The sequence below is a fragment of the Cucumis melo genome, chromosome 2 (genome assembly GCF_025177605.1).
Source record: "Cucumis melo cultivar AY chromosome 2, USDA_Cmelo_AY_1.0, whole genome shotgun sequence".
In the NCBI taxonomy this organism is placed as follows: Eukaryota; Viridiplantae; Streptophyta; class Magnoliopsida; order Cucurbitales; family Cucurbitaceae; genus Cucumis; species Cucumis melo.
The window spans coordinates 23,038,474-23,168,995 of NC_066858.1; the positions used below are offsets into that span (position 1 = coordinate 23,038,474).

Here is a 130,522-nt window from a genome sequence, read left to right on the forward strand (position 1 = left end):
CAATAAAATCACTATTCGAGACCTAGGATTGGATTTTCTCATCAATCCAATCATCGTTCACATTTTTTCTTATCAATGAATATATCTCTTTACTTATATGACTTAGATGTCTCATATTTCTTGAAAAAGCGATTTGATTGATGGGATTTGGTATGATACTTATGAGATCGATGAGATTGATATTCCAATCTTTCTTCCTTGAACGTATTGATTTGACCCCATAAGTGGGACCGTCACCCCGTAGCATGTTGCCACCAGAAGCAGAACCTCATATTTCTTCTAGAGAATCTCCTAATTGTTCCAAAGCAACTAGAAAGAGATTCTTTAACCAGAAAGAATTTTTGGGATACCTATCGAAAAGTTCTCGCAACTCAATCATGTATGATGGAATCATCAAAGATTTGACCTTTTCGAACTTTGTCTGTAACTCACTATAGGCTCGAGAAACTAAAAGAAGATGTGTACAAACGAGATATACAACAATAAAAAGAAGGAAAAGGATTGAATAGAGGAACTCCCAAACATTTGGCAATCTCAGATGTGTTGATATCAATGGTGACTCATTATTTCGATGAATAATTTCTTCGAACAAAAGAAGATTGGGTAAACACTTACTCGAAATCTCACTTATCAGATTCCATTGTAGAAGACACAATTTTCTCTAAAGAATTCACCATGATATATATGATCCATGCATAATATCATGAAAAATGGATACAAAGTTTTTGCTGCTATTAGTATCGGCAATAGATCTAAAAAAGTATCTAAAAATAGCAAATTTAGATATTTGTACCCTGTCGAAGTAAGGAACCATGGCATATATGTTTGGATTAGATTTCATTTTGAGAGAGTTGAAAAAGTACTATCTCGTTGAAAGGTTCTATACATCTGCTCTTTCTTAAGACATTTCTTTAGACAAAGACTCCGTTTTTTTCCTTTTTCGGGTGGTAAATATTTCTCAGAACATGGAGTGTGAATCAAACCCGTGTTCGAATTGAAAGTGAGATACTGATGCAAGTTCTTCCCCTCTGAATCAGATAAATTCATATCTGAAAGAGGTTGACAATAAGTTCTTTCAAAATTGACTATTTGTCCTTGTGTTAGAGGTGTTCCAGAAATGTCTACAATTGAGTAAATAGCTCGATGAACAAATGGATCACTCGAATTGGAAGATGGAAAGATTTGTACAAGTTATACCTTTCATCACCACTTTGTGAAAAATTGTTAGCTATGAATATGTTAGATACCTGTAACTCGATTGGTGAAATAGTATCTCTCTCCAAAAAAAGAATTTCTTTTTACCACCGCACAAAGAAGATATTTTGTTGCAAATGAACAAGAAATTGAGGAATTGTCCATACATAAAATCATAATTATTGATACGGGCCTTTTCCACATAATCCACATAAAAAGGGAATCTTTTGTTACAATAGAAGCAGAAGTGTGGATTATTAAAGAATCAAAGTCGAGTTGCTTTATAAAAAGAAGATATCAATGAACTTCTATGAAATGGTTTCATGGGATTTAGCCAATTGTCTTAATCATGGGATATCATTGAGAAATAGGAATCTGTGTTATCAAAGGATTTTCTGAGATTATTTCTAGTATGGAATGAGTCGATCATCCACTTTGGTATCTTATTGAACAAAAATGGTGATATTGTTCCTCCATAGATCAAAAATTTCGATTTTTGGGAAGTATAATGATCATCCAATAAGAAGGATTTCGATTTTTTCAAATGAACGATTTGAAGACCTATTGATTCTAACAACTGATTGCCGAATTGATCATTCGGACCTTTCAATTCATAGATGTGGATCTCGGACCTATGAACGAGGATATTCCTGAAATTCACAAAGAAAAAAAGAAGTGAGTTAGACAAAAAGAGAAGAAACTTGGACAAAAAAACAAGTAACTTGGACAAAAAGAAACGAAGTGACTTAGACAAATCTTTTTTATCGATAACCTCATTCCAATCAATCAAATATTGATTAATACATAATCAATCGAACACTACTTGAAAATGCAAATGGCTCTTTTGCTCAGAAATGAAATGTTCCCGAAAATTCTTGCTCCCATTGGACCATTTGTATCTATATGCATTAGGATCCCGATTCATGAATCTCTTGGTTTGAGAAATCAAAATAAGAGGATCGAACCATTTTTTCTTACCCTTTTTGAAATTTGATAAATGTTGGTTAATCGTATATTTCATTATAGTTCTATGATTCAGAGTATCATTTCCTATTTGATCCCTTTGAATTCCATATTCCAAGTCGCGACCGGATCTATTCATTAAAAAGAATCGATTCAATACATTTCTTATGTACCCATAATATTGGATTTGAATTAGATTTTGAATCAATCTATATTGATTGACTTCCTCCATTATGTTGTTGCTAGCAAATACCACTATTTTTTATTTTGGATCTTCCAAATTATTCCCAGGGGAGGTCAGGACTCATATTTTTATGATCCTTCGATAAAAAGATTCGTTCTCTTCATAAAAAATAGGAGGTAGCACCAATAAATATTTCTTTTTCGATTCATCCCTGGAGTTAAATACCTCATTCAAGAATTCGGTTTGATTCAATCCACAAGAATCAATAGAAAAGGAAAATCCCTTATGATACAACAGATCTGGCTCGATTATTGATAGAGTGAATAGATCTACCATTTCTTGAAATCTCTCTTTTGATTCAGAATCGTGGTGTAACGTGTATCCCCTCTTATTCCAGTCATGGAATAGATGAAATAAATAAATAGATGGCTTTTTGTTCAAGAATGAAATCTTATTGGAACTGTCCATATCCAATTCATCCTTCGGAACCATATCACATCTGAGATCTATTGGAATAGGATGAATTAAGATGGTATTTTGTAAATACGTAATTATCTTGAATATATTAACTATTTCTTTATTTTTGGATCGCCTATTTCCTTCTAGCCTCCTTTTGAGCTCTTTCTTTATTCCTTTTCTTCCTCGATGTTGTTGGGAGGCTCTCTTCTCTTTTTGGCTTCTATCCTGTCTCATTCTTCCCTTGTTCAGTGATCTCTTGTCTTCTCTAAAATCTCTTTTCTCATTTTCTCTATGGGAGATTGAGGAGGAACTCTCAATCCTCAATAAACAAGGGCTTAGCGAAGTCAGTGGATAGTCGGATCCCTCCATTAGGAGTCTAAAGGCGAAGGACTTGTGAATTTCACTGATTTGATCCACATGCTCGATTGAAAGGAGAGAGGAACTTGGACCTTTGTATTTGGTTCTACGTAGCTTAATTAGTCCGAAGAACTTGTTTTGATCCATATTCATGAACTGAAGGACTTGTTTTGATCCATTAGAATGCAGCGGAGGCTCGACTGAAATGAGTCCAAGCTTCAAGCTAAATCAATGTATAAAGAAAAGCTCCTTAACATGAGTGCAACTAAGGAGGCTGAATGAATACGAGTTCCTCATTCCACTAGAAAAATCATGAATTTCACTCAAAAAAGTCGTGAGGACGGACTCATTTATTCCATTAGAAGAATCTGAGGATAAGCTTTCTTTGAACAATGTAGATGTATCAAAGATGGAACTAGAAGAATTTGAGAAGCGGACGCTTAAAGCCTACCTCTTATGCTTCAAAAAGTGGTTAACCATCTCTTTGAAATCCATCCATCTCGTCGAGACGAAAAAGGTGTCTCAACTACAACCAACTCCTCTCTTTCCCTATCTCAAAACTAACCCTACAACATGGATGATAGAAATGCTAACCAAACACACACACCCTTATACACTAATCAAGGCTCAAAAAATATTGAGGCAACACCCATCAAAATTCAAAATCTCTTTCGCAAAGGCACAAAGGGCGAAGTTTTTGGAAGAATGAAGAATGAAGTAGGAAATCCGTCCATCCTTTTTCTTTTTTCAGCAAAATCTGTAGTTCTGGGTTTGGGAGATCGATCCCCCGCCTCTTTCGAATGAGACATTCTTCTAAAATTGGTATGCTCTTTCATGTGATCTAGCCTATCTTCAGGTCTTTCTCTATTGTTTGACTTTGACATGTCGATACGCGTGACCCTTAAACATTGTGATTTGACGGCTACCGAATTAACTTGTGGGTCGGCACTAATAGGAGAAGCGGGCCCAGCCATTCCAGCAATCTCGATTTCATTATCCATTGCTACAGAGTTTCTTTCATGAGTTAACGAGTCAGAAAAAGTACGACACCTCAATTTTTTTTTCAAATTTAAACACTTGAAAAGGTAATCTAAGCACAATTGTATTAAATGGATGTCTTAGTTTTGATTTTTCTAAGACGAAGGAACGTAATTAGATGAAATTTCACCAAATTATTACTTTTTCTTAAGGTTGGCGAGTATTTTGTGTTATTTGAGATCGAAAGGGAGTGAGCAATCTAGACAGATGTGAAGTGATAGAATTTATGGTGTAGAATGTAGGAAGTTAATAAATCATAAATTGATGCAAAGAGTTAATTAATCATAAGTTAATTAGATTTATTTCAAAATGATTGTTCATTCCAATATTATATATTTGTATTAACTTAACATCCTAAAGAAGAAATTGTTTTAAATGACACAAAAGATTATAAACAGTTTCAAATTCCATTGTTTTATACTTGTATTTAACGTTTTACTTTGCCCAACATTTTATACATAGAATAAATTATAAGTTTACCTAAACCTTAATGTTTGTGTCTTAGTATTAATAAATTTATGAACTTGTGATTTTATGTGTAATAAATTATTGAACAATAAAAAATTAAAAATGACTAGTAGCTAGGTTTGGTAACTTTCAAATTTTCTTTTCTTTTTGTTGATCAATCAATTATTTATTTTTAGAAAAATTAATCAATTCAATAGAAACAAAATTATTTATATGTGTAATGAGACCATTAGGTTTGAATTTTGTGAATACTCCTCCTAATTTCTATAACTAAAAAAACAGAAAATTTATAGAAACTACACCTGAAATATAGCCGTCTTTGCAACTACACCATCTAACATTCAATACTATTGATAACAATCGGACTTATAATCTTCTAAATTAGTTAAATTGGACCCTCAAGCTTACAATATTCTTAAAAACCGAACCCACAAGTAATGAGAGTTAAATTATATTTATTATATAAGTTAGAATCCTACTTTAAAATTTATATAAATTTGAGAACTAAATTATTAATTTTTAAAGTTTAAGAATATAATTACAATTAACATCATATTTCAGGAATAGATTTACAATTTACTTAATAAAATTTTAAAAAGGTCAGATACATATTAAATACATTTTTTTAATAACTATAAATACAAATTAGATTTATTAAATAAAACAACTGTTAATCTTATAAACATGGTTTCTTCCTAAAGAAAAAAAAACTAATAATCCTTTATAACCATAATCAAAAGTCAACCCAACACTCTTTAAAACTACTTTGTTTTTATTTTTTATTGAATATTTATCGGGATGTAAATAGTTTATTTTCTTTATTACTTAAAAAAAATCCTTCAAATAAAATGAATTTAATTTTTTTTTTTCTCTACAATTTGTAGATTAGTGATTGGTAATATGAGTTTGTTACATAAGAATTATGTTTATTTCATGAAAATAAAATAAAGTTAGAAAGAGAGGGAAAATAAAATTATTTGATAGTAATGTTGAGAAGAAGGGAGAATGAAAGGAAGTTTGATAGAGTCCAAAATCGGTTACACCCACCGGCTAGAGAGAAAGAAAAAACGCCGTTTTATTCATAATAATAATGATTGAGTTGAAAGAATTATTATTAATTACGTGCTTTGTTAATGTTTTGATTAATAATTAATTAATTAATTAATTAATTAATTAATTAATTAATTACCATAATTCAAGTTGACCATTATTATATATTCTCCCATATCTTGCAAAATCAGCAACCCATTTTAGTTAGAGTTGGCCTTTCTATTGGAACAATTTTTTTGTCCTCTAATGGATGGATTTTCTATTCTTTGGTGGTTCACTTCAATTTTCAAATATATATATACACACATACATCCAAACTCTATAGTATTAAATTCTCTTTTACATTTTTATCGAAACAATGGTGTTTTTGTGTTAATTGGTTGACTTGGGTTGAAACGTTTTTTAAACTCAACCTAATTTTTAAATGAATAGTTTACCTACGTCCGTGTAAGTGTGTAGAAGTATGCTTGTGTGTTCATTTCATAATGAGAGATGCAAAGCATGAGATAAATGTAGCTATGATCTGGAGTTTTAAAGTGAGAAGACGATTGAGAAAGTAGCAAGTAAAGCAAAATGTGAACAAAGGATAATTTACTTTTGAACGCATAAAGACCGAAGTTTACTCCTATAAATTTTTCATTCCTAAAAAAATGTTATTTTTCGTTTTCTTCGATTACTCATCATCTTGTTGTTTAAATTAGTAAGAACGTTCATGAAACATTTTTTAGATACAACATAGCTATTGCTAAACAATAAACCCAATTAGGAATTTTTTTTGTTAGGTTAGTTCGAGTTACTTGGTCATTGTTTAATGTATTTTTTAAATGAAAAAAAAAAGTAAAATGTTAATAGGTAAAAAACATTATTTATATGTCAAAAAAACAGGTATAAAAAACATTAGTCATTTTTTGTTTCCTACATGAAATTAAAAATAGCTGCTCAATTTTTATTTATATTATGGCATATTTATTTCCAACATATCAAAAAATATATTGTTCATACTTAAAAGGAGAATAAATTTTAAAAAATCAAAAAATAAAATAAAATAAAAATAAAAATATGTATATATAATTGTATCACAGGTAAAATATAAAAATTTGACAAACTATTTACGCTCAATAAAACAAAATTACTAAAAGACAAAAAAAAAATTATGTTTGATTTTTATATGAAGTGTAAACAGTTTTGTCAAATATTCTATTTTCGACAATTTTTTTAAAAAAATATATATTTTTCACAAAGTTAATAAAAGGAATTCAGTTGGTTCAGGTTATTTTAGTCCAAACGCGAACCAATCCGACTCATAAAAGATAGATTTATTTAAACCAAACCTAATTGAGATGAGTTGATATCCAATAAAATAAATAATGAATTATTATGTACTAAAAGAAGAAATAAATGAATAATGGGCAGAAGAGGCATATGAAGGAAGAACACCAAACAACAAACAAAGCAACAAGAAAAAGCAATTTAGGTGTGATATTAGAAAGAGCCAAAGCACTTTTTGAAAGCCAGAGTGGAGCAAATGACTTTTCCTTTAAAGGCAGCTGTGTTTATTTGTGGTGATAATAAATAAATGAAATTTTATTTTATTTTAGTAAGTAATAAATAAATATAAATTTGGGGCATGGAGAGTTAGGTGATTGAGAATGGCAAATAAAATCGAATCAAATTTTGCCATTCTCAATCATTAGTTTGTTGGTCTTTTTTATTATTTACATTATCACCACACATTTCTCACTCTTTTTACAATTTTCTTTTTTTATTCCTATTAAATTATTTATTAGTATAATGTGGTTGACAATTTTACATTATTTTAATATTAAAGAGTGATATAAATACATATATATATTTATGTATTTGTATATATCATTTTGGAGAATTGTCAAAAATGACAAATTTGACAAAATATTCTTAAAATATAGTAAAGTTTCAGATTATATCAATAATAGACACCGATATGATTCTATTAGTGACATCGATAGACAACGATAGAAGTTGATCAATTTCTATCGTTGATAAAATCCAAAATTTTGCTCCAGTTTGTAAATATTTTAGTTTAGTAAGTATTATATTGTAATTTTTATGTATCTTGAGTGTAAGGAGATGTGTCCTATTTTGAAAGTTGTTATGAAATAGTTGAATTCATTTTCTACATTTTTAAATTACTCTAAGATAGACTTTTAATAATTATAAATCGATTTTGATGATACGAAAGTTGTGTTTACTATTTAGAAGTGTGATGTGTTTGTTTTGAGTGATTTTGAACTTACCATAGGTTATTTTAATAATTTTTAAAATTATTTCCTTTGTGCAAACCTTTTTTTTTTTTTTGTAAAGGCTTTATTATTTGTTCGAATAATCATTTTTAAGTTCAAGGCAAATTTTGAAATATTTATGTAGGGAGAAAATGAATGCATTTTATCAAATTCATAGGAAATTTTATAATCATTCATTTAGTTTTTCTAACAAAAAAAGAAAAACTTCACATTTCACTTTTCAAAACTCGAGCCAACATTTGAAAATTATAAAGAGTAGTTTCCCGTCTTTAAGTACAAAATTCAACAAAATCATGTACTTAAGTGAAAACGTGATGGATCAATGAAAATTGAAAAATATGCTTCATTTAATTTCTTTTGGCATTGTTTACTTGGTGTGTCTCTATTTTGTACGGACACACGATACCCATAACCAAATTTGTAATGAAAAATCAAACAATCTAGTTGATGAACCAAACATACGCCTAATCCAATTAACAACCGATAATTATATCATATGGTTATCATTACCAATACAACTATCGTATTATTTTTACTGTTACAACTAAAAAATCATCAATTTTGATATATCTATTATTGCCGTGACGGTTGTCACTTGAATCTCGAAGGTAGAAATAGAGGTAAATGTAACAATAAATTTGACAAAATTCATAATTTTAAATTAAAGTGATAAAAAAACAATCTAATTACGTTTGCGAATCAAGCTCGTAATTTTATTAAAATCACACCATTTTCTGTCACGATCAAGTAAACGTGAGTAAAAAAAACACAAATTTAGTCATTATAAAGAAAATCGTTTTCAAATTACTTTGTTTTTTTTTTTTTTTTAACGATTTATTTCACAACCATTTAACGATTTAAAGAGTGACACCCACCATACATATAGTGTCCACATTGCATAATTTCCCCTCACATCAATTCCCCATATTTAATTTACTAACTCAAATTAATTTAATTGTCTAAAAAAAAAAATTTCCTTCCTATTGCCGACACTCTCCCCTCCGCCGCACCAAATTTCTCGCTTTCTTATGCCAAATTAGGTGCACCCGAATCTTGTCAATTCTTATTTAAAAACCCCCTCATTGCTCCAAAATTTTATAATTACAAACATTAAATATACCATTTTGTTTTTGTCTTCAACTTTAGGCTTCTTTTATTTTATTTTATCCATATTTTTAGTAGCTGTAACTTTATAATTTTCATTATTTTTAGTTGTTTCTTTTTTTAAACTTCTTTTTTTGTTTAATTATGTTTATTCTGACTTTGTTGTTGTTTCCTATCATGTAACAAATATGATATGAGAATTTTAAAATATATTGCTATTTTTTTAGTGCAAGGTTTGGAAATTTGAACCATCAAATTCATTAGTTGCTACTTCATTCATATATGTTAGTTGTATTGTATTTTGCTTTGAACATAGGTGTATTATTATTGTTATTAATTAATATCGAATCTAATTCAATTAATTTTCTAAGTTTTTTGAGTTTGTACTTCGAAAATAATATCTTCAATTCTAATTACAAGTGTGTTCGTAATTTGTTGCAACATTATAATATTTCATCCAAATTATACAAAGAATATTACGTCAAACACTTTCGTTCGATCTAGATGTTAATTTCGTATTTTAAATATCAACATCCACAAAAATATTTATTAAAAAAATTAGAAAAAACAACAATTCAATAAAAAGTTTAAATTAATAAAACCATCGGTTTCACATACATTTTGTTAACTATTTGTATGCTTTATGCATTTTTTTTTTCAAAAACAACATAAATGTTATCAATTCATTTTCTATGTAGATATCAAAGTCATAGAAATATTAGAATATCTACCATGAGTGTAAATGAACTAAGTTGGGTTGGTTTGGCTTGATTGGGTTGACAATTTGTCGAAGTATCAACCAACCTTTTTTTATCTCATTTTCTTCTATTAATAATAAAATATACATATATAAATAAATATATGTATATAGTTTTATAATATGAGTTGGATAATCGAATGTCGAATTATTCATACATCCTTAATATTATCTACACACGAATCAAAATTGAAAAGCATTAGGCTGTAAATGGTGGTTTTCTGTTTGTTCTTATGTTCTCTCTTGCTTCAAAATAACTATTAAATTAAACAAACAAATCATATAATAAATAATAACTCAAAATATAAAATTTATAATTTGCCAATTAAAAAAAAAAAAAAAAAAAAAAAAAAAGAAACACACTTTTTTTTCCCTCTCTATTTCTCTGTCGTATTCATGTATAAATTCAAGCCTCGGGGAGAGAGATTCCATTATCGGCGCAGTTCCCATTTTCTCCCAACACGCTATTTCAATGGGGAATTCAGCTTCTTGTGCTCCTTCAATCGCCTCCAATGGCGCCGCAAAGGTTTTATCCTTAGACGGAACATTACAGAGCTTCACAAAGCCAGTGACCGCCGCCGAACTAATGATCGAGCATTCCGGTAAATTTCTATGCGATTCCAGCGATCTTAAAGTCGGCCATCGTATTCAAGGTCTATTACCGGATGAAGATCTGGAATGGCGGCGATTATACTTTCTTCTTCCCATGGATCTTCTTTACTCTGTTCTAACACTCGAAGAAATGAGTTCTCTGACTTTCATCGCTACAAAGGCTTTGAAGCAGGGAAATTCGAGCGGATTTGGGAGGATTTTTCCTGTTCTGATCAGTGAGTTCTGTAATTCTCCCGCGGATGTGAAGGGATTGAAATTAGAAGATGATGATGGAGAGAATCAAAGTTCGAAGGCGGTAAAGAGATTGATGTCGAAACAGAGATCGTGGAAGCCGGCGCTTGAAACAATTGCTGAAACTTCGTGCACATAGAAGGACAGACGAACGGGAATTCGGAATAATCGGGAAAAATGTATGAGATTAGTTTACATTTACGAATAATTTGGTAGCGTTTTTTTTTTTTTTTTTTTGGTTGGATCAATCGTAGTTGATAGAGAGATGAGTGGATAAATAAACAGAGATCTTGAAAGTTTATTTATTCTTTCTTATACATTTTTTTCTTTTTTCTCTTTCTTAGGCTTATGAACAGATTTTTCTTATTTATTTAATTATTTATTTATGTAGAATAAGATGTAAATTAATTGTTTGATGGAAGTGGGTTGTGAGAGAAGAGACATACTTTGTTGAAACACATAAAAACAATTGCATTAATTCTATTTTACCTTCTCCTGGTATATTTGTTTTCTCGTTATTTAAAAGAAACATTATTAGAAGCAATTAAAGAAATAACAATACTTAGTACTGCAACCACTAGTCATCACTATATTGTAGCCTACTCTCTCCGAAGCAACTTTCAACAATAAAATCACCCGTAAGTTTAAATGAGTTGGGTTTGGAAGATTTATTAAATTTAATTAAAATAAAATCTTCAGTCCAATCCTCAAATTTTGGGTTGGTTTAGATTGTCGGTTATTTATTTTATTTTCTATTTTTACGTATATTATTTATTAACTTAAAATTTCATAAAAAGTCAAATGAAACTCAAAAGTTAAATATCAAAGTTGAACGTAACTATTACAAACTTTAAAAATTTCAAAAAAAAATTATAGTAATATATATTAATTATAATATTCATGAGTTGTAATAATATTAGAAATTTGAATTGGATTGGGTCAATTCCGTAACCTGAATCCAACCCAACCCAAAATAAAAACTAACTCAATCCAAAATGAAGATCGGGACGAACACTCTTACCAAACATCAGCTATGATCTACTTGAATTATTTCCACCCTTTTTCTTTTCTTTATGAAAAACGTTGTCCTTCCATTTCTTAAAAAGAAAAAAGATATTCGAAAGAAAAAAAATGAAATTGGCAGATGGCAACTTTAGATTGAGGTGCAGCCATTATATTGGATATATTAGTAATGTAAAATGAAAAATGTATGGAATATGATGGGGGAGGTTTAGTTTACAAATATACCAATGCCAAAGTAAAATATAGGAAACAACATGTGATAAAAGCAAAAATTTACAGTGGGAGATCCCAAAAACTAAAGGGTATTTTTAATTTTTCATTCAAAAACTTTAAGATTTATGTTTTTTTTTTGTTTAAATAAATTTGTTTGCGATCGTTTCTATTTGGTTTTTAAGTTTCATGACGAGTTATTTTAAAAAAATAAAAAAAAAATATTATATTTATAAAGTATAACAAAATTTGTCCAATTCTCTTTAATATAATTATTTTTTTGTTATATTTTGTAAAAAAAATTATTCATAACAATTTCCCTCTCAAAATGTTACACATTAAGACTCGGTAACCATTTCTCTTTTTATTTTTTTAAAAAATAGTTTATTCTTTATCAAATTTTTTAGATTAATTTGCATATTACTTAAATAGGATTATTGAATTCTTAGTTAAACTTCAAAGAAAAACAAATTATTTATTTAAAACTATATATTTTTTTAAATTTTCAGGTTTGACTTAGTTTTTTAAACAATACGTGGAAAATAGATAATAAAGGAAGAAATTGATTTGGAGGTGAAAATACTATAAATTAATTTGCTTAATTTTAAAACACAAAAAAAGAATGGTTAGCAAACGGAGTCTTAATTCTTAAGTTTTGATTTTGGTTTTAGTTTGTTGGAAGAACCCAAACTCATAAGGACTAAATGTGTAGCGTTTAAAAAACCAAATAAAAGTTAAACTCAAATCTTATGGACTAATAAGATATTCTTTATAATAATTTTATCTTTTCCATTTGTGTTTACAAATTGTTAGGATTCTGTAGTTAATTATATTTTTATGAAAGTATATATGGTACCTAAATTTCAATATTTACACTTTTCATTTTAACGAATTACTCCCTATGTTATTAATTGATTTAAATTAATTATGAAGTGAAATTTTAAAATTCATTTTAATACTAGAGTGAAAAATAAATAAACATTATTCTTTTAACTCGTTTAAATTAATTAATAGAACTTTAACGTTTTAAGACTAAATGTGAGTTTCTAGTTAAAAAATAACAAATTCTCAAGTGTAAAATTGTAACACGTTTTGAATTTTAAGGACTAATAAGTTAAAATTAGATTCAAAATCTAAGACGGGAAGTGTAACACCTTGAAACCTATGAACCAAATGAAAACTAATCTATAACCTGCGTGCCAAATACATATTTTTCCTTGTAATAAACATATAATTAACCTATTAAATCTTGAACAGAAATTGGGCAATAAAAGAACATAAATTTCAAAGTTTTTTGAATGAAATTAATATATATATGAAATAGATCCAACCACCAAAAACTATATGTTATAGATACCCCTTTTGTGTATTGTGGAATGAAATAAAGGCTCTTATCATTCGTTTGGATATTTTTCAGTAAAATATATGCAAGGCTATAATTTTAAAGTGACATATTCTTTTAGGAGCTATATTTTTATGAATTTACGAGCTTCAAAGATCGAAGGTATCCATTTCTTACTTCAAAAATATCCTCGAACTTTCAAATTTTATTAAAATACCTTTATCGTTAGTATATGGATAAAAATTATTAATTTTTCCATTTGCAAAGTATTTCTAAACTTTTCAAGAGTTAGATTCATACTCTTAAACAAGGGTGAGCATGGTAGACAGAAAACTCGAACTGACCGACTAAAGTCCGTCGATCGAGGTCGGTTTCAAATCAAAGAATTTCAAAAAATATTTCTAAGCGTTAAACTGATTGAGGCCTAACCCGATAAAACCGACCGACCAATTCTTACCCATCAATGTCGAGGTCAGTTTAAACATTTACTAAACTAACTATGATCGGTTTGGTACCGGTTTCATTAAAAAACCAACAGACCGACCGATGATCACCCTACTCTTAGAAGTAAAAAAGTTTCATTTAAACCCAGAAAAATGTGAATAACCAAATAGAAATAGATTCGACAAAGGAATACCATACAGATTTAGTAATGCACATTCATTTTTTCTTCCATACAACTTTATTAAAACACTTAAATCTTAGTAGGAAAACAAAAATACTTTTCCATTCCCTAATTTTCATGTGTATGAAATGCATTTTGATTTTAAGAAATAAAACGGGAGAATGAACTTAGAATCCCTTTACAACATTTTATTTCATACACTAACATTCTTAGAAATTTTGAAATGTATTTTTTGATTCTACGAAGAAAGGAAAGCAATTTTGAACATTTAAGTGTAATCCATTTCCAAGTGTATGGTTTAAATTTAATTCATTTGAGATCAAAATAAAGTGTTTGAGAATCAGTCAAAATATTTTTTTTTAAAAGTATATTTTAATTGGTTTTTATAGAGATACTAAGAGAAATCAATAATACAATTGTATGTATTTTTTGGAAAAGGGTATCAATTTCTATTCAAAACTGACTCCCAGTTGGAATGAAGATTAATGGAAATCAAGGAGCCGAGTGTTAGAAAATTTTGCATCACAAATCGAATCCACAAAACGTTGTTCAATCCACGTATTTTGGTTACATTGTACAGATTTAGATGTTAACGACAATGTTGGATATGAAGCAGAAGAGGAATTTTACAAAATCTACTCGAAGATGGGAAGGGAAAAAGAGAGAATTATTAATCATACAACAGAAGAACGTGAGCCCTAGGCCGCCGCCGAAACGTCAATCGGAAGGCTTCTTCGACGACGGAAACAAATGCCTCCATAAGTAGCGGCCGCTGGCCATATCCACCACCGTCCAGAACCCCGAAGACACCTGTTCAAACAACAACCGCAATCATTCCATTCAGACACAAACGAAGAAAAAGAAAAGAAAATGCAAGATTCCGATGAAGAACAATTAGAAGAACCTTTGAGCAGGAGGTCGAATCGGAGGAATCTAATTCCTTGGAGCTATCGTCGGAATTATCGCCGGCCACGAAATCTTGAGGCTGAGATTTGAGGTTGCGGAGAACGAAGAATCCGGCAAGCGTCGCTGAGAGAAATATGAGAATAAATCTCAACGGACACATAATTTTTTTTCTTTTTGTTTTGTTTTTCTTCTACTTCTTTCTCTAACCTCTGGATCTGAATTAAGAGGGAGAATTTTTAGGGTAAAATCAAAGGAAGGGGAAGGAATTGTCAAAATTGGGTTTAGAAAATTGGGGAAATGAAATTGGAGTTTGCTTGTTTTTCCACCTAACCTAACCACTCATTTTCTATCATTTCTTATGAATAATTAAATGAATGGGATGTCAAAGACAAATAATATTAATAATCAGATAAGGTTAAAGATTTGGTTAGTGATAACCCACGATGCCACAAGCTTAATATTTTATGCAAAAGAAAAAAAAAAAAAGTAGACTACTATATTATAATATATTATAATGATGGATGGCTGCTTGGAAAAAAGAATTGAAAGGTTAAAATAAAGAAAATTGAGTCTATCTTACTTACAAAATTAGCAAAATAGCGTGATAGACTGCAATAGACAATTATTATTAATACTAAAAGAGTTAATAAGGGCAAGGTTCAATTTTTTTTTAAGTAGAGAAACTAAAATTGAACAAATTTGACTAAAATAACTAAAATCAAGATTTTAATTAAAAAATAATATAATGAAAATAAGGAATTCGCAGCCATATGTAATAAGGAATAGAGGAATGGTGGCTTCCAAGTTGAAAAGTAAAAGATGGTGTACTAACTCAACTCTAACTGTCAACGTCGTCATCCATTCATGAGGATGAGAAAAAACAGAAATTAATTTGTTATAAGACAAAATACCCTCAAAAATATCACATTAGCTCTAAATAATACTAAAATAATATAGTCAAAACCAATATAACTCAACCAACCTGCAACCTATCCTGCATTAGTTCTTTTTCTTTTTGTTCTAGTACAAGATCAAATAAAGAGACTTTTTAACATATATGAGTTCTTTTTTAGTTTTAGCTTGCATTTTTCCTTAGTTCTTTTTGCTCTTAACATAATACTCTTGTACTCCGAGCTTTAGTCTCATTAACATTAATATAGAGGCTTGTTTCCGTTTAAAAACAATGTATGCTAATAACCAAGATATCGAAATTTGTTAGTGACCAAGAAACTCATAGTTCGAATCTTCTACCTAAAGTCATGAAATTTGATGAATGCTGGCTTGGTATAGATGGGTATTGTAAACCTATCTTATACATAGGGCAAAAAGAGGACGAATAGAAAAAGTTTAGGGATTGTGAAAACTCCGCAAACCAGTTGGTAATATTCCAAAACAGCCATAGCAAGCAAACAAGATTGACCCTTTTGAGCCCATTTGATCCTGTGGAATATTCTCCTTCACATCTTTGAATTGTAACCCAAAAGGGACGATGCCTCGTATTTCTTCCAGCTTATGCTATGGCCCATATTGTGTATTACTCACTTTGTTGAGTTGAGCCAAATTGCAGCAGGGACTTCGTTGTATTTCCAAGTTGACTGCCAAACTTAAGCTGATCAGTAGAACATCCATGACCGTTGCAAGAAGCTTTATGATTAATTTGCTTAGCTATAATTATCGTTTTTTTAACAGGCACCTCTCACCTAGACTTTAGCAAACCGAACGATTTTAGCCAAAACCGTTCTTAAACTGCGGATGCCAGCTCCTGATTTGGAACTAACCATCATCTGAAATAATTGACCAACCACAGTCAGATCTATTGATCTCTCAGTATACTTGGGGAAAGTCGTGACAATAATTAACTCAACAAACAATTTTCTTCATACCAGAGGTTGCACAATTGACTTGTTTCCCGTGAGTCTCTGAAGAAATGTTGTGACTAATAGTTGTTAGAAGAAAGAAACAAATGATGATTTAAGAACAAATATTATAGTCGTATGGAGAGTTAAAAACCTCTTCAATTTGCATTGCTCTACGTGCTACATCCATTGGGAAGACTGTATCGGTCTTCGTCAATACAACTTGGTATTTCGTTTGAGATCTATCACAGTGAATCCATAACTTCAATACATCATACTTCCAATGAAAACTTAATTGTTCATATAATTTATATATTAAGTGCAAGTAATTTGCATTAGCTGTAAGTTTGGTACCTTTCCATTAAATCAATGAGCTCTTGATCCCTTGGTTTCAACCCCCATTTTGTATCAACAAGTAAGCATACCCGTCTAAGACCAACTCTTCTTGAAACATATTCTTTTACCTGAGATATATAAGTAATCGGTCAACTAGATAAAACCAACCCCAAAACTTAAAAGGAAGCAACATGCACTTCATAATTAAACAATACATCTAAACTTCTTCATGTTGTTATAAGCAGTCCTTTCTTCTTTTTGTGTAACACTGTTAGTTTACATTCCAATAGCTCAGAAACGAACGATTAAGGAGAGTTTACAATAACATCTGAATTTTTATAAAAGAAATAATAAATTGCTATCGTAAACAATCAGTTTTTTGGGCAGGCCAACTTAGAATTGAAATTCTTACCAACTCCTCCCAAGCATCCTTAACTTCCTCTTTTGCATAAGCAAAGCCATATCCAGGTAAATCCACCAAAGATAGCTTTGATCCCAGATTAAAAAAATTAATGGTCTGTATATGAACAAATATTGCCAAGTGTTAATTTAATAGACATATCCAATCAAACACAAGATGTAGTCAAAATTATAGATGTCAGCACCTGAGTAAGACCAGGTTTGTCAGATGTCCGTACAACACCCCATTGTCTTGTAAGGGCATTAAGCAGTGATGACTTTCCAACATTTGATCTTCCTATCATGAAGAAAGATGTAAGGCAACATCAAAAAGTCTTCAAAGAACTAATGTCCAAACAAAAAATTCAATATTATTCTAGCAAACCAAGCATCCAACAAAATTTTAAAAAAGAACTATATGGTAACATCCCCCGTCCAGAACCACGCATGGTTAAGTGAGTTGGGAAAATAGATTCAATAACTAAAAGTAAAGCAATTTAGCTTTTGAGATAAATACACTCACTTCTCTGTTCAATCTCTAGATTTCAAGAAAAATGTTACATTCCTGCTCTTGAGTTTGAATTCCATTTTCATTTTGTCCTTAGCTTTCAAGACTTTAAACTTATACTCCCGAGTTTTCACTAATGTACACTTTTGGTTATGGCTGACAATTTTCAATTGATTAATTTAAAATAATTATAAAATGGAAATTTGTATTAATTTAATAGTGGCTAGTGAATTTCATTTATAATTATTTTCAGTTATTTTAGACTAATTATAAAAATGAACACAGAGGTATCCCTAAAAACTCAGGAGTAAAAAGGGTAAAATCTTGAAAGTTTGAAACCTAAGACCAAAAGGAAAATAAACTCAAAACTATAGTAAAAAGGTAAGATTTTAAAACCTAGAAACTACCAAATGAACACTAAGCTCAAAACTAAGGACCAAATTTTTGGATGAAAACAATCACTTTCATCGAGAAAGAATGAAAGAATACAAGGGCATACAAAAAAATATCAGCCCACAAAACCACCCTTTTAAAGGAAGGGAAACCAACTAATTGAAATGTTGCCTATAGAATAGTTACAAAAGTTCTTCGAAACCAAAGCCCACATAGACACGTGAAATTTAGCCAACAACCAAATCTCACTATCCCCCCTCTATACCTCTAAACACTCTATCATTCCTCTCGCTCCAAAACTAAGGACAAATGGAAACCATGACCAAAAGAATATTCCTTTTATTGTGAGGGGAGGAGCAAAACCTTCATTATTTCCATATCGTAAAATTCAGTTCAAATACATTCGAGATATAACTAGCAATAATTTGCTCAAAGTCTTCGAATATAAACCAGACACCCTAAGAAATACTAGCTAATTCATAATAATAGTACACTTCAATTTCTCATATGAGTTGAGAGAAAAATATAGTAACATATCTATTGAATATTATTGGAAAGTTGGAAACCATTACAAATTTAAATTAGATTTGCAAGAACTACTAGTTAGTGTATCGAGAATTTGAGATAGGACTAAGCATGTGCAAAACTTTAAATGCGTACCAGCAAATGCAATCTCTGGCACATCAGGAGGTGGAAAAGATGATGAAACTTTTGCAGCAGCAAAGAAGGTCAACTTATTCCTGAATATCTGCGCATTACAATTAGTTTCCACATGACAGGAATGGGAAAGAACAAAAAATTAACATTTTGGTTACATAAATATCAAATACACACATTTTCTTCAATTCTTTCTCTCTCATCACTTTTAGAAAAGGGGATATTATCCAAAGGGGAAGTGAGGTCAGTGTTGTAGCCTGCTCTTTCAATCTCAATCATGCGCCTACGGCCCAATAACTGTTAACAACATAATAAATAATCATAAATGGAACAACGCTTGAAAAGTTAATAGAATGCTGAAAAGCAAAACAAATTTAAAAACACATAGCTATCAACTTACATTCTCTTCTACGAATGAAATGATAGATTTACTAGGTTGTATGGCTCGAAACTCAGCATTCTTTGACATCTTATCCTTTTGCTCTGTGTTTGCTTTCTCCTGTCTGACATTTTCTGGAATTAAAGGAAGAGCCTCTAAGGAAAGGGAAAAATGAACTCATATAGGAATTCAAGCGAACAGAAACGAGATAATATATCATTAAGCTTAGCCTATTAGAAAATAAAGTAGTTCAGTTACATCCTAGAAAATGAATAGGATTGGTAGGAAACTGAGACATGGATATCAACTCACCATCAGTTATTGTCCCGTCATCCAGCCGCTTATTAGTGAGATCGTGTGGATTTCTACGAAATGTCAGCTTCCTCCTTTTTGGTTGATCAATTAGGAGCTCTGAATCACCATTTTCACTTCTTTTCTTGGCAGGATCTGAAGGAGTTACACCCCAAGATTTTTTCTCAGTAAAATCCAATGACTTGATCGAATCCTTCATGTTTTCGGTACTCATCTTCCTTATGTATTCCAAATTGTGGTCTTTTTCCCCTCTACTCTTCCTTTTTTCATAGAATACTTTCGATAATTTTTTCTCAGTATAATTCAATGTCTTGATCGAATCTTTGGTGTTTTTCGAGTGTGACTTCCTTATATATTCCACATTGTGGTCTTTTTCCCCTCTACTCTTCCTTTCTTCATATGATACTTTCGAACTTCTTACCCCATATTCTTGCTTTTTAAAAGAGCGGTTGAAAGTCTTAGAAGGCAAAACTGAAGGCATTCCAGAAACTTCTTCATCGTGTCGTCTTCTAAAAAGAGATTTCCTCTTGGATTTCGAAACATCAGTGAATGAAGTAACCTTCGTATCACTATCTACGCCACCATATACTCTGTGTCTTTTTACGTTAGGAATCGCAGGCTTCAGTTTTCCCTTCCGAACAGCTTTTTCAACACTATCTCCTGTGCTTCTATCAAAGTTTTTCGAACTCTTAGATTTTCCAACTGCAAGTTTGAGTTTCTTCTTGAGCCTAAGCCCGGAGCTGGGCTCTTCGGACATTGTCAAGCAGTTTTCTATAATCCTGGACCTAAAATTAACGAACATAAATTCTTTTCTATACACGGGGGAAACAAATGGGATTATATTTACTTTGAACGGCTATATTGAATATGCCATATGAGAAGTGAAAGAAAGCAGAAAGTTCCATGGTTCTGTAGAGTTTACCCCAAAAAAAGCTTGTAGCCAACAATGCTAGAAGGAAAGAAGACATACCTTTGGCTGATAGCAGAATCGCTCGCCTACTTCGTCTACAAACGATTTGGTAATGGGATTCCCTTTGTTCACAGTGTCAAGGTGTTCGTCGTCCTCTCTCTCGTTTTTATTCGGCCATTTCCTGTTGTGGCCTAATTTAATCTCCCAACCTAAAACTAAAAAGTACATACTCATATAACCTAAATAAATAATTGGGATAATACCAAATATCAATTACATTCAAAATACTAAAATATATACCTAATCTATATCAAAATCTTTCTTGATAGATCAATATTTTTATTATTGATTCACTTTGCTGCAAATATATTTTGCTATAACACCTAAATTATGTCATAAAAACCATAATAGCTTGTATTATATTTGTGATTTTTTAAAAAATTATTATCCATTATATAGTTTATAGTTACACAATTGTATAAATGTACCTTTGGTAGGTGTAGATGCAAATAGGATTTAAGGTTTATACTTTTTCGATATAGTTTTGCTACGAAAAAGAATGATAGCGAAACATTGATCCAAATACATACAAACAAAAACTTACAAAACACAAGAAGAACACAATGGAAGTCGTAAACAAGTTTATCAAACAAGCAAAAATGAATTCGATAGGACAATGAAATTCATAAACTAAAATGAATTAAGCGAGGATTTAACTTTGTGAAACATGTGTTGCATTACGAGAACAAAGATTGAGGGCTAGGAGGACGTAGGCATTAAATTTAAAATTGAGAGGTTTTGAAGAAAATAAGCTCGTAATTGATCCGTATTCCGTTGCACTCGTCGTGTCACAGCAAAGATGAATTAAATGCTTTTATATAGATTTTCTTTTTCTTTTCAAAGTATTCGTGGAGGAAGAGAAAGGAAAAAGGTTAGGACGTTGGGGACTGACATTTTTTTCACATTTCTGAATTCTTATTTTCTTCAAAATAAAAAATTAAACAAACTAAAAACGTCGCACAACGTGCTAATGCCACGTGTCGAGGGTCTACATGTGAGCCCTCTGCAGGCAAGTTTTTTGTACGTCAAAAAGGTAATAAACGAAGTAAAATAAAATAGCTCTCATCAACCTGCTGTTTTGTACTAACCTCAACTCCGAGGTGAGAGCAGCAAACTGATCTTTCAACGATTTCATCAATGGCGTTCGTTGCGTTTATTGGCTTTGACGATTTTAGCTTCGAATTAGCTACTTCACTAATCCGTGCTGGTCACAAAGTCAAAGCTTTTGAGGTAACTTCATTAAAATTCATGGACGATTTTGCTCTTTAGTTGTCTGCATTACTTCTTTTATCTTCTCGCTTGGAATTCTGTTGTTGAATCGTTATAAATTCTCATTTACTATTATCGATTTTTATCCAATGGTTTAGTTTTAGTGAAGAACGAAGTGAATTGATTCGATATACTTAACTTAGTGTCAAAGTTGGGATAAATGAGATTGAGAGCTGTGTTTTCAATCATATTTGTTACAATTTGAGTGGAAAATCCGTTGTGGGTTTTGATGGATCTGTTGAATATTGAATTTGTAGTGGAAAATGGATGCTTATGGACGAGAATTAGCATTTTTCTTAATCGTTTTTCTCCATGTGTAGATTTGAATAATGTGGATGAAGAATTGGTGAATGCTTATTATGTATCACCATGTCTTATAATAATTACATATTTCTTAAGTACAATTGTTCAATTCTTAGCTAAATTTAAAAAACAAAAACAAGTTTTTTTTTTTTTTTTTTAGTTTTTAAAATTTGGCTTAGTTTTTTTAAACCATTGTATAGACTCAATTCTCAAAAAAAACAAAAAAAGATAAAAGTTACCGAACGGGGCCTAAGTAAATTCAAAGATGATCTGGGAACTTTTTAACATTTTAATCCGTAAAAGTAATTGTTTCACATTTTAAAAACCTACAAGTAGGATATTCAATTCCACAGATACCCTTCATGTTTATTTTCTTTGTTCTTGGTTAGCTTTCAGTGTTGAATTTGAATAGTGGTGACAAGTTCACGTTAACTGCTACCATTCTGTCTTTAGATAAATCAGGCGTGGAAAGATAAATTTTTGAAGTCAGGTGGAATAAACTGTGCCAGTATTGTAGAGGCAGGGGAAGGTACACTGTTTGCCTGTTTAAGTTGATTTCTATTATATTTCAGCATTACATCTTTGATTGGGCTTCCTTCCATGGTTCAACTAGATTGAATGGTTTAACTTGGGTTTTGAGCTGGATCTTAGTCATTTATTTAATTGAGATTCATGTTCAATAGTAACTAATATCCCATTGATTCTTATGGAGTACTGATATATATCACGATAATATAGTTTTGCTATTATTTTTGGTTCACCATTCAAATCCATTGAAAAGAAATATCGTTCTTTTTAGAAAGATTTGAATTGCAAATGATTATTTTAGAGGAGTGGATAGTTTAAAGGCAAAGCTTCATCAGACGCCAAGTCATTTGCAACTTTTTAGAAATCATTTCTGTCAAATAGTGATTCCTAAAATGCGAACTTTTCTTTGAGACACTGAGAAAATAAATGCAAGAGAAGAGGCTGGAAGTCTCGATGAAGAAAAATAGTTTTAAGGAGAAATATGAAAGGCAACTTCAGTTGCTATCATTTAACTCTCGTCTCAAATTGAACAAAACTTTTAGTGATCTAATTCTTGAAAGCTAATTCTTTTTTTAGATATCGAGTAACTGCTTCTTTTTGGGCTTTATATCGAAACATCACATATAACTACTGGAGATCGCATTGCTTGAAAAACTGTCAAATATCATACTCATAATGCTTGCTTTCTATCTTAGGATGCTCTTTTTAGTTTTTACACATTTCTTTCTCACTTGGTTCTCTGTTTCCTTGCAGATGTTGCCGCATTGTTTGTATTGAATAGTCATTTGAATGTGATTAATGATTCATCTTTTGGCAATGCTCTCAGAGGTTTATACGAAACTTCTTGCCACAATTTTAATAATATATAAGAACTTGGAGTAAATATATTTCACATTTGATTAATGAACTACTTAACTTTGTTGATTGGCAGGGTTGCAAAAGGATGTCGTTGTTGTCCTTGTCAGTTCAACTCCACTGAGGAATGATGTCCAGAACTTGGAAAAACTTTTTACAGGCATTTTCACTCATACTTTCTTAGTACTTTGATGATGGGACGTGAATAATAAATGTCCTGTCTTTTAGTCTATATATTTGCATCTCTTAGTGTCTGGGGTTTGAGGCTACAAAGTTTTCTGCTACCAAACATCCAACTCCTCTATATTTCTTATATGCTTCCAAGGGGATGAGAGGAATATTACATAAAATTTCAAGCTCATTCCATTATATATATAAACCCACCGTTCTGAAATCTCACTTATAAGTCCTTTATCTTTCCACTAAGCTTCCCTCTGAATTAAGCCTTGCAAAATTAAAGTTTTCCTCCCAGCTCTCTCAAAAAGCTACTTCACTTAATATGATAAATTGTTAATTGATTAAGACTAAAGCCTAGGTGAAAGTGGAAAGTTATTATTTTTTGACTTTTTAGTGTCTCAAATCTATTGTTTTTTCCGTAACTATTCTCTATCTCAAATCTATTTCCTTTTTCCAGTAACTAAAAAAAAATGTAAAAGTTTTTCAAATTATGAAAACAATCAAACTTGCTTCATTTCTAGGTTCTGAGAATCTTCATAGGATGTTCTGTATCTCATTATTTTTCAGAGAAACCTTTGTGACGGTCACTTCCCCTTTTCTGCAGTTGATTACGAGATACACAATCTTGTTGAAGCATATGTCTCTAAGGGTGTTTCTGAAGCACTGGATGGTCAGCTTTTGGTAATTGTTATATCATATAGCACTTTTTCTTCTTTGTTTGTGTTGCTAAAAATTGTATATTGGTATTTTGTTTTCCTGGTGCATAGAACACTGATTTTGTATTAACTGCAGACAGTAGCCTCTGGAAGGGCAACTGCAATTTCTAGAGCTCGACCTTTTTTATCAGGTAGGTTCATTCTCAGTATAAATGTTTGCACATTAAACCTCTGTTCCTTTTCTCATCTCTTGATATCAACTATTTCAAATTATTTCCTGCAGCTATGTGTGAAAAGCTTATCATTTTTGAAGGTGAAGTTGATGCTGCAAGGTATCTTTTGTTTGTTTCTTAATTAAAATGTTTCTTTTTTCCATTGATGATTATGCAATATTCAAACTTCTTGATGTATTTCCTACTTTTATGCACATTGCAGTAAAGCAAATATGGTAATTGAGCTCCTTAAAGGAATTCATTTTGTGGCTTCCTTGGAAGCTATTTGCCTGGGTGTTAAAGCTGGAATTCACCCCTGGATAATCTACGACATTATTTCGAATGCTGCTGGGAATTCATGGTTAGCTCATCATAGTTTCATGATTATTTTATTCTTCGTCAAAGGGATATTACAGTTCCTGATTTAAGTGCAGCTAACTTCAGGTTAATTTAGAGCTTTAGTATCTCTGGAAGAAGATGGTCCATTAAACTATATGTATGGCATTATCTTTTCAGTTCAATATTGTATCCAGTTTCTATAAAGATACTTCTCCCATACTGGAAACATATGTACAGATAGCCTTCTCTCTATTAAGTAGAAAGGTTTATTTTGTTTATTCCTGAAGATCAGTAAACATTGGAACTATATGTTTTTCAATGAGTTCTGGAAATCCCACAGTACTCAATCAAAATAACGTGGCACAAAATCATTGTTATGGACAAACAATTTTATTTATTTGTTTATTATCTTCTTATCCGTGCTTTAAATAGAATCATTCTTTTGGATGTGGTGGGCTTACATGTGCAGGATTTTCAAGAATTGTGTTCCCCACTTGTTGAAGGGTGATATAAGACCTGAGTTTTTGAGAAGTTTGGTTCAAGATATGGTAAGATATCATGCAAGCCATATAGCTTTTATTTTGTTCATCCATCAATTATCTTTTTGTTACAATGTTTCACGACTCGATTAGTTATCTTTGTAATTGTTAAATAGTTCATTGCACTTTAAACAATCATAAAATTCAAAATTATCTATGGAGGTGTCATGGAAAGTCCTCTTATTTTGTTTGAACCTTTCATCATTTGGTTAATGAAGGATGGCCAAAAATGAGATAGTGTATTTGTTTTGGTGATTATTACATCAGCATGTGATTAACCATAGATATAATTGCATTCTAGATCAATTAAGTTATTTGGCATAACTAGTGTTATCTCTCTTGCTGAAGGGGATTGTCATGGATAAGGCCAAGTCGCACACTTTTCCTCTTCCACTCCTAGCAGTTACTCGTCAGCAACTTATGTTGGGTAAACACACCATTCAACTCTAAAGTAACTATTGTATTTGAGATCATCTCAATATGTAGTCATCTGCTTTTCTTCTATCACCTTTCTCTATTTCCTGTTCAGGATCTTCTCACGGCTATGGAGATGAGGATGTCTTGTTAGAACAGGTTACTTTTTCACAGAAGCTTCTTATGTGATTTTGTAGAACTACTGTTAAAATGTGAAATAGGGAATTTGGTCTTTGAAATCATGCTATTTCACATGTTAGACATTATTTAAACTGCCATCTAATCGTTGAGAAAATTGGTCAGGCATGGAAAAGCGCATATGGAGTAAGTATTTCAGATGCAGCTAATACAGAAGTTTACAACCCTGAGCAACTAGCCGATGAAATAACTTCTAAATCAAGTTCTGTTAAACGAGTGGGTTTCATTGGTCTTGGTGCAATGGGATTTGGCATGGCAACTCAACTTATCCAATCAGATTTTTGTGTGATTGGTTATGATGTAATATATTTTCCAATCTTTATCGGTTTATTTCATCATTTCAAGAATGACTTTGGCAGTTCATTAAATAAAAGCTGACACAAACCTTTTTTTCATTGTAGGTGTTTAAACCAACTCTAACTAAATTCACTGATGCTGGTGGCTTGACTGGAAACTCGCCTGCAGAAGTTAGTAAAGGTGAAAAATCGAGGATGTTCAATGTTGAGCGTAATTCATTTTCACCATTATGGAGACATAAAATTACTTCGACAATAAATATTTACAGTGATAAATTAGGAAAAGTAGTACTGTTGAAGGAAGACAAGGAAAATAAAAATGATCATATATTGTTTTGTTAAGAACTTTTTGTTTAACTTAAAAAAGTTGTTGATTGCTCATCCTTCCAAAGGATTCATCTATTTTCTTTTACAAAAATTAGTCAAGTTTTCAATGTTTTGCTGAATTAACTAGAATGTTTTGTACTTTTGCTATTAAATTAGTGTAAATTGTATCAACGTAGTTATAAAATTGTCTAGTTATTTGTCTTCTGATCAAATGTTTTCTGAAAGTTAACACAACGTAGTTATAAAATTGTCTAGTTATTTGTCTTCTGATCAAATGTTTTCTGAAAGTTAACACAACGTAGTTATAAAATTGTCTAGTTATTTGTCTTCTGATCAAATGTTTTCTGAAAGTTAACAAAATCCTATAAGTTGATGAGCTGTTTTGATTTTACACTGGCTATTGATATGGATATAGGATAATTTTTCTAGTTGATTTATGAGAAAAGAATTCATTATAATGGGAAAATGTTAAGTAGATGAAGCTTAATGAGAAACTGTACTGATAACAGTTTTTTACAAACAAACAAAAAAAAAATTATACTATTGTGCATCCCAATTATTAGTTGATTGCTAACTTTAGATTTGTCTTCAATTGATTTTTACTACCTTTATTTAAAACCAGTTGCTATGTTGTAGCTGTTGGATCACAGCATTAGGGCAGTCCTCATCTTTCTGTTGTAAGTTGATATTTAGAAAACTTTTAGTAGCTTCCTGAGCTCCACAACTTGTTCTCCCTTATGTAAGAACTACATATAGGAGCAATGTGCTCTTCTATTTTACAAAGTGCTAGAGCCATTCCCCCTCTTTTTCTTAAAACATTCTTTTCCCAGATGTTGAAGTGCTTGTAATTATGGTGACAAATGAAACACAAGTGGAGAGCGTTCTGTATGGTGAAGCTGGGGCTATCTCTGGTACGCTTAATTCTCAGCATACAATTTATTGTATTAGAGCTGATACTGATTCTATAATTTTCTTGTGTTTGATAGCGCTTCCATATGGGGCTTCGATTATTCTATCATCTACAGTTTCTCCTGGATATGTGAGCCAATTGGAACAGCGTTTGGGAAGTATGTCCTACTGATAGAGTGGAATGTTACTAATCTTTTTTAGATAAAAGCTCCTTGTTATGAGATAGTAACTAGTGTTTTAAATCAATATGCTACTGACAAGAAATCTGTCTTAAATTACTATTCAATATTAAGAAGTCTTTCTAAAGTACTTCCATGACGTAAACTTAAGCATGATTAAAAGAATTTAGACTAACTTCGAGTGCATGATACTTATTCCGTGATTGAACTAACACCATTTCTTTGTATGTAAGATGAGGGCAAAAATCTGAAATTGGTTGATGCTCCCGTTTCTGGCGGTGTTCAAAGGGCCTCAAAGGGAGCTCTTACGGTGTGCTTCTAGTTTCTACCTCTTAAATAGCTACAATTCCTTTAAATTTTGGGTTTCCTTACCTCAACATTGATGATAGCTAAATTTTAACACAGATAATGGCTTCTGGGACAAAGGAAGCTCTTAGGAGCACTGGTTCAGTCCTCTCAGGTTGTGAAACATAAAAGTACTATAAGAATTCAGTGAAATGTTTTATTGCCAAATATAAGTAGATGACGTGCCCCTATATTTGGGTTTTATTTCTTAACAGCCTTAAGTGAGAAGCTTTATGTAATTAAAGGAGTTTGCGGGGCGGGAAGGTATTTCAATATTCCAAGAATTGACCAGCTCACATTTATGTGGCTGTTTGAATGTTAAACAGAGCCTTCAATTTTATTCTATACAACTCTCAGTTTCATGTCATCATTAAACATTCATGTAGTCGTGTACTTTCTCTAAGCAATGGTTACCCTGGCCTTTATTTTTCCAAGTGCTTTATTATAGTGGTGTGAAAATGGTAAATCAATTGCTTGCTGGAGTTCATATAGCATCGGGTGCAGAGGCAATGGCATTTGGAGCTCGACTTGGTCTCAATACTCGAACTTTATTTGAAGTCATCTTAGACAGTCAGGGAACATCCTGGTAAATCCTTTTCTTACAATGTCTAATTACTGTGATATTTTTCCATCTTTTAAGGGCATTTTTTCCTGATTTTCTAAAATGGAACGTTCCTTACCTTTTTAGATGTAAGTACTATTTTGAAAATTGAATCTAAAGCCATCTACTTCATTCTCACATCTAACATGTACAGAGGCATGTTTTTGTAAGTGGATCGTCAAATTTTGTCATGCCATACCTTTACATATTAATTAGAAAATCTATACACACAAATTGTTTGGGAAAAGCTTAACCACAGTCTGATTCTAGCAGAATCTAACAAGATATTGTATTTGGTAAACAACTTGAAATAAATTTTCATTTTTAGTTGAGGGTAGAGGCTGCATCTATTTTACGTAATAAACCCCCCAATTTTTAGAAAAACAATATAGAAAAAAAAAAAAAAGATGAAGCAAAAGTAACATTCACTAGGACGAAGTAGATTGAAAATTTGAACAAATATGGGGATTGATAAGAAATCGAAACACTTCAATGTTATTCCATATTTCTTACATTACGTGTTTGCATCCCTCTTCTTGTTGTAATACAGCCATCTCAGAGATGGCGCCTCCAAGAGACTTTTTGGCATCCATTCCATTTACTGTAATAAGAAGATTCTTCTACCTCCATTTAATTTCAGGATGTTTGAAAACCGAGTTCCACATATGCTGGACGATGATTACACACCATACTCTGCACTTGACATCTTTGTGAAAGATCTGGTCAGCATGAAATATCCATTGACAACTTTGAAGGAATTTGTAATCCTATGATTATCTCTCTCTGTATAAAAAATTTATATTCGACAGGGCATTGTTTCTCGTGAATGTGCATCTCATAAAGTTCCTCTACACTTATCAGTGACTGCACACCAATTGTTTCTGGCAGGTATTGAAACCTAGATAAGGCACTATCTGAATTTTATAAATTGACAAATGAAAAATTAGGCCATTTCAGCGGCATCTTGCTCAGTTTTATTAAACAGTAGGAAGAAAAAGAATAAACTTCCTTATAGAGAACAATGCTGGTCTGGTAATCTTTCATAACAATTTAGGATGGTATCTGAAGTTTGATGCATTTCAGGTTCTGCTGCTGGTTGGGGTCGTCAAGATGATGCTGGAGTAGTAAAGGTATGGAGAAGTCCTGCAACATATTGTTTTCACTGAAAAACAGATTTCTATGGATGAATTTGACAGCCAACAATATCCAGAAAAGATAATGACCAAGATGGTGACTTTCCATGTGATGCCATAGGTTTATGAGACACTTACAGGTGTCAAGGTTAAAGGAAAGCCTCCCACTCTTAAGAAAGAAGTTGTATTGGGGTCTCTTCCACCTGAATGGCCGGAAGATGTAATTGGTGATATTCAACAACTAAATGAAAGGAATTCAAAAATTTTGGTTGTACTGGACGATGATCCTACGGGAACCCAAACTGTTCATGATATAAATGTTTTAACTGAATGGTGAGCTTCATTCCTTCGTTCTTTCTAAATTACTATGTGACTTTGGGGAACAGTTGTTTAGCAGCACATCAACCAACTTTATATTGTTTTTCATTTCATTAATGTAAGATGTTGTAAGCTTCAAGCTTCTTTTTCTCCCGAGGATAAACTTCAAGCTTGTTTAATCTAAAGAATGTAAGCTTTCCTTTAGAGTAGATAAATTCCTAGTGGTTTAATTTTTATTCGATCTTTTCAGGACCCTTGATTCACTTATAGAGCAATTTCGTAAAAAGCCCAAATGCTTTTTTATATTGACCAACTCAAGGTCATTGAGCTCTGAAAAGGTAGAAATTCGTCTCCTCCCCCCATCTTACTTGTTTCTAATCTATTGGAATGTCTTCAATTATAGAACTGATGCAAGCTTTACAGGCTTGGGCATTGGTTGAAGAAATCTGCACTAATTTACGTGCTGCGTCTGAGAGTGTCGAGCATAGTGACTACATGGTTGTTTTGAGAGGTGATTCAACTTTACGAGGTCATTTTCCTGAGGTATATAGAGTGGCTTCAGCATTATCTCAGTTGTTATCTGGCAATGTCGAGTCAGAATTTTATTGTCGAAACATGAGATAGTTGTATTTGTCTAGGAAGCCGATGCTGCTATTTCAGTGTTAGGTGTAGTGGATGCATGGATCATCTGCCCATTCTTTTTCCAAGGAGGCCGTTACACTGTTGACGATATACACTATGTTGCAGATTCTGATGAGTAACATTCTTTTCCTTAATGCATATCTTGATTTTTCATGATAGCTTGTTGAGCTTAACATAGTATGCTATGATCATGTCTTTAGGCTCATTCCTGCGGGAGACACTGAGTTCGCAAAAGATGCCACTTTTGGTTATAAATCTTCAAATCTCCGTGAGGTTTGTTGATTATACTGTGCCGTATTAAATCCTACTGTACTAAATTCTGAATTTTTTTCTCCCATCTTCTAAATAATAGTGGATTGAAGAGAAAACAGCTGGACGCATACAAGCTGGCACTGTCGCCTCCATTTCTATTCAACTTTTAAGAAAGGGTGGTCCAGATGCTGTTTGCGAGTACCTATGTAGCTTAGAGAAGGTACCAATGTGTACCCTTGTTCCACAACATACATGAATAGAAAATTACATTTTCATGTCTTGTTTCACTTGTTGGATTCCTAACGCAGTGTTTCACTTTTTGGATGTTTCACAAAATTCCAAGTCCACACATGCGGAAAAATGTAAAGAATTGATAAAAAAAAGAAAAAAAAAATTAAACTCACCATATCCATCAATTTAAGCTTGTGGGCTTATTGACAATTTAAATACATGCGCCAACATTATTGTGCATCTGTATTTAAGAAAGCATCCATTGTTTGGTATAAGTGCAGTCTTGTGTCCTTTTCAAAATTTTGCCTAGAAAGGAACAAGATTTTAAAGATCATATTTCAAACTTGAAAGACTCATTGGAAAAAATGTGGCCAAGAAAATTTCTACCTTTGCGTAAGTCCTTGCTCCCTTTGTTCGCTCAGCAATTTTTCTTATATAATATTGTTGGGCCAGACATCATTTTTAAATGATGATGTGACTAATAATGAATGAGAGTGTACCCATACTTTAGAAGCATTGGAAAATTTGCCGCTTGTGGCTTTTAAGAGACGTTTTTCCCCTTACCGGATAGGTTTGTAGCCTTGATGGTTCATTTGTTTGGTTGGCTTATTCGCCACTCCAATGTGGCTCTGGTTTGAAGCAATCGGTATGGGGTTCAGGATTTTCATTCAAATTTGAATGTTTGTGTTTCCAAAATTTAGTGACTTTTTTCTTAACATTTTGTATCTTTAAATTCTTTTTTTATTCAAAGCCAATGGATTTGTTTTCGGAAACTCCCTTGGCTATGGGGCTTTCCTTTTTTTTTTCCTTTTTTTTGTGTGTACAATTCACATTTCAATGAAAAGTGTACTTCATGCTATTTTTTTTTTCATTATGTACATATAACCTGTCTAACGTAGTTTGGGTTTGCTAAAACAGGGAAGGGCATGTATAGTTAATGCCGCTAGTGAGAGGGATATGGCTGTTTTTGCAGCCGGAATGATTAAGGTAAGTTTTCTCTGGTAGTTTTCTGATGTTTTCGAGCTTTCCTCTAAACTTAATGTTTTACTTCAGTTAAAAATCTAGTTACTGCTTTGACTATTTTTTGTTGGTTAAAGATAAAAGGCTAGTTTGTAGCCTTTGAATAGGGTCCCTTGGTTGTAAGAGATATTATTCTTAAAATAAAAGAAGTATCCAAAACTGTGTCCAGGGAAATAGTTTCACTATTAATTTTTTATTGTCAGGCAGAAATGAAGGGCAAGAATTTCTTATGTCGCACTGCTGCTAGTTTTGTATCAGCCAGGGTTGGAATCACTCCAATACCTCCTCTTTTGCCTAAGGATGTTGGAATCGATAAAGAGAGAAATGGTGGTCTTATTGTTGTGGGTTCATATGTTCCAAAAACTACCAAACAGGCAAGTAACTGATTTTAAATTCCCTTGCATCATAGTGTTTCTATTTTCACTTAGTTGAGTGTTAAGATTTTCCACTTATGTCTCGTGATGTCATAGGTTCAAGAACTAAAGTCGCGATGTGGCCTATTTTTAAGATGTATCGAGGTGATCTGACAATTATTCAACTGAATATGCGTTTTTATTTTCCTTAGTTATGTTAGTTAATCCCTTTCTTATACGTACATATCATGTGAATCTCTTTATTTACATGGTTTTAGCTTTGTTTTCTTTTTCTTTTTTAGTGAAAATTTCTGGAAAAATACTGTAATTTTATTTTTTCTATATGGTAACGGAGCTAGGTTGTATGAAATTAAATAAATATATTACGTGCAGCCTAGTAGCCATACAAACAACCTCTTACAGTCTTACTTGTAAACTCTTAAAAGATGTAGCCAACAAGTCCTTTCGCATACTACTGTCAAAGGATATAAGATAGCAGTTAACAATATGCTATTTGAAGATAGAACTGGAGGAAGAATAGCATCTTGGTTATATACGTGGATAATTTTGTTCTTACAATGGATGGCTAGCTAAGTGACTTATGAAATTATTGGTTAAGGGTATAAATAAAACATGAGTAATCTCGAATACTTTTTCAGGGATGGTAATAGCAAGATCCATCAAATGTATAATGGATGCCAAAGAATTTAGGTCAGATTTATAGAAATAATATAGTGCATTGATGGGTGAAAGAAAATAGAAGTTCAGGGAGCATTTCTTTGTTTGTGGTCTGCAACATAATACATGCTCCTTATGTACACCAAACATATATCTTTTTCATTTCTCACATATATCTGGCGGAACTAAATTGTTGTGCATGTATGCTTTTGTTCATTTTATATTTGCGTCTAATTTCCTTCTTCTCCATCAGGTTTCTGCTGCTAAACTTTCCATGAGTACAGAGGAAGAGAGGGAGGAGGAAATTAAAAGAGCAGCTATGTTGGCAGATATTTATCTCAAGGCTCATAAAGATACTCTAGTTATGACTAGTAGAGAACTTATCACGGGAAAAAGTTAGCCTTTCTAACTTTTATAGAGCTTAATATATGATACTGGTGTAATTAAACACGTCCTTGTACTTCAAGCATACTCATATTGGCATATAACATATTGGAGGATTCTTTTTCTTCTTTTATTCTTGTTTGTTCCTGAGGTGGCTACTCATTCTTTGGTTAGGTCCTCTGGAGAGCTTAGAAATCAACGTCAAAATAAGTGCAGCACTGGTGGAAATAGTTCAGCGGATTAATACAAGACCTCGCTACATCCTTGCAAAGGTACCAAATAACCATGTTTTCCTCCCCCCCTCTGTTGCCTTCATGCTGAATGTGTCGTTTATTACATGAGGAACCCTCTCCAATCATCAAAGAATGTGCGTCTTATAGGAATGTCATTAGTTTTGCGGTTTAAACTAATCATGCGTGGTCGAGATGATTTAGCATATTTGTCATCTGAAACTGGGATTAGGCAAGTGCTAAATGCTTGAATGTTTATATCCTAATCCTATTCTCGACCTGAGTATTTTGTTGTTGGATGACAGAGTACAGTTCGTCAATTTAAGATAATGTGAAATATTTCCCGACTTTCATAATATTAATTATTAACACCTTTTAATTGTGATGGAACAATTGTTGCAAATAAAATGTTTGCCTTAAACAAATGGAGCATTTGTGCATTGACACACGCATCTACTGAGGGGCACCTTTTTTCTAATCACAATCTAAAAACTGGGCTAGAGTACTAAATTATCTTGCAGAACCACCAAAACTCCAAAAGCAAGAAAATTTATATCGATCTGTCTATGTGCTTAATTTAGGGTGGAATTACCTCATCAGACATCGCTACAAAGGCTCTTGGAGCAAAATGTGCTAGGATAATTGGACAGGCCCTCTCTGGGGTTCCCTTGTGGCAACTAGGCCATGAGAGTAGACATCCTGGAGTTCCTTACATTGTTTTCCCAGGTAAATTTAAATAAGATATCTTCTCTTCTTTTATTGACATTCCAAGTTTTAATAACTCGTCTATGATCACTGACTAATTTGAATTATGTTTTACTTAGGTAATGTTGGAAATAGTGAAGCACTAGCAGAAGTAGTCGGTGCTTGGGCTCTTCCTGCCAAACTTTCCTCCTCAAGAGATATTCTTCTTGTAAGGATTATTTAGTTTAAATTTTTCTAGTAATTTTCCCTAAATTTCTGAATTTCATTCCAAATGAAGAGCGCAGAACGAGGTGGGTATGCAGTGGGAGCATTCAATGTCTATAATTTGGAAGGAGTTCAGGCTGTTGTTGCTGCAGCTGAAGAACAACAGAGTCCTGCCATATTACAGGTAAGGTACCATGTAGTTTAAAGAATAAAATATTCTAACCATAGCTGAGTTATGGGCATATCTTGGAAGATTTTATCAATTAGATTTGTTAATTGCTCATGTGATCTGCCTCGACAAAAAGCAGATTTCAATGATTTGTAGACCGTACTTGAGTATATTCATAGCTTTAATCTTCTTATAGTCTAGTCAGCTACTTCTTTTTATTTTGGAGAAAGATAGAGAGAGAGCATTTTTTCCTTCAAAAGCTATAAATGATATGCTCAAATAAGCTTGACTTTGGTCTTTGCTTTCATGACCTTAGCAAAAACAAAATGTTGCTTTCGTGATGGCATACTTTCTCCTTTTTCCGTAGAAATTTTCCAGATTATTCTTGATAATTTTATATAATATATTGAATAAATCAAAGTTGCACAATAACCTATTACAAAAAAAATACAAATATGGAAAATATTAAATTAGAATAAACCCAATAGACCCTAATTTCCTTTAACAATGGTTTTGTTTTTTTTTTTTTTAACCAAACTCTTGAGTCTTTCTACAAATACTGTTGGATTCTGTTTCTAAAGCATGATGAATAAGACCATGCTCCTTACACTTGTTTAAAAAACTACAAAATCTTCAAATTTCCAGATTCATCCAGGTGCCTTAAAGCAAGGAGGTCTCTCTTTGGTTTCATGCTGTATTGCTGCTGCTGAACGAGCCAGTGTAAGTGATGATCTTTCTCAAAAGGAGGAGGGGGAAATAGAATTGAATCAAGTAGAATAGGAAAAATAGAATGTAGAACATTGATTCTATATTTCTATTTGATGTTATTGGTGGTTGTTCTTTCTAGGGATGGCAAAATTCCGTGCAGGGACCCGTCCCATTCAGGGTGGGGAATCCCCAGTTTGACCAGGGACGGGGTCAAACCAGGGCACCAATCGGGTTCCCGAATTGGGGACGGGGAGGCTGTGGTTTAGAACTTAGAACTTCTTTCTTGTTTCCTGCAGGCTGTGGTTTCTAGTTTTACTTTTTAAGTGCACATTGAATATTCCTGAACTACTACACGCTTCAGATTGGCTTTTATAAAGTGTGGAAGGGTAACAAATGCTGCCATTAAATGATTTTCTTTAAAAGAGCACAAAGAAGTAGTGATACTTCGTGATGCATGTTTTGCTAGTATTTTTCATTCGGAATTATAAATGAAGAACAAGGGGGAGAGAAAAAGGGGGAAGGCGTGGTAATCTAGTTTTAAATCATTATAAACTTGGTTTATCTTCCTTTCCTTTTTTTCTTTTTTTTTTTTGGTTATAAAATTCTCCGGTTTAGTGCGTAAGACATTCACTTGGATGGAACAACCAAGAAAGCATTGTTGGATAATCCATTCTCATATTCTATAACCTGCCAACCAGCTATTGGCCAAATATCTGAAAATGAGGTTCTAAATAGGATGTTATTTCCCTTTCATTGAACATGAATGCTGATTAAAAGCATAGATTTCTCATCATTGAATATCTGTAGGTACCAATTACTGTTCACTTTGATCACGGAAATTCATTGCAAGACCTGTTAGAAGCTATTGAATTGGTATATTTGCTCGTTTTTTAAATAAGTTTTTAGAAATAACGGTTTGATTTTGTATCAAGCATTAATTTTAAAAAGTACGCTTATTATTCATTGACAAGTTGCTTTTCTTATCAGGGATTTGATTCGCTAATGGCAGATGGTTCACATCTTCCATTTAAGGAAAATATTGCCTATACAAAATTCATTTCTTCTTTGGCTCAATCAAAGAACATGCTAGTGGAAGCTGAACTTGGAAGATTGTCAGGAACAGAAGATGACTTGACCGTCGAAGATTATGAAGCAAGGCTGACCGATGTTTCACAGGTTAGTTCTGTTGCTGCTATATAAAAAAATAAAACTTTTCTTCAGATGAGCATAGAAAAATAATACCGGTGTCAAACAATTCAGGCTCAACAGTTCATTGAGGAGACTGGTATAGATGCTCTAGCAGTATGCATTGGTAATGTCCATGGAAAATATCCACCAGGCGGCCCGAACCTCAAACTCGATCTGCTCAAGGTTTATTACATAAACATTTATATTCAAACCATTCTTAACTTGAAAATGTGTCTTGTCTCCAATCTATTCTAATGTTACGATGAGAGATTTTAGAATTACTTTGCTTGTTCATGAACACTAACTGATTTGGTGAATGGCTGAAAAATGATGAGGATCTTCACTCATCAGCTTAAAGCATGAGCATGTGGTCCTTTGTCCTTGGGTGAATGGCTGAAAAATGATGATGTAATTTGTTTACATAAGATGATATAATATTGAAATTACCTATACCCATAACCATACACTTCTAACGTTTTAATTGGGTTTTTGCTTCCTTTTAAGTAGGATCTTGAAGTCATACAGCTAAACTAGCATAAATTTATAAACAAGTTAATTGATTCAGATAAATTTTTTAAATAGGACTTGCATAATTTGACCTCAAAAAAAGAAGTCTTCTTGGTGCTCCATGGAGCTTCAGGTTTGCCCGAGAACCTCATAAAGGTATGAACGTTTAATATTTTATTGTACAACTCTATACTTGTTTCGCTTACTATGAGTTCATGTAACTAAATTTTCTTTGAATATCATCCGATTGCACAAATAGGCTTGCATCGAGAATGGAGTGAGAAAGTTCAACGTAAACACCGAGGTTCGGAAAGCATACTTGGATTCACTGAATACTCCCAGTAAAGATTTAGTCCATGTGATGGAATCAGCCAAAGAATCCATGAAAGCTGTGATTGCAGAGAAGATGCATCTATTTGGTTCTGCAGGAAAAGCATTTTGAGTTGTACTATGTCTATGATGCTTTTTCCTTCTATTTGAACTGAACAATAAAGCTACATATTGCATAGCATGTAGTTAATTAATGGTTATAAGTGATCATCTTAGTTTCTTTTCCTCTAAAAGTAACAAACATTAACATATAAAACCCATTTGAAACATACAAATACATGTGGAGTTGTAAAAATTATTGGACCATTATTCTTTTATGAGATAGCCATTTGCTTTATTGAGATCCTGGAGTTTTTTCTGCTTCACAATCTGATTATAGCTTTATTATTTGTTGCTCTCTTGGCCTCCGGTTGAATGGAAAGTGTTTTTTCTAATGCTTTTTCAGCCGTGATTTAGCGAATGCTTTCCTTGTTTTTAGTAGATGTTTCCCTTCACTTGAATATACATTTCTTTTTTTTTAATTATTGTAAATGGCAAAATTTTATTAAAATATAGGAAAATTTCAGACTCTATCAATGATGCATATTAATAGACATTTTTAGATGGCTATCAATGTACTAAAAGATTTCTACATTCGTCTTTCTGGCTAGTCTATATCAAATCACAAACTTTGTTATATCATTCTGTTTATAAAATTTTTCGAAAAAATAATAATTAATTAGTTTTTTAATAAGTTACTGATAATCCAATATCAAAAAAAAGTTATGTTTTATTAGTACAATTGAAAATACGTCAATTTGAATTCACAAACTTTATAGTTACCGTCAATATAGTGAATCATAAACTTTATAGTTACGGGTTGGAATTCTAACAAAATATATTCTAAACCATTTAACAATCAAAGAAATAATTAATATATATATATACACATTAAATTGGGAGGAAAGGAACACATAAGAGGAAAGTTCTGTTTGGTATATATATATGTGGTAGAATCTATTTATGAGAAAGTTCAAAATTGTAGACATTTGCATACTTTTATCGGTTTATAGATATTTCTCATAAATTTGCGAATGGTAAGAAAGTAGAGATTTGGGCCGAATAAGTTGAGATGGGCCTGAACACAGCCATCTCCCAAAGGACTAAGCTAAGGAGAGCGGGGATCTCTTTTCCGTGATCGGACTGAACGGCGCGGTTGGAGCCTACAGCTTCTCACCGGCCAACGCAGCTCTTCAAACACCGGAATTAGGGTTTTCGACTACTCTTTCCTCCTTGACCTGGTTAGCTTTTCTAGTTTCATAGTTTTTCGGATTCGAATTGTTTTGTTTTTGTTTGTTTCTCCCTTTGATTTGGAAGCTTTTGTAGCAGCAATCAATGGAGGAAGGGAGAAGTAAATCTAGAAGAGACGATTTGGATGAACCAAAGAAGAGTCATCGTGAACGCGATAGGGAAAGGGATAAAGAGAGAAATGGAGATAGAGGCAGGGACAAGGAGAAGAGAGATCGGGAAAGGAGTTATGATTCTGAAGAGCTGGTGCAACACGAGAGGGAAAAGGAAAAACTTAGAAGGGATAAGGATAAAACACGGAATCGGGATGATGAAAGAGATAGAGGAAGGGATAGGAGGAAGGAGAGGGACCGGGCGAGGGAGAAAACCAGGGACAAGGAGAAGAGAGAAAGGGCAAGAGAGAAAGAAAAAGATAAGAGGGATAGAGATAGAGACAGGGAGAGGAGAGAACGTGAGAGAGATAGGGAAAAAGAAAGAGACAAAGATAGAAGGAAGCGGCGGGAAGTTGTTAGCGAATCTGATGAAGATTCTACTGAACATGGTAGGAAGCGGCGTAGGAGAGACGACGACGACCATAGAGCTCACGAAAGTAATAGCAGGATAAATAAGCAGAGAGATCACATTGACGAGAGTCCACGAGAAAAGAGTGAAGAAGATGGATTTGATAAGAATGAAACAAAACCAACTCGTGAAGAGGAGTTGGAAAATGAACAAAAAAGGTTAGATGAAGAAATGGAAAAACGAAGGCGAAGAGTTCAGGAGTGGCAAAAGTCACGGAGATTGAAAGAAGAAGCTGATGAAGATAAGCAGGGTGAACTGAATGCTGATGAACCAAAATCTGGCAAGACATGGACCCTTGAAGGTGAATCTGATGATGAGTATGAAAATGCCAGGCCCACTGAGACGGATATGGATGTGGATGAAAATTCTAAGCCACTTGTAGATGGTGAACAGGTTGCAGTGAACTTCAACAATGGCAATGAAGCAGCTGCACCTCCACCGCAAGATAGCATTGATGGTGATGCAGCTGATGATGAAATTGATCCTCTGGATGCATTCATGAACTCCATGGTGTTACCTGAAGTGGAGAAGCTAAACAAAGTTGAGGTCCCCACAGTTAATGGTGATAAAATTGCAGAGTTGAAGAGCAGAGATAAACCAAGCGATCAGAGTGGTGGTAAGGCTCAAAGAAGAATTCCAAATAAATCAATGGGCAGAATAATTCCTGGTGAAGATTCTGACACAGACTATGGAGATCTTGAGAACGATGCAGATACTTTAGAAGATGAAGATGACGACGAGTTCATGAAAAGGGTGAAGAAGACAAAGGCTGAGAAGCTCTCTATTGTTGACCATTCAAAGATGGACTATCAACCTTTCCGTAAAAACTTCTATATCGAAGTGAAGGAGATATTGAGGATGACTTCGGAAGAAGTTGCTGCTTATCGGAAGCAATTGGAATTGAAGATACATGGAAAAGATGTTCCGAAGCCTGTTAAAACCTGGCATCAAACTGGACTTACGAGTAAAATCTTAGAAACGATCAAGAAACTTAACTATGAGAAGCCAATGCCAATTCAAGCTCAGGCATTGCCTATAGTCATGAGTGGCCGAGATTGCATTGGTATTGCCAAAACTGGATCTGGAAAAACGCTTGCATTTGTGCTTCCAATGCTGAGGCATATCAAGGATCAATCACCCGTCGTACCTGGTGATGGTCCTATTGGGCTTATAATGGCTCCTACCAGAGAGTTGGTCCAGCAGATTCACAGTGACATAAAAAAATTTTCAAAGGTTATGGGTCTAAGGTGTGTGCCTGTATATGGAGGTTCTGGTGTTGCCCAACAAATTAGTGAGCTTAAGCGTGGAGCTGAAATAGTAGTTTGTACTCCAGGAAGGATGATTGATATACTCTGCACTAGTGCTGGTAAAATAACAAATCTGCGTAGAGTTACATATTTAGTTATGGATGAAGCTGATAGGATGTTTGACATGGGATTTGAACCGCAGATTACTCGAATTGTGCAGAATATTCGACCAGACCGTCAAACTGTACTATTTTCTGCTACTTTTCCTCGTCAAGTTGAAATTTTGGCTCGTAAAGTGTTAAACAAACCTGTTGAAATACAGGTTGGTGGGAGGAGTGTTGTGAATAAGGACATAACACAGTTAGTTGAAGTGAGGCCTGAAAATGAGAGGTTTTTGAGACTGTTAGAACTGTTGGGAGAATGGTACGAGAAAGGCAAGATTCTAATTTTTGTCCACTCACAGGAGAAATGTGATGCCCTCTTTAGGGATCTCCTTAAGCACGGTTACCCTTGCCTCTCACTCCATGGAGCAAAGGATCAGACTGATCGTGAGTCTACCATATCAGATTTCAAAAGCAATGTGTGCAACTTGTTAATTGCAACTAGTATTGCTGCCAGGGGTTTAGATGTCAAGGAGCTGGAGCTAGTGATCAATTTTGATGTCCCAAACCACTATGAAGATTATGTGCATCGCGTGGGTCGCACAGGCCGAGCCGGTCGTAAAGGGTGCGCCATCACATTTATTGCTGAGGAAGATTCAAGATATGCACCAGATCTGGTGAAAGCATTGGAACTCTCCGAGCAGGTTGTTCCTGATGACCTGAGAGCTCTTGCTGATAGTTTCATGGCGAAGGTGAATCAAGGACTAGAGCAGGCCCATGGAACTGGCTATGGTGGCAGTGGTTTCAAATTTAATGAGGAAGAAGATGAAGTGAGGAGGGCAGCAAAGAAAGCCCAAGCTAAAGAATATGGTTTTGAGGAGGACAAATCAGATTCAGAAGATGAAGACGATGGTGTCCGGAAGGCAGGTGGTGATATCTCACAGCAGGCAGCTTTGGCCCAGATAGCTGCTATAGCAGCTGCCACAAAAGTCAGTGCAGTTTCAATCACAACTCCCAGCTCTGCTGCTCAGCTACTTCCAAATGGCGGATTACCTGTTTCTCTGCCCGGTGTTCTTGGGCTCACAATTCCAGGAACAATGCCAGTTATTCCTAGTGCAACATTGCCTACAGTTACTAATGATGGGGCCGCTGCAAGGGCAGCACTAGCAGCTGCAATGAACTTGCAACACAACCTAGCCAAGATTCAAGCCAGTGCAATACCTGAACACTATGAAGCAGAATTGGAAATTAACGATTTCCCACAGAATGCTCGATGGAAGGTAACCCATAAGGAGACCTTAGGCCCAATTTCAGAGTGGACTGGAGCTGCTATTACTACTAGGGGACAGTTCTTTCCACCAGGCAAGATTGCTGGACCTGGAGAGCGCAAGCTTTACTTGTTCATTGAAGGTCCTACCGAACAGTCTGTTAAGAGAGCTAAAGCTGAGTTAAAACGTGTCCTTGAGGACATTACAAACCAAACACTGTCACTACCCGGTGGATCACAACCAGGCAGATATTCAGTCGTTTAAGTGTGAGAACTTAATCTTTACTTTGACGGCATGGTTTAGATGAATCCTTTTATTGCTGGAAATTGCACGTTTCATGTGCTTTTCCCCCATTTCCTTGTTTCTATTTTCAAATTGAGAAACAAAAGATTCTATTAGTTGAGCCAGGAGCATAGTATTCTCAGGATTTCTAATTCTTCTTAGCTTTCTAATATCTTGTAGAATTTTGCCCTAGATGTAAGATATCATTAATATGTATATTATTTCAATGTTCGCCTCTTTTGATTTTTGTTCTGTTTTTCTTTTCCTATGGTGCGAGGGATGTTATATACCTAGATCACATGTTCAATATTGTCTCTCCGCTATTACCTTGCAATAGTGGCTATCAGATGGCAATTATGGTGCGCCACCCTTTGCGTTAGTGTTCCAGACATCCTTGCACTTGCTCAGTTTGATCAAACGCTCCAGCGGGGCTATTCTGCACTTGCTATTGTTACCATACTTTATCAATTAGAATCTTTTACCCTTCTTTTGGGTTTATGTGAATTTTATTTTTCCTTTTTCCAGGTTTAATTTTGAATGCTGCAGTCAATTGTTTTACTTCCGTGATCCTCATGATGTTCTGATTATCAGCTGGAATGTTGAAAGCCCTCAAGTTAGATGGTCATGGTTTGTCATATCTGGTTTATGAAATGTACATACACTGTACTGTTGATCCCCCATACAGATATTGATTTCATTTATGAATATTTCATATATGAAATATTTATAGTATTCAGAGTGTTGCCTTTTATCTAATCCTTAGATTCTCAGACTTTTCTACCAATTTACTATGCTTTCCAAGAATCACTAGCCTAATTGTGTTAGATGAACTTGCATATGTTATGGGATCCTATAATCTGTTGAAATTTATTGTCTTTGCGTTCTATTTGTTAACATTTTCTACCTTAAGAACAGTAATGTGATTGTTTTGCATTATATGGAATACCGAGACTAGAAAGGATAATGGGCGAGCTTTGAGAACCTCATTTTTCCTTTACTTTTATGCTGAACTGTCTAGAGAATGGTCAAATAAAAATGATTGATCGTTTCATGGTTAATTGAAATGATTGAGCGCAAATTTTGTCAACCACAGGCATCCACCATTGCAGGGTTGTGAAATCTGGGAGAAGGCTATGCCATTACCAGACCGGAGCTTGGACCAAAGAAATTAAGAGGATGGTGGCAAGGGGAGGTCTCCCGGGGGATGGGAGTCAGAAATGTCCTTCCTTAACCCCCAGTTAGAAGTTGGGAGTCCTATTGGCTTCTTTAGAATATCTTTTGGTTGTTTCCAGTTTCATTATGAGATAATGGTTTGCCTTGTAGCCTTTTTATGCAGCGAAGTGAAGGTAATTTGAACTCTGATCGTCCTTCATGGAGGAAGCTTGCATTTGGAATGGATGTTATTCTTCATTCATTTGGGTAACGTGTAAGACATTCCCTTGGATGGAACAATCAAGAAAGCATTGTTGGACAATGTAGCTTCCATTCTCATATTGTAAAACCTGCCAACCAGCTATTGGCCAAATATCTGAAAATGAGGTTCTAAATAGGATGTTATTTCCTTTTCATTGCACATGAATGCTGTTTGAATATCTGTAGGTAACAATTACTGTTCACTCTGTTAGATTTGTCATCATGAAACTCATGTGAAACATACAAATACATATGTAGTTGAAAAATATTAATGGACCATTATACAGTTTTGATCTAACCATTTGTTTTATTGAGCTTCCCCTATATGGCTGAGGAAGACAGACCCTGAATTTGTGAATTATGTCACAGCCAGAGCCTTAATGGTAGAGTAATCTTTCTGTTTCACAATCTTATTATAGCTTTACTATTTATTGCTCTCTTGGCCTCCACCTGAATAGAAAGTGTTTTTTCTAATGCTTTTTCGGCCTTGACTTTGTGAATGCTTTCCATTAGAACACGCTTGTTTTTGTAGACGTTTCCCTTCACTCTAATGTACATTTGATGATAAATATGCCTATCTATCTTCTCATAGTCTCTGTACTTCCGCAGTAATCTTCGGAGGACTCTCATTCTTCTCATCCATAGCAGCTTTGTAGGTAACCTTGCTTCCTTTGTTCCTCTTCGTTTTCCATTCCCTGAGTGACGTCCTCTTGATTTTGCTTGATGGCGTTGTCGAGATCGAGATTTTGAGTGGGTTGTTGTCAATCTTTTGATGATTAGGCCATCTTTTATGAGCTTTCTGATGCTCATTCCTGATAGTTACAAATGCTTTAGTTCAAATGTTTTTATTCTTTTAGAAACGATTTTGCTATACTTGAATTGTTAATATCAGGTACAAATTTCTTTTCTGAAACTAAAGATTTCATTGCCCACTCTTGTGTGAAATCTGTATCCAGTAGAACCAATGATTTTAGAAAAAGAGATGGTACGATTGATTTTTATATAATCATATTTATGTTCGCTTTCAAAGTGATTTTATTTAAAAGTGATCTTGAGTTATTAAGTTTGGTTTTAAAAACGATTTTAGAATTATCGAATTACTAAGTTCTCGTGTGATGACCATTTCATTTTTTATTTTTGTTTTCCAAAACTAGGTCTATATTCTCTCTATGTGGTTGAATTCTTAGCTAAATTTCAAAAACAAAAATAACTTTTTTAAGTTACTTTTTTTAGTTTCAAGTTTTGGTTTGGTTATTTAAACAATTGGTAGTATATAATATAGATAGCAAAGGTAGGAAGTTAGGTGTCTATAGGTTTAATTTTCAATAACAAAAATATTATCAAATGGGGTCTAAAAAAGAATGTTCAATTTGAGAACTTATTTAACTAAATAATTGTGATAACTATATTTTTCTCTAATTTTTTTATTTGTTTTATTATGAAAATTTTATATGCATGATTGATATGTATGTAAGAGAACGTTTATTATAATTATTTCAAAACATGCATCTAGTTATTAAGCACCTCAACAGAAAACACTATTTGAAATGTTTTTAGATTTTTCTAAAATCAATATTACTCAACATCGAACATCAAAGTGATGACTGATCAAACCTGCCTTATACTAAGATAGATTTTTCTATCTTCTTCACTGTTCTCTTTAAATGGTTATGAACTTGCAACTAAACTTCATGACTCTTCAAGTCTAACACGAAGAGAAAAGAAAAGAGAAGATGCAACAATTTTCTAGAAAAAGTTGAAGTGCTTACTTGAATTGGCCAAGGAGATGGTGGTGGTCTCGTTCGGATCAAGCCATACTCGACGTTTGCCACAGTCAAGGCTGCTGGCGGCAAGCCGCTTTTGTAGGGTGAGAGACACCATTGTTTGTTCTGCTTGTGGTGACTTCTTCTCTACACTGGACCAAAAAAATGCAAACTTGAAAGAGCTTGAGGTGAGCTAATTGGCTTAAATGCTTTCTATATGAAAACGAATCTGAAAGGTTTTATATATAAAGTAAAATGTCAATTGCTTGGTTTTGTGTTACTTGGGATGCAAGGATTATGCCTTCTTCGTTTCTTCCATATTCCCCTTTGTTTCTTTGACCATTCAAACAGGGCTTGAAAATTTTAAGTGTTTCCTTGGGGCCAAAGTAAAGTTGTAATTAATTTGTTTGTGTTATTTTTTATTAAAGTGAGGAAGGATGATATGTTTAACTTCACATTTATAAACTGTGGTAATTGATATATATGTCATTGATTCAGCTATTGAATATAGTATTTATAAGATATTACTAATTATTTTTTCACTGATTTATCACAAGAGTACTCTTTTCTTTTCTTGCATTATTTTGGAAAAATGACACTGTTGACCCTTTTTGGAGGTTTAAAATGATAAATCCCCCACTTATTACAACTCATTGAGCAACATCATGCATGTGTGAAATTATCCATTTGTCTTTTCTTTCTTCGTCGAGACTGCACATGAAAAAATTGCTAATCGCCCTCACTCCTTTCTTTCGCATAGATTGCTCTTTGTTATGTTTGTCTCGTCTCACTCTCCATTGTCTTACTATCCTCTATCTTGTTATCCCACTCCTTGCTCTCTTGTTCTTTGGTGTTCGTCTTGTTATGCAGGGAAAAGAAGGGATAACGGTGGAGGAAGAGAGAAAAATAGAAGGGGTTGTTTGAAAACGGTGAAGAAGTCAAATTTTCTAAAAGCTTGGGTTAAGTTGGTAAAATTGTTCGAAAATGATGTAAAAGTTAAATTTTCTAAAACCTTAAGTGTTAAAATGATCGAGCATTTTTATTTTGGGTGTTCAAGGTAGGTCATCAATACAATTTAGTCCGATACATTATATAATATGTTTTGAAATTTTTATATTAAGTAAATGAGTAATCAAAACACTTCGAGTTCAAAGTATATTCAACACATTGAGTAATAATGTTCATAAGTAGGAAGTTTTTTTGACAGGCTGCAACTTGTCATTCTACCCAACTTTTACCATGCAATTAACCTACTTTTTTTCTTTTCCATTTTTATCTTCATTCGGTTATATTCATTTTTGTGCATCTTATGTGGTAGACAGGGGTATTATTAAGTTACCCACAACCATCTTCACTGCAACTTCCCTCCTTTCATCCTCATAATTTATTAATGCAGAAAAAGGTTTGAAATATGAAAGAAAAAACACTTTCTTGATTAGGGTTATCAAATTTCATTGGATTTTATACCATTCGTAATTAAATTATTAGTTTCATCTTATTATATTAGCTAAAAGCCTATATATTACCAAATTCCTAACTTTATTTTCACTTTGGGTTCATCAAAACTTTAGGATTTTAGATGTATTATTTCAAAATTTTCTCATTCTACATAATCTATCTAGTTTTAAATCATTTCCTTAAATCATGGCTAACCTAAATTGGTTCATAAGATTCAAGATTTTGTTTAACTCGCTTCGAATCAATAATTTGTTTTAGTAACCCTCATGATTAAAAAACAATTGTAGATAATCTAGTAGGGGTGATCAGACAACTTTGTACAAAAATCGGGGTCGAAAACTGATTTAGTCAGATTTATACAAGAGAAACCAAAAAGCTACATTCAACGGGTCGGTGGAAAACTGATTTAGTCAGATTTATACAAGAGAAACCAAAAAGCTACATTCAACGGGTCAGTTCGATTTTCTTGGTTTAGTGGTCAGTTTGGTTTTCTCGCCTGCTTTTTTTTTCTTTTTTGCCCTTAATGGTGTATTGGGCCTGACAACCTTTCTTTTACCTCAAATATTTATATAATATAATATTAAATAATATTACATCATTTTTTCGATACATTTTAATTAAATTGACCACCGATCTTATTTTTAATAAAATGGATCATCGAGTTCTGGTTTTCGATAGTTCCAGGGTCATAGTACTATAATTTGCTATATTTAAAAATAACTTCAAAATATGGATCTATTAAATTGGAAAGAATTTACCCTAAGAAATATTTATAAAATAGAATTAACGGAAATTGACGTTAAAAAAAAGAGTAGTAGATTATATGACGTCATAATCTAACGTGATAGTCTAACTGCTCGAGATTTCTTCTAAATATTAATTTATTAAGTACTTTTACGTTTCAAACATATCTCTATATATAATTCTGTGGTTTATTCTCTCTCTTCTTACTCAAAGGTATTCCAATGGCGGATCAGACTCAGACTCCCGAGCTTTTCGAACTCAACAATGGGACCATGCAGGTTCTCATTTCCAATCTTGGTTGCACTATCACTTCTCTCTCTGTTCCAGATAAAGATGGTAACAAACTCTTTTTTTTTTTTTTTTTTTTGCATTTCTCCGTTCTCTTGTAATGTTGTTGATCGTGGTCTTTATGCAACTTTGTAGGAAAATTGGCTGATGTAGTCCTTGGATTTGATTCTCTCGACCCGTACTTGGTAAGATTTTTAGCTTTTTATTGTGATCTATTTGATTTCGATGCAAATGGTTCTGGATATCCCGGAATTGACAGAATTGTGGGGTTTAGAATAGATGCTTGCATTTTCTTTCTCAAAATTGCGATTGAATTTTGTTATGTTTGTGGATTTCATTATGAACAGAAAGGTCTTGCGCCTTATTTTGGCTGCATTGTTGGTCGAGTCGCTAATAGAATCAAAGATGGGAAGTTCACACTCAATGGGGAACAATACTCTTTGCCTGTTAATAGACCTCCAAACAGTCTCCATGGTAAGGTTTCATTGGTTTTGTCAATGGATCTTGTATGTTGCAATATTCAGAGGCAGTGAATGTTTTCTTTGATCTGAAATCTCGCAACACGAGTTTGTCGTCTCTCACTTATTATTACTCCAAATCTACCATGGTGGGAATTTTGGCGGTTGACCATGTTCATTTTTATCTATAAGGGCAGGCAGAGTTTTTAAAAAATTCTGCTAATTGAAGTGTGTTCGTCAAATATTTTACAGTTCGAGTTGTTGAGTAAATGGAAGAAACTTTTAGTTTTGGCCTTTTTTGCTTTTCCCTCTCTGTATTATGTGCCATCCTTAGGAGTCGTCTGAAGCACTCTCTCTAATTCTTTCAGGTGGGAATGAAGGATTTGACAAGAAAGTATGGCAATTGAGTGAATACAAAAAGGGGGAAAATCCGTCCATCACCTTTAAGTATCACAGTGCCGATGGAGATGAAGGTAATCTAATATTCATCTTCCTTCCTTTGTTTTCATCCAAATGATTTAGGCCTTGTTTTTTGTTTGATAACCCTTAGGTTTTTGGCTTTTTTGTTTTTTAAAATTAAGTCTATAAACAGTTATTCCACTTCTTAATTTCTTTTTTTTTTTTTTTTTTTGTTATCTGGTAAAATAAAAAATCAAGCCAAATTTTGTTTACCAAGAAGGATGCAAATTATGTTAAGAAATTAAAAAAATAATTATTAAAAACCAAGAACAAAAAACGAAATGGGTACCAAACATCACCTTAGAATCAGAGATGAACACTTTTTTATCCTGCAACAGGTTACCCAGGAGCTATTTCTGTTACTGCGACATACACACTCACCTCAAGCACAACAATGAGACTTGACATGGAGGCAATTCCTGAAAACAAGCCCACCATAATCAACTTGGCTCAACACACCTACTGGAACTTGGGTGGGCATAACTCAGGGGACGTTCTCAACCATTCAATCCAACTTTGGGCAAACCATGTTACTCCAGTCGACGAAAACACTGTCCCAACCGGAGAAATCATGCCCGTCAAAGGCACCCCTTTCGATTTCACTTCTGAAAAAAAGATAGGTACCTCTATTCATGAGGTTGGCATGGGATACGACCACAATTATGTTCTCGACTGTGGAGACGAAAAATCAGGTCTGAAGCATGTCGCCAAAGTGAAGGAACCATCAAGCGGTCGGGTCCTGAACTTGTGGGCCAATACCCCTGGAGTGCAGTTTTACACAGGCAACTATGTGAATGGTATTGTTGGCAAAGGAGGGGCTGCTTATGGAAAGCATGCAGGTCTTTGTTTGGAGACACAAGGATTTCCCAACGCGGTGAACCAACCCAACTTTCCTTCTGTTGTTGTTAAACCAGGTGAGAAGTATCAGCACACTATGCTATTTGAGTTTTCAGTTGAACAAAGTGCTTGAGATTCTAAGAACAATTGTGACAATAAGGTTCATTTCCAGTTTATCTTGCAAAATTAGTTTTGTTTTGAGTATTTCCTTAATGCCTTTACTTTGTGTTTTACTTGATTCTTGTTTTATGTGGAAGTTCTAGTAGATGAGTTGTTTCAAGCATCGTATTCTTTTAGGTTTACTGAATGGTACAAGATCCCACTGCCCCTTGCCTTTAGGCTTTAGCGAGAGATATCTCCTTTTAGATTTTAGGAATATCTTGACCTTACTGAGATTATTGGACAACTAAGTTTTAGCTTAAACTTACCTTTGTTGACATATACTACCAAACACTCAAGGATATCTTTGGTTCATGAGATTCTTGGATGCTGCTTATTCCAAGACATCTTTTGACGGTTGTAAAAGGAAATAAAGATAAAAATAATAATAAAGAATCTTTGGATAGTAGATCTCGAACATACAAATACAAGTCCAAATAGACATAGCACATAAATTGCCCAACATAGCATTAACCTGGACACGTTTGAAAAACATTGTTCAATCATTTAAAAATGATTTATTAACTTAAAAATGAAAATGCTTACTTTAAATTATAAAATCATAAAAGCTTCATTTGATAACTGTTTGAGTTTTTACTATTGGATTTTGAACTCTTTTTTAATAAAGCTTATAAATGCCATTTCTCGGTTTGTTATCTATTATTATTATTAATGTTTTCAAAAACCCTTTTTTTTTAATTTGGTCTCTAAAGTAACTCTTGAATTTTAGGAAATGCAATACAATGAAAGATGTCGGGAGGTAAATAGGCTGGATTTTCAAAAACTTCTAATTAAAGCCCCAATTTAGACGCTAAAAGAGACAATTATTAAAATAATAGCCAAAACCCAAAATAAATTCCATAAAACAAAACAATTAATGGAAAAATAACCCAAACAAACAATACAAACATCCCAGAATTTAATCGAGCTCTGTTGGCCTTGGACGTCATCTTTCCCGAGGTGACTCCCATAGTTGCTCATCGTACTCGTCACTTATTTCTCGTTCAGGACGCTCAACATTGCACTTGCGGCAGCTCGTGTTTCCTCTGAAATTCACGTAAACACACCTGTGGAAGCCAAATGTTTTTATTACTACTTCCGTAGATTGGCTAAACTGCACGATGAATCATATGAATGCAAGAGAGACACATGTATTTTTCTTTTCTTAACATTGTAGGATCAAAACCTCATTGTCATTTAATAAAAAAGGGTGCAAGAGAGTGTAAACTTACGAGGGGCATTCCCATTCTCCTTGATTCAGTTCCCTCTTCGGACGAAGTACTCGGCAACGCAGACATTTCTTGTTACTGGCGAAGTTCATGAATGAACATCTGTAGGGTAAATGCAACCAGCAGAGAGCAGCACCGTTAAATAGAAAACAATTTTTGTAGAATACAAGAACAGATGAACGTGAAAGTTGCACAATTAGAAAACAGATGCAAACACTCCGGTCCAACTGAGAAATCACATAAAAAATAAACATTGTCATAATTAGATTTAAACAACTTGGGATATTTTTGACATAGTTCTGCTTGTTGTCAAATTTCTCTTGTTACATAGATTACTTTTTTACACTAGAACTGTCGATGACAATTCACTTGACCAAACAAACCTCCCCAACAAAATCTACCTTCAACCAATTAATCACTTTTCCGGTCGGTTCATAAAAAAGGAAAAAGAAATCGTTTCTCTGAAATAGAAATCAAAGGGGTAAGGTTGGTATTGGCATCCACTTTACCTGTGACCCACTTTTTCTCAAGAGGCTAGGTACTAGAATTAGTATCATATCCAAATCTCCACATCAAATAACTATTACACTATTGAGCAATCAAACCCAGCAGACCCAGCAGACAAACGTGAAGTAAACAGTCTATTTTCTGTGAGTGCACGTAACTGCAGACACTGTAATAGAAAACTATATTACTATGGATGAAGTGGCATAAGGATAAGTTGTGAACTTACTGCGGGCAGACCCAATCTCCCTTCTTCATTTCAACATTGTCGACATTAACCTTCTTTGGCCCCTCTGTTTTGCACTTCATGCAGCGAATATTTCTTGAGAAGTTCATAAAGTTGCATCTATTACATGACAAATGGAATATGTAAGAGTTTAATCAGGGATGTATCTGAGGATTTAAAAGAAGCATTGACAAATCAAGAAAAACTGCCAATTTTCAGAAAGATGAGCAAAAGTCCTCTTATATTACTTATCGTAATTACATCATATTAGAGCACCAGAATCTATACCTATAACTCTTGCAACTGTAGATTTAGGCAAAGGAAATTATTGATCAACCAAACAATATTTCTATTAGTACAAAACATGAGACGCCTATGAGGGATCATTTGTACAATAATGATTTATATTTATTGCTTGAACTTGTGAGAGAACAATTAAGTTTATTGCTTGATCAGTAGAGATACGAATATTAAAAGCCAAAAAAATTGTTTGTTAGTGTGACCAAGCGTGAAGATGTACTTACTCTGGACAAATCCAGTCTCCATTCTTCATTTCAATATCATTTTCCCATACTCTTTTAGGACCATCTTCGTTACATTTTAAACATCTTCTGTTTCTCGCAAAATTCAAAAAATTGCATCTGCAAAATGGAGATTTTAAATCAAAATATAAAGAGTTAAAATAAGAGGATTTTGGGTCTCGTCCACATCTCATCAGCACAAAAATATAAAGCTTATAGATAGATGAAACATTCATGAAGAATATCTTTTGATTCATACGCTTTCCTACAAGGAATACTGCAACAGGTTACCCAGGAGCTATTTCTGTTATAACTTTTTGTAATTCATACGCTTTCCTACAAGGATTACTGAAGTGGAAAGAACAGTGGGACTACCAAATAAACAGTATGCAAATTGATCTCTGGCCCAAAAAACACAACCCCGCTTCCACCCACACCCACTAATTGGTCATTCTTTTCCTTTGTTTTGTGCTTTGTATTAGATGAGGCTTACTTTTCACTACTTCAAAATTAATCATCCATATCCCTTTGTTTAATTTCTAGGACAGAAATAAATGGTAAAACAATAAAATATTGAAGAAACTGGTTAAGTTAAAGTAGCTTTGAACCTGATTTCTAGCCCCTAATCAAAGCACAGCCCCTAATAACAGTACCATGGTAGCTTTGTTTTTCACATCAAAGGGAACAAAGAAATTCAAGCCAATAGAAAAGTAGTTCAAAAGAATAATGAAGATACATTTCAAATATAACTTACTTTGTACACATCCAATCCCCTCTCTTCATCTCAACATCTTGAGTTGAGGCATCCTCTATAAATTTTGATGATTTTTCTTTTCTTTTGGGAGATTTTATAACCTCCTTCACTGCTGCTGGATCAATGGGTTTTTCACTAAGTTCGGATAACTCAGAAAGCAATTTCCTCACAGAGACTTCGACACGCTCTCTACCCGAAGGTTTATCCCCTCCGGACATAACAACTGGATCCAATGCATAGGCCAGCAATACTCGAGCTATATCCACAGTTCTTGCAGTTCCGTCTGTTTGCTTTAAAATAACATAAGCTCTGTCACAGGAGCCTCGAAGGTTGCAAGTACTACAAACCTGTACAAAGTAAATATATTGAAATGAAAAACAAACCTTATGACATATGCTTGAATAGACTCAGTTCCCCTTTCAAATTAAACAACATTGACTCAACCAAGGCCATGATACAAGGAAACCCAGCTTATGAAAAAAACAATTACGATATTTAAGTGAGACTACATACGTCCCCTTCATCTAGTTGCACATAAGCCCTCAACCTTTTAGCTGAATTGACAACTTTACGGAGGATATTGGGGCATCCATCCTTCACAATCGTTTGAATATCATCTGTAGACAACGACCTGCACAAAGAAAAATTAATAGATTCTAAACAAGCCCTGAGAAATGTAAGACAAGGGCAGTAACCAATATCATGCTAAGAAATGCAACTGGAACGAAGACACTACCACAGTTTCCTCCCAAGAGCAACAAGGGCAATCTAAGCAGGTATAATATAATAATCCAGAATCTTAAACTACAATGGCCATGAAAATCTTTCAATTCACTCCAAGTTTAAGAGGGATAGAGAATACTTTCAGGGGTATGAACTATCCATTCCCAGAAGATGCAACCGTGGCCACGTCAATATCAAGTCCAATTCTAGTTGATAAACTGCAAAAACAGAAACCTGTAAACACAAAACTCACTTGAAAATATCATAGCGGTCGCGCGCAAAGCTGACACAAGCATCCTTCAACACGTTCATGTCGCTGTAATCATTCGCGGGTGGCGTAGCTTCATCACCGCCAGTCCCATCTCCAGTTGCATCTTCTGAAGGAGGTTCGATCAAGTAACCTTTGGTTTTCAGGCCGTCGACGAAGGAAACCCATTCAGGCCATGGGTGGTGGGTGAGGGTGGAGTGTAGTTGGGGAGCATCAGCGCCGCCGCTGCCGACAGAATCAAGTACGGTAGAAGAACTGCATTTCATGAAAGATATGAGCTTTGAAGGGAGTCTTCTGGGGAAAAGGAATGGCGATAGAGCTCCGGATGTAGTTCGGGAGATTGCAGTGCCGATGTGTAGGAACTTGGGAGCTGCCATAATTGTGGGTTTGGTGAATATCACAAGTAAAACGAGAAGGGTTTTTGCCCTTCGGTGTTTATGCAAATGGGTTTTAGGGTGATGAGAGAGACGAGTCAATGGTCTAATGAAAAGTGGTTCAATAATCAATTGGTAGATATACAGTATTGAGTTTCAAACATAAAAGATAGATTAAAATGTTTTTATCCTATTTTGCTTAAATAGTTTACAAATGTAATTTGTCTTCCAACTTTTTTGTTATTGTTATCGATTGACTAAATTGATAATTAGATGTAGGAGTGATCGTCAATAGTTATTTTATTTTAAATTCAATATGATCTATTCACAAAATCGATCTCGAATCGACCATAATTGGTTTAGTAATATGTCAAATCGACCTCGATATCAACACTTAAAGCGTCGGTTGGTCGGTTTTTATTGGATCGATTTAACACTTATTTTTTATATATATAAATTTTGGATTTATAACTTTACAAAATCAATCCTTCTCGTTTTCCAACAAACCAACTTTGGTTTGGTCGATTGACTCGGTTTTTCTGTAATTCATGCTCACCCCTAATTATATGTGAATAATTCTCCCGTTCATTTTCATAATTTTCTTATTGTAACGATATCAATAACAGTAATGATATTTTTACGTAATTTTCAACTGCAATCAAGTTAAGCACCTCTTATTACTCAATTGGATTATGTGTTTTGATTACATATTTGGAAGTGGATCTCATACCTCATTACGACCATAAAAAATTAGTACACGACAACAAACGTAATCAAGGGCTTGCTTTTCTATTACAACTCATTTATTAGGTTTTTAGTGGGGTAAACATGACCTAAATAATATTGTATGTAATACTATTCTAAATGTGGTGTTTCTTTAACCTTTTAGAAAAATGTTTAATGAAAGCGTGACTCGTCAAGCTTAGCGCGCTCCACAATGTTAATATGTCGTTCTCTAAAAGTGAAAAGATCAATCCATTGTCTCGGTTAAAGAAACTACACAGAGTATATTGACTATATTGAGATGTCAAAATGATTGAGATGCCTACATGACATTTATCTGTAATGTTGTAAGTGTAGAACATTTGCAAATAACGTTTGGTATATTTTGAATTTAAATGGACATAGTTATAAAATCTCTTTGCCAAAATATTTTATACGTATTGTTCTTAATTATGTCAAGTTCATCACGGATGAAATCACTATTTGAGATCATGTCTTTAGGTTGATAGTATAAAATTTATGAATTTAAATCAAATACCTAAAATGAAAAGGTTGTGTCCTAAATTTGGATATGTTTCTTTTTTAGCTATTCTACTAAATTGTACCTTTGACTCTATAAACTATCGCAATCTTTAATCCAAGTCATCAATATGTACGTTTCTATTACACAATTTTAGCAACAAACTATATGGAGAGATGAAAAAGTTTCAACTCAAATATGTGGATTAGTTTCGTCAAGTTAACGTTAAACTGATACGTAAGCGAAGATGATGGTTCTTTTTAACTACGTGTTCTTCGTTGTTTGGTTGACGTCAACATTTGAAACCCACATTATGAGAACAAGAGTTGATATGTAAGAGGTTGTAAATGTTAAGTTTAAGGCGTGGGCGTTTGAAGAAAACAAGCGTTATTGGTTGAATTTGATTGCCTTGAGGATGCCAAGTTATTGAATGACAAAGCTCTCAACGTTCATGAAGTTTCCTTCTTTATTATTGAAGCAAAGATAGAGGCTAAAAGCACGGTAGAGTTACATTTCTCATGTCCTTCGCAGTCAAAATGTGTTGGCTCACTATGTTACTCATAAAGCTTTTATGGATCGTGGGCCTATCAATCTACATACTCTTAAACAGTGAGTTGGTTATTATAGTTTATAATATGTGGATAATAGGTTATAATAACTCATATATAGGATGTATATTACTTTAGTTTGAAATATTCTAATCAATTTAAAAAAACAGTATTTATTAAAGAAAAAGAATATTATAAAAAAACAAAACATAATAAAGCTTAATAAATGAAAAAAACTCAAAATTAATTAAAAACCAAACTTGTCTAAAACAACCCACAAATGCAACTAGTATTTTTCTTTTTAAACTTCAAAAATCTACAAAATTTGAAACATAACTTAAGCTTACATCAAACAATTAAGTAAATAGTTCATAAAAGAAACAAGAATAATTTGGTAAAATGTAAGATAAATGATATTTGGAGATCCACTTGATATCTTTCTTAGTAGAAAACAAAGATAATATTTTTTTGATGGAGAAATCCGATTGAAATTTCTTTTGAAGAATAAGCCGTAGTAAAGTTGGAAAAGATGTTACTAGAAATATTGATTCTTAAAAAGTTTACTAATAACTAATCCCATTGGCACTGGCGACAAGAACCCCACGTAAACCCCTAAACCGCAAAACCATTCTCAAATCTTCCTTCTTCCTTCTTCCTTCTTCCTTCTTCCTTCTTCCTTCTTCCTTCTTCCTTCTTCGAAGATCTCAATTCCACATTATGAGGAGATCTTCCTCAATAGCTTCATCCTTCCTCTCCCGCTCAATCTCCACCTCTCATGGCTCTTCCGCCATCTCCAGTCACCGTCTTCTCCAAGCCGCCCTCTTCAGTTCCACCTCCCACACCCACCGCCGCTGTTTCTCCTCTCTCCTCGACTCCCTTTCCGGTGGCTCTACCCGAGCTGTATCCCTTGGCGTCGTTGGAGCTGTTGCTTCTATAGCCGCTGCTGTTTCCATGTCCCAGGAGGTTTATGCCGAGGAGCGCTTGCGCCAAGAGTTGATTCCTAAGGAGGTTGTGCTCTATCAATACGAAGCATGTCCGTTTTGTAATAAAGTTAAAGGTGAAGTTCTTAATTTTGTTGGTCTTGTTGATCTAAATCTTTTCTTATTGAGTTTGTTGTAAGGGATCTTGGGGAAGGAATTCGCCTTTTATTTGTATCATGCATCTTGGTTCATTTTGTGTGCTTTCTTCTGCTGAGGTGGGAGGCAAAGTTTGTGGATTCAATTAAGGGTCTTAGGGAAAGCAGAAATTGTAATGAACAATAACCAATTTGTAGTGTTCTAACATATAAGCATGTGCTTTCGGAACTAGATTTAGTAACTGTGTTATGTCTTCAAAACATTTCCTGCACACTCAATATGATATAAGAGCATTCCTGCTACCCGATTGCTTCTTTCTCTGCTTCAGATTGACGCATCATTCCTTTCTTTTTCCTTTTGGCTACAATATCAATAAGTTTTAGGATTACACGTGGGATTGGCTAAGGAGAGGTGAATTAGAATTGTCTATGAAAACTGTGGTAAGTGTATGTATCTGCAGCATGCTGAACTTCTTCAGGCAACATTTGTATTGAAGTGTTCTATGGGTCGGAATCCAATGAAGTCTTGTGAACTTTTAATCTACTTATTTTCATAATCTTGATGAGACTGTAAAAGTAAAGCAAACTGTACGTGGTTTCCAGTACCCTTTTTTACCAAAAACTGCAATTCACTATGGCTAAAATTGTACTTTCTAAATCCCTCACGTGGTTTCACGCTCTTGTGGACTTATTGACAATGTTTCACTTCCTATCTCAGCGTTTCTTGACTACTACGATATTCCATACAAAGTTGTCGAGGTCAATCCACTTAGTAAGAAAGAAATTAAATGGTCGGATTATAAGAAGGTGCCTATACTGGTGGTTGATGGTGAACAGTTGGTTGACTCGTCAGGTACTATATCATTATTCTGAGTGTTCTTTTGAATAGTTGAAATAGAAAATCTCGGTTTTGTCTTAGTTAATTATTCTACTAGCATATTTAATTTCATGTTATGCATATACTAACTTCTGGCAATGGGATTACTCCAGCCATTATCGACCAGTTGAGCCACAGGGTTTTGTCAGATAAGAATGTTTCTTCCGTCTCTGAAGATGACGAAGAGACAAAGTGGCGCAGGTAATTTTTTACTCAGTGAATCACTTTATCCAAATTTCTGTTCGTCAAATACTTTGAATAGAGACTAATCAAACTTTTTCACGCAATTGAATTTTACGCGTGAACTAGTTATTTAAGGGGGAGGGGAAGGGAAATGGGGGATTGATAATTCTTTATCAGGTCAGGCCACTTATGTCATTATGATCATATATTGATTATAGATGCACCAGGTGTGAAATTGTTTTATATCATCTGAAGTGCTAAGATTCTGAAAATTTGTGATAAAAGAACAGATCTGCACCTTGTTGTACTGTTAGGCACAGTTCAAGCTGGAAGCTTAAACCAGATGCATGTTTTTGTTCCTTGATCCATACTGCATACTTTTTAGTACCATGCAAGTCCATTTTTGATAATATATTTCTCTGAGTTCAACAATTGCGGGATTGAACTATTACCTTTGGGATGATAACTGATGCCCTAAGCTATGTAATTATGGGTTTTTTCTACCATGTTTAGTTTATTTCTAGTGGCAATTGTATTGTGGGCGTTAATTTTATAAAACCTTTGGTGATGCTTTTCATTTGTTTAACTTTATGTATTTCATGGTTATTGGTGCAGATGGGTAGATAATCACTTGGTACATATCTTATCACCAAACATATATCGAAATACTTCTGAAGCCCTTGAATCATTTGACTACATTACTAGTAATGGTATGACCCAATCATGGATTTTTTACTGTCATGTTCATCTTAACAAACATATCTTAATGTGGATCAAGGATTTTTAATTGGCATTTTATTCAAATCATCTTCTGTTTAGACTTCAACTTACACTGTAACTAGTTTCTGATTATGTTAGGAGATTAACTTCTTGGTTTGAGATTTCAATTGGGATTTGATTCTGATTCTCATTGTTACATTATTTTGATTTAGGCCCTAATTAATATCTACTTAGGCTATTGATTTTATTCGGTTTTGGATCAAGAGTCCGAGACTGAAAGGAAATTTAGTGACTTTTGAGTTTGCTAAGATGTTACTTCATAGATCCACTTCTCCTGTGAATCTTATTATTAGGTAATTTTGGCTTTGCTGAAAAGATTTCTGTAAAGTATGCTGGAGCCGCCGCTATGTACTTTGTGTCAAAGAAACTAAAGAAGAAATATAACATTACTGATGAGCGTGCAGCCTTGTATGAAGCAGCAGAAACGTGGGTAGATGCTTTGGCTGGACGAGACTTTCTAGGTATTTAGTTTGATTTTATTTTCTAACAAACCAGGAGCCAGAAGGTGTATTCGACAAAAAAGATAAATGATACAACTAGGGGAGGAAGGGAGAACCTCCTTCCAGAAAAAAAAAAGGACTTTTCCAAATTGTCGAGTATACCTTAAGAGGATTATTTAGATATACATTGCTACAGAAAAAAATAATAGGTGATAATTTGTCTTCAAATGTTCTATGATTTCTTTTCATGGCAACAACTCCACAGAAGTGTCTTTTCACACTCAGTAGGTTCTAGTCTTGCAGACGTTTATTATTGTTATTTTAAAAAAAAAAAAATTCATGATTTCCCCCTATTTTCACGATATGAATTGTTAGACCTAACTTGAAAAAGGAGAACTTTTTACTCTGGTGCTAATGCAGTTTTAAAACTCCACCTTTCCAACCTCCCCCCCCCCAAAAAAAAAAAAAAAAAAAACTAACCGTGTTTCCTCATAGCGCTGTTGATTGCTCTAGGCTGCAACATTTTCGTCTTGTTGTTAAAACTTAAAAAGCATTTTAAGAAAAGGGAAAGAAAGTAAGAAAATAATGACCTCCTTTTGTTTGCCTGGTCAGTTTTCTATCAAAAATGGGAAACAAGTTCTGAAACTCGCCTCTTTAGAAAGAAGAAAAAGAAAAAAGAAAGTTTGAGACTAACATTCAAGGCTTTAAAATTTTGTTGGCCTTTTAATAGCAACACTTTCAAGATATGTCTTATTCACAACCTTTGTATAAAGTATGAACAGTTCCGTCATTTATTTTCTTCCATAACATGAAGTTCAATGGTTCTTGTTTGGCATTTTTAGGAGGCTCAAAACCTAATCTAGCTGATCTTGCGGTGTTCGGGGTGTTAAGACCCATCCGTTACTTGAGGTCTGGTAAAGACATGGTGGAGCACACACGGATCGGCGAATGGTACACCAGAATGGAGAGCGCTGTTGGAGACTCCTCCAGGATCAGATCCTAATCTAATCTCATTTTCTGGGCCTTGGGAAAAATCACTTTTTGCTCACTAAACTATCTCTCTGTGAGGGTACACAAGATCTATATGTTCAAATTTTGATATTCCAATTGATTTTTTAGAAACTACCATCGTTATTATTATTACCATGAGAAATGGTGTCATCGATATCAAAAGTAATAAAAAGAATACGTTTTTTCGTTTGTTTTTGTTTTACTGTTTAAGATGAGAAATACTTGTTGAACAGAGTGTAGCAAAAGAGTGCAGGTAATCATTCGGAGAGGAGCCAGAAATGGAAGTACAGAACTCAATATACTATGGAAAGTGGATTTTCCCACTAGAGGAAGGCAATTGAAACTCACTAATCATACCAGCCCTTGTTGTTTCTTCCCCACTTTTGTTTGGGATAATGATTTGTTGAAAATGTTTTGTAAGGATGTGATACAGTCTCATGTTCTTTGTTCAATAATCTGTTTGAAACTTTGAATGATTTACATAAATGAGAATTGTTCTGATTAGATTTTAAATTATAGACATTTTTAGAGAAGTATGGTGATTTCCAAGTGAATCAATTAAGATTTTTCGATTATGTATCCATTTGTAATTGTTAATTTCAATAATTTGACATTTAATGAATATACACAGCTCTAAAGATCGAAACACATTTATAACGCAATGTGTGAATTAGTTTATGGTTTTACTCGATATAGCTATGAAGTTTAGGAGTTCAATTTAATATTATAATAAAGTATCATTGATTTTGGGTAGGGTTGAATATGATAGATCAAAAATTGATCCATTGGTTCGATAAATTGTTGCAAATATAACAATTAAATTCAAATTATTAAGTATTTAACAACAAATATAGTAAAATATGTTTAAGTCTATCGATAATAGGAGTTTATCGTTAATAGACTATGTTATAAATATTAGTATATTCCGAATAAATCATAATAGTCCATCAGCAATAAAAATATATCATCGATAAGTTTTGCTATATTTGTAATTTTATTAAAATATTACTATATTTAATTATTATTTCTCATATTATTGTTCGTTATGACTACCTTACGAGGAGTTTGGTCAAGACATTTTTTATAATTTAAAAAACTTAAATCGATCAATTAACAACTAGTATTGAACATTTACTAAACCGATCTTAATTCGTTCGATGGCGGTTTGGTGAGAAAACTGACCGTGCTCAGCAAATGTTCACCCTAGTTTTGGGGCCTCCAACTCATGGTTAGTACGCAGTGCTTGGGTAGGAAAATAAATTGAATAATAATGTAGGCTCAAATTGCTATAATGCTCAACATAGATAAATTAAAAAGACATACGACCTGTATTAATACGTTGAGTTGTAAAATGAAGTTCCTCCATAATGGGAAATATGAAATTACTCGTAAAAAATATAGGAATATGAAGTTACTCGATAAAACTTCGATATTGTTTTCTAGTGAAGTCAAATTGTTAACAAGATTGCATCAAGAAGTTGGCGAGTCCAACGACCCTAGATTTATAACTCAATTAATTTCATTCCAAATAAGTCCTCACATAATGTAGTTCAATACTATCTCTCTTTCTGTCACGTAGAATATTACTAAACCCTAACTACCTGTCTACCCATCAATGAAATTGAGACTTTTCATAATTGCTAAAATTTATATTGAAAAAATAAATAAAATATAAAATCTATGGTTCAATTCAACCCCACAAAACCCAAAATTGACAGAAGAAAAAGAAAGAGAAACTGATTGAGGAACCCAAAAGCCTCAATCCACCATATCCCTCGTTTCTTTGTCAATATCTCTCAAGCCGGTTACTCTAATCGTTATCTTCTTCTCTTTTGTCTCCGCCTAAAACCCTTTTGCTGAATCGCAACTAAGCTTCTAGGGTTTCCAATACCCTCTCATGGCTTCCAATTCTGCTAATCTATGGGTACTCTTGGGATTGGGTTTGGCTGGAATCCTTCTTATGACCAAAAAACTCAAGAAAGCGATTAGAGAGGACTTTGGAGCGTTCATCAAGAAATTTCAGCTACTTCCTCCCCCTCAACCTGCCCCTCCTAAAGCTCCTCATCCTCTTACCGGTCTCACCTTCGCTGTTTCCGACGTGTAGGTTTCACAGTATTTCTTTCCGTTTTATGATTGTTTTTATTGTGTTTTTCGCCCTTGGTAGTGATGTTGTTGTTTTGCCGGGGTTTTACTTCTTAAACATGTTTGTGAGCGAGTTGGGGGGTTTTAAACTAGTTGAAGGAAAAGGCTTTTTGTTTTATTTACTGGGAAAGTTTGGTGTTTTTGGTTACTTTTGATATAAGTTAAGTGCTTTGCATTTCAGTTTGTGGAGTGTGGACTTCCTCTATTTGGATTTTGGTTTTGGAATGAAGAATGTTTGGGGAATCTATGAAAAAACTAACGTTTTTTGAAATTATGATATTTTTGTTTCGTTGAGGATAACTGTTGGGATCCGTATGATTAACTTGTTATCTGAATTGCCGCGAGAATCCAATAAAAGTTTTTTGAAGTCTGAAAATAATCTGCCCTTTTCGTTTGGGGAATAAGGAATGGATGATTGTCAAGCCACCTTTTAAACTTTAGCGATTAAGGAATATCTGGTTAGAGAAAAATTGGTGAACATGTTTATGTTTGGAGGCCATGGGAGGAGTGTCGAGATTTGACTTATTTCAATTAATCTATTTGAGTTTCTATGTCCAAACCTTTTTTGTTTGTAATTATTATTATTGTTTTATTTCTTAACGGTTGGAACTTATTTTTGTACTGTTTGTTTAGTTTTTTAGGCTCTGTTTTGTTTTTCACGCTTTTGTTTTTTGTTTACCAGTTAGTTTTTGTTTTTATAAATTTCACTAAAAATTTTGTTTCACATTTGGGAAGAGAGAATATAATAATTAATTGTCTTTAATGTTTTATGATGGATTCATGATTCTACATTTTTTTCTCTACATGAGCGTTTTCTAGTTGGTTCCTAAAGTGGAGGATTTATATATGGTAATAATCAGATTTGAAATTGAAGGACATGTGACTGGGTTTGGTCATCCAGACTGGACAAAAACACATGATGCAGCTTCTCGTACATCTCCAATAGTTTCTGCTCTGGTCGAAGGAGGAGCTACTTGCATTGGAAAAACTGTTATCAATGAATTGTCAATGGGGTAAAATATTTCTTCAATCCTTTGGTGCATTTCAGTTTTCTTTGCTAGGTTTGAAATGGAACTGGAAGTTCATTAGGTATGTCGATTAAAAAAAAAAACAAAAAAGAAACTACATGGTTTCTCTTAACTCCTTTCAGGCAGTGAGTGAGCATATTCTTTAATTTGATCAGGTGTCCTTTGGTGTTTATTAATAGGAGCTGGTCAGTTTAGAGTCAAAACCATGTTATTCATAGCTTACAGTAATTTTGGGAAATACTACTCTATTACCTGCTCATTTAATTAGTCATTATGATAATAGAGAGTTGCTTGATTTTCAATCTAAAAGTTTGTATTTAGTTGCGTTTAATTTTTCTTAACCTCAGCATCAGTGGAGAAAACAAGCATTATGGCACGCCCACAAATCCTGCATCACATTCTAGAGTTCCTGGTGGGTCATCCAGTGGAGCTGCTGTTGCCGTAGCTGCTAATCTTGTTGATTTCTCTTTGGGTAAGTTTCTTAAATCCTGCGTATCCATTGGCGTGTCTATGTCCCACGTGCCATACACTTGGATACTCTGACCCTTGGTGGGCACCTATCGGACGCTTGTTAGGGCAACGAATGAATTAGACATGCATAGAACACTCGTTAAAAGACACGTATATGACGACAATAATAACTTTTGAGTGTGGAATTCATCGAGCAAAGTCTTTTAAGCATATAAATTCATCGATGCATTTATTACGAATTTTCTTTTACAATAAAAATGACATATATTTAAAAAACGAATATTTTAATAAACGTGTCCTTGTTGTGTCGCGTCCTAGATTTTTAAAATATGGTGTGTCGCCGTATTAGTGTCGTGTTGTGTTCGTGTCTCACACATTTAGGATATTGGCACTTTGGACACACCTTCACACACACTTCCCCACTGCAAAACTTCCTCTAGAAGAAAACCTTTGAAATTCTCTGCAGTGGTTTGCCCACCAAATATTGTTGTAGGCTCCCAAGTGGTTTATTTGTTCCGTCCCAATGAAGTCCCAAAATTTTCTCCAATCTGTTGCTTGGTTAATCAGAATTTTGAAAATGAAATAGTATGGAAAAAAACCGTTGAAGAATCAATTGCCTTGAAGTTAATCTTTCACATCTAGTGATGCTCTTCCATTTTGCAAGCCTAGAGCACACTTTATCGATAACAGGATTGCGAAATGTTTCAGCCTTCAGAATTTCTCCTATAGCAAGTGTCAAATAATTTAGTGGCAAAGACTTAACGTTGAAGAAGTCAAACAACTGGCCTACCTATTCCGCCTCTTGAGCTTCAACACAGAATCCCAGTTAGTGAGGATTAAATTGATTTTATTGTTAGACCAGAAATTTGTTGAAAATTGTTACTTGTTAAGAAGTTTTATCCAACTATGGAGGGCTTTCTTCAGCTCTAGAGTTGGATGAGAAGGTATCATTGGCTTACTGACTTGAGTTAGAAGGTATCATTATCAATAGCAGACCAAGGGGTAAAATAAAAGATACCGGGGGCTTAGGAAAGGAGATTCTCACCATTCCTCTGTCACTGTTATGGACTGTCTCATTAGACTGATGATTGAAGCACATGATCACGGTTGTATCAGAGCATTCTATGTTGGAAGAAGCTCTCTACCAATCCATCATCTCCTCTTTGCAGATGACACCATCCTATTTAAAGAAAGTGACTCCAACACATTCAAAATCTGCTTGGACTTGTTAAAATCTTCGAGGATGCTACATGATTAAACATCAGTCACCAAAAATCTTAACTGATGGGTATCAATTTGGCTGAGACAGATATTAGATCGATTGCTACATCCCAGGTTTTCCTTTGTTTGACAAACCACGTACAACTTCTTTTGGAATCCCATTATTGTGAAGATTGAAAAGAGATAACACTTATGGAACTATTCCAACATCTCCAAGGGTGGACAGCGTAGCCTCCTCTACGCTACCTTGTCTAGTAGCCTAGCTGCATATTACCTATCACTTCATAGAATACCATCTAAGGTGATTTCTAGACTTGAAAAATTATACAGGTCTTTCTTGTGCAAAGGTGGATCTCACAACGCCAAATACGGTGGGAATTCTTCCTTCCATTAGCCCAATACATCTTTCACTGATACAATTAAAGGACCATGGAGATCCATCCTTCAACACCTTGACTTCATAAAGGATAGAGTCACTATCAAAGTGGGAAATGGAAATAACACCTCCTTTTGGAATGATCATTGGGTAATGCCCCCATCTATGTCCTCTTTCCCCCCCTATACAATTTGACCACAACAAATTGGCTACTGTGATCAACTTTTGGGAAGATAATCATGGATGGAACATTTCTGGAGAAACTTGAAAGATGAAGAGTTTGAAGATTGGTTTGCTTTGATGAATTTCCTATCTACTGTCAATCCTACTATTTCAAGAGACAAATGGACTTGGAACCTCGACAAAATGGGATTTTCTCCTCCAAATCAGTGACATTGGATTTGGACACAGAAGGAGAGGAATCAGTCCCTTTCCTTTTCAATGTAATTTGGACTGACTTCTACCCTAGAGAAAAATTAAATTCTTCTTGTGGGAAATTGGACACAATGCTGTCAACACAAATGTTAAAGTCCAGAGGCGTCACCCACACATAACCCTTTTGCCCCAATGCTGCCACCTTTGCTTCTCAGATTATTAGACCCCAAGCCATCTCTTCTATCATTGCCATTTTGCCAAACAATTTTGGAAGGGTTTCACCATCTCCTTTGGCTGGTCAACCCCCTTCCCATATGACATTCAAAGCATCCTTACATACACGCTCACAGGGCACCCTTTCAAAAAACACAAAAAAAATCATATGGTCTCATCTCATCCATGCTTTCCTATGGACTGTCTGGAAAGAAAGAAACAATCGTATTTTCAAAGGAAAAGAAAGATCCTACGACACCATACGGGAACTTACTTACCTTGCCTTGACTTGGTGTAAATGTACCTTTTTTAATGCTTTTGATCTCATTTCTCTTTTAACCAATTGGAGATATCTATTGTAACTCCTTTGGTTTTGGCCTATTGCCCTCCTTTGTACTTTTATAGATCAATAAAAGATATTTCTTATAAAAAAGAAGTTAGATGTATTTTGATTCATCGAATTTGAAAGCTTCAATTCTTCTTGCATTCATTATCAAGCGGCCAAATGAATTGGCAACCAGGGTGAAGAGGAAAGGAGAAAGCATGTTTTGCTAGTTTCAAATACTTGGATGTGGTATAGCAGTTTAAATACCCTTTTCAGAGCTCAAGTGAAAACCCCAACATTGGCTATTCCACCTCAGGGTCAAGTTGTTTCTAGGGTTATATCATGGGTTACTTCGGTAGTCTAAGTTGGAGATCTTTTAATTACTCCCTCCGTTTTCTTTTTGTAAAGGTGGCTTCTTGTCTCCCTGGCCTTTTGGTTGTTTTGTTTAGCTAAGGTTTCTGTTTCGTATTTTGAAAAAAAAAGGCTTGATGACACAAGCTGCAGAGTTATGGCATGCGTTAATTTGAAAAATATATGTTTTATGGCTAGTGTGCTTTCAAATTTCAGAAGTTATTCTTCTAATTATATCATTTGATCACATGTTTTTTGACTCATAACTTGCAGGTATTGATACTGTTGGTGACGTGAGAATACCTGCTAGCTTTTGTGGCATTTTAGGGTTTCGACCTTCACATGGATCTGTTTCCCAAGTTGGAACTGTACCTGTTTCGTTAAGTCTTGACACTGTTGGTACGCACATCATTATTGTATGCTTGTTCTTTAGCTATAATTGGCGAACTCGCTGAGATTCACGAACCATTCTATGAACCTTTTTGGAAAAGAATGATTTGTGATTTTCTCGGTCTGCCGAAACGGTAGCTTTGTCTGTCTATCATTGAGTCCATTTTATGGGAAAATGGCCTTGAGTCCATTTTATTACAACTTCAATGGTGAAAGAACCTCATATTGAAATGCAATGCCCTTCCCTGGCTTCAACTCTAGCAGCATCTCCTTCAATGCAAGTGAGAATTGTGCCATTTGCTTTGCCTCTTTTACATAGACTGAATTCTTCCACTAGCACAACGCCTGCATTTTTAGAGACCAAATAGCTTGGTTCTTTTGGATGAGCATAAACCCTTCTTTCATTTTTTTTTTTTTAAGTTCAACAAAATGCGGGTGGGGGGTTGAAACCTTAAATTTAGGGTCAGATTCAATTTATTTCTATTAGAGATGATCATCATTTTGCAGAAAGCAGTCTAGGGAATTCTAGTTAAGTTTCCTGTACCTCATGTTCTTTGTTGTTTGTTTTTCTTCCATTCCCTTACTTTTCCATTGTACTATGGCAGGAATGTTTGCCAAGGATCCTAATGTCTTGCGTCGCGTTGGTCACGTGCTTTTGCAACTTCCATATGCGGTTCAACGCAATCCTAGACAAGTTATTATAGCTGATGATTGCTTTCAACTACTGAAGATACCTGTTGACAGGATTACTCAGGCAGTGACCAAATGTACTGAGAAACTTTTTGGCAGTATGTTCTTTATGCGCTTTGTAATTAGTTATTTGCGAATCTCTCTTTAGTTTCCAAAAGAATTTAATTTTCATTTAATTTTCATCTCTTGGATCACCCTTAACACAATATTATTCATTAGGACAAGCATTGAAGCACGAAAATCTTGGAAGCTATTTGAGTTCTAAAGTTCCAAAATTGAAAGAGTTAGTTGGGAAAAAGACAAATGGGAATCTGGATTCTGCTTCAATTAGAGTGCTGGCCAATCTGATCCAGACAGTTGAAAGGTGACTGCTATTTTTATTGATGTTGGTTGAACTTACCCTTTTAAGTTGCAGGGGACATACACTACTAAAGCTTTTCTTTTAGTTTCTCATTCTCACGAACCACTATTTGCTGATGAGTAAATAATTGAAAGAGGGTTTTCCCTTTATTTTCCTTTATCTGATACCATTAGTGGAAGATTTGTGAATCTAGCTTATCCCAAACATATGTTTACAGGATTGAATTCAAAGGCAATCATGGGGAATGGATTGACTCGGTGAAACCAGATTTGGATCCTGCTCTAAAGGAGCAATTAAATGAGAAGTTGGAGATACCAGATGCAATGATTGAAAACTTCAAGTCTGTTAGAAATGAAACCCGTATGGCTATTAATTCTCTTTTGAAGGTAATATTTATGAAAGTGCTTTAGTTTACATGGTTACTTTTAGCTTAAATTGTATTGAAAAATGAGAAGGTTTGCCAGCTTGGAAGCCATTTGTCTGTTTATTCACTGTTTTGTTAATCGTTACATTGGATTTGAATAAATCTATTATGTGATAGCTTGCTATTTAGAAATTGATAGAAAAATTATAATTGTTTCCTGAGTTTTGAGACAAACAAAAAACTTCACCTGCCATTTAAAATGCCATTGGTTTAGAACTTGTGGTGTAGACTACCAAAGGGGTTTTTGTATGAATAGTATTCTACCCCTCAATGAAGGGAAAAGCTTTATTTATAAGGAAGGTTCAATACAAAGAAGTTAGTTACTAACTAACTAAACAATCTTCAACTACCGCAACTAACCATCAATCTTTAACTATAGTAACTAAACAATACAGTTTACTATAGCTTTATTTACAGCTTTGTTTACACCAACTTGTATGCAGATTTTAATTTCTAAATGTGATTAAGAGAGCATTAGTAATAACTCTTGTTAAAGATATAATATTTTTGTGTCTTGTACATGTACTTCAATTCTTCAGACATCCTAATTTTGATTTTTAAGCTGTATTACGGTCATATTTCTCATTTGATGTTTTCAATGAAAATTGATGGTAATATATTTCCTAGTTGTTTCTTTTGTGGGTATTGTCCCAACCCCAATATTCTTTGGGACTACAATTCAAGTTGATTAGCTTGATTTTCACATAAAATTTTCACGTTGCTTAGGATGATGGAGTTCTAGTCATCCCCACCACTGTAGATCCTCCTCCAAAGCTAGGTGGAAAGGAGATTTTTTCAGAAGAGTACCAGACTCGTGTATTTAGTTCTTTAAGCATTGCTAGCATATCGGGTTGCTGTCAGGCAAGCCTTCCCCTACTCTCTTCCTGCATCTTCTTCTTCTTTTGATTTGATTATTATTATTATTGTTGTTGTTATTATTAGGGCTATTTTTAAATATAACAAAATGGACCAAAATATTAACATAATATAGCAGAATATCATGGTCTATCTACGATGGACGAGAGAGACACAGACAGTAGTCTATCTTGGTCTATTGTGGCCTGTAACAGATAGTCTGTGATATTTTGCTATATTTGTAAATATTTTCAGAAATTCTGTCATTTAAAATAATTTTCCTTATTATATATTTTTTTTGTGTAAGAAGCGATTGCTTGCATTTTTTTGGAGGCTTTTCTTTTTCATGACAAAGTTCCAACCGATCTATGTTTGCCTAATTTCAGGTCACCTTACCACTGGGATTTCACGATAGTTGTCCTGTATCTGTGTCCTTGTTAGCCAGGCATGGGGGAGATCGATTCTTGCTAGATATTGTGCAGACCATGTACAAGTCTTTGCAAGAGGAGGCTGAGGCTGCTTCCAAATCCAAATTCTCAAAGAATGCTGTTAGCCAAGAACAGTCGGCTGAGATTGCAAAAGAAAAGGTATTTTTAACTGTTTGTAGATCATCTTTCTTTTGAGCCTTAGGGTTTCTGCTGCTCTTTTGACTTTTTTTCTTTGCAAAAATATCTTCCTGCTCTTATCTTTTTCTAATAGGAACCTTCATGCTATTTAGCTTCGTTTACTCATGCAACCCGTTCATTCTGATGAGCGTGCTTTCTGCAGTTGTATGACCTCTATAATCGTTCTTGTGGCCGTTCCCTCTCCCCTTGTACCAGAAGTGTTGGATATTTAATGATGAGATTCTAAATTTTATGTGAATATATGCCTCCTTCTGTCAATCATATTGGAATCAGTGTGTAGTAATTTTAATCAAATAAAACCAAACCAAATGCTAGTCACTCTGCAACTTGGCATCGATCCTGTTTTATTAGTAGTATTATTATAGCCATCAAATACTTAATTATTACTATTGTTTTTTTTAAGAAAATGATGATCTCCTTGCTGTCATGGTAAACTGACTGTGATAGGTTACTAGTGCCAGTACTAATAATTTTGATATTCTCATCATATCATTAGCTCTGTATTTGCTGCTTGCTCGCCAAAACCCCATCTCTCTTTCTCAGTAAAAGTAATGGCATGAATAGTTTTTTTTTTAATATATTATTTATCATATTGCTATAGCTTCACAATATATTGTTAGAGATTGTGCAGAAGTCTCTAGTCTCTAGATTTCACTTTAGGGTTTGTAATACAAAATCCTGTTCAATACTTATTCTCTTAATTGGGCTATTTGTTGATTGTGATGCCTGCAAATACTTTTGGTAAGGCATTAACTCTTTGCTCAAATTTTAATTGGGCTCACTATGTGCAACCTTGGAATACCAGGGTAATCAAGCATACAAAGAAAAACAGTGGGAGAGGGCTGTTGGTTTTTATACCGAAGCCATCAAACTCAACAGCAGAAATGCTACTTATTACAGTAATAGGGCTGCAGCATATTTAGAGCTTTCACGGTATATTCATTTTTTTAAAATACAGTTTCCGTTTTAATCACTCAACCATTTACTATAGGGCTGTGATCATTTCTTTCTTTCCTTTATGTCCGTTCAGGTTTCACCAAGCAGAGGCAGATTGCAGTAAGGCTATTGACCTGGATAAGAAGGTAATTTGTGTAGGGAATTTTTATTCCTTATGATAATCAGAAACCTTAGAAAAATCCTTTTGGTTTGTAATTTGCTCCTTTGTACATCCTGCTTTACTTTTATAGAAAATAATGGCCACGCTTGATAATCATTTCCTTTATTGTTTTTGGTTTTTGAAAATTTAGCATGTTTTCTTTCTATTTCTTACATTGATTTGCATTTTTCTTAAGCACAAGAGTTCAGTTTTCAAGCTTTGGCTTGGTTTTTGAAAATATTTGTAAAAACTAGATAACATTAGAGGTGCTTATGGGCTTAATTTTCAAAAACAAAAAATAGAAAACTAAATAAAAAACTAGAAATTTGGTAGCCTGGCAAGTATTTTACCCTGCCCACAATTGTTCCCTGTTTTTGTACTAATAATGGATTCCATATACATTTTCTCCGTACTCCATTTGTCTCCATTTCAGTGAGATTAGCATTCGACTTTAAATGCCTGCATATTTTGCTTTAACATTTCCCAACCTTCTCCATCTTCTTCCAGAATGTTAAATCGTATTTACGAAGGGGTACAGCGAGAGAGATGCTTGGTTTTTTCAAGGAAGCAATTGAAGGTAAGCTGGTGTCTCGTTTGGATGTATTGTTTTATAGAACTTCCTGAATGAATTTTGCCAAAATTCTCAACAGCTGTTCTTATAGTGTACACACACACATTCATATTTTGATGAAGCTCACATTAAAATTTCATAATTAGTTTACAAAAGGCCCCGACATAATTCTTATCTGAAGAGAATCTGCACTTCTTTTGATTGGTTCATTTCTGATGCCAAATCAAACTGTCACTAGTTGATTGGATTCACATTTCACACCACTCCGGTTTCCAGCATTTGCCCTCGAAAATTTTAAGATGTATTCCCTGATTATTGTTTTAATTATAATATTTCCTGCAGATTTTAGTCATGCCCTTGTTCTTGAACCAACAAACAAAAGAGCATCAATATCTGCAGAGAGATTAAGAAAGCTATTCACAAGTTGATTCAGCATTGAGCAATCTTGGGACCGAAAAATCGCTCATTTGGCGAGACATCGTTCCATACTTGGTTAGGGTGGGATCAGACTTCCTTGCTGCTGGGAATACTTGAGAGCGCATTTGGAGCAAATAATGTTATCCCTTATTTTTGTATTTTGATTTGATTAGGAGCATAGAAACATTGGTTATTATTTTGCGAAAGCTGTGTAACCCAATTTTGTCTCTACCAACATTTCTCAATGCGGATTGTAGTTCTAGCTGAGCTGAGAAATGCTTTACAGTACAATACTATTATGGTGATTGGTGAGAGTACAAGTTCAATATTTTTGGAGATTTCTCTTTGTATTCCAGCTCAACTAGCATCATTGGCAGTACAGAGATCGTATGTAGTGGACATTTGGGGTAACCTCGGTTAGGAGATATAAGTTTGGTGAGAATGTGTAGCCTTGCAAGCTTGTAGAAGCATTTTTTCATCTTTAAGCTATGAAATAATCTCTTTTTAATGAAATAATTCTAGAACTAGCTAGTGTTTTTCTAGGTAAGTCTCAGATTTTCGTGCCGTGATTCAACTTTCATTTCATGTTTTGCCGTTCAGTCAAATGTAAAATCAATACAAAAGTTTAATTTCCATATCAAAAATAGGTTGGAGTGATTTCGATGCTCTTAAACGCGCCTAATTCAAGTTCATTGCATTTGTCACTTTCAAATCTCTTTCAAACTACAGTTAATCTCCCTCAAAATTCCCAGGTTGAAACTGCAGTAAAATATTAGTCAGTTGCTACTTCAAAGAAACAGATTGTAGATTTATGAAGAAAAATCTGTTTCCACGTCCTCGAAGGATTCTGGGCAGTGATGAAGAGGATCTATCTTTTGCAAGAACTTCCACTTATGAAACGTGCTGAAAATAAGCTTCAAGATTACTTTACCTCAGTCAAATTCAAAGAGCTCATCTAATTGCTCATCTGTCCATTGTGGAAGTAATGGTTGTGTTCGTGTCACTGTCTTTTTCATCTCATTGATTGTTTCAGCTTCTTGATTATTTGGGAGTTGAGCAGTGCTGGATGCAGCACCATTTTCTTTGGCTGAATCTGTACCCATAGGATGGTTGATAGGCTCATCCGATCCTCTCCCTTGATCCTGATCAACATAGACCATGTTACAACCAACACTTGGGGTTCGTTTAGAAATACCCACATCTATAACTCCCCCTTCTTTCTCGACTACGGACTGTCGGCTTCCAACGGTTTCATTACAATTCCAATTGCTAGACGATGCAGCACCTCCTTTTCCTGTTCGTAAGTCACCTAGTCTATTCCGTCTAAATTTAGAACTTTGCCTTAGATTGTTCATGATATTTTGAGTTGATTCACGTGATACATCAGAATTCATCTGCTGCATGTGTACTTCTCCATGGGTGTCTGGACAGTGCAAGGAGATCAATTGAAAAATATGCATCTCATTCTAGTCATTCTTGTGATACATTATTAATGAAAAAACAAAAACCTTATTAGACGTAATCAATTTGGGTGATTTTAGACAAGAAATTTGGACGAGAAAACATTGCGAACCTCCAGTTATAAAATCAGACCATCTGATCGGTGTAGGGCTATTATGCTTTATAAGAGGTCCACTGTCCTTGGAGATAACCTACGGTATCAAGCATATTGCATAAGCAGAAGTTAGATACAAGTGTATGCCCTGAAGTTAAAGTAAATAAAGAATGTAAATCATAAAGGAAAAAGGGGGAAAAAAATAAAACGTCCTAATTTTCTAAGAATCATTAAGAGTTGACCTTACTGTTCTGTAACTATCTATATCTACGTTACATAGGCTAAAATTAGTTTCGTGAAAGATTATCCTAGAAAGTTTTGACCCTACAGGAATCTAGTGCATTCTCTAGCAGACAACAGGAATACAAGAGGGAAGTACAAGTCCACAGACAACAATAGCTATCAGCTATCTAACTCTGTCCAAATAAGCTTATAAGTTATAATTGCCAATGTCAAACAAACTAGTAGTCAGATTTTTTCTTAAATATCAATCATTATGCGCATGCATATGGGCTGTCCAATCACACATGACGTTTGTCACCAAGTGAAAGAGTGGACAAGTTGTCTAACTCTCACAATAGATGCCGTGAAAACACAAATCTCCTTTGTCCAGTAAGCCAGTAATGATAACTTTTTCTTTCAGAACCTTAATTTTCAAGTAGAAAAGGTGCTACACGTGAATAGATGGCCAGAAACAAGAAACTCGCACTGTTACAGATGCTCCTACCCACCGTCAAAAGAGGGTTAAAGGCACTCACTAGACCTAGTGGAAGAATATTTCGAAAGAATTCTCTTCTTTTGTTCACTTGATCCGTTGTGTGTCGGGGAGAGAAGGATACGAATTTTTGGTAAGACCATTTGGTGGGAAAGGGACCTCTGTTCATTGTTTCCTTGTCTTTGTCTTCCCTCAAAAATCATTTTTTTGTTGATTTTCTTATGTGGTCTGAAAGCTCTAATTTTTTTTCTTTCTGATAATATCGCTCCCTTTCCAATAAGGTAGGGACGAATATGGCCACTCTTTTAGTAAGGGTCACCCCTTTAGGTACGAGAGAAGGGACATGAGGATTTGGAGCACCAATCCTTTGGAGGGGTTCTCGTGTAATTCTTTCTTTTGTTGTTTGGTTGATCCTTCTTCCTTAGGAGTGTAGGTACTTGTAGTGATTTAGAGGATTAAGATCACTAGAAAAATGCAAAGTGTTGTAATCAAAGAGTTCCTTCTCCATTTACCTCATGGGAAGGTCGCTCGTTATGGTTTGCAGGGTGTGTGTTATTTATTGGGTTTTGTGGGTTGACCAGAATATTAGGGTAGGTGTGGAAAGAGACCTAGTTAGATTTTCTTCCATTCATTTCCACGTGTCTATGTGAGTTTCAATTTCAAAGACCTTTTATAGTATTCTTTAGGCGTTATTTTTCATAGTTGTTTTTTTTAGAGCGACCTCCATTCTTTGTGGGCGGGTTCTTAGTATGTCCTTGTATGCTTTCTTTTTTCTCCACGAAAGTAGTGTGTTGCTTTTAATACATAAAGAAAATAGAACAAAATATTCATATAGAATAAGATGTTCCCTAGTATGAAGCCTTAGTAACTGCAATTCTTAAAGCAGACCATACCTTGACAACGTTACTTCTTGTTACATTGAGCACATGTACAGAACGCGTAGGAGAAAACACGGCAACCTGGATGATAAATGAAAGACGAGATGAGCACTTATTCATCGAGGAAAGCAGCTGGAACTCTAGTTCACGAAAGTACAAGTTCCAAACAAATAAGATAATAAATTCAACCCAATCATCAAATACAAAAAAATAAATCAAACCTTCTGCAATATTAAAACTGCACCAACAGACAAGTCCTTCCCAAAGATTCCTTCAGAAATAACTCTATGGTGGATGCTAGCGTCTATTGTACCTGTTGGATCCTGGCACCAGAAGTGCGTGCTTATTTTCGTAACCACAGAGTATTGAAATCTTAGAATGCTACTTCCGCCGTATAGGACATGGATACTCGGAAATCTAACCTTTAAAGCTACCATCATTCCACCCAGACCATTTGAGGTACAGGATTTGATAATGGCTACGACCTAATAAAGCAGCCAGGGGAATGACATTAACAGAAATCTCAAAACCCTAATTGAAAATTTGCAATTACAAGAATCCAAAGTGAAGATATATTAGCAACAATCAATGCCCTTATATAAAGAAGAAACGTCCACGAAATGAGTTTTAAGCAATAACCATTTGAACAGCATATAAAATTGCAACGTAGGCGTAGGTCAGGAATTTGATTTATCAAACTTCCAAAATCTTTTCGCGCCAAAAAAAAAAAAAAAACGAAAATGATCGGAATAAAACTTACCAAACCAACTTTCTCATCGATGAAGCCATTCTTGATAGAGTTCAAAGGAGTTTCAGACACAGCTCCATTACCCTCCATCGCACCTACAAAAGAAACCCTTGAATTAAAGCCCCAACGACACTTCTCAAATCACCAAACAAACAGGAAAAGAAAAAGAAAATAACCTATGCTGCGGACAAAATCCAAAGCGCAAACCCACGGACTGCGATTGAAATCATCGTCCTCTTCATCCCCATTCTCCATAACTCTCCTTATATACTCCTGAGTAGGAACGGGCTCTTCATCTCCGACACAAGAGTGATCACCACGAGTTCTACGCTGCATTGCTACCTGAACCGCTCCAGCAGGACCAGGAATGATACGCGTAGACGCACCGGAAGGACAAGAGGCCTCTAATCCAGTTGAAATCCGTTGGGATCGACAAAGTGAAGCCTGAGGTGACAAACTCAACTCCGATTGGAGGTTATCAACTCGGGGTTGGGACTTGGAAGGGGGGAGAGAGCAGGTTTCAAGAAGCGGCAGAGAGAGAGTGGAAGTGGCGGTGGAGGAAGGGGAGAGGGGCTGGGGACTACGGTGACGCTTCAAAGGGCGGAGGAGGGAGTGTACGTCGGAGTAATCAAGATCAAGGGCTTCCCATGGTTCCATCTTTGGAGCTCCGAATTTGGAGGAAAACTGTGGAAGGCGGCGATTGAAGAAATGAAAGCGCGGGAATTTGAAGTTGGAAGATGAAGAACACAATCGCGTCCATTTCGATTCGTTACCGGCTCTCTCCTTTTTCGGCTTTCCCGGCAAGTTTCTACGTTCTGTTAGCAATGGGCTGGGCCGGATCCGGCCCGTTAATGTCCTGTAAGGCCCAATTAGGCCCAAGTAGAAATTTTGAATATTATTTACTACATTTACGACTATCTCAATTCTTTTTAAGGCCCATTGTTTACTAGAAATGTAATAAATAGTATGAAAAATGGGTCAACTTGTAGCTATCGTAACGAGTTATGAGATCCACTTCTAAGTCTAATTAGGACTTACAGTTTGATCAGTTACGGAGGATGTTTAATTTGATTGTGGTTGAAAATATCGTTATTGTTACGATGGGAGAATCATGAAAATCGATGAAAAAATTATAAAAATGCCACAACTATTGGTACTATTACCACTATTGATTGATTCTAGATAGTAATGGTAATGACAAAGGTAAGAAAATAGATTATATTTGCAAAATATTTAGGTAAACTTGATCAAAAAAAGGCTTGTTACTGTTATCCATCGATGAAACCTCATTATGATTACACCACTTTTCATTCTGATCGATAAATGTGGTCTTAACTACAATATTTTTAGGATTAACAATTAAGTGGATGACAACATTTTTAAAGCTTGAAAACATAGCAAGTTCTATCTATGGTAGATTTCAAGATTTCTATTAATGATAGATTTCATTAAAAGACTTCCATTAGCGATATGATATATAAGTTATAAACTTTAAAGGTTTGATATAAATTTTATATATTTGTAAACTATTTTGCATTGTATTATCATTGTTCTAGAAATTCTTGTAAAGCCGATTACTAGTAAATGTGATATCTCGAGTTTGATTGCTATATTTTCAATTACTCCATTTATACTACTTTGATTACTATACTCTTGGTTTTTATTCATGTCTATATAATTTTAAAATGTTCATAATACTTTCGATTCCAATCCACTTTTGTTTTTGTACTTTCAAAACGTTAAGTTTAACTTCATTATAATTCCAAATAAACTTTCAAAAAGTGACAACTTTGAACTCTTAAAAATGAAATAACAAAAACGGTCACTTCTTAAAGTACACGATCATAATAAAACCAAAGTTGAAAGTATTATACAACCATAACAAATTACCAAAGACAATTAAAAATATAGAAGCTAAGATAAAAGTATAAAAGTCCAAAATAAATATTTTAAAAACATATAACTAAAACAAATCGAATATACATTTGAACTATTTTGATTTTGTTTTATATAATAATGATAAATACAATAATGTTTTACTTTTTACTTTTTCACTTTACAAAATTTAATATATGTAGTATGAATACTATATATATATATATATATATTATAGAATGTGTTTAATTTTGTTCTAAACATCAACCTTAGCTTTTCTTTTTATTTATATATAATTTTATAAATAATTAAAAACCATTTTTTTAAACTTTTAAATTAAAACTATAAAATTATATGTATACATGTGTTAGTTTAATAGTTGAAATAAAATGTCACAATATTACATCAATAAAATAAATAAATCAATGATAGCCACAATAAAATATCAAAGGGTCCCACATATTTATCAACTTATTTATATGCCATTTTATTGTAAAGTATATTTATATTATGTTGGTTACAAAAAAACGTGAAAAATACACTTATCAATAATGTACAAATCAAAAAAAAATTGAAACCATTTGGTTAAGTTTTGAAATCCCACACCTAAAATATTAGCAATTTATTTTGAAGATAGTGTGTGTCCATGAAATATAGTTATCATTAAATGATTTAATTTTTTTTTCACATGGGTGTGTCCATTTGGTCTTCCAACAATCAAACAAATTATATTCCTTTAAAATATTCATAAAAAGAGTCGAGCAAAACAAAGACCAAAGGGGCCTTGGGAAGTAGACATTTTAAGGAAGGAATAATTTTGTAATTCTTTTCAAATATTAATAAACATCACGCAAGTGACAATACAAAATACTCTCGTCTTTAACGTATCGAGTCATCTTTCTAAAGATACTAACTATAAAATCATTTTAAAAAGTATTCATAATTGTTTTAGTAATAAAAGAACATTCATATATATATATAAAATAATAATGATTTTTTATGATATTTAAACCTTTTAATTCTATTTGTGAAATGTTAAAATTGGTTAATTTATAAGACATGGAATGGACATAAATTTAGAAGAGGGAAAAGAAAAAAAAAACAATTTAAACAACAAACAACTAATTCTAATAGAACTACAACTCTGAACTACTTAAATTTGATAAAACTCTTGGATACTCATACTCCGATCAACTCAACTCAAAATCAAAAGAAGAAAACTCTTTAATTTGGAATTACATATTATAAATGAAATGAAAAAGAACAAGCTGCTAATATAAGGTTAGATAGTTTATATAAAACAACTATCTAAACCCTAACGTCTTAATCTTAAACATGTAAACCTAGATATTAAACATTAGGCTCGAGACATTTCAACAAGAGATTAGCTCTTCGTTAGAGAAAAAGAGAACAAAATTTAGAATGGTTGGAAGAGAAAAAGAGAAAGAAAAAGAAAAAAAAAGGTAACAGTAATAATAATAATAGAAGGAGGACGTCGTTTTACAGACCGGAACCTAATCCAGACCTTCCCGTTGTTTCCGCAACCTACAACCGGATGTGTTGGTCACGGATCATTCACAAGGAACCACTAAAAATAAAATTTTATAAATTTATATAGACATTAATTGGCTTCCCCACGACCAAAAAATTAAATATTAGCAATTTATTTGTTTTTTTTGCTAAAAAGGCTTATTCCACAGAGGATCGGTAAGCTTCTGGGTCCCACGGAATTTGCTCATCTTTTAAATATTTATTTAATCATTTATTTAACTATTTCTAATTTTGAAATTAAAAAAAATTAATTAATTAATTTAATTATTTGGTGTGTATATATAAATAGGAGGGAGTAGAAGACCATGCCGGACACACCTACATCGCCAAAGAGCGGTGGCCGGCTGTCGCTAATGGAGAATCTGCTCGGGCTTCTCCGTATTCGTATCATTCGTGGTGTCAATCTCGCTGTTCGTGATGTTCGCAGTAGCGATCCTTATGTCGTCGTCAAGATGGGAAAGCAAGTATGTTTTTCTCTCTCTCTCTCTCTGTTTTTTTTTTTTTTTTTTTTTATTCATGATCACCTTCTTCTTTGCTTCGAATTGGAGGTTTTGTTGTTTTGATTGTTTGAGGCCGTTGTTTTACTTCTGATTTCCATCGTTTGTTGAACTTTGTAGTACTTGATCGATTTGTTTGAGTAATGATTAGTGATTGGTTGAATTTGAGGCTCAATTCTTCATGTTTGATGGTTTTCATGGACGGAGTCTTTGAAACATGCGAGGCTTTAGTTAAGGCTCCGGACGGAAGGTCGGGTTGTAGGTGTTGTAACTTCTGGATCGTTTTACGTGTATGGAGATTTTTGGGAGGTGAAATAACTTGTGTGTGTGGTGGAACTGAGCTGGCTTTTAATGAGTTTTTATTTGAGGAATGAGACGAGTTAAATTCTTAATTCATAAGTTTCGTTGCTATGAAATGAACATCACGAGAAATTGTTGTAATGAATTGTGGTTTTTTTAGGTAGGTTAATCAATTACTTTGAAGATGTTAATAGTTCATTGAACTATGGCGTCACAAAAATTTGAAAGTTGCATATCTTAATATTAGATGTGAAATCCTGATCGCTTTCAATATTTGTTCGTCTTTGTTTTTGTTTAAAAGGAAAGAAAAAGAATGAGAGAGCGTGAGAATTAATTTTCATGTATTGCGGCTGTTTAATATTTTGTTCTTATGAACTTTGGTTTTAGAAATTAAAGACACGGGTGATAAAGAAGGATGTCAATCCTGTATGGAATGAAGATCTAACCCTCTCTGTTAGTGACCCGAACCTTCCCATTAAACTGGTAATCCCTCTTTATTTATTATCTGTTCTATCTGTTTTATCATATAAACACGATAGAAAAAGTTTGTTTCATTTTCTGGCGGTGGCATTGCCGCATTTTACGAGTTTTTTCTTTGCGTTGTCTCCTTCAAATACGCTAATTATGAGAGAAATTTATCGATCTTTTTAGTCTTTTTTAGACTTATTGAATTCCCCTTTGAAATGATGATCCAAGAATGGCAGCTTGGAATCTCTTGGTTGGAAAGATTAGATATGCAAATGAGGTTCAAGTTTTCGTCGTCTCTATTCATGGTTTCCTTTGGGATGGTTCTGTCCTAGGTGTCCTTTTGGCCAATCCCATGAGTAACTCCATCGCTCATAATTTAGCTTCCCTTCCCATGCTCATAGTTTTGGATTCTCCAAAAAATTAAGACTGAAATATCACCCTCCATGAGTGATCCTTTTTTCTTTCCTTCTGATTTGTCTTCCCCTTTAATATTTCCTGTTTTCCTCTGCTGTACTAAAAAAATGATCACTTGTCTTGGTGCTATAACAAAAATTTACTTCCATGGCTTTCTTTATCGTACCGTTTTTCCTCACGTCGATTTCCTTTCCAATTCATCTTTGACCTGGTTACAGACGGTTTACGATCACGACACATTTAGCAAGGATGATAAAATGGGGTACGCTGAGTTCGATATCAAAGCATTTATGGAAGCTCTGAAGATGAACTTGAAGAATCTTCCCAGTGGAACGACAATAACACGAATGCTACCAGCAAGGCAAAACTGTCTAGCTGAAGAGAGCTGCGTCGTCTGGAAAGATGGTAAAGTAGTCCAAGATATCTACCTTAGATTGAGAAATGTCGAATGCGGGGAAGTCGAGGTTCAATTGCAGTGGATTAATCTTCCAAACTCCAAAGGATAAAAGGAGATTTGGTTTAATCAGCATCCCATGCTTAGCTAGAGGTCACTGCTCATTCCACTTCCTATCTTTTCAAAATATATATATATATTTTGTATAGTGTTTCTGATGTTCCTTCTTAAGATCTTATGTATCTTAGTCAGTCCACTTAATACTTGCGTGTAGCATATGCATGTTGTGTAAGAATCAAAGTCTTGCGCTTTGGCTCAGGTTTTTTATGGATCTCTTAAATAAATTTTGTTTTTTTGATTTCCATGCACATCTAATTTCTTATTGGGCCTTCAAGTTCTATATCATACTTTGTTTTTTAGGGTCTTGTGGACTAAAACTAACTATGGATCTATCACATCTATATATCTATCTTCCATAACCAAAAATCACCTAGGTGCTACAATTAGTATATTGTCTTGTATAGTTTCCATATAATCGTTTTTTATATGTAATATTCTTGGACTTCGAGATCTCTTTCAATTGATAGCGTGATATTATTGTTCTTTGAGCTTATTTTATTATGGTTCATAAACATTTCATCGGAAAAAAAAAAAAAAAACCAACTTACAATTTTAGACCAGTGGTTGTATCTATTAAAATATGAACTTTTGTAGGTAAATTATTTACCCTTGTTTTGTTCAGATTGTCTTGGAAACTTTCATGATGGATGGATTAACATTTATGGGAGAGAAATGTCAGAAATCAAATTGGTATTGTCAGTTTTATTCATCTATAAAACAACTATTGATCGGGTTTCAAGATTCTAAACAGTAAAGTGAACTAAGTTCAATGATAATTCACTTAAACTGAAAGTTAGATCCTTTAAGTTTTCTGCATAGTTTAAATTGATTTCTTCCCTATCATATGTTACTTTATAAAATTTAAATAACAAAATTCTTATTCAACTTCGTAATAACAATAATGATAATAAATTATACCTTTATATATGATTTTCCTACGTAAAGTTGTATCAATCCAAACTTTATTCTACGTACAATTTCTTGAAAAAAATATTTTAGGTTTAAAAACAGAGTACACACCATAACTCATCCAGTTAAGATATTTATTCATTTTCGATTAAGTGATCGAAAGATTAAAATTTGTGTCTTTGTACTATTCGAATCGATTCACTTTAAGTTTCCGTATATATCTCTATGGAAGTGGAAACTTTCCTAAAAATTCAAACACCCTACCAAGTTGATGGTTGAGCCTATAGTTTTAATTGAGTGACCCAAGAAAAGGACTAAGCTTTTTCTTCCCCTAAAAATAAGGAAACCTTAATTAATAGTGTTAATTTTTCAAAGCAACTTACTTTTTGATTGACCTAATCCAAATTCAAGAGTTTTTTTTTTTCTTTCACCTTTTTCCTTAAAAAGAAGATCTCAATTGGCTAGGGTTTATAGCTTAACTTTGCAACCATATGGACTTTTTAAAGATTGTAAAATAATTTATTTAATGTATTTAAATTTTTTTTTAAAAAAACTAACTTTATGGATAAAATCAAACTTAATGTGATCTTCACTTTTCTACCCAAATGATTTTGATATCTCCATTGAATTATATCCGATATTGATTTTTTTTAGATTAAAATATTATTTTGATAGATGTTTTTTAAATTTTGTTTATTTTTAATCTTCATAGTTTTAAATATCCAAATTTAGTATTTGTTCTTTAAAATAATCTTAAATATTGTAAATTAAATCATTTCTTTCCTAAATTAGTTAAATAATATTAATAATTCTTTTACATGAAAATATAGTGCGGGAATATGTTAATTATCAAAATTTAAAAATAGTGTGGGAATATGCTAATTTGAGTCATTTTGAAATATAGTGTAATGAACCAAAATATAGCAAAATAGACATTGATAGAATCCTATTTATTAGTGTTTATCAGTGCATTTAGTAGACATTGATAGACTTCCGTACTTATCGTTAATAAAATTTGATGTTTTGTTATATATTTTGTAGATATTTTCAGCAATTTTATAATTTTCAATAATTTTTCTAATTTTAAAAGTGAAAATGCTAATACATAACAATAATAATAATAAAAAGAAAAAGTTATAAATATATATATATATATATATATATATATATATATATATATATATATATATATATATATATATATATATATATATATATATATATATATATATCATGAAGTATTTGATTGTATTTGTCCAAAATAACACATTATGATATGATGCCAGCTTTTATGTCATTTATTATTACATATAGACTCATATGATATGAAAATTGACAAAATAATGCAAGGCTTCGTCATTATTATAATTATTCCATTTTAGTTTTTAGCATATAAAAATTTATCCACCAATATGTATATCAATATATTAATATTTATTATAAAAATATATAAAGTTTCTCAACGTTGCATGAAAAATGAAACACTGTTAAAAAATATCCAAAGTTTCAAATTTAATCATTTGAAAGGGAAAGTATATAAATTAGTCTACAAAAGTTATCATAAATAATCACAAAAACCTTAAATTCTAAAAATTTGTGTATATATATATATATATAAATAGAAGGAATTTAAGATGTCTTTAGCTGGATAAAAAAAAAACAGTTAAAGAAAAAAATTAACAACCAACCAATAACATAATATAGATTAAATTTGAGATTTATTAAAAATATAAAAATTAAATTTGAGGATATATAAATATAAGAAAAAAGAAAAGCTTCACAAAATTGCTATTTGTAGAATGAGAAAAATGATAGGGTCATAAAAGACAATATTTTATACGAAAGAATATGATTTCTAATGTTTACACGTTCAATCTATGTACAAATTAAAAGAAAAAACGCGTAGAAATTCAAACGTAATAGTAACATTATTATATAGAAAACTAGTTTACTTAATATATCATGATGTATTCTTGTCATACTCTCTAAACCGTTGGATATATATATGTAACAAATGAAAAATTATAACGTTTACTATTTCTTCTCTACATACATAATCTAACAATACATAATAATATCAGGGTGATCACATCATATTCTACACTCTTCAAACAATACTCTAAGATCAATAATATCTCTTGAACGTTACGTATTCATATAAAACACTAAAATTAGGATTTTGAAAAGAAACGAGAGATATTAAAAGATATGATTTGGGCATGCACGAGATCAATTGAAATGAGAGGGGGATTTGATGGGGAACAAACCATTTGAATGGGTTGAAAGTGGTTTAATTTGATTGTACAATTTAAGAGTGTGGGAAAAATTTGGGGTCCATTAAACATATATATATCTATCTATATATATATAGATATAGATATATATGCTTTGCTTTGGGTTTCCTTCATATATTCTCATGTTTCCTTTTCTTCCTCTCCCCACTAATTACCATTTTTGCTTAAACCTCTCCTCGCGTGCCCAACAACAGTACTTCCACCACTCACTCTTCTCTTCCTCCTTTTTCATTCTTCAAATCCCCATTTTAACCCTCCCTTCGTTCTCCGGTCGTTTTGATCACCGACTTCTCGATTGTTAGACTTTGAATATATGATCTTATACTTTCATACCATGTTAAATTAATGATTAGTTTCAAAAACTTAAGTTTATGGATTATATGGAAAATTTTAATTATATCAACACTTTAACGATGATTGGCGAGTTTAATTAGATCATGTTTAGGACTTTTGTTATTTTTAAAATTACTTTAAAATATGATTTTAATTGTTCAAAACCAATTTGGATCATATAACATATAAAAGTGTAAAATTTAAATAGTAAACATTATTATTAAAAATGTATTTTGGAGTGATAATTTTAGACTTGATCATTAAATCAATCTCAAATATGAACTTAATATACGATATAGAAGTAGAATCCATTTAATTTTATTCATTTAAAAAAAAGTTCTTTCTTCTTTGCAAGATCACGTACACATATTGTCATATTGACAACAATATTTTATATTTAGTCTTTGAGTTTTGAATTTAGTTTAAATTAAGTCCCTAGATTTCAATATGTTGCAATTTTATCCTTAATGTTTGAATTTTGTCCGAATTTAGTCTCTAAGTAAATTTAGATATCATATTTCCAAATTTAGTCCATAAATTTTACCATTTTACAATTTTAACCTCAAACCTCAAACCCTCCAAAATCTTTTAAGAACTAAGATTTAACTAAACAGAGAGATGCTCCCATATTCAAATCCATTTGAAGAAAAAAAGGCACTGTTTTTTATTTTTTTATTTTTTTAAAAAAAGGTTCCATAAAACCCTCCAAAATCTGCCTTAAAACCACTTTTTTTCTTCTTCTCTCTCAACTGAAACAAAGAAAGAAAGTAAATATAAAACATATGCTTTCCCCATTTCACTTCCCTTCTTCTACTTCTTCTTCTTCTTCTTCTTCTTCATCCTCATAAAACCAAAAACTCTTCGCTTCTTTTTCCTCTTCTTCCTTACACTTCCTCTGTTTCCTCTGAATTCAAACTTCTTTCAAAATGATTACATTATCAGACTTCTACCATGTCATGACAGCCGTCGTGCCGCTCTACGTCGCTATGATACTAGCTTACGGTTCCGTCAAATGGTGGAACATCTTCACCCCTGATCAGTGCTCTGGTATCAATCGTTTCGTCGCTCTCTTCGCCGTTCCCCTTCTCTCCTTCCATTTTATCGCCTCCAACAATCCCTACACTATGAGCTTTCGCTTCATTGCTGCTGATACCCTCCAGAAAATCATCGTTCTCGTCGTGCTCGGCATCTGGACAAAGGTAATATTAAACTACCACTAAACTAAAAAGTTTTAATAACTTAAGAATTCATGTTCTTATGTTAAACTATCTTTGTACTGAATTATTTAATAAATAACTTGTGATATCATCAAATTAAACCATTTAAGCATATGGGTTATGGTAAATTTACGGTTTTTTTCAACAGGTGAGTCGGAGGGGTTGTTTGGAGTGGACAATTACTCTGTTTTCACTTTCGACTCTGCCTAACACTCTGGTTATGGGAATTCCTTTGCTCAAAGGAATGTATGGCGATTTTTCCGGCAGCTTAATGGTTCAAATTGTTGTTCTTCAATGCATAATTTGGTACACTTTAATGCTCTTCATGTTCGAATTCAGAGGAGCTAGGAACTTGATCTCGGAGCAATTTCCGGATACAGCAGCATCGATCGTCTCAATCCATGTCGAATCCGATGTTGTTTCGCTTGATGGTCGACAAGTACTGGAAACAGAGGCAGAGATAAAAGATGATGGCAAACTTCACGTAACCGTTAGACGATCAAACGCTTCTCGGTCAGATATTTTCTCGCGTCGGTCGCAGGGGCTGTCGTCGGGGACTCCCCGACCATCGAATCTCACCAACGCCGAGATTTATTCCCTGCAGTCATCAAGAAACCCGACGCCGAGAGGGTCTAGTTTTAACCATACTGATTTTTACTCCATGATCGGCGGCGGACCACTGCCAGGAGCAGCGTCGAGGGGGCCAACGCCACGACAGTCGAATTATGAGGAGGAGCATCACGGTGGAGGAGGAGGAAAGAGTGGAGCGAGATACTATTATCATGGGAATCCAGCGGCAGTGCCGCCGCATTACCCTACACCGAACATGGGAATGTTTTCGCCGACGGGATCGAGAAATGTGGTGTCGAGTAAGAAATCGATCACAAACGGGCAGGCGGGACAGTACAAGATGGATGAGAGTAACAATAACAACAACAAAGATCTTCATATGTTTGTTTGGAGTTCAAGTGCTTCTCCTGTTTCTGATGTGTTTGGAAGCCATGATTATGGAGCTCCCCATGATCACAAAGATGTCAAACTGAATGTTTCTCCAGGAAAAGGTTTGTTCTTTTTTCAAACCCTTCTTCATTTGTTGAGTGAGATAAAGTCGTGTAACAATGAAGAATTGATATACGCTTTTATAGGCTTTTACGATGTTAAAGTTTTGAGTTAAGTGATTTAACGGGTCGAATTTTGCAGTGGAGAGCGGAGCAAGACAGAACCACAGAGAAGATGTAGAGCGGGAAGAGTTCAGCTTTGGCAATAGAGGGATGAACAGCAGCAGCAACAACTGCCAAGAAATAGAAGGAGAAAAAGGAGGAAAAACAAAGACAATGCCACCAGCAAGTGTAATGACAAGGCTTATTTTGATCATGGTTTGGAGAAAACTCATAAGAAACCCCAATACTTATTCAAGCTTGGTTGGCCTCACTTGGTCCCTTGTTTCATTTAGGTACTTTTCCACTCTAAAAACATCTAAACTTGTTAGGTGTATGAGAATTACTTAAATTTTTTTCTTTAATATTAGACAGATGCAACCTAAGATGCATTCAAGTATTTTCTTTTTTTCTATATCAAGCATTTTTTGATCAGTAGAGTTTAATTTCTTTATAGGTGGCATGTTGAAATGCCTGCTATTGTGGCACAATCCATCTCCATTCTCTCCGATGCCGGACTCGGCATGGCCATGTTTAGTCTCGGTACATGATGAAATAGAAGATTTTGTTTTCTTATAGGATATTACGTCGTACTGGACAAAGATACAAACTTGGTTTTGAATGTTGGTTTGACAGGTTTGTTCATGGCTTTGCAACCAAGGATTATAGCATGTGGAAATTCCATAGCAGCTTTTGCCATGGCTATTAGATTCCTTACTGGCCCTGCTGTCATGGCAGCTGCTTCAATTGCTGTTGGCCTCAGGGGTGTACTCTTACATGTTGCCATAGTTCAGGTCCTCTTTTCTCTTTTTTACAATTATCGAATCATTCTTCTTCCTTTCATGTAAGCTTACCTTTTGTAACAGGCAGCTCTTCCTCAAGGGATCGTACCGTTTGTGTTTGCAAAAGAGTACAACGTGCACCCAGATATTTTGAGCACTGCGTAAGTTAACTACATGAACAATTTGTTTGTTATAATATTGCATTGCATGTTTTAGGGTGAGATCTTTCGAACTTATAACCTTTTACAACAAACGATAAATTATTCAATAAGACTGTCATAATGTAATTAACGTTCAATGGTTGACGGGTTGTTATGGTGATTTTTTTTTTTTTTTGCAGAGTGATATTTGGGATGCTGATTGCACTGCCAATAACATTGGTTTACTACATTTTGTTGGGATTGTGAAAAGTTTATTTGCTTAGGCATTATCAAAGATTGAAGAATTCATTTACAAAAGCATATGGAGAAAAAAAGGGAAGAACCAGAGAGCATTGAACAAGAACCGATAACAACATTATTATTTCTTATTAACCCAAAAAAGAAAAGAGAATGGGAAAAGATTAAGAAGAGAAGGTTTGATTTCTTTTTTTCCCACATGACATTTGTAAAATCATGTATCCAAATTGTTTTAAATGAATGTTTCTTTTCTTTTGTTTCTTTCTTTCACTACAAGAAATTTGGCCTTTAATGTCGGTTTAAAACCGACATTAAAGGCCTTTAATGTCGCTTGGCGACCGACATCTTTGCGAGCGTTATTAAAGGGCTTTAATGTCGGTTGGGCTTCAATGTCGGTTTATAACCGACATTAAAGACATCTTTAATGTCGGTTATAAACCGACATTAAAGCCCTTCAATGTCGGTTATAAACCGACATCTTTGAAGGTGTTATTGAAGGCCTTTAATGTCGGTTCATCTTTAATGTCGGTGGATAACCGACATTAAATATGCCTTTAATGTCACTTATGATACATCTTTAATGTCGTTTTTCCACCGACCTTAAAGATGTCTTTAATTTTTTTTTAACCGACATTAAAGCTGTCTTTAATGTCGTTTTTTCAAATTTATTTTTATTAAATCCTTGCATTATTGTCCATTTTGTATGACACCAAATAGTTAAAAACGAAATCTTTTACTTGTACATATACAAAATGAAATCTTAATAATGTGACATTTATATACAACTTGGATCCAAACACAGAAATTATGAAGCTTAATTATTACACTGATCATCATTTGGAAAAAAAGAAAGAAAGAAAAGTAGAACGCTTCACAAATGACCAACTTCAAGATCTTGTCACACAGATGAGGGTCTGGCTAATTGTACTCACTTGCAACCATTTCTTCTATTGCAGTCATTTGTTTAGTGATAACTCCCTGTAAAAGACATGAAGATGGATGGTTGAATTGATAAGTAACAATGTTATGACCTAGTTGCTAGTAGAAATATCAAAATATCAAAATATCAGAACAAACAATCTCTCTTCTCATTAACATCTCGTCGATGTGGACCTGCCATTTCTCAAAACAACCCCATATAAATGGTCACAACAAAGCAAGGAATCTTTTCATGAACATGTAAAGCATAAAAGAAAACATATTGTTACGATAATAATAGGATTATTCTTTCCGCAAACAGATGATCCCAACAAGAAGAAAAATATCCAATAACTCGGAAGAAAAATAAAAAACAACAATATCAAGCTAGGACCGATTGCAAGAAAGGAATTTAATAACCAAAACTCCTCAGGACACATTCTGGAGGGTCTCCCAAGGAGCCTATGCTCACCCAAAAAGTTCACAGGAAAGGGGGTCAGATTTAGAATTAGGAGTATAGCAAAGTTTACAAGATAAAGCATAAAATTTTCACTAGCAGGAGGAATTATACAGACCTCTTGAGAAAATACAAGAAAATAGGTGAGGATCACTCTCAGCATCTCGACTGATTTTTTGGCTAGGATATTCAGATTTGCCTCCCAGCAAATTCCAAAATTGTTCAGATTCTGAGCCTTCCTTTTGTGATCTAGATTGCACATTGGGCTGCTGACAATTGAAACTCAAGTTAGAAAGCAATCAGAAAATGTAACGAGGTAAAACAATAAGTAAAATGTGAACCATTTGGTCAAAGAGCCAATTTAAAATGAATTTTGGCCAGTCTGGCTAAACAATACTTGAACTCACATGAGCGAGATTTTTTGGCTAGGATACTGTTACAAACAATGAAGGAGAGAAATTACGCTACTGTACTGATCAACATATATATTAACTATGAATAGGCACACTTGAATCAAATAGCACTCAAAGGGAATAAGAGAACGAGAGAACCAAATATGTATCCCTTGCATAAAATACATAAGTCATTAAATGGGGTCAAATATTGAAGGTGACAGATAAATTATGATTATCTACATCAGATGAACCAAGTATTTGCTCAAAAGGAAAATGAAATTACCTATTACATTTGAAACATTAACTATTCTTGGTAACTGAAAATAAACATACGATTCTATTCGGAAAAATGCAATAATGGAGGAGGAAAACAAGAGAAATGTCAACACAAAGAGACATACTCAAGCTCCTAAATATGGTAAAATTAGAGAAACTTCTAATTCCGAAGAGAAAAGCAGCAGCAACTAATTTTGTACCTTGTAACTTGAAGTATTCATATTCATAGATAAGAATTCTTCTGAGCGAACGTCTTCATTCGACACTTCCTTAGCTTGTTTCTTGCTATGCAAAGACTCGGGTTCCGTATCTCCATCAAGACATTGATGGTCTCGCTTCAATTCAGTACTCGAAGCGTTCTCTTTCCCCAACGATGTATATTTTTAAAAAAAACAAATTTTGCGTTGGAAATAGGTTTACTGAGGAGATAGCTAAAGTCTTCAGTTGGCATTTTCAGTTGAAAAAGTAATGAAGTATAAGGATTTCCAAAAGCGTACCAATCCTTGTGCTCGCACTGGGTCGTTGCCCCAAAACGACCAGCTCTGTAGAAAGCAGAAAACCAGCAAACAACGTTTAAGATTCAGTTTCTAAAACAATTGACAATCGGCAAATACTCGCATCGATATGTTTTCTTTTGAAGGAAAAGAAATGGATATGGTATATTCGTCAAAAGAGCCAAATCTAATGGATATGGTATATTCGTCAACGTTGAATTTATTGATATGATGTATACCTACTCAAGAAAGTACAAACCAATTTTGGCAACAAAGAATGGATTATCAATTTTAACGTTAAATTATTGTTAATACAGAATAATCTTTAGGGTAGGTGACACATGAACACATGATAGTGTTGGGTGGTTATCATCATCTCTCCCATTTCTAAGCTTAAATCCTTTCAAACACAAATAAAACTTTCCAACTTAGGTTAATCCCAAGACCCATTACCCAACAGCAACTCACTCACCGTAATGACAGCACGATCAAAAGGGGGAAGAGTAACGGGTAAAACTGTTTGTTCACGGGAAAGCCAAGGGTGCTTGAAAAAAAGTGTCCTCACCGGCCCTAATACATCAGCGGATCCCTTTAGCCAAAAGACATCTCCCCCACAACACACTACGTCAAACATAAGAAGGAAAACAACCCAACTTTGCAAACAAAAATCCCCCCAAATGGAACTATTTACCTTTAAGTACCCAAGATCCTTCATGCTTGTTTTGCGTGTAGAGATTGGTTAAAAAGCTCTAAGTTTCGAAAGTCCAAGCCTCCTTCCAAATTAAATTCAAGTTCTTCCAAAACATCTGATGCATCTTTCTTTCGGTACTGAGAGAGGCCCACTAGGAAGAAGTCATAGTTGAGGAGATGATATCACAAATGCCTTTTGGAACACAGATACAGAACATGACATAAGTAGGAAGAGCCTGAGCCACAGCTTTACGTAGGACCTCTTTCCCGCCAACAGAGAAAAAACTCTCCTTCCAACCAGCAACAATCTTTCAGACTTTTTCTTTTAAGATCCTCAGATCACACCCCTTGTTTTTAGTAAGATGGGAAAGAAGACCCAGGTATTGCCCTAGATCAGTCACCACCTCTGCCTGCAAAATCTCACTAATGGAAGCATGCCAATCCAAACAAATATAAGAACTGAATAATATAACAAACTTGGAAAAGTTCACACACTGCTAAAAGCATGCTACTAGATCTGTAGAATATCCTTGATCTTGCTACAAGCAGAATGGAATGCGTTAATAGAGCAAGAGACCGCCATCGACAAAAAAATAAATGAGATATTAGGTGAGCATTTCTAGCCACTTTACAGCCAAGCAAGTTAGAGCGCAGACACTCAACAGAGATAAAAAAAATGGAGAGGCTCTCAGCACAGAGAATGGAGAAAGAGGGTACCCCTGTCGAAGCCCTCTCTGCAAAATAACTCTCTGAAGCTTGACCGTTGATCGACAAAGCGAAAGAGACCATCAATCCAAAATAAGATCCACCCAACTTCAGCATAAGCTTGTACGTGAACGTCGTCTGAGATGGTCGAATGTCGTCTGTGCGTGAACGTCTGGTGGTGGATTGTCAGCCGAAGCTTGTGCGTAACATCATCTGTGCGTGAAATTGGAGGCCGACGAGCTTGGGTGGAGGAAGGACAGGAAGAAGACTGGGAAAAAGAAAAGATCGTATGGGAGGGAAAGACTACCCTAGGGTTTTTGCTGAATTAAATTGGGGAAAAAAAGAGAGAGAAACCATTGACTTTTTACAATATTAAAAAAAAAATTAAAAATGAGCTTTAATGTCACTTTTAAAAAAGGGAGAATGTTTAATGTCGGTTTAAAACCGACATTAAAGCTTCTGCTTTAATGTCGGTTTAAAACCGACATTAAACATCCGCTTTTTGAAAAGCGACATTAAAGTTCATTTTTCATTTTTTCCACCCGACATTAAAGCCCGCATTTCTTCTAGTGTTTGTTGTGATCGTCGTCTTCTTCTTGTCATAGTTTTATTTAAAAATTATTAAGTTGTAAATTTGAGAAATAAAACATTGCATGAAATTTATAAACATTTAGAAAATTAATTCAAACGAACATTTATTTTATAAGCTTTTTTTCTTTTAGAAAAACCTTTATTTTATAAGTTTAGGGTTTATATTAATATCTATTTTTCATGTTGATATTTAATATCTGTGTTTAACCCTAAACCCTAAACCCTAAACTTATAAAATAAGGGTTTAGGGCTAAGCACATCAATCATTGAATTAAACCATTATTTGTTATGTTAAACTTGAATTAAATTTATACGCTTTTATTTCAAAAGGCATTACTCACATAATTTTTTTCTCATTTTAAAATTATTTGTGAACTTTCTAATTATTTTACAACGTTGTTTACTTCCAACCGTAAATTCTTCGTTATAGATCATTCTATATTTAATGGGGACAATTTTTTTAAAAGAACTCATCTAAAAAACCAAAGATAAACTTTGGATTTAATTTGAAAGTTATTAAAGAGCACTTTTAAAGTAATATATATATATATATATATATATTAATAGCAAATTAGGGATTAAATTAAAAATAAAGGCAATAATTACATTTTAATTAAAGAAAATAGAGTATATGCTTTTAAAAAAAATAGAAAAATATAAAGAAAGAAAGTGGAGAGATCATTGGATTTTAATTACTATATAATGAAACCTTTTTGGAATATTTAGGGGACAATAATATTCTCAAATTTCCAAAAGCTTATTTTGTTTTTCTTCCAATTTCTTTCTACACTGTTTTCTTTTCCTTCTTCAAGCTTAACCTTTTTATCATTACTTACATGGAACGCCTTTTTTGACAAAGTCTTCCTTTTTCATTTTTGGTTTGTGTCTCTCCTTTGTACAACATACTTAAACATTGTACAATTTTCTTTTTCCGTAAAAATTATGGTTCTTGAATTGGAGTAAGAGTGGTTTTGCATATATTGTCGATCCTCGCTATTTGATCTCTACTTTATGAACGATAGCTAGATGTTTAAGATTTTCTTTAAACTCGAGATTCGATTATTATATGAGAACTTTCTTTATTTAATCTATTATATAATTGTATGAGCTTAAAAAAATGTATAGACTCGAAGTTTGCCTAAAAAATATTATCATCGGTTAAGAATCGAAAAATTAGAAAAAGCAACTTGGCCCATGCAGGTCTCGAACCTGCGACCTTCGCGTTATTAGCACGACGCTCTAACCAACTGAGCTAATAGGCCAATTTGAATATTTACTTTAATTTTGTTTTTAAATTAAAGCAACATGACAGTGGCGGCTTTAATGAATTAATTAAGGATTTAATATCAATTTGATTATTTATCGGCCACTTTCTCTCACTCCTTTTGTTCTAATTTTAATAATTTCATTTTCTCGATTCAATCAGTTCTTCTGTTTCATAAAATTCTCGAAAACAATTTATTTACACAAACATGACGTTCGATAGAAATACAATTTATACAATCAAGATGTGTTACAGATATGAGATATATATGTAACTGAAAAGTACCAAGATAGTCAAAAGAGAGTTACAACGATTACAAAGTAACATGCATGGATTGACATCCAAATAAATGATGTGATTTTTACGAGTAGAGCACATCTTTTGATGTCTTATAATTCAACTAATTTTCATTGTAATTCACATCGATTTTTTTGTTTTATCCTTTTTCAATATAATTCTCTTTCTACTTTGTGTGTTTATTTTACGAGTTAAAAGAACGATGAAATTGAATTTTATTGAGAAAATGTTACCAAAATAATTTGAGGTCATATTATCGAGATGTTAACAACAAATTAGTATATGTAATTAATATCTAATTCAAACTCTAGAAAAAAAAAAAAAGAAAGAAATTATATCTTATTCATTCTAATTATTTTTAGAAAAGAAAAAAAAAGTACTTTAGACATAATTAGATTAGAACTCAACTAGTACAAATACTTATAATAAAATAAAATAAACAAACCTAAGTTTTTGATGTGGATTCTCAAAAATAAATTGCTAATGATTATTTTTTAAAAAATTTAATTTTATATTTAATTTGAAGGTAAATTAAGTCTCGTGATATTTTTTAGTTTAACAATGGTGGATATAAAATTGAACCCTCAACATTTAGGATGGAAGTTAAGGACATGCCAATTGTTAAACAATGTTTTTTTTATTATAAATTTTTTTAAATTGTATAAATAATACATTCAACCTTCACGATTGGTTACATCTTTAGGATATTAAAATTCCACAAATTTTTTTATAAATGAAAAACATTATAGAGTTTCTAAAACTATCTAAATAATGCATTCAATCTTCATGGTGATTACATCTCTATAATATTAAAGTTTCACAAATTCTTTGAAGAACAAAAAGTTATATAATTGATAGTCTAAATAATAAACCAGTGGACATGATAGAAAAATCTTCGAAACATAAAAGAACTAAATTCAAAATATCAAAATTATATAGATTAATTAGAAAAAAAAATTAAAATATTAGAGACTAATTAGTCCCTCAAAATGTTCAAAAAGATCCTATTACGAAAATGTATATAATTAACTTTAAGTTATTAGTAAAGGTAATATATAGAATAAATTTCAACTAAATATTCAAATATTAAAAAATAAAATTTTAAATATACATGTGTACAACACTAATATGTATGTATGTATGTATGTATGTATGTATGTATATATATATATATATATATATATATATATATATATATATATATATATATATATATATTCCCATGTCATGTTAAGGAGAAATTTCCAAAAAGGTATAATTTTGATGGAGAAAATGATAATGTATTTTGAGTTTTGAGGACAAACTCACACCAAATTGTTGCTAAATTGAATTGACATTCCACCTTATTCGTCATGTCAAAAGTAGGCACACACTAATTGTTTTTATTTTTATTATATAAACGAAAAACAATTTTTTAAAAGAAAATCGATGGATTACAATCTTTCACATCAATTTTAACTTTGAATGTTAACCATTTAGGAAAACTGGAAACTCATTGATCCACGTTAACATTCGTGACGTCCCATTTTACTACTAAATGAGTCACTCCTTTAGAAAGATCGGAATTAAAAGAACATCCTTTAATGGACTAATTTTCCAACAGAGTATGGATCTCATCTAAAATTCTTTCAATAGAAAAGTTACACAGATCTTTAAAATGGATGGTGTTTATTAAAATTTGGAAATGATGAGATTCAACCTAAATATTATTAAAGCTAAAATCCAAAGTCATTTGAAATCCACATAGCAAAGTTAAAGTTTGTCTAGCCAATATACACTTTACAATAAACCAACTCATTTTGCTTTAAAATTATTCTTTATGAATTATGATTGTGTGATCGAACCTCAAACAAAGAGAGAGAAAAAAACAATAATTTATAGCTCACATCGAGTTGTATCATTTGGTAACCATTTCGATTTTTTGTTTTTAAATTCTTATTTATTAAAAATAAAACAATATATGTTTAGTGTTTGGTTTTGTTTTCTATTTTTGAAAAGCATTATGTATTTTTTTTTCATTTTTATTTTAAAAGTAAGTTTCTTGTATAAAAAAAAAGTAAATCAAACGCCAAATACATACAATTTTTAAAAACAGAAAACAAATAGATTAGCGTTTAAAAAGTGGTTGACTTCATAAATTTATAATTTTGTTATATTAGAATATATGGAACATGTCGAGTACAATTTTTACTATTATACGTAGACCTAACACAATTAAATATTCTTTAATTTATAACATAGCAGTGACGTTCAATAACTTTTTAAAAAAAAATAATGTTCCCAATGTTAGAAAAAAGTCACTTTTTTCACAAAATGTTTATAAAGATTAATTAATTTACTTCTATTTTTGTTCCCTAACTTCCTACCTTTTCTAATAAAAATGAGAAGAAAAAAAATCAAAAGTCATTAAGAAGAAGAAAAGAAGAAGAAGAAGATTCTTATTGAGTGAAGAATATATTGTTGTTTAGAAAATTAGGAGCAATTTTTGGTTGGAATCATCATGTCTTTCCATTTTCATATCTATCAATCTATTCTTTTCTTATATAAAGAAATTATGACAAATGGAATATTCATAAAGTTATAGTCACCAATTGGGCGTGACACTAAACTAAGATCGAGCTAATTTGATCAATCATACTCGATATATAATTAGGACATTTTCAAAAATAATACAATATTAAAACTATTTATAAAATATACCAAAGTCCATCAAACTTTCTTTTCTTTTTTTTTTAATTAAAAAAACAATATCTTATTTTACCTCTCATTGCTCCAATATTTGAAGCAATGATCTCATAAAATAAGTAGAGAGGATTCCATCAATTAGGCTATATTGAAAAAAGTCTTCTCACCTCAAACTTTCTATATATATATTTTTTTTTTTGAAAAAATATTGTAGCAGAGAGATTTGAATTCAAGATTTCTTGTCCTCGAACATATATAAGTGTCAATTTGGGCTGAGCTAATGTTGACATTTTGAAAAAAATTTAAGACAAAAAACAGCCTTATTTATATTTTCTGGCATAATTTATTTTTAATATCGTTGTTAAATACTAATTACTAAATAAATAGAAGAAAGGTAAAAAAACAATACCAGAAAAAATAGTTTTTTTTTGTTTGAGTTGTCACTTGATTTGTGGCATGTCTCGAAGATAATATGTTGTTTATTTTAGTTCATTGTTCGGGAGATTCGAACCTTCAACTTCTACGATTATATAGTAAATTTATTTAATTAAAAAAAAAGTAAAGAAGAAAATTGATATTCTAAATTTACATGAGAAGATAACTATTGGGGTTTTTATCAAAAATAAAATATTGATTTTAATAGATATAAATGCAACCTCGTGTAGGTTTTTATGAACCCTAGATTTTACAAATATATATTTATATAGCGCTTTTTTTACATGAAAACTATTATTATCAAAGTTTCCATCGTAACTTTGAAAGAACTAAATTTAAGATTTATTAAAAATACAACACGAAACTTTTTTTAGTATTAATGTGATATACGCTAAACAAAGTTAGTATGCAAAATTCTTCATATTTTTTGAGTATATATATTTTTTTTTTCTTAAAATACCATGCGGTTATTTGGTCCATCAACATTTTAACTTAGTGTAAACAATTCAACTTCAATATCAAATACTTACATGTTATATTCATCGAGTAATTTTATCTTTCTATTTTTTTTTTCAACCATTTACTTTTATCAAACTAGTTTTCACATTTTCTTAATTGTATTAGATAATAAAAAGCTATTAATTTAGGACGTAAATTGATGGTTGGATGTGACAAATAGAATGAGAAGGGGAAAGGAGAAGGAGGGGGTGAGTCCTATCTTCATCGAATTTGATGAAGTAATAAAGAAAAGTAGTTATCTTTCAATGGTGTGCTAATAGTAATGGGAAATAGGTGAAGTGTGGTTTCCACTATCTTTTGTTGGGTCGGCCCTTTCCATGACATTTCTATTTCCCTTTCTTCTATTTTTCCCCATTCCCTTTCTTCCTTTCTCTTTCTCACCTCACCACTTGTTGTTTAAATTATATGTTTTAATCGATTCAACTATATTCAATTTCGATAGATTGCTTTCTTATCGAATCTTCTCTTTAGTTCGATAAATTTATCTAAACTAACCCACGAGAGAATTTGTATAGACATATTCAATTTCCTAAATTAGTACGTATTTATTTAGTTCGACTAAACATATAGAATAGTACTGTTTATCCCTTAAGATGGTGGAACGAGACTATTTATAAAGTCTTTCGTTTGATATGTGTTTGATATATGTGCAATATCAATGGTGTTAACTTTAGGCGTTAGTTAGCAAGGTTTTACGGGTGGTTCTGATCGGGGAGCTTGTCTCTACTGTTACTGTTTTGATGAAATTGAACAAGTGCAATTGGACTAACCTAAGATTTGAGTGGCCATAGCTTTCAATTTTATCTGGGACGTGTAAGCTTCAAAGATTTCTTTGGACTAGAGATTTGATCTTGTCTTAGTCGATAACTACCAATAGTATAATTTATTCCTTATTCTCTTTGAGTTATTGCAGGTTTGAATTGTTAATTTATAATGTGTTCCAAATCCTCTTTCGAGAAATATCAAATTATTGGTGTCTGAAAAATAATGTCAAACATTGTTAAAAAGAATATTCAATATATTTTACAATACTTTATTGTAAGTAATGTTGTATCAATATTGATATGGCTATCTTTCTTATTTATGATTTTGGCCAAAATATACCAAGAAGTCGATTAAAACATTAGTAATTTCAAAGTCAAGAGAATCCAAATCCTCTTATTATTGTCTAACCTTAAAACAAAATATTCAAACTTCAAAGCATTTAACCTTTGAAAAAATATAAATACATACATACATATATATCCTCAATTTTGTTTAATAAAATTATTAAAAGTATTTACGAATTATAACAAAATTTTAGATTCTATCACTAATGGATTTCTATCAATATCTACTAACGTTACTGATCGTATTATCTGTGTCTATCGATGTCACTAATGTCTAATAGAAGTTTATTGTCAGTAATTTATCAATCTAAAAATTTATTATATTTTGTAAATGTTTTAAAACATATAAATATCAAATATCTTTAACTATACTATGAAAGAAAACATTGGGATCATACCAATGTCTACCTACTATTTTATATATTTTATTAGAAAATAAAATCTTAATAATAAAAAGGAAAGGAAATGATTAGAAAAAGAAGAAGAAGAAAAAAAAGATGAATATGTGAATGGGATCCAATTTGATAAAGTTTATCTTCATATGTACTTTTAGAACCACATATTTTTAAATTAAAATATCTATATAACATCTCTCACCCTTTTGCTAAAGCAATCTAATTATTATTATTATTATTATTATTGCTATTATTTTATAAATGTACTTTATTTCTCAAAATCATTCCATTACATAAAAAGGAGTGTTAGGAACTTTGGAACTATATCATTGACCTTAGTGTTGACAAAGTTATTTAGTTTCAATAATACTTTGTTAATTTTTAGTAAATTAAACTATAGGTATTCATATATTTTTAAAAATATATATACATCTTTTTTTACGAGTTTCGGTTTGGTTTCTGTTTAGTTTTTTCAAGTTTCAAAATATTACACTTTTTATTTTTAAAAATTTTGAGGATGATTTCAAGTTAGCTCCTAAATTTCAAAATGTTACAATTTTAGATTTAAGATTTGCATTTTGTTTCAATTTGATCTATTTTGATTAGTACAATAATCATGAGAGATCGAATCTCTCACTTTTAGAATGAAAGGTTGGATTAATTATTAAAATAACATTGAACTAAACTCACTTTGACTTTGACAATTAACTTCAATTTATTTTACCGTTGAATGTCTTATTGACTAAATTGAAACAAAACTCATTTTTTAAGTATAAGAACATAATATTTTAACATTTAGGATTTAAATTAAACTTAAACTTAAAAGACTTGAAACTAATAAAATAAAAATTAGACGTAAAACTTTATCAACATCTTAACAAAAATAGAATGCATATTCTAATTAATTCTTTTTATTAAAACGTAAAATACAATAAGAATAATTCACAAATCAAATACCATATTAAAAGATGGATTAAACATATTCGATCACTATAATTATTTTGTTTTTAAAAAAAATAAAATAAAATCTCTACTTTATAATATTTCATTGAAATATAGTTTATATTATATGCTTAGGTTAAATGATATAGACTGGGTGGCCCACTTTGATTTTGTCATTTTACATTAAAATAAACAATAAACTACAAAAATAAATCTAAGAAATATAATTTGGAACAAGGAATTTAATTATATAAATTTGCATTATCTTTTTCTTGTTTCATTTGTTTGGTTTCTTTATTTCCTTCTCCCTTTTTTCTTCTTTTATAATTTTGAAATAAAATAAAATATATTAATAATAAAAGATAAACTAATAAAATGGTAATGATAATGATAATGATAATAAATATTTCATCTTTGAATTAATATCTTTATAATTTTAAATGTTATGATTTTATTTTATATTATAAAGTATTTTCTTTAATATCAAATAAAATTTTATGTATATAATGTATTATGGATAAAATTAAACATATTAAAATATATTATGAATTGAAGAATTATGTTAGAAACTTAGATCCGTAATGGAACGTGTTGACCAATATTTGATCAAGTCCTAAGCTCAATCCAACGTGCTTAAGGATAAAGGTCCATAAAGTTGTCCTAGCTAAGACAAAGCCATGTCTTAACAGTAATACAACTTTGGCTTAGAAAAATTCCAGCGGTTTAATTTAATACAATTTAGTCCAATCTGGAACTAGAGAATCATAAGTCAATCACGAATAAATATAACATTGCAACTTCATTTTGAGAAAAAAATATACGATGTAATTTGTAACTACTAGATGTGTTAGATTTTTATTTTTTTAGATAAATTTTACTAAATTTTAATTATATTTGACGACTCCAACATATTTCAACTAATCAAATAATCAAAGTATTGTATAAGGTGTTGGAATCTTTCATAGCATATGTTAAGCTACAAAAAAAGGGAATTTCCTTTTAATTTAGGGTATATTATCAAAAAAATATTGTATAAAAGACTCACATGTGCATTTTTTTTCTTTTTTAATATTCAACTTTATATTATGTAAAAAAAATTATGTAGTATGTTTTATTTACAAGTTTTCAATTATACATTTTTTGTCACTAAATGTTAAAATCTTGTTATACTTGGTAAGTGGAAAATTTTAGTTGATTAATAAAGTTGAATTAAGATAGAAAATTGTTTCATTTTACCCAAAATTTCTAAATTATTAAACAAACGAAGAAAAATGGATTTTCTTAACTATAGAAAAAAGCACAAACTATTTACCCCATAAAAAAAAATATTCAAATACAAAATTTTTTATTTTTTGATGGAGTGCAGATGTTTCTTTTTCTTTTTTAATTTTCACATTTTGATAATTTTTCTCCGATTTTTAATGGAAAAATCCCAATATTATTGAATAAAATATATTTAATATAAAACAAAATAAAATTTTAAAATTTTTCAACGAATGTTACGGTATGGATAACAACACAAAAGACACGTGGTAAGGCCCAATAGAAAAGCCCATAAGAGCGATAAAATTGTGGGCTCTTCTTCATGGGCCGTAGAGCTCATGTTTCAAGGTTGGGCCACTCAAAGTAGAATAGGAAATTGGGAAATTATCTCTGCCCAATTTTGTAATTAAATATATTTTAATAAAAACGTGACAAACAATAATGTAATTTTATTGAAAGTCTAAAATAGTTGACAATTAAAACATGTCAATATTACTTTATGCTAACATTCGAAAAGTATCAACAATAAAAATGAAATTTCATCCAAGATTTTTCTTTGTTTTTGGTATATAGTCGATGATTAAAAAACATGAAAGAAAAATAAAACTATTTTTAATTCAGACTTTCTCGACATTTTTTAGCTATATGATATAGATTTTTTGAATTATCAAATTTTTTTTTTCATTTTATCGAACACCATTAAGTTATATATTAATTATTACACTTATAGTTTTTCTTTATATTTTGTTCTATCAATTTTATTATATATGCAGTAATATTCAAATCAGTTTTTTAAAAAAGCTAGACAGTAATGTTTAATTATTAGTAAAAGGATAAAATATGATTAAACAGTAGCTCTTAGTATTAATAATATTTGAAGAAACTTAATTACATATAAACTTCGCGCACTTTTAACTATACCTTCCCGTTCTCAACATCTTACAAAATCTAAAAACCTCATTGTTCCATTTACACTTTTCACACGTGTACTCTCCATAATAATCATCTTCGTCTTTCCAATCCCAACTATTTCTTCTCTCGTTAACCCTACAATTAATATTTTTATCACATTTTCGATCATTGGGATCTTCCCCCGACGATGATATCCTATTCTTAATCCAAAGATACGATACAAACCTCTTAACTCTCCAACGACATTCTGCCATTTTATTCCTTAATTTCGCCTCATGGTTCTTCAAAAACTCAAATCCTTCGTCTTTGGCTTTGGAAGCATACAAAATAACACTGCATACATAACAAGCATCCACATACCCTTTTTGAGCCGATAGCTTTAAATAAGCCAGTCCAGAAGCTTCTTTACAATGAGTGAAAAATTCCAACATTCCTTTTCGATATAGACTCTCTGGGTTCTCATTGTTGTTGCAAGTTTCAATGAAGGACCAAAATTCTGGACTGTTGTTCCATAGATGATTCTCGAAGTTTCCTAGAGACACGTGCTGGAATATGTATCGATCCTTTGATGCTTCAAGAAACTGTTTGGTAGCTAATTTGGCTTGGACCAAGTCTACGTAAGAAGAAGCTGCAACTTTTGCAAGAACTTCAGTTAATAAATCGTTAGGAAGTGATTTAATGACGGTCGGAGATAAGACTCCTGTCCGGTTCTTTTGTGTTGTTCTGCATGAAATAAATTAGATAAAAGTTAATAATAATATCAATAATAATAGATTTTGAGATGAAATATTTACTACAATTTTAATTAATATATATATATATAAGCTAAATTTAAAACAACTAATTTTACTAAAATAATTTATTAAAAAATAAAAGTCATTGACAATTATTTTTAAGAAAAACTTAATAATTCATATATTTATATGTGAGAAAAAAAATCAATTTCAATTACAAATTGAAAGAAACCGAACTTTAAATAAAAAAACTAATGAAATTGCTTCGTGTGAGGTTTGAACACACAAACTACAAGGGGACACAATTATATAACCACTGTCAAATCTTCGTTACTTTACTAACTAAGCTCGGGTTTCATTCTTAAGAACTATAATGAGTACGATAGATAATAAAACTTTGCTATAACTATAAATATTTTAGTTAATTGAAAAATAAGACCCATTATAAACACTCTCATATACCAAAAACAAATAGAGAAAAGAAAATTAAAGTAGAAAGAGTAAAATAAAATTATGTTGTGGTAATAATATAAGAAAAGTAAAATCTGGGTATATAGAAAGAATAAAGAAACCTTGAAATTAGAGTGTGGAAAGGTAGGGATTTAGTTTTGGGGTGATTGGCCATCGTTGAAGAAGTCTTTTCCTTATTTTTTTGAACTGCGTGGTTTGGTTGTTTTGGGAATGGATTTGAGAGAAGTGATGAAATTAAAGAGAAGAGGGGAAGTTATTTATAAGCAGACTTAATCGAATGTATTTTCCTAATAGGATTAGTAATTAAAAAAGGAAGCCATCCAAATTAATATAATTAATTATCTTGTTTTATTTAAGGAAATTATTTTGCTTTTTCCTCTTTTTTAACTTCCCATTATTTCCTTTACTTATAATATAATTCTGATTCTGTTTTATCTTTCCTTTTTTAAAAACAAATTTTAAGTTCTTTTTTTTTAGCTCCCTTTTATATATATATATATATATAATCCTTAAAAAAAAAAATGGTTAAATTTCAAGAAATATATTGCTTTTAATCGTTTCGTTAGCGGAAAAAAATTAAAACTAATTTTGAAAACTCAAAAACTAAATTGGCCAATTAACCCATTACATATATTTCTTTGAAAAGGGAAAATTACAAACAAAAAGAAAAAAAAAATATATGATTTCGTATATTTCATTAAAGAAAAAGATTTTGTTTTATTGTTTAGTTTAGATTTTCTTTGACTTCTTTACATAAAACTAATTTCACTTTTCCTTTATTATTAGCAAAATCTGATAAAAAATTTCTGTTCTTATTTATCTTAGAAAGAGAGAGAGAGAGAGAGAGAAAGAGAAGAAACCAAAAGAGTGAATTAAAATTATTTTGTTTTATATTATTTTTATTTTTATTTTTATTTTTATTTTTATTTTATTTTCGGGTATATAGGTGTCATAATCATATGGGCAATTTTCTTCATTTGAGCCCAATGGGCTTTGGCGTTTGTCACTTTAAATAAATCCATTGTATTAGAGTTAGCCCAATAGTAAGGGCCCATTTTATAGCGAATCAATTTGTATAAGAGATGATTATTTACAACATTTAGAAGAGGGAAAAAAAAACTTATTATAAACCAATTTTTAATATAATTTTATTTTTCATGAAACCTCTTTTTCTTTTTCTTTTAATAAAAAGGGGTTTTGGAATACTTTTTTTTAGAAAATAAAAGATATGCTCTCTCTCACTTGTGCTTTTATCTCTAGTAACTTTTTGTACTCTATTATAATGTTTTCCTTTCTTTCTAGGCTAAATCACTTAAAGTTTGTCTATATTACATAGGGAAATATTAAAAAAGAAAAAAAAAAAAAAAAGGTGTGAGGAGACCAATGAGTAGGACGAAGATAATAATCGATTAATCGTCGCTATTATTTGTTTGGTTCAAGATTGAGTTTGAAATATAATGTTTTGGATCCTGTTTATAATATAAAATTCATTATGTTCCGATTGTTAATTTCAATTCAATTATCTTTCACGTCATTTTCATGCTTCACAATTTCATTTATGTTATGTCTTCAATTACTCACGTCTTTCAACACTCCTCTGATTCTCAATAATTCTTGTTACATTTCAGTTATCCAAACAATTTCATAATGTAATATGTCCAAGTGCATACATTATTATATATGTTTTCGTGTTTTATGATTATTTGACATTTAAGGGGAGAGACAAACAAAATCTCTTTAACAAATGTTTAGAAGAGAAGTTGGATTTGATGAAGGTGAAGCTATTAATTGAGCGATTACGAAGAAAATGATGAACAAAGAACAAATATTTTTCTTCTAAAAAGGCAACAACGACATAATACAAGACAACAACGCTATGGAAAAACAAACTAACAAAATATAAGGATAAATGAGATTCATTTCATTAACTTCATTCCACATTTTTTTCCTCTGTCCTTAACTTTATCACATACCCCACGAACTATTAATATTTATATCATTTATTAACTTCTTACATCGTAAGTTTCATGATCAAAATATTTTACCGACTAAATAATTTCACTTTTCACCAGTTAATTCAAGCAATTTCTTACTCTTTGAGTTTTTTTTTCTTTAATATAATTTTACTATTTACTTGAAAAGAAATTCAAATGTTAGGGTTTCATTAACATAAATTAAAAATATCAAATTTGTTACGTACCTATTTTCAAATAAACTAAAATATGTGGCAACCAAAAAATATTCCCAAGAAAAAAAAAGGGGGAAAAAACAATAAAAGTTAAAATTTGATAATAATTGGAGTGGGCAATGATGAAGCACTCTCAATAATTTTTCACTACAAGACATATTGTATGAAATTTTATATTACATATCCCTATGCACCCTACCACTCTATTAATTTATTTGTTGCAAAAACACCCATCATCAAGAATCAATTTTTTGTTTTTTTTTTCTACTTTTATATTTCTTTTTTTCTAAGTACAATTTGCTTTGTTGCCTTTTATTTAGCCTATACATATTTTTAAAAAATATATGTTACTTTTAATATTTTAATATGTTTGTTTCGTATTCTATAAAGAAACACGAAACGAAGATAATTTCGAAGAAAAAAAGATCGTGAAATAATGAGATTAAATTAGTATTTTGATCAAATTAAGCAACTTAATCAACTGTATCATCTTAATTAATTGTTAATTTAGCTATATTTACTCATTAATTCAAAAAAATTGATTACCTACCAAAATTTAGGTCTAAAAATACTTTAAAAAGTCTGTTTTGATCTTTTTAGGAAAAATGGTTTTAAAACGAATTTATTCTCTTCCATATATATTTGTTTTTTTTTTTTAATTCAATGACTTTTTGTTTGGTTTATAATTGATATTTAATGAAGTCTCAAATAAGACATTCATTTAATTGTATAGTTTTTTTTTTTTTAATTTTTTTAAAAAAGTTATAAGAAGATATTAACAATTTGATTCTCATTTTAATTAAAATAATAATAAATATTAAGAAATAAAACATTTACCACCAACTCGTCGTAATGTATTATAAGTTACATGATAATTGTTACAAAATCAACAATTAAACAATACAAAAGACGTATAGAAAACGACACATAAATATACACAGCCAGAGAGAACAATTTTATTAGAGACAATTTTTCATAATACCATATTATAGAGTTTATATATTGCATTTCTCTAGACCTAAGATTAAAATTGTAAATAACTCATAAATAAATAAGTATCTCAATTACAGAAAATCGAAAAGCAGTCGAAGGCGTTGTGCCCATACTAGGTCGTTTGTAGCGCTATATATCCAATGGCATAACCTCATATGTATTTTATTTTTTGGTCTATAAATTTTTAATTCTTAACTCAACGTTAACATAACTCAAATGGTATAAACTCGTATCACCAACTTGTTAGAGACGACTTATATTATATATATACATTTGAATATTTATTTATTTTCCAATTTAGTCATTCAATATTTCTTAAATACTTCTAAAAAATGATAGAGATTTGAATTTTATCTTTTGTATAATAAGTGGTATCATATCAAAATTTGTTTTGATTTTAAAACATAAAGTTTGTAAAATTGTTAAAAAATAATAAAAAAAAAGGTTTAGATAAAATTATTGTGGCAGGGACTAAGCAGAAAATGAGATTTTAAATACTTGTGGACCAAAAAATAAATACAAACAAATCAGCTAATAAAATAAAATCAAACCTGTGATCCATAATGAAATATAATCACAATCTAATCTTGAGACCAAACAATTTGTTTGAAACCCAAAATATATATTATTTTCATGAAAAGTAAGTGTTTTATTGAATTATTATTTATATTTCATTTTAATAATTTTGCTGTAATTTTAAGATCTATCGATTTTCATTTTTCTAAAATATATTAAGTATGGTTAATCTTGTCTTTTTATTATGATTTATTAGGCGTCTCTTTTATTGGGAGTTTGCTATTAGGTTGTTCGGGAGAGAAGTTTTACCGTGAATCAAATTTGACATTCTTTCAAGTTTAACAAAGAAATTATCGAGTTGTGTGCTAAGAATATTTAAGTGATTTTATGGTATGGAGTGAATAATTCGTTATTTATCTCAAGCTATTTAATCTGAAAATAATTCACGTCTAACTCAATCATTACAGTTGAAATTCGAATTTATTTTGAAATTTTAGTGATTAAGAATTCATCTAAACAGCATTTCTAATTCCAATTCAAGTTTTTGCATCATTACAATATTTTTAATTACAAATTTAGTCTATATTATTGGAGAAAGTTTTTAAATTATAATTTAATATCTTTATGTGGTTTTTAAAATCTAGTAAATAAACACCATCTTATAATATCTTTATAAATAATCTCAAAGGTTTTTATCTAACTATAATTACTAAAATCTAATTAATTTTAGTACAACTTGAGAGATTCGAACTTGATAATAGGTCAATTAAAATATGCTCACGAGTCACCTTTGCCAAATTAAATATCTTATAAAAATAAAATGAAAATGAAAATACTTTGTAACGATTAAAAACATAATAGCGACGTTGTAACGACAAGATTCAAATTATTAGGTCTAGAAAAGGAAAAATATTTGCTTAAAGAGAAAAAAAAAAAAAGATTCGATTATTAGGGAAAGAGATAAACGACAACAAAGAATCCCAACTTGAATCTTGACCTCTATTTTTTATTCGGATAACATCTATGACTGTTAATTAGATTTCAATTCCCATTTTCGTTTTTCAAACATTCAAATTTCTTCTATTTTAGCTTTTTTTCTTAATTTTATTTTCTAAAATTTTAGCTTCATTCAATTTTAATTAATATTATCATGATTTTTACTCTAACAAATCTTTGACATTATTTCAAGTATCGACCGTGCTATCAACCTACCTTAATTTGGTTAAGAATTCAACAATTACATATAAGAAAAATACAAATCATTACAAGACATTGAGAGAAAATAAACTTAATTTTAAAAACAAAATGATTATCAAATGAAGTCTTATCCCTTTACACTTAATGTTTTTGTTAGGTTCTACAATATTAAATTCTATTTCGTCTATCAACTTAAAATAATTCAAATCCTTTTTAGAAAACTTTACATAATCTTTAATTTTAATTTTAAAATTTTAATAATGGGCAAGTAAAAAAATTTATCATATTATTATTATTTAACTAATTGATATTTAAAGAGATTTTAAAGTAGATTGACTAAAATTATATATTTTTTTACCGTAATTAGTCATGGAGGAAGAGACACGTCAACAACATGAATGTACCCACGTCCACGTGGGTGAGAATGATTGGTTGTTGAGTCACTGTTCACAGGTTATCGCTATCAAAGTATTGATATTTCCCACTTTTTAACAAGTCGTTGAATTTCCCAAAAAAAAAATAACATTCAAGTCTTTGTCAATTAATTGTAAAAATAAAATAATTGGATTTCTATTTTGGAGATTCTGTTCAATTTAAAAAATAAAAGATTCCCAACAACTACTATTTTTTTTTAAAATAAAAGATAATCCAATAATATTGAGACTTCCTCGTCCCATTCACAAAGAAATAATTTAAAATTAAGTCATTTTAAAAAATCAAGAGTTTTACAAACATTTAAAATACCTTGCGAAGAGTATTTTGAACCGTTTTTCTTTTTAATCAGAAGAGTTTAAACAAAAATAAATTTTTTAAAAAAATTCTTAAGTCGATGCAAATGGGTCAGTTCTTAAACATTGTTTGCTAATCGTTTTTGTATTTTTTTTTAAATTAATTTTATTTTTTCTGTATTTCATTCAATCACTTGCATTATTCTCAAGTACAGTAATATAATTATTTATTAAAATTCAAAAAAAAAAAATATTTAAAAGTCAATTTATTTATTGTTTTCAAATTTTAATTTTGTTTTATAAACTATTAGATAACAAAAATAAAAGTTAAAGTAAAAGTAGTATATGTGGGTTTAATTTTCAAAAATAAAATAAAATAATCTGTTTTATTTTGTTCTTAATATTTAGTTGGAAGTATGTTTGCAATTAAATAATTTTTGGTATATATAACTTCACGCTCTTCAATGTCTATCGGAAAAGGCCAAATTTGGTTTTCTTTTGTATTCATTTTTTAATATAAAAAAAATTGAAATTATTTGCAACATTTAACTTTTTTTTTTTAAATTTTGTAAATAGTTTTATTTATTTATTTTTCTATACGTATTTTTTCCTTATTTTTTGCCCATTTAGTTTATTGAAAAAAGCATATGTTATTTTCTTTTACTCACTCTTTTTCTTAAAGGGAATGTGTTATTTTTTTTAATGTAAAAAGCAACCTAGAAGCAATTATTAAAGTTTAGTAAATTGCATAGTCCATTGTAAGTTATGATGTACCAATTGAACTTAAAGTATAAATGGGACCATATTATAAACCAAATTATTCACTCGTGATCAACATATATCGAAACATACCATCACGATTCATGACTAATTAAGGTATGTATAAAATTGGTAAAAATATTACTATATATATATATATATATTTAAAGGTTGAAGACTTGAATCTTCACTATCTATTAACTATTAACAACCATGAAAAAATAAGATATCTAGGAAAAGTTTCTTCTTATCTTACGTTGGCATATTTTTCTTAAAGCAGATTATTGTAGTATAGTATAATTTTAAAATTTTAATTATAGATACAATAAACATTAATCTTCTAAAACTTTTTTCAATAAATTTTACAAAAAAAAAAAAAAAAAAAAATCTTGACATTTGTTCAAACATTTGGTACTTACTAAATCATTATTTATGAAAAATTAATTTATAAAATTTAGGGAAAAAAAAGGGATGAACTCTCCTCACCTTTCCCATTATCGTCCCCTCACATCTCAAAGGGTCACTTGAGAGCATTTGTTAATAAATTCATATTTATTTTTTAGTATTTATTATATGCACAAAAATAATTTTTTTAAAAAAATATTCATTTTGGTCTTTGAATTTTAGAATTTTTAGAATTTTTTATTTAAGCGGATTGTTATACATAGCGAAAAAATGAAACTATTTATAAAATATAACGAAAAAAAATTAAAATGAATTATAAAGAGTTGATGAATTTTGCAATATTGTGTAAATAGTTTCTTTATTTCACTATTTTTGCAAATAGTTCCTTTGGTTTATAATTTATTAATATTGAATTTTAGTTTTTTTTATTTTTAATAAATTTTATTTTTAGTCCATACTGCTACTCTACCATTGATTTTTAAAGAAACTTTTTATTATTTATTAGCGTTTTATTTATACTTCCAGTATGAAAATAATAGTTTCGGTTATTGAACCAATTTCGATGGAGTAAATCTAAAATTTATTAAAAATATATAGATTAAAATTGTATATAGAAAAATATAGAGATTAAAATTTGAGACTAACTCAAATATAGGAACCATATTATTATTAATTTTAATAAAAATAAAACAAAACAATTATAACAAGACAAACTAAAATATTTACAAATATAAAATAAATTTCGAACTCTATCAATGAAAAATATTGATAGGCAAATAAAACTATTGATTTCGATCGATAAAATTTAAGATTTATTAAAAAATATATAAATTAAAATTAAATATATAAAATTATGCAGACTAAGATTTATGACAAATTCAAATATAGAAATAATGTTAGTAAAATTTATGAACGTTTCTTAGTATTTATCTTTGGTAGATTCTAAAATTTTCTTACACGATTTTGTAATTTGAAATAATTTGTTGGAAAAGAAAAGATATATTAAGAATGGGTTATACATTATCTACTTTAATTTGTGAATGCTATTAGAAACTTTTCAAAACCTTTCTTCCAACCATCCAATTTGCTTTTTAGTCCTCAAGAAAATCCTTTTTTTTTTCTTTTAAATTTCTAATTTTGTAATGATTATGGAAGAATTTGAAGGGTGGGACCCATGTTTTCAAGTGATTGATTACGATTACTTCATTGGTCACTGGGACGCCCCTACTCCCCACGTCCCCCTTTGGTCTTTCTCCATTCAACCCTTCCATCCTAATTCTCCCTTTTTATTTCCCAAAAAATAAACCGACATAAAAATAGAAAAAAAAAAGGAAAAAATATCCTAATATTTTTTGAAAATAACAAAATATTAAAATTATTTATAAAATACAGTATATAATTTATTTACATTTTTTTTGTTATATATGATAAATAATTTCATTTTTACTATTTTCATTAAAAAAATTATTATTTATGAAAAAAGACGTATCATAAGTTTAGTTCATCTTAATATGAGATAAATGGTAAAGGTTTAAGATTATTGTATTTCTTTAGAAATTTTATTGTAATTAAGTTTAAATTCTAAAATATTGGCAACAAAAATATATCTACCTCTAAATTTGATAAAAACATTTGTGAATTTCTTAAAATATTAAAATTATTTTATAAATGTTGTGTATATTTTAGTAAACATGTTTACGTTTTTATGTTATATTTACAATGGGAGCATCTCTCTAACAAATAAAATAACAATAATATTATTTTCTATTATGTTAAAAATAGTTGAGTTGTGAACTTTTTATTTGATTATTAAATTACATATTTTTATCATTATTTTTTTATAAATTTAGAGATATACACAAAAGTGCTTTTTAGTCTCCAAGATGGTAATTTTTTTTTTTGATTTTTTAAGAATAATTACAACGTTTTTTAAAATACAAAACAGTTTTATGTCTGAATTTTAAAAACTATTATTCTTATTTAAATAATTATTTAAAATAAAAGTATAAATTTATTTAAAAAAAACGGAGTTACTAAAAATATTCATTTTGAAAGATGATTTTCCCAATCCTTTTTTAGGTCGGAAAGATGGTGTCGTCCTCCTCTATAAAAAGCTGCACGAATTGCAATGGCCATTGTCTTACCATTGGACTCAAACTCGAGCCAATTACGCCACTGATCCTTTTTTTCTCTCTTCGGCTAAAATGGCTACTCCGACTCCTGCTCCGGCTCTTAACGGTTGTTGAATTTAGACCATTTTCTTCTCTAAAATGCATGTTTGTTCTAAAATTAATGGCGATTAAGTGAAATAATTAATAGTAATTTTCTTTAGCAGACGACGAGCGATTGATTCAAAAGAAATACTGGATTGAACATTCAGCCCGATTAACGGTTGAGGCTATGCTGCTGGATTCGAACGCCTCTGATCTCGACAAAGAAGAAAGACCTGAAGTATTGATTTCAATTTCATTCGATCAAAACACTTTAAAACAGTCTCGTTTCGATTTCAATTTCGATTTTGTAGTTTTAATGTGAGGAGTTTAATTTTGATTTGGATTGAAAGAAATTTGGAATTTCCTTTTGCAGGTGCTTTCTCTGCTTCCGCCGTACGAAGGAAAATCGGTGCTGGAACTTGGAGCTGGCATTGGTCGTTTCACCGGTGATTTAGCGGTGAAGGCTGGGCAGGTTCTGGCATTGGACTTCATCGAGAGTGTGATCAAGAAGGTAATTGATATTTGGATTTAATGTTATGAAATCGTTGAATTGGATCCAAATGGAAACAGAGAACTGATTCTTTTTGTGTTTTTGATTTAGGAATTCAATTTTTTTAAACCCTAATTTTTGTTGTTATATTATATGTAGAATGAAAGTATTAATCGGCACCACAAAAACGTAAAGTTCATGTGTGCTGATGTAACTTCTCCGGAGCTTAAAATTTCGGAAAATTCTGTGGATTTGATCTTCTCGAATTGGCTGCTCATGTATTTATCTGATATTGAGGTAAACTATATAATTATATACTCTATATTATTTTTTTATATCTTATATTTTAGTTGAGCATGCTCTTCTTTTTCTTACACACCAAATATAAAATTAAATTGAGATAACAAAATTTCAAATTTATTTTCCAAGTGGCATATTGCTATTGGAGGCTTGATATTATTGTTATATCTGATTTAATCATGCTTAAATTTAACATCTATAAATGTTATTCTTTTGGTACTTTCTTTTATTCTTGACCTTTGACGTTTTGATCGGTTTGTACTTTTAAATCTAATTGACGCAGTTATGTACGTGAGTTTTATTAAACTTGGGTGTTATTAGTGAAGGAGTCGTGGACGAACTTCACTCCTTCTTTGGCTCAAATAGTTTGGGGTGGTTTCACTACAAAAAGAAACACAATAATTAGATGCATATTTTACTTTTTTTAAAAAAATAAAAAATATAGCCACCTGTCAAATTTTTATTGGGTGGAGGGTTGTAAAAAAAGATAGTTTTTTCCTTAACTTTATATCTCAAAGATGGTGGGTTTCAAGAGTTTACAACTCACTTCATGACTCCCTACTCTCTTGTTTCACCATTTGTTTCACTTTATGTTTATATTTTTAAAGAGTAAATCAAAATTATGTATATTTAAAATGGAGTAAAATTTGAAAATTGACGTGTTAAAGGAAGGTGAAAAACTTACCAATAAATTGTGAAGGAACAGGTAACAATTTGGAAACAAAATAGTTATTCTAGATCTAAGGACTTTTAACTTTAAATTTTGTACTAACTAAATTTAAAATTAAGAGTTTGAAACATTTGTTAGCCACCAAATTCTTGAAGATATGTTGTTTGGTTAAAAAAAAATTTATTCTTCTTAATTTGGGTTTTACTAGTTAAATTTAGTGGAATTGTTCTAATTTGAAGCATTTGGCCTTTCAAAAAATAAATAAAGTTAATGATGGAAAAATAATGCAGGTGAAAAATCTGGCAGAAAGAATGGTGAAATGGCTAAGAGTTGGGGGCCATATTTTCTTTAGAGAATCTTGTTTCCATCAATCTGGGGATTGTAAACGAAAATACAACCCCACCCACTACCGAGAGCCACGTTTCTACACTAAGGTAAAACTTAAAACTTCTTTTTCTTTTAATGCCTTAACTTGGAGAGTGACGTATGGTTTTAATTTAATGAATTTGGAGTGATTTTGTTGATTTTACTTCTTGAAATTGTGGTGGGTCTTACAAGTATAAGTTATTAAAACCGATACTGATTAGTTAAATATGGGGTTGATTTGATGTGAACCTGCAATGATGGGTGAAGGTGTTCAAGGAATGTCATATGCAAGATGAAAGTGGAGATAGCTATGAGCTATCCCTCGTTGGGTACAAATGTATTGGAGCTTATGCGAGGAACAAGAAGAATCAGAATCAGGTAAATTCACCAAATCATCATCTTTCTGCTCTGTTTCCTTGAACTTTTATATATAAAAGGATAGATAAAACTGCGTTTGTGGGTTTGTGTAGATCTGTTGGATATGGCAGAAGAACAAAAGTTCCAACGACGATAGAGGATTCCAACGCTTCCTAGATACTGTTCAATACAAATGCAGTGGTATTCTTCGATATGAACGTGTCTTTGGATCAGGCTTTGTCAGCACTGGCGGACTCGGTAAGTACTAAATCAGTTGGGAATTCACCAACTTTTGTAATCATTTTTCTTTTAATCTTTGTCTATCAAAACTAAATATCTTATATGCATTATAATGGGGAAAAAACAGAGACAACAAAAGAATTTGTAGCAAAACTAGATCTAAAAGCAGGGCAAAGGGTTCTGGATGTGGGTTGTGGAATTGGAGGAGGAGATTTTTACATGGCGGAGAATTTCGACGTCGAAGTCGTTGGAATAGACCTCTCCATCAATATGATCTCTCTAGCTTTAGAACGAGCTATTGGACTGAAATGCGCAGTCGAATTCGAAGTAGCCGATTGCACAAAGAAAGTGTATCCAGATAACACGTTTGATGTCATTTACAGCCGAGACACCATTTTACATATTCAAGTAAACTTTATGACCTATCAATCTCTATTTTATTTTTGGGTTTGATAATTGTGAGGAAAGTGAAAAAGGATACTATGAGTTTTGTTTTGTTTTGTTTCAGGACAAACCTGCTCTGTTTAGATCATTTTATAAATGGGTAAAGCCCGGGGGAAAGATTTTAATAAGTGATTATTGCAAAAGTGGTGAAGTTCCTTCCCCTGAATTTGCCGAGTATATTAAACAAAGGGGATATGATTTGCACGACATCAAATCCTACGCCAAGGTAACTTTACTTTCATGCTATTAAAATTTCCTTCATAAAAAACAAAGTATATGCGACATAGAAAATAAGCACATAAATGCATTGCACAGTTCAGGAGGCCTTAGACATTTTTGTGTGGACATCCTTGTTTAATATAATGTTTTATTTTAGAAGATATTATTTGGTTCCTATATTTTGATTTAAGTTTTTATTTAGTATAGACATTTAATCAGATTGGTTTCAAATTTAGTTCCTAAGTTTTAAAATTTTACGACCTTGCTGTTGAATTTTGAGTTTTTTTTTTTTTTTCAATTTGATTCCTATGTTTTATTAGTATTGATGTTTATTAGCATTTAAAATATGTATTATATGAAAATTCTAAAAATTAATTTTAATAATAATTAAAATTAGTAAAACTTAATTAATCGTAATTCTTTTAAATTAATTAATAGTTCTTTAACTTCAATAGAGAAAGTAATTAACGAATAATCTAGATTAAAAATGTAGATTTATATTAGGTCGAAACAAAACTAAAATCTTAACAGTAAAATTATAAGATTATGAAACTAGGGATAAAAGTGATATATTTTAAACAATTAAATTTTGATATTGACATTGAGGTTAAAATTAATTGACAATAGAATTAGATCAGGATCGACAGAAGAAAAAAATGCTATTTAAAAGAAAAAAAACTAAACTACTCTTACGTCATGGTAATTATAATTACGTTCTTAAATTTTAGAGTGTAAAAATTAAACATTTAAACGTCTGTCCGTTTTAAAGTTGAATACTGAAATTGATAATAGTGGTAAAAAAAACGGACTTTATACGATAAAAATTGAATTCTCAAACTTATACAATTTCAACAATGAACAGATGCTCGAGGAAGCTGGTTTTAGCAATGTGGTAGCCGAGGATCGAACCGATCAGGTTTTAGTTTTTACATAATTTCCTGAAGTAATACAAATTAAAAGCATTGCCTAATTAGATTCTTCTTCTTCTCGTTGTTGCAGTTCATGAGTGTTCTTCAAAAGGAACTCAACATTGTTGAAAAGGAAAAGGAAGCATTCATCCATGACTTTTCTGAGGTGGGTTTCTTCTTCTTCTTTTTAAATTTCAAACCCGTTCAAACACTTGGACTCGATTCGATAACTTCTTCCTTTTTACGTCTTTGAAAATTAAGCCTAATAAGTACAAGCATTCTGCGTGCCCGAAATTCAAAACAAAAACAAGTTTTTCAAAACTCTTTTTCTGCTTTTAATTTGTAATATTTTGTTTTTCCTTCTTCTAATTTTGTTATTTGTTTTGTGAATATAATACAGGAAGATTACAATGATATTGTTGGAGGTTGGAAGGCAAAGTTGAACAGATGTTGGTGTGGAGAGCAGAAATGGGGATTGTTCATTGCCCATAAAGCTACCAAATGATCTCATCAATAAAACTTTATTATTGTAATTAATTATTATTTTCTTATTCAACTACTATGTTTTTCTTTTCTTCAATAATTGGGTAAGAATCGTACCATCCTTCTCATTCTTAAAGATGCTAATAATTGTCTTATTCTACTATTCCATTAAAGTATCTTTAGATTGATTTTCATCTTTAAAAAGAAATAATAAAATATATTAAAGTTTAAAACAACTCTGGAGGTGTTACAATCTTATATTCTTTCCTTAATCATCGTGTAAGTTGACATAATACAATACAATTTGTAACGACCCAACTCTTTATACTAAAACAATGACAAGGACACTTTTTTTGAAACGAGGGAAGAATAAATTTTCATTAAAAATGGAATATTAAAACACTGAAACATAAACGCGAAAGCAAAACTGAGTCCCCATATGGCATGTCACGGATCCTTCTCTGTCGCTCGCCAGCTTTCCTCTACCTTTACCTTCGCCTGAAATGTTAAACATAGAAGGAGTGAGTATAAACATATACTCAGTAAGGGACCTACTACTAGTCCCGCTAGGTGTCTGTTAACTTCCCATTAGAGTCCTGAAAATGGTACCCAATCTCTGGCACGTTCCCGAACACGTGCAACATGCGCTCCCGTAGGAACGAAAATCTGGTCTTCGGTGTCCCGAGGGAGCACCTAGGACATGCTGGTCTGTAGTGAACCCGGGGGTAACACTAAGACAATCGGGATGCGAGGACCCCGTCGAATCACTCGAATCATATCTATATCCATGCTAGACTGGCGTCCCGTCGAACCACACAGTCCTAAATAGGTGGTGATCCCGAAGGACACCCATACAGGTACGACTCTAATAGACAAAGTTAACAGAACACCCTATCCATAGCATGTAGCATAACATAACATCATAACATGGCATGAGTATTAATCTTAACGTCCTTAATCATGTGATTAATATATCATGCATTAACAATCATCAATAGTCATCAACAACATACTACCGGTCATTAACATAACATCAGTCATCATCATTAATCATCAACTATCATCATAATCTCAGTATAATCATTATCATCAAATTATGCATCTTAGCTACCATCAATGCATAATCATAATTACATGCGGTCTCTTGAATTTAGTTCGAAGGTCTAGTAGGAGAATCTCTTACCTGAAGATTTTAGCCAAACAAAGGTACTCCCTAGTTGACAGTAAAATTCTCCAATTAACTTGATCCTAATCATAAAAGGAACACTTAGTATCTTAATTAATGAAATTAGCAATTGGCTAACATCCAAAAATTCTCCCAAATTAATTAACTTTCTAAAAATTGGGGTTGAAACCAATTCAACCTTGATTGGGAAAAATCCAAGATTTAGATCTTAAAAAGTTTAGCCAGTTGAACCTTTAAAGAAACCCCCAAATAGATCTAAAATTAAATTAATAAAATATTAATTTAATTTCATTGGCTTACCAAGGTTACTCAGATGGAGGTTGGAAAATCCTCTTATCCTTGATGAAAAATTCATCACTTTAAATCCTCAAACTTCAACTGAGACGGCGACAGCAGAAGGTTATCTTAGAGAAGAAGATAAAGAACCTTTTTCTTTTTCCTTTATTTACATCTTAAGCATTCCAATGCTATTTATAGACCCAAATAATAACAATAATTATTATTATTATTATTTCCTTTTCCTTTTAGGATATATATATATATATATATATATATATATATATAATACAAAAAAATATACATATATCTTTATTCCCATTATCTTTCTTACATAAATGCCTTAATCTTAGGCATTTATAACCATTAATAATAATAATAATACTTCTTTATTATTATTATTTTTCTCTCACCAAAATCTACAATAAATATATATTTATTTAAACCATTATTCTTTCTTATAAATATATATCTTTTTCGTCCAATCAAAATCAACCATCTCTCCCTTCATGGATTATTTTCTTTTTCAAATAAATATAATTATATTCCATAATATAACTAACTACACTTTTCCAAATTATTAATTAAATATATATATCCATATATATATACTCAATTAATTACAATTCCACCAAAACTAACTTTTCCCTCCAAAATCTCAAATTAACTTAAGTCCTCAATCAATTAAATCTTTTCCAATAAATCACTTATAACTTCCCACATGAATTATCTTAACTCAACCATAATAACTTCACTCCATAAACAATATTTATTTTTCTACATAATAATTAATTATCTTCCACAATAACTAATTATTATTTATCTTTCTTCAAAATAATTAATTATCTTCCACAATAGTTAATTATTATTTATCTTTCTCCAAAGTAATTAATTATCTTCCACAATAATTAATTATTGTTTATCTTTCTCCAAAGTAATTAATTATATTCCACAATAATTAATTATTGTTTATCTTTCTCCAAAGTAATTAATTATCTTCCACAATAATTAATTATACAATAATTAATTATTGTTTATCTTTCTCCAAAGTAATTAATTATCTTCCACAATAATTAATTATACAATAATTAATTATTGTTTATCTTTCTCCAAAGTAATTAATTATCTTCCACAATAATTAATTATTGTTTATCTTTCTCCAAAGTAATTAATTATCTTCCACAATAATTAATTATTGTTTATCTTTCTCCAAAGTAATTAATTATCTTCCACAATAATTAATTATTGTTTATCTTTCTCCAAAGTAATTAATTATCCTTTTACAAATAATTATATTTTCCCAAAATATAATTATTTTACTTTTTCTCCTTTAATAAATATCCTTTCCCCAAAATACAACTATCTTTTCCTTAAATAATTATATTTCAACAAATATAATTATCTTTTCCTTTAACATAATAATTATATATATATATATATTTCCACATATACATATAATTATTGAATCTCCAACAAACTTTCCACCCGACAATTTAATTAAATAACATCCATAATTATTTAATTAAATTCAACTTCAACAACACTAAAAATCCACAACTTTACTTAATTCTCTTAACTTACCATCTAATCAAAATCTCAACAAACAACACATGCTAAAACCTCTAATTAATTAAATATTAGAAATATTTAATTAATTTCAATTCCCACATAAATCAAATAATTCTCATTAAATGGATTCAAAATAAGCCCAATAAATTATCTAAATTTTTGGGGCGTTACACAATTAATATTGGATTAATGTATTTACTTTTCTATGGAACTTTACACCAAATGATTAATGGACGAATTTAATATTATATTATTTAATTCATTTGATGGATTATGAAATTTTGTTACATGAACGATAAAAAGTTTCATATGTCTTTAGAAAATAATAATAATTAAGATAAAAATACAATCAATCGGTCTCCCTTTTTAGCTTCAATTCAACTCAACAATGGCGTCCTTCGTTAAATCTACTTTTTCTGATCCTAAGTCGATGAGGGAGAGAAGAAACTTCTAAAATTCATACGTTTTTCTTTCTGGGATCTCGCTTTCCGTTCTCATCAATCATCTTTTTTATTTGAGATGTTAAATCGTAATTTTTGAGGAAGAACGTGACAGACAGAAGAAGTATTGGATTGAGCATTCTTCTGACTTGACTATGGAGTCGGTGATGGTCGATTCCGATTCTCATGAACTTGACTCGGAAGAAAAGGCTGAAGTAACTCACTTACTCACTCACGCTATCTTCAAAATGAGCATTACACTAAAATTTCGCACTAATAAATCCAATTCTCTCTCTCTCTCTCTCTCTCTCTCTCTCTCTCTCTCTCTCTCTCTCTCTCTCTCTCTCTCTCTGTAGGTGATTTCGCTTCTTCCGCCGTACGAGGGGAAGACGGTGGTGGAGCTTGGGGCTGGCGTTGGCCGTTTCACGGCGGAGTTAGCTCAAAGGGCGGCTCAGGTTATAGCTGTTGACTTCGTTGAAGATGTAATTAGGAAGGTAATTTTTCAAATGCAACCATGGTTTGTTTTTTTTATATTTCTTCTTCATTTCTTCTCAGTTGTTTTAATTTTTCAGAATGAAAGCATCAATGGGCATCACAAGAATGTGAAGTTTCTATGGGCTGATGTGACCTCCCCGGAACTTGATATTCATGAAGACTCTGTAGATTTCATCTTCTCAAATTTGCTGCTCATGTATTTGTCTGATGAAGAGGTACGAACAGTTCTTCTTCTTGTTCATGTTCTTCTCTTAGTTTAGTATTAATGGAGCCATGGACAACCTAGTGATAGTATGAATGTGAGGAGAACATCTCACTTGATACTAGTAGGATTCCATATATTTCTCAAGAGGGACTGAATCATTTGATTGGATTACAAATTGTTAAGTATGGTGTCTACTCGTTATGATTTTGAAATACACAACTAAATTGTTGCAAATTAAAGCTGTGTGACTAAACTGTAATTTTCATGAAAAATAAAGGACCAAAACTGTTTTTTAACCTATTTTCTTTAATCAAATCAAAGATGTAGAACGGGTGAATGAATGAGTATTGCAGATCGTGAGATTTGTTGCCCCCACCAATATAAGAAAAATGAATGCTTATTCATATGATGGTTTAAAAGTAGATGCACAAAGCCTAAAGAAAACAAAACACGTGAGATTCCTCAAATTCTCTTGCTTTCTCCTAATATTCACAGTCATTTTTCGACGTGTTTAAAGGTGAAGAGATTTAAACTGATCTCTCTGCAGTTGGATAAATCTTTAGTTGACAAAGCTTGTGTTATCATTTTGTTTATCCCCTCAGATCAATTTTTCAGTTTGGTAAAATATGCATCCATCTCTTGGATCTACTTCATATCTGAAATACGAATTTGATGGTAATCATTTCTAATGAATTACTCTATCATTTAATTCATCGGTGCGTCGTAGGAGCTTCTGTTTTATTAGTAATTCTATAGTCTGTGTCCCTTCCAATGTTGGTGTATGGACTGCAGGTAAAATTGCTTGCAGAAATGATGATCAAATGGTTGAAGGTTGGAGGTTATATTTTCTACAGAGAGTCTTGTTTCCAAGATTCCGAAAATTCTGATAAAAAGTACGATGTGTCTTACCATAGAGAACCAAGATTCTATTCAAAGGTTTGTCTTTTTAAGCTTCATCTCTTAAATGATTTGCATTTCAATGGGCTTTGTGCTTTTAATAACACCGTTTAGCACATAATAGCATCCACTGGCTGCTTCTCTGCCATTAAAACTTCTTACCGCACAGTATATATATTAGCAAAATACATACTATTCTATATCTAATCTAGTTACTTGCTAGGTTTTCAAAGAGCTGTGTTTTGTTAAAGATGATTCTGAAAACGCTTTTGAACTTTCTCTTCTTGACTGCAAACCCACTGGAGTTTTTGTATTTTTCTAAAAATCAAAATATTACATGTAGTTCTTAATACAGTTTAACAAGAGATTAAATTTGTCGAAGAACTTGCATTGATCTCTTATAGTAAATTTAATCGTCATTTTTAACATTTTCTTTGGACGTTGTAGGCTTTGAAAATTTAGAGAAGATTCTAAAAGTGAAAAAATGAATATATGACTACAAAAGTTTTAACACTAAAATTCCTTCTCTAATTCAAAAGTATAAACGAATAAGTTATAGGGATAAGAAAATTAGGTATCCTACCAACCAATAATATGTGCAAAGGAAAAACATTTATGGTAAAAATGTTTACGTGAGATTTAAAGTTAGCACGCTTTGAATTGATTTTGATACATGATTAAAAAAACACTTCAAAATATATAATATTACGATTCAAAATTTACTTCAAAGGTTTGGTATTACTCTTTTTATAATTAATCATAAATCCATGTCATTAAATAGATATTAAACAATCAACAAATGCATGTTTACACATAACAAAAGTAATTCTAACAACTTGAACATCATTTCTAAAACGAGCATGACTAATCAAACAACTTTACATTGATGTAAGGATGGGAGAGAGGAAGAGAATTGGGGATGTGAATGTAAGAAAAGTTTTGGTACAAAATGAGTTATTTGTATAGAACATATAGAAATGAGAAGGATATATTGTCATTATGTGAACAAAATATAGAGAGTAGGGGTAAGTAAGAGTGTAGTATAGTGTATTGTAGGACAGCACAAACCCCAAAACATTTCTCATCCCTTACATTAACCCAACCAACCAATGCACACCACCACCAGCTTTGGGCCCCTCTTTTTCATTTCCCAACAATTCCATTTTCTTCTCCTCAATAAATCTAAGTTTAATGTTATAATTTCATTATCATCTTTGAAATTTTGTATGGATTAGGTTCTTACTAAACATTCCCTCTCTATTATTTATATTAAAGTTTATTAACCAATCTTAGAACAAAAAAAAACATAATCAATTAAGTTTTATTACACATTTTCACGAATCGATCCATGTTAATATCATTTATATAAGTTAACGTACGAGGTGACTTATACGACAATGCAAATATTAATGGTACCATAAATGATTTGTGTCCATACCTTGGAGATTGAAACGAGTATTTGGATAAAAGCTAAAAACTTTGATGTGGGTTTTGAAAAAGATGAAATGGGTTTTAATTATTTTGTGAAAATTAGTTAAGGAGAGAGAGAGAGAGAGAGAGAGAGAGGGAGACCTTTGAAAGTAGAGTAGCAGTAGATGGTGGTGTTGGGGTTCCCGGCCACCTGCACTTCGTCTTTGTCTCTTCAATTTCGTACTCTTCTTTTTCTCTCTCTGTATTCACATTATCCAACACCAAAACAATTCAACCTTTTTCTTTCTTTTAACTTTTTCAAACGACAATTAGAATAAGAAGAAAAAGAAAAAGAAAACAAAAGGACCCTAAATAAAAACTTTGAAATATTATTTTGATGGAAAATTAGCAAATTTTCAAATTACTTTGAATGAAGTGTTTGATTTTGTCGTATTGTGTAAATATCATAGTTAATTTTGCTATGTTTAAAAGTTTGAGACCCTTTTTTTTTTTTTTTTTTTTATATATATCATATTTTAAAATTTATTCAATTCTATTTAACATATTTATGAAATTAATTTTAGAACAAGTTACATAAACTATCGTAAAGTATGATGATGTTTACAAGTATACTTTCAACTATGAAATTGTTCCATCAAGCTTATACACTAGTGTTCAATTGAAGCCTTAAACAAGCATAATTATAGAAATTGTAACCTTTGTTTTTGTTTAAATTTGAGGGTTTAATCTTTAGAAGAGAAAGTTAGAGATTGTATTTACAAAAATAACCATACTTTAGAAGACGGTTAAATATATAGTAATAATAATTGTATAGTAAAAATGCAAATAAATAACAAAGATTAAGGAGGAGATTAAGTTTATGATTAATGGAAGTAGACTACCATTAATACATGAAAATGTTTTTACCGGAATATTTGGTTTGATCGGCGGCAGTTTGACGGCGTCGTTTTTGGCGTTCTCTAGCCTTGTGATTTTGAAACCAATAAAACACATTTTTGCCTTCTATTTTGCCAAAGCGGCGGAGCTGGGCGGTGATGTGTTGGATTTGATCGGCGGAGGGCGTTCTTGTCCCCCGCCGGTAAAGCTCCTCCAGAATTCTCAACTGCTCCACCGTTGGATTCCATCTCGATGAGCTCACTACTATTGGTATTGTTGGAGTAGTACTTGACGTTGATGATGACGATGAACTCTTTTCATTATTCAACAAGTACTCTCTCTTCCTTTCCTCATCCAAAACATTACCTACAAGAAAATCCGATCACCCAACTCATACATTATTATTGCCTTCCAACCCTAATAACATCAGGTGGAAATACAATGCAATAAATTCGTTCTCAACAATAGAATATGTTTTAGATTTTAACAGATTAGGTTTTAAGAAAAAGAAGCTAGACATGTATACCGATGTGGTGATATTGAGAAGAGAAGTTAGGAGGACCGTTGGCACGAAGGGATAGCAATGGGCGAGGGAGGAGAGGTCGAAGCTTACGAGCGGCATGAAAGAAGGCGGCCTCTGAGAAGCAAAATTCTCCGCCATTGTCATCATAACCTAACGTCCACATATTATTTTCTGAAGAAAAAGACAGTCTCAAAGAGGATCAAGAAAGTTGGAAACTTTTAGCCTTTCAGTTCAATTAAAAAGGAGAAAAAAAAAAAAAAAGAAAAAGAAAAGAGAATAGTATTTATTTGTAATAGAAGAAATGAAATGGGTAAAGGAAGGGAATGGTTTTGGGAATTGAAACACAGCTGAGAGGGAAAAAGTATAATGAAATTGGAAGGGAACAAAATGGAAACAGAAATAAAAGGTTTTTAGGTAATAATAATAATAACAACAAAAAGGGTTTGTATAATAATAAGCAATGAATAATGAGGGCATTGGAAAAGTGTTTTGAACTCAATTCTTATCATTATTGAATTAATTAAAGAAAATTATCAATTTTCTATGTCTATATTTTAATCAATATCGACGTGAAGAGTGAACCAATATATAAATATTAACAAAGTATAATAAAAATATCAAAGAAAAAAAATTGCATCAGATGACAAAAAAATTTATAAAAAGAACAGCACATCTGCTTTTAAATTTACTATTTTTTCAATTTAAAAAGTGTAGTGACATTGGCTCTATTATCATAATTTTTTTTTTACTATTTTCACAAATGTCCTAAATATCAACTCGAACGCATATTTTTTACGCTCGTTCACTCGTAATGTGGGTTGACCTTGTGGCCAATAAGAATTCATTGGCATAAACAAAAACAAGAAAAACATAAAAGAATTGTCTAATGATATTAACTAAAATATCCACATTTTTAACAACAAATAATGTGGTAGAATTGAATCTTTTTCTTCATTCGAGGGAGGTTCGTAGGGTAAATTGAGTTATATACTCTCGTTTTTAATTTCGATATTTATTACATTACAATTGAACGACAGAGACCTACATATAACTATTTTCGTCAATGTAAATGTTTAAAATTTGAGCTAAAATAAGCAAAGTTGAACCGACAAGAAGAAGAAGAAGATAGAAGTACGAACGTGGAAGGGAGAGGGTAGAATTTAATTGAAAAGGCATTTAAAAGTGTATAGGTATATATGTAAAGGATTTTAATAATATTAGGGTAATAGGTGTGAGGTTGGGAGTAGGGAGACTAGAGAGAGAGAGAGAGAGAGAGAATCAAATAAAGGAGGGGAGAGAAAAGGAAAGCTAAGGCGTGGAATTCTGGAGGAAAGGGTTTTTTTTTTTTTCTTTTTTCTTTTGGGGATAAGAGAGTAGAAAACGACATGACGAGATGATGAGGAATTGAGGATATTATCATAACCTTCATCATCATCATCATATACATATACATACACATATACATATACATATTCCAATAAATTGTTTGTGGGCCTTCAATATAATGTGGCTCCCAATTTTACATCGTTTAATGTATGAGGAAATTTTTTAATTTTGTATTTTGAATTCTTGGATTTAATTTGTGATTAGAGTTACTAAGTCACTGATTCAGCTAATAATTTCAGTTTATGGTTTTAGATAAGTTTAATATTGTATTGAAGTTCTAATGAAATAGATTATATATATATATATATATATATATATATATATATATATATATGTTTAGGGAACAAAGAATAATTGTCATCAAGTGAGTGTATTTATACCTACGTGAATAAGAATGTCGTTGGAAAAAAAAATCTCACTATGTGAAAATTAAAATTATCAAATAACAAATAAAAAATAAAATAGAATAAATAAATCTAAGAAACGTAAGAATTTATGTTTTGAGAATTTCAAGCTTCAAGAAAAATCACAACCAATCAAAAGGAATAACAATTCTCTCAGAGTAATTGAAATTGAAGCTGATCAATAATACATGAATAAAATTTAACTCGAGATAGTCCATTTCAAGTTTAAAAGTATTGATAACTTGACAATTTGAGATCAAAGTCATAGGCTCATCTTTACACTAGCTAGACTGCATCAAACAACCAACCTTCCAACGTTGGGGTTTATACATCATAATGCTTAATGAAAGATCAAACTATCAATTTTTCTCGAGCGAAAAACCTCGAACGTAATTACTAATTTTCTGTTTCTTGTGTTTGTGGTGTGTGAGAGAGAGACAAAAGAATGAAAAATGGAAAAAAAAGAAAAAAAGAAATAATAATAAAGTGGGATATTGTCAAGTGGCTTTCACACTTAATTCTCCATTCCAACTGCCTCTATGAGCTTTCACTCTCTATGATCTGTTTTTCTTTTTGTCTTTGTATATGTAAGAAGTTGTAAAGGGTTAGCCATATGATATCTCACATACATAAATTATTATTCTACCAAAAAAACATTTAATTTCATCTACAATGGACCCTTTTTCCAACATTTCTCTGCCAAACACTCCCTTCCCCCCCCACCCCCACACCTTTATTTTTGATCTCTTATTTCCCTCCTTTCCCTTTCAAACATATATGATATACCCCCCCCCCCCCCCCCCCCCCCCCTACTTCCCAATCATCAACTAATCTTCATCCCCTAATTACCTAAACACACAACTCTCTTTCTTTCTACCTCTCCCTTGTAATTACACTCAGAATACCATTTTCCTCCTTTCAACCTACCTATACCTATACGTTCCAGGTTTAGTTCCTTTCACGTGTATTAATTAGTGTCTTTTCTTGCATTAAGATTATTGTTGCTATCATTTAAACAATTAAGGTAATTTCAATCGGTATAATTAGGTTTATTGAAAAAAAAAATGCATGTTACGGACCTAGAAATGAAAATTTATTATTGAAATATATATTACATGAATAAACTCTAAAGTAGAAAGACTAAAATGTTATGCAACGACGTTATAATTTACCTTTTTAATGTATCGGAACAATGAATAAAATCTGTATAATCCATCTAACGTGTATATTACTATCTCGAAGTCAGGGTGATTGGATCTAATTTCGTCTTATATATGTTGAGAATGATTATCATTGTACTGATTTATAATTAATGTTGGAGTTGGAAATTAATAATAATAAATATATTTTATAATTATAAAACCATTATTCTTTTACATATATAGATTAAAGAAAAGATTTTGAGGGATTCTTGTTCTTGCCAAAAATCCCAATTACTTTCTCTTTTTTCGAGCAATTTTTCCTTTGATTTCATCACTCCTTACTCCCGCGAGTGTACGTTTAAGTTGGAAAAGTTGTGTTAACTCTGGGGAGCAACCAAAATAAGCGATTTAACACCGATGTCCCATTAAATTTTGCTTTCAACGCAGTGGGTTGACACGACACAACAAGAATCAACAGTGATCAACTTTTGTCTTTTCCAACATCATATCGTAGTTTTAAATCTCAAAAACTAAAACGATGTTGGATTACGTTTAAAATACATAGGACAAAAATGTGAATCCTATAACTTTAGCGAAAGAATGTTTTATTACTATTAGGAGAAACAATTAGGTTTATGAAAAAAAGACAAAAGCACATATGAACTGGATGTGTCGTTTCAGAATCTTTGTTGTGTTGATGTGTAGATCCAAAACAAGAATTTATATAATATATTAAAAATAAAATTAAAACTTTAGTATGACGAGTAAGTTATCGAGTCACTGAAGTCGCCTTTCAACTCAATAAAACTCGTCCTTTTCTTTCTTCTTTTTGTTTTCTTTTACATATTTTTGGTTAGAGAGCCCTAAATCCCCTAATCCCCATTTTTCTTCTAATTAAACACTATATTTCAAAGGTTTCGTTTATTAATTATTGTCTTGGTTCTTAATTTTTTTCTTTCCATTTCTCTTTTTTTTTTGTTTTGTTTTGAATATGTCTTTTTCTACCCAACACAAACAAATAAAAGATATACTGTAATAATTAAAATACGAAAAGAAGGCGTAGGTTAAAATTGTTTTTATCTCTATATGGTTCAATTTTAACTTATTTTCTTATTTAAAAACTAATTCCAGCGAGTAGTTTTTTGTTGGTCTTTTTGTCGCACTCCTATTTACCCATATTTATAAGTTACTTCAATCACTTCTATTATCTTATGATAAAGAATTATATTTACGTT

The 130,522-nt window shown here is 32.0% G+C and overlaps 16 protein-coding genes, 1 long non-coding RNA gene and 1 other non-coding gene across 31 annotated transcripts; 11 read left to right on the top strand and 7 right to left on the bottom strand.

Annotated features, from left to right (window-relative positions):
• The first annotated feature begins 10,202 nt into the window (after positions 1-10,202).
• On the top strand, positions 10,203-11,197 carry LOC103494340 (uncharacterized). The gene has a single exon (XM_008455470.3). It carries the CDS (start codon positions 10,326-10,328, stop codon positions 10,833-10,835), a length of 510 nt encoding a protein of 169 aa, XP_008453692.1. The 5' UTR covers positions 10,203-10,325; the 3' UTR covers positions 10,836-11,197.
• Positions 11,198-15,924: 4,727 nt separating this feature from the next.
• Positions 15,925-21,445, bottom strand: LOC103494192 (uncharacterized). 2 transcript variants are annotated; one of them, XM_008455274.3, is made up of 12 exons: positions 20,613-21,445; positions 19,643-20,427; positions 19,352-19,464; positions 19,129-19,248; positions 18,955-19,042; positions 17,600-17,691; positions 17,407-17,511; positions 17,013-17,122; positions 16,813-16,900; positions 16,686-16,721; positions 16,503-16,586; positions 15,925-16,397 (listed from the first exon to the last, which is right to left on the bottom strand). In XM_008455274.3, the coding sequence occupies exons 2-11, from the start codon at positions 20,397-20,399 to the stop codon at positions 16,503-16,505; spliced, it is 1,593 nt and encodes a 530-aa protein (XP_008453496.2). In that variant the 5' UTR covers positions 20,400-20,427; positions 20,613-21,445; the 3' UTR covers positions 15,925-16,397. The 2 variants fall into 2 exon arrangements, 1 of the variants encoding a protein (XP_008453496.2); XR_001763231.2 differs by lacking the exons at positions 15,925-16,397; positions 16,503-16,586; positions 16,686-16,721 and having other exon boundaries at positions 16,861-16,900; positions 17,600-17,687.
• Positions 21,446-21,664: 219 nt separating this feature from the next.
• LOC103494188 (uncharacterized) lies at positions 21,665-38,152 on the top strand. Of its 3 annotated transcripts, XM_008455266.3 has the most exons (42): positions 21,665-21,842; positions 22,638-22,713; positions 23,466-23,540; positions 23,644-23,727; positions 24,349-24,425; positions 24,537-24,591; positions 24,684-24,732; positions 24,836-24,973; positions 25,421-25,499; positions 25,839-25,917; positions 26,020-26,063; positions 26,208-26,402; positions 26,504-26,579; positions 27,556-27,636; positions 27,712-27,792; positions 28,047-28,123; positions 28,219-28,273; positions 28,374-28,422; positions 28,607-28,744; positions 29,400-29,481; positions 29,569-29,647; positions 29,843-29,889; positions 30,014-30,225; positions 30,461-30,548; positions 30,634-30,753; positions 30,849-30,967; positions 31,053-31,125; positions 31,205-31,324; positions 32,254-32,322; positions 32,559-32,729; positions 32,826-32,873; positions 33,640-33,781; positions 33,945-34,042; positions 34,582-34,726; positions 34,825-34,913; positions 34,983-35,093; positions 35,724-35,798; positions 36,594-36,659; positions 36,774-36,962; positions 37,047-37,157; positions 37,557-37,637; positions 37,741-38,152. In XM_008455266.3, the coding sequence occupies exons 1-42, from the start codon at positions 21,750-21,752 to the stop codon at positions 37,921-37,923; spliced, it is 4,119 nt and encodes a 1,372-aa protein (XP_008453488.2). In that variant the 5' UTR covers positions 21,665-21,749; the 3' UTR covers positions 37,924-38,152. The 3 variants fall into 3 exon arrangements, 2 of the variants coding, with proteins under 2 accessions (XP_008453488.2, XP_050936949.1); XR_007818770.1 differs by lacking the exons at positions 36,774-36,962; positions 37,047-37,157; positions 37,557-37,637; positions 37,741-38,152 and having other exon boundaries at positions 35,734-35,798; positions 36,594-36,660; XM_051080992.1 differs by lacking the exons at positions 36,594-36,659; positions 36,774-36,962; positions 37,047-37,157; positions 37,557-37,637; positions 37,741-38,152 and adding an exon at positions 35,926-36,587.
• Positions 38,153-38,846: 694 nt separating this feature from the next.
• On the top strand, positions 38,847-43,313 carry LOC103494190 (DEAD-box ATP-dependent RNA helicase 42). Of its 6 annotated transcripts, none has more exons than XR_007818773.1 (4): positions 38,847-39,091; positions 39,180-42,541; positions 42,829-42,932; positions 43,083-43,313. XR_007818773.1 is itself a non-coding variant. In XM_017045903.2 (3 exons), the coding sequence occupies exon 2, from the start codon at positions 39,186-39,188 to the stop codon at positions 42,537-42,539; it is 3,354 nt and encodes a 1,117-aa protein (XP_016901392.2). In that variant the 5' UTR covers positions 38,847-39,091; positions 39,180-39,185; the 3' UTR covers positions 42,540-42,541; positions 43,083-43,313. The 6 variants fall into 6 exon arrangements, 1 of the variants encoding a protein (XP_016901392.2); XR_007818775.1 differs by having other exon boundaries at positions 42,829-42,916; XR_007818771.1 differs by having other exon boundaries at positions 39,180-42,932.
• A 783-nt stretch (positions 43,314-44,096) lies between these two features.
• On the bottom strand, positions 44,097-45,883 carry LOC103494191 (60S ribosomal protein L19-3-like). The gene is made up of 2 exons (XM_008455273.3): positions 45,740-45,883; positions 44,097-44,782 (listed from the first exon to the last, which is right to left on the bottom strand). The coding sequence occupies exons 1-2, from the start codon at positions 45,849-45,851 to the stop codon at positions 44,373-44,375; spliced, it is 522 nt and encodes a 173-aa protein (XP_008453495.2). The 5' UTR covers positions 45,852-45,883; the 3' UTR covers positions 44,097-44,372.
• Positions 44,509-46,234, top strand: LOC127148117 (uncharacterized). The gene is made up of 2 exons (XR_007818776.1): positions 44,509-44,626; positions 45,675-46,234. It is a non-coding gene; the product is annotated as an uncharacterized LOC127148117 (long non-coding RNA).
• A 1,862-nt stretch (positions 46,235-48,096) lies between these two features.
• On the top strand, positions 48,097-50,181 carry LOC103494187 (uncharacterized). Its single transcript, XM_008455265.3, has 5 exons — positions 48,097-48,271; positions 48,359-48,408; positions 48,571-48,697; positions 49,050-49,154; positions 49,479-50,181. The coding sequence occupies exons 1-5, from the start codon at positions 48,157-48,159 to the stop codon at positions 50,108-50,110; spliced, it is 1,029 nt and encodes a 342-aa protein (XP_008453487.2). The 5' UTR covers positions 48,097-48,156; the 3' UTR covers positions 50,111-50,181.
• Positions 50,182-50,939: 758 nt separating this feature from the next.
• LOC103494186 (zinc finger protein VAR3, chloroplastic) lies at positions 50,940-54,851 on the bottom strand. The gene is made up of 7 exons (XM_008455264.3): positions 54,347-54,851; positions 53,884-54,001; positions 53,371-53,717; positions 52,620-52,736; positions 52,099-52,215; positions 51,369-51,467; positions 50,940-51,203 (listed from the first exon to the last, which is right to left on the bottom strand). Exons 1-7 carry the CDS (start codon positions 54,736-54,738, stop codon positions 51,083-51,085), a joined length of 1,311 nt encoding a protein of 436 aa, XP_008453486.1. The 5' UTR covers positions 54,739-54,851; the 3' UTR covers positions 50,940-51,082.
• Positions 54,852-56,956: 2,105 nt separating this feature from the next.
• On the top strand, positions 56,957-61,405 carry LOC103494185 (uncharacterized). 2 transcript variants are annotated; one of them, XR_007818777.1, is made up of 7 exons: positions 57,105-57,583; positions 58,320-58,454; positions 58,592-58,679; positions 59,277-59,371; positions 59,735-59,902; positions 60,724-60,950; positions 61,146-61,405. XR_007818777.1 is itself a non-coding variant. In XM_008455263.3 (6 exons), exons 1-6 carry the CDS (start codon positions 57,244-57,246, stop codon positions 60,882-60,884), a joined length of 987 nt encoding a protein of 328 aa, XP_008453485.2. In that variant the 5' UTR covers positions 56,957-57,243; the 3' UTR covers positions 60,885-61,405. The 2 variants fall into 2 exon arrangements, 1 of the variants encoding a protein (XP_008453485.2); XM_008455263.3 differs by having other exon boundaries at positions 56,957-57,583; positions 60,724-61,405.
• Positions 61,406-62,591: 1,186 nt separating this feature from the next.
• Positions 62,592-73,162, top strand: LOC103494184 (translocon at the outer membrane of chloroplasts 64). The gene is made up of 13 exons (XM_008455262.3): positions 62,592-62,992; positions 63,895-64,047; positions 64,410-64,534; positions 67,668-67,793; positions 68,390-68,572; positions 68,694-68,838; positions 69,053-69,221; positions 69,986-70,120; positions 70,501-70,701; positions 71,546-71,673; positions 71,771-71,822; positions 72,344-72,413; positions 72,750-73,162. The coding sequence occupies exons 1-13, from the start codon at positions 62,790-62,792 to the stop codon at positions 72,833-72,835; spliced, it is 1,776 nt and encodes a 591-aa protein (XP_008453484.2). The 5' UTR covers positions 62,592-62,789; the 3' UTR covers positions 72,836-73,162.
• A 269-nt stretch (positions 73,163-73,431) lies between these two features.
• LOC103494183 (uncharacterized) lies at positions 73,432-77,490 on the bottom strand. Of its 2 annotated transcripts, XM_008455261.3 has the most exons (7): positions 76,897-77,490; positions 76,733-76,815; positions 76,395-76,457; positions 76,194-76,295; positions 75,988-76,053; positions 74,398-74,476; positions 73,432-74,247 (listed from the first exon to the last, which is right to left on the bottom strand). In XM_008455261.3, the coding sequence occupies exons 1-7, from the start codon at positions 77,375-77,377 to the stop codon at positions 73,757-73,759; spliced, it is 1,365 nt and encodes a 454-aa protein (XP_008453483.2). In that variant the 5' UTR covers positions 77,378-77,490; the 3' UTR covers positions 73,432-73,756. The 2 variants fall into 2 exon arrangements, with proteins under 2 accessions (XP_008453483.2, XP_016901414.2); XM_017045925.2 differs by having other exon boundaries at positions 76,194-76,457.
• Positions 77,491-80,240: 2,750 nt separating this feature from the next.
• On the top strand, positions 80,241-83,264 carry LOC103494182 (protein C2-DOMAIN ABA-RELATED 4-like). 4 transcript variants are annotated; one of them, XM_051080994.1, is made up of 5 exons: positions 80,256-80,302; positions 80,436-80,610; positions 81,331-81,426; positions 82,044-82,372; positions 82,962-83,264. In XM_051080994.1, exons 2-4 carry the CDS (start codon positions 80,452-80,454, stop codon positions 82,329-82,331), a joined length of 543 nt encoding a protein of 180 aa, XP_050936951.1. In that variant the 5' UTR covers positions 80,256-80,302; positions 80,436-80,451; the 3' UTR covers positions 82,332-82,372; positions 82,962-83,264. The 4 variants fall into 4 exon arrangements, with proteins under 4 accessions (XP_050936950.1, XP_050936951.1, XP_016901443.2 ...); XM_051080993.1 differs by lacking the exon at positions 82,962-83,264 and having other exon boundaries at positions 80,241-80,302; positions 82,044-82,581; XM_017045954.2 differs by lacking the exons at positions 81,331-81,426; positions 82,962-83,264 and having other exon boundaries at positions 80,280-80,302; positions 82,044-82,581.
• A 3,350-nt stretch (positions 83,265-86,614) lies between these two features.
• On the top strand, positions 86,615-89,690 carry LOC103494181 (probable auxin efflux carrier component 1c). Its single transcript, XM_017045873.2, has 7 exons — positions 86,615-87,074; positions 87,241-88,153; positions 88,293-88,545; positions 88,707-88,792; positions 88,886-89,043; positions 89,116-89,192; positions 89,372-89,690. Exons 1-7 carry the CDS (start codon positions 86,802-86,804, stop codon positions 89,436-89,438), a joined length of 1,827 nt encoding a protein of 608 aa, XP_016901362.2. The 5' UTR covers positions 86,615-86,801; the 3' UTR covers positions 89,439-89,690.
• A 5,453-nt stretch (positions 89,691-95,143) lies between these two features.
• Positions 95,144-95,217, bottom strand: TRNAI-AAU (transfer RNA isoleucine (anticodon AAU)). Its single transcript has one exon. It is a non-coding gene; the product is annotated as a tRNA-Ile (tRNA).
• Positions 95,218-103,775: 8,558 nt separating this feature from the next.
• On the bottom strand, positions 103,776-105,135 carry LOC103494339 (putative F-box protein At1g67623). The gene is made up of 2 exons (XM_008455469.1): positions 105,083-105,135; positions 103,776-104,499 (listed from the first exon to the last, which is right to left on the bottom strand). Exons 1-2 carry the CDS (start codon positions 105,133-105,135, stop codon positions 103,776-103,778), a joined length of 777 nt encoding a protein of 258 aa, XP_008453691.1.
• An 8,686-nt stretch (positions 105,136-113,821) lies between these two features.
• On the top strand, positions 113,822-118,693 carry 7G07 (phosphomethylethanolamine N-methyltransferase). Its single transcript, XM_008455257.3, has 12 exons — positions 113,822-114,005; positions 114,103-114,218; positions 114,354-114,491; positions 114,630-114,767; positions 115,731-115,874; positions 116,074-116,184; positions 116,277-116,421; positions 116,531-116,811; positions 116,912-117,073; positions 117,929-117,982; positions 118,066-118,140; positions 118,375-118,693. Exons 1-12 carry the CDS (start codon positions 113,972-113,974, stop codon positions 118,477-118,479), a joined length of 1,503 nt encoding a protein of 500 aa, XP_008453479.1. The 5' UTR covers positions 113,822-113,971; the 3' UTR covers positions 118,480-118,693.
• A 3,131-nt stretch (positions 118,694-121,824) lies between these two features.
• LOC103494338 (phosphoethanolamine N-methyltransferase-like) lies at positions 121,825-123,847 on the top strand. Its single transcript, XM_051081793.1, has 5 exons — positions 121,825-122,143; positions 122,285-122,422; positions 122,501-122,638; positions 123,421-123,564; positions 123,749-123,847. Exons 1-5 carry the CDS (start codon positions 122,084-122,086, stop codon positions 123,845-123,847), a joined length of 579 nt encoding a protein of 192 aa, XP_050937750.1. The 5' UTR covers positions 121,825-122,083.
• A 740-nt stretch (positions 123,848-124,587) lies between these two features.
• LOC103494337 (WUSCHEL-related homeobox 1) lies at positions 124,588-126,548 on the bottom strand. The gene is made up of 3 exons (XM_051080996.1): positions 126,359-126,548; positions 125,863-126,198; positions 124,588-125,195 (listed from the first exon to the last, which is right to left on the bottom strand). Exons 1-3 carry the CDS (start codon positions 126,516-126,518, stop codon positions 125,056-125,058), a joined length of 636 nt encoding a protein of 211 aa, XP_050936953.1. The 5' UTR covers positions 126,519-126,548; the 3' UTR covers positions 124,588-125,055.
• Between the last annotated feature and the right edge of the window lie 3,974 nt (positions 126,549-130,522).

Coding starts and splice junctions, on each gene's coding strand:
- LOC103494340 (XM_008455470.3), top strand. CDS start 10,326: ATGGGGAATTCAGCTTCTTGTGCTCCTTCAATCGCCTCCAATGGCGCC.
- LOC103494192 (XM_008455274.3), bottom strand. CDS start 20,399: ATGTCCGAAGAGCCCAGCTCCGGGCTTAGGCTCAAGAAGAAACTCAAA. Junction 16,901..17,012: donor CTCATTGATTTAATGGAAAG/GTACCAAACTTA, acceptor TCACTGTGATAG/ATCTCAAACGAAATACCAAG. Junction 16,587..16,685: donor AGTCAATTGTGCAACCTCTG/GTATGAAGAAAA, acceptor CAATTATTTCAG/ATGATGGTTAGTTCCAAATC.
- LOC103494188 (XM_008455266.3), top strand. CDS start 21,750: ATGGCGTTCGTTGCGTTTATTGGCTTTGACGATTTTAGCTTCGAATTA. Junction 26,403..26,503: donor TTTGTGTGATTGGTTATGAT/GTAATATATTTT, acceptor TTTTCATTGTAG/GTGTTTAAACCAACTCTAAC. Junction 32,874..33,639: donor TATTTTTAAGATGTATCGAG/GTGATCTGACAA, acceptor CTTCTCCATCAG/GTTTCTGCTGCTAAACTTTC.
- LOC103494190 (XM_017045903.2), top strand. CDS start 39,186: ATGGAGGAAGGGAGAAGTAAATCTAGAAGAGACGATTTGGATGAACCA.
- LOC103494191 (XM_008455273.3), bottom strand. CDS start 45,851: ATGGTGTCTCTCACCCTACAAAAGCGGCTTGCCGCCAGCAGCCTTGAC. Junction 44,783..45,739: donor CATCTCCTTGGCCAATTCAA/GTAAGCACTTCA, acceptor TGTAACTATCAG/GAATGAGCATCAGAAAGCTC.
- LOC103494187 (XM_008455265.3), top strand. CDS start 48,157: ATGGCGGATCAGACTCAGACTCCCGAGCTTTTCGAACTCAACAATGGG. Junction 48,272..48,358: donor CTCTGTTCCAGATAAAGATG/GTAACAAACTCT, acceptor GCAACTTTGTAG/GAAAATTGGCTGATGTAGTC. Junction 48,409..48,570: donor ATTCTCTCGACCCGTACTTG/GTAAGATTTTTA, acceptor CATTATGAACAG/AAAGGTCTTGCGCCTTATTT.
- LOC103494186 (XM_008455264.3), bottom strand. CDS start 54,738: ATGGCAGCTCCCAAGTTCCTACACATCGGCACTGCAATCTCCCGAACT. Junction 54,002..54,346: donor GACCGCTATGATATTTTCAA/GTGAGTTTTGTG, acceptor TTCTTTGTGCAG/GTCGTTGTCTACAGATGATA. Junction 51,468..52,098: donor GGAGATTGGGTCTGCCCGCA/GTAAGTTCACAA, acceptor TTTACCCTACAG/ATGTTCATTCATGAACTTCG.
- LOC103494185 (XM_008455263.3), top strand. CDS start 57,244: ATGAGGAGATCTTCCTCAATAGCTTCATCCTTCCTCTCCCGCTCAATC. Junction 57,584..58,319: donor GTTTTGTAATAAAGTTAAAG/GTGAAGTTCTTA, acceptor TTCCTATCTCAG/CGTTTCTTGACTACTACGAT. Junction 58,455..58,591: donor ACAGTTGGTTGACTCGTCAG/GTACTATATCAT, acceptor GGATTACTCCAG/CCATTATCGACCAGTTGAGC.
- LOC103494184 (XM_008455262.3), top strand. CDS start 62,790: ATGGCTTCCAATTCTGCTAATCTATGGGTACTCTTGGGATTGGGTTTG. Junction 68,839..69,052: donor CTGATCCAGACAGTTGAAAG/GTGACTGCTATT, acceptor ATATGTTTACAG/GATTGAATTCAAAGGCAATC. Junction 70,121..70,500: donor GCATATCGGGTTGCTGTCAG/GCAAGCCTTCCC, acceptor GCCTAATTTCAG/GTCACCTTACCACTGGGATT.
- LOC103494183 (XM_017045925.2), bottom strand. CDS start 77,377: ATGGAACCATGGGAAGCCCTTGATCTTGATTACTCCGACGTACACTCC. Junction 76,054..76,193: donor CAGTTTTAATATTGCAGAAG/GTTTGATTTATT, acceptor TTTATCATCCAG/GTTGCCGTGTTTTCTCCTAC. Junction 74,477..75,987: donor CAAGAAGTAACGTTGTCAAG/GTATGGTCTGCT, acceptor TTGATACCGTAG/GTTATCTCCAAGGACAGTGG.
- LOC103494182 (XM_051080993.1), top strand. CDS start 80,452: ATGCCGGACACACCTACATCGCCAAAGAGCGGTGGCCGGCTGTCGCTA. Junction 80,611..81,330: donor TCGTCAAGATGGGAAAGCAA/GTATGTTTTTCT, acceptor CTTTGGTTTTAG/AAATTAAAGACACGGGTGAT. Junction 81,427..82,043: donor CGAACCTTCCCATTAAACTG/GTAATCCCTCTT, acceptor ACCTGGTTACAG/ACGGTTTACGATCACGACAC.
- LOC103494181 (XM_017045873.2), top strand. CDS start 86,802: ATGATTACATTATCAGACTTCTACCATGTCATGACAGCCGTCGTGCCG. Junction 88,154..88,292: donor GAATGTTTCTCCAGGAAAAG/GTTTGTTCTTTT, acceptor CGAATTTTGCAG/TGGAGAGCGGAGCAAGACAG. Junction 88,793..88,885: donor CATGGCCATGTTTAGTCTCG/GTACATGATGAA, acceptor TTGGTTTGACAG/GTTTGTTCATGGCTTTGCAA.
- LOC103494339 (XM_008455469.1), bottom strand. CDS start 105,135: ATGGCCAATCACCCCAAAACTAAATCCCTACCTTTCCACACTCTAATT. Junction 104,500..105,082: donor TTCCACACTCTAATTTCAAG/GTTTCTTTATTC, acceptor TATTTCATGCAG/AACAACACAAAAGAACCGGA.
- 7G07 (XM_008455257.3), top strand. CDS start 113,972: ATGGCTACTCCGACTCCTGCTCCGGCTCTTAACG. Junction 114,219..114,353: donor ACAAAGAAGAAAGACCTGAA/GTATTGATTTCA, acceptor TTCCTTTTGCAG/GTGCTTTCTCTGCTTCCGCC. Junction 116,812..116,911: donor ACACCATTTTACATATTCAA/GTAAACTTTATG, acceptor GTTTTGTTTCAG/GACAAACCTGCTCTGTTTAG.
- LOC103494338 (XM_051081793.1), top strand. CDS start 122,084: ATGGAGTCGGTGATGGTCGATTCCGATTCTCATGAACTTGACTCGGAA. Junction 122,639..123,420: donor TGTATTTGTCTGATGAAGAG/GTACGAACAGTT, acceptor TATGGACTGCAG/GTAAAATTGCTTGCAGAAAT. Junction 123,565..123,748: donor AACCAAGATTCTATTCAAAG/GTTTGTCTTTTT, acceptor GTTACTTGCTAG/GTTTTCAAAGAGCTGTGTTT.
- LOC103494337 (XM_051080996.1), bottom strand. CDS start 126,518: ATGTGGACGTTAGGTTATGATGACAATGGCGGAGAATTTTGCTTCTCA. Junction 126,199..126,358: donor TTCTCAATATCACCACATCG/GTATACATGTCT, acceptor ATTTTCTTGTAG/GTAATGTTTTGGATGAGGAA. Junction 125,196..125,862: donor CGATCAAACCAAATATTCCG/GTAAAAACATTT, acceptor ATGTGAATACAG/AGAGAGAAAAAGAAGAGTAC.